This window comes from Procambarus clarkii, chromosome 1 (assembly GCF_040958095.1).
Source record: "Procambarus clarkii isolate CNS0578487 chromosome 1, FALCON_Pclarkii_2.0, whole genome shotgun sequence".
NCBI lineage: Eukaryota > Metazoa > Arthropoda > Malacostraca > Decapoda > Cambaridae > Procambarus > Procambarus clarkii.
The window spans coordinates 19,925,545-20,069,704 of NC_091150.1; the positions used below are offsets into that span (position 1 = coordinate 19,925,545).

Below are 144,160 nucleotides of genomic sequence, written 5' to 3' on the forward strand. Positions count from 1 at the left end.
GTTCAGCATTGTTACGTCAATAAGGTGGAAAATCATTTTCTTTGTCCACTTCACTGTTTTCCGTACACACTCTACAGCACCCACCATCATGTCACATTTGTCAACTGAACGCATGTTGATGTTGTAGTCCATCACACAATCTGGCTTATATATTATTTGCTTTGTTGTTCTGTTCACCTTGCCACTGTCTACCATTGTACCAGGGTGAATGGTGGTCAACATGTTCACTTCACGTCTGTCTTTCCACCGCACTGAAAGCATTGCACCACTTTTTCTTACCTCGCAATCACCTACTTGCATGGCAGTGTCAAACACAGGCATTTCCTTTTGTTTTGGCTTTACTGTTCCACACACTCCAGTCTTATTATCAAGCAAGAATTTGGTTAGTAAAGAACTGGTATAATAGTTATCTGTGCACAGTATGTAGCCCTTGTTCAGATATGGTGCAAGCAGTGCCTTCACCACACTACCTGAGAAGCCATGTTGGTCATTAGCAGGAATATCTACATTTGTGGCGGAATACAGTATCATGTGTAACACCATTCCTGATTCACAGTCACAGAGCACAAAGAATTTCAATCCAAATCGGTGGCGTTTTGAGGGAATATACTGCTTGAAGGCAGCACGTCCTTTGAAAAACACAAGGGATTCCTCAATAACCAGCTTCTGAGCTGGTACGTAGTAATTTCGTAACATTCCAATCACGTCATTTAGCACGTGCCTCACCCTCCAAAGCCTATCATCCTGTGTCTCAGTCTGCATTATTTGCAAAATGAAGGCACCGTAGGATCAACAGAAATCTGTCTTGGGACATATATTGCCCGAACAATGGTGTTGGAACAGCGTTGTCTTTGCTCCAATAATGTGATATTACGTGTTTCACACAATGTTTCATCAACATACAAATTGCTAAAAACACATACAGTTCACCTACAGTCGTCTCTTTCCAACGCTGTAGTCGTGAAAATTCCGATACCTCCTCACCTTTAATGATATCAGTCGCATGTCTGTTCGTTTCGTGAACAATATGTTCCATGAGCGGCTCATCGAATTATGCAGTAAAGAAGTCCATTTCACTCATTTCGTCACCTGTATCGGGGAAAGGATCTGTAATTCCCACATCTCTATTGTCAAATTTGGGAATTTGTGGAACAAAATCTTCCCCATCACTCCATACAAATAAACCTGCTGTCTTCCAAGAGCCATTAGCTGCACCACAGCAAAGAATCCGGGGACCAGGAGCTGAAGCAGGTCTAGCAACAGTAGGGGCAGGAAGGGTTCGATGAGGGAAAAGTATTGGAACATGAGGGGATTTGTTCCTCATTGTCGCCATTTTGTTCCATGCAGGCGGCACTTGGCTTGGCGGGTAGCTGATGCGGCGAAACTTGTACTGGCACTAGCAGGTGTAGCAAAACTATTCTCCGCTTCTACATCACTAAAACCAAAGAATGATTCACCTGTTTCAGACTCGTTGATCATATCATAAACTTGCAATGGAACACATGAACTAAGTGCTTGGGCGCGAAGTGGTGTTGAGTAGTAGCGGGTGACTCTTGTGGCATCCTCACTCTCGTGGCGCCAACACAGTTCACCCTCACTATCTGTGGTTTCTATTTCCTCAGGCTGTGTATAGTCCTCATCTATATCCCAGTTCATCAATATCAGATTCATCAACGTCTTTGAACAATTCATTGGCTATTTTGTCTTCGGTCAAAGACTGCAGTGCGCTGAGCGAGGTCAGACGCTGGGTCACGATGCGCTCGCCATGGTGTCTGGCCACTAACTAAGGCCTGGGAAACAAAGGAGGCCTGCACTAGATTTTTTTCAAGATGACGTCTGTTTACAATCGCCCCTGGCTATGGTATGGGTGACCCCTTTACACCGCGGGACATTTGAATCGTGCCTGGCACCCTTTGGCATATATATATACCATGCGCATGGTGGGACATTTTACTCATGGCGTATATATACGCCATGCGCAGTTTAAGGGTTAATGGTGTTTTGTAAAGGTAAGTGATAAACCCGAGATCCTTTACATAGATTTTTTGTTACAAATACAGTGTCACAACTGTATTTGTGGAAAATTTCCACTTTGATAGTTATACTGTAGATATGCAGACGATGAGTCACAATAACGTGGCTGAAGTATGTTGACCAGACCACATACTAGAAGTTGAAGGGATGACGACGGACTGAAACGTCGTCGTCCCTTCAACTTCTAGTGTGTGGTCTGGTCAATATACTGCAGATAGATAAGAAAAATACAAAAAGGTATATTTAATTGTAGTGAATAAAATTCGTGTTAATCAAGTTAATCAATCTTGGAATAAATTGTCAGCAATTATATAATTTTCTACATTTGATTAAAGGCATATTTTTTCAGATATAGAGGGAAGAACAGTGTAATTTATTATACATCAATTTATTGTATAAACATTGCATGCATAAATGACATTATCCTTGTTTGTACATGATTGAAACATGCAGACATCAGGGTTGCTTGCCACTCTCCTATCTTGCTGGCAGGTGAGGCAGGATGTATGGTTGGCAGGTGGGGCAGGGAGGGCAGGATGTATGGTTGGCAGGTGGGGCAGGGAGGGCAGGATGTATGGTTGGCAGGGAGAGCAGGATGTATGACTGGCTAGTGGGGCAGGGAGAGCAGGATGTATGACTGGCTAGTGGGGCAGGGAGAGCAGGATGTATGACGGTGGGGCAGGGAGGGCAGGATGTATGGTTGGCAGGTGGGGCAGGGAGGGCAGGATGTATGGTTGGCAGGTGGGGTAGGGAGGGCAGGATGTATGGTTGGCAGGGAGAGCAGGATGTATGACTGGCTGGTGGGGCAGGGAGAGCAGGATGTATGACTGGCTGGTGGGGCAGGGAGAGCAGGATGTATGACTGGCTGGTGGGGCAGGGAGGGCAGGAAGAGTGTATGGTAGAGTCTGGAGAATGTATACTTGGGGAGAGGGGAAGAGAGGGTGGATGTATGTTGGCAGGGTTCAGTTTTTGCACCAGTAATGTTCATTGTCTGTATATACGACCTACCTATTGATAACCCAAATGAATTTTTCATGGATATGATACCAACATCAAATCATATATCAGACGTTGCCCTATCCCCACTAGATTTTGAAGAAGCCATAAACAGTATGCCTATGCACTCTGCACCAGGCCCGGATTCTTGGAACTCCGTATTCATCAAGAACTGTAAAAAATCACTCGCAGGCCCTTCACATTCTGTGGAGACAAAGCCTAGATACTGGCGTTATCCCTGACATACTCAAAACAGCAGAGATAGCACCACTCCATAAAGGAGGAAATAAGGCAGAGGCAAAAAATTACAGACCGATAGCACTAACATCTCACATCATAAAAATTTTTGAGAGAGTGCTAAGAAGTAAGATCACAAAATACATGGAATCACAGCATCTCCATAACCCCGGACAACATGGTTTCAGAACAGGGCGCTCTTGCCTGTCGCAGTTGCTGGACCACTATGATATGGCATTAGATGCTATGGAAGACAAAACGCTGATGTAATTTACACAGATTTCGCAAAAGCTTTTGATAAATGTGACCATGGTGTTATTGCGCATAAAATGCGTTCAAAAGGAATTACAGGTACCGGGAAAATAGGCAGATGGATCTACAATTTCCTGACTAACAGAACCCAATGTGTAATAGTCAACAAAATAAAATCCAGCCCATCAACAGTAAAGAGCTCAGTCGCCCAGGGTACTGTGCTTGCTCCAGTACAGTCCCCCAGGGTACTGTGCTTGCTTCAGTACAGTCCCCCAGGGTACTGTGCTTGCTCCAGTACTTTTTCTCATTCTCATATCGGACATAGACCAGAACACAACCTATAGCACTGTATCATCCTTTGCAGATGACACTAGGATTTTCATGACAGTTGGCAACATAGAGGACATGGCAAACCTCCAATTAGATGTAGATCAGGTCTTTCTATGGGCTACAGAAAATAATATGGTGTTTAACGAGGATAAGTTCCAGCTCATGCGCTACGGAAAAATTAAAAATATAAAAACAGAAACCACGTACAAAACTCAGGCAAATCATAACATAGAACGAAAAGGCAATGTAAAGGATCTGGGTGTACTCATGTCGGAAGACCTTACCTTTAAAGAACACAATAAAGTAGCCGTCACAACTGCAAGTAAAATGACAGGTTGGATAACAAGAACTTTTCACACTAGAGATGCTATACCGATGATACTTTTCAAAACGCTTGTGCTCTCTAGAGTGAAGTACTGCTGCACAATCACAGCCCCTTTCAAAGCTGGAGAAATTGCTGACCTGGAGAGCGTGCAGAGATCCTTTACTGCTAGAATCCACTCAGTAAAACATCTAAATTACTGGGTCCGACTAAAGAGCCTAAATCTGTACTCCCTTGAGCGCAGGTGGGAGAGATACATAATAATTTACACGTGGAAAATAATTGAGGGGCTGGTCCCAAACCTGCACACAGAAATAACATCACATGAGAACAGAAGACATGGCAGGATGTGCAGAATACCCCCGTTGAAAAGCAGAGGTGCAACAGGTACTCTGAGAGAGAACTCTATCAACATCAGAGGCCCGAGACTGTTCAACACGCTTCCACCACACATAAGGGGCATAACTGGCCGACCCCTCACAGTGTTCAAGAGAGAACTGGATAAGCACCTTCAAAGGATACCTGATCAACCAGGCTGTGACTCATACGTCAGGCTGCGAGCAGCCGCGTCTAACAGCCTGGTTGATCAGTCCAGCAACCAGGAGGCCTGGTTAACGACCGGGCCGCGGGGACACTAAGCCCGGGAAGCACCTCAAGGTAACCTCAAGGTAAGGTACCAGAAGGAATACAGAATTACATGAACATGTTTGATGATGATGCTAAGGTACTGGGGAATGTATAAGACCTAGATACTTGTCATGCCCTTCAAATTGATCTAGATAAAATATGTGCTTCGAGGGACACGTGGCAAATGGAATTCAATAAATAAATGCCATATTATGGGATGTGGAATCGGAGAAAATAGACCACACACAATTTATAAATTATGTGGAAAGGAATTAAAGAACTCTAATAAACAGCGAGACCTAGGGGTGGTTTTGGATAGCAAACTGTCGCCAGAGGAACAAATAAAGAACATTGTAAGAGGAGCGTATGTGTCGCTTTAAACTTCAGATTTGCTTTTAATTAAATGGATGGTGAAATACTAAAAAAACTGTTCATGACTTGTGAGACCCAAATTAGAATATGCAGCAGTTGTATGGTGCCCAAATCTCAAGAAGTACATCAATAAACTGGAAAAGGTGCAAAGGCATGCAACAAAATAACTTCCAGAACTAAAAAACAAAAAAAACAAAAAAAAAAAAAGTTACGAGGAGAGGCTAGAAGTGTTAAATATGACAAAACTAGAAGTTAGAAGAAAAAAGAGAGATGATATGATCAACACTTACATAATACTAACAGAAATTGACCAAATTGACAAGAGAAATTTCTGAAACCAGCACCTTCACGAACAAGAGGACAGATTCAAGCTAAGAAAACAGGTGCCAATTTTTTTTGCAAATGAGTGGTAGACAATTGGAACAAAGAGTACTGGGAAGACGGGCATAGCTCTCATCACCACGAGCATAGCTCTCATCTTGTAACTACACTTAGGTAATTACACACAAGACCCTAGAATAGAGAGCTTTCTTTTCCAGCGCCTCAGTGTGGCAATCCAGTGAAGCCATGCCCGCTGCATCCCCGGTTCATGCCCGGCGTCGGAGGAGTTCAAAGAAATCTACAGCCTCTAGGAAAGAGACTTCCCTCTATTTCCTCTGAAACTTTACATTTTGTCACCAATTACCTATACAAGTATGTAACCTTGTATAATAAAGTGCATAGCAATAATAATAATGGGGTGGTAGGAGAAGCAAATACTCGTTATATTTAGTGTTTTTCTCGAAATACTCTTTTATTCCCTTCTCTGATCCAGTGGATCCCATATACATACATATTTATATTATTCATGACAATGATATATCTTCAATAAACAACAATTTCCTAATAACTGGAGAAGTGCTGCAGTCTGTACAAGAGAGCCGATCCAAAATTATTCCCTGCAGTTAAGAAGCCACTTTTAGGAGAGAAGTTAAGAACTTGCACTTTACGTAAAGAATACTGTCCGCCAGGGAAATTGTTGAAGTATGTCATTGATGGGAAGTGTACCTGTCAAAGATACAAAAAGCAATATAGTATTTATTTACAATGTCTAGTTTATTTATACAGACATTCTATATTTATAAGGAGTTCATAATCTAAGATCCAACCAATTTAGGTATGAATCTATGATCCTTATGCCAGGCATCTCACAATACAAACAGCATTATGAGTATTCTTAAAAACAGTGTTGAATGTAATGAAATGCCATTTTCTGGGTGAGACCCTGAGTTTTCCTGGAGCTATCTGGGCCGATATGAATATTCTACCGTTGACAAGGTAGCAAGCGGCCAGAACCCTGTTCGACCTCCAAAAACCCTGTGCCTAAGACGTGTTACCGAAGACAACAGCCAGTACAGCAAACTTATGAATATCGTGAGCACAAGAATAGACTGCTGGCTGGACTGAATAACCTTGTGGATGACCTGGAAGATCCAAACCCTGGAACAGGGAAACCAGGTCAGCCCAAAGCGTGTCCTCGGCTGCCGAGGCCATGGCATGCAGGTAACGGTGAAGAGCCGTAACTGGACACAGCACATGATGCACCCCCACCCTGACCAACCAAGCATCAACCACCCAAGGACACCTCTGGAAAGCAGCAATTTCATTCCTTGTCGGAAAAGAAGACGGCGGCTGGAACCGAACAAACCTACCACTAGGACCAAAAGAGCAAAAAACCCCTGCGTTGGAGGAGAGCATGAAGCTCCCTGATCCGACTCCCAGAGGCCAATGCCAACAAGAAGAGAGCCTTCACCAGGAGAGCATGAAGCTCCCTGATCCGACCCCCCCAGAGGCCAATGCCAACAAGAAGAGCCTTCACCAAACAATCCAGAACCGAAGAGACCACCACAAATCGAGGAGAAGGGCGAAAGAAGAGCACCTGATCCAAGGACCAGGATAGCTCAGGTGGCGCATGCGAAATAACGGAAATACTGCCAGAAAACTTCATACTGTACTGCCACCGAGACGAAGCACGCAGGTGGGACACCAAAAACGAATCCACTTGCTCATCATACACAACCTGTCCTTCATTCAAGTCCATTACATCTAGTGGTTCGACCCCACAGACGCATTCATAAATTTTTACGTTGCTGTTCATTCAATATGGGAATTTTCTCATATATAAATTAATGTTATAATATATTAGCATATTGTGCATATATAGGTTAGGTTACGTTACATGTTTAGGCTCTGTTGGCAATTAATTGTAGTACGTGGGTGAAGCATTTACAGCATTGTGATTCAAACGAAATTTGTCAGTGAAGCATTTGTTCTGGAAGTGTTTCAATGAAATCAGTTGTGAGTCATGTGTAACCCATTTTTCATTCATAAACGGGGTTTGGCGGGTGCATAGAATCACCTTTGGATATTTGTTTGGAGGACGGGCTGCCATGCAAGTGGTGATAGATTCGAGGAGAAAATCAAACCAGCCTGGTAACAGACCGGACCGATCTGCTGAAAGAGGCGGAGTCGCGGGAAACACCCAGGGTTCGGACACTAAGCAAGCAGCACCTCAAACGAAGGCTGGGCTGGCCACCAAAGAGCCAAGAGGGCTACTCTCCCTTGGTAAGTCTCCAAGCAAGCTAGGACCTGGAGTCACAGCTGAACCGGGGAAAAGAGATGAAGGTAACCCCACCTCGACCAGTCCTGCTGCAAAGCATCAACCCCGACGGCCTCGCAGTTGGGAAAGGGCACCACATATATCGGGAGACGCCTCAACCACGCCAACGCGAAGAGGTCTATACTTCCTGGAGCCCATACGTCCAGCAGAGCCAACTAAAGGAGTCGGCATCGACTGTCCATTCCATGGAAAGGGAAATAAACAGACGGGCCATTCGCCAGGATGGCCTGTCTGTTCACCCCCAAACACAAACAGCTAGGAGAGCCAAACCCTGAGAACTCAGTAGACGAGTCACCCGAAATGACCAGCCCCAAAGAACCAAGGACTGCATGCAACCCCCACGGTTCTGGCAACGAACCACCAGTCAGCAGTCCGAATAGAGCTGGATCATTGATCCGCAAGCGACGCGAATCCTCTGAAGCAACTCCCACACCGCGACAAACTCTTGCACAGTGCTGTGGGCCCGACGGAAGGATGGACCCCCGACATAAGGCCCCCAGGGTCGAACCCAACAATCACGAGAGAGAGGTGGAAGGGACGGCCCCGAAGGAACCAGAACAGCCTACAAAGCCAAACCTGACCCGGCGGGTAGACCATCATGGCAAAGTTCAGGCTCCTGCACAAACCCTCAAGAGACCACTGGGTGACTCAGGAGCCCCCCAGAAACAGTCGAAGGTAGGACTGCAGCCAAAGCAGAGACTCTAGAGGGAGAGACAAGGAAGTGGTCCAAGAGTCCCCACACAAGACCGAGCCTGAGAGGGAACCAGATGGGTCTTCCTCTAGTTCACCAGGAACCCGAACCCGGCGAGCTGGGAAAGAACCAAATCCCTGGCGAGCACACAAGTGGACCGGCTTGTCTGGTCCACGCCAGCCAGTCGTCGAGGTAGGTCAGAATCCGAACACCTAAGAGATGCAGACGGGCCACAATGACCCGGGTAAGGCGTGTGAACACGCGAAGTGCCAGATTCAAGCCGAAAGGAAGGCAACAAAAGCGGTAAGCCTGATGTCCCACAACAAAACTGAGCCAGTTTCTGAACCCCGGATGAATCGGGACTTGCCAATGTGTGTCTCGGAGGTCCAGGGACACCAACCAAGTGCCCGGCTCCAAGAGAAGTCAGACCTGGGACAAAATAGTCATCCGAAAGGAGGTGGCAATAGACCCCGGGGGTTCAGTCGGGACAAGTTCAGAATGAACTGCAAGTCTGCACAGTCACAGTCCCATTTGAGGACTGGAAACAGACGGGAAACCCACCTGAGGGACGTTGTCATTTCGACCACGCTCAAGTGCACTCATCCCGAGATGACCTGACAGAGTGCAGGAGAAGAGACCTGCTCAGCCAGCCGCGAACCCCCAGGAGGAGGGGCCACCCAACACGACCGCAGGCCGCCGGAAACGATCCGAAAAGTCCACAAATCGTGAGACCAGGCATGAGCAAACGGCGCAAGCCTCTCCCCATTGCCCATCAACGAGACAAACCACGAAAGGGCTGATGCCCCTTGTGAGAACCCAACGTACGAGCAGAGCGAACACTGCATCGACATGATGAAGTCGGGTCGACACCAAATCCAACTTGGGGGGGATGGAAGGGAGGAAAACCCCACTCCCTGTAACAGCAAGCCCCACTCGGAGAATACAAAACTCAAGCGGAGTCCAATGGGGGCCCCCAAGACAACCCCTCCCCAGCCCCGAGAACCCCTACATCAGGACCCGAGGCCAAGTTGTACCCCAAAGCCCCAGCCTGAAAAGGAAAGGGCTCACTGGTCAAACCCAGATGCTTCGGCAGGAGGAACCGACTCGAATGCCTCCGTAGCCACCCCGGAAGGGGCATCCCCCGAGACAGCCCGAGTCTCCAAACCAACTAAACTCTGCCCCGACTCTGAAACCCTCGGATGTTTCAGAGCTGGAAGCAGGGGAGGAGGACCAGAACGAACCACAGCAGGGGAAAGACTTTGGGGCGCAGACTGAACTAAAGTCGAGGCGACTAACACCCAAAGGAACTGAGCAACCCTCAAACTCGCACGAGGCGAGAGGGAACCCAGGGGTCACATCCATCAAACCCAGATGCGCCCATGGGACCCTTAGACGGAACTCACGCTAAGGGAAGCCCAGACAGGGTACTGCTAACCAGCGCCTAAAGTTACCAATAAAATTGCTCCACTGGGATGTGTACACTCGTAGGGGCCTAGCAGGGGACCACCAAGATACAATCGGGTGAGGCCAAAACCAAGGGGAAGAACCCCCACCAGGTAAAAAAAAGAAAAACCCTGCAAGAGGACAATGTACCCAGGTGGAACAGAGCCGGCTGGTATGAGAGGTGACGAATACTACCCCCTACCCAGAGGCAAACAGGGATGAATGAAACATCCCAGCTGACTCCAAGGGTGGCCAATCACTAAGCAGCAAAGACCTTGCAGAGGTAGCCCCCAAGGTGACGTGTGGAAGATGGCCCCAAACCCCAAGGCCAGTACTTACAAGGCACCTAGGGAAGGTGACCCTAGGCGCATGCAGCCCAAGTCCAGTACTTGTGAATATACTCCTGGCTCGCACACCACCAAGGACAAAGCACAGGACTGGAAATTAGGAGCCAGTCGCATGACTTTGCCAGAGCCTCACATCAGCCACAGAACTGCAGGGTGGATAGCCGGCACTGGGGGAGGGGGGGGGGGGGGTCTGTGGCCCCCCCTCTCCTTCCTTCCTCTCGGGGTGGGGGGGGGGTGGGGAAGAGTGGTGACGTCATGCTCGTTTATTTGTTTTCATTTAGGGAGTTCTGTCCATTAGTTTGGCTTTCAGTAGCAATATTTTAACCAGAATAGGGGTTTGTTTTGGGGCGCTTACCTTTCTGGGTACCAAACCCAGTCGATGGCAGACACAGAATGTTTACAACCACACGCATTTCTATAGGCCATTGGTCCTCGTGCCTCTCTGAGGGGGCCAGGTTCTGGCTCATGGTCCCTGGTTGGCCTAAGAACTCCATTCGCTTTGACTAATGCCAGGGTCTAATACATTCATATCAGCCCAGATAGGGAGCCGAAGGGGTGCCCCCAAAAACAGCACTGAATGTAATGAAATACCTCTTTATGGGTAAGTCCTGATGGTTCCCTGAAGAACACTGAGATGGTTCCCATCTACCAGGTTGCATCAGCCCTGGGATTCTTAGGCTTGCTGGGGACTATAGCCAGAACTTGGCCCCCTCACAGAGGCGGTAGGAACAGTGACATTTCACCGCCTCACCAAGGAAGGAATTCAGAAAGTCGGAACAAACCACTGCTGGGTTCAAAAGAGACAATTCTCCCAACTTGCCTAATGAACTCCAACTATGTAAAATAATCAAATGTCTCCAAACTAGTATGAGTTTGTTCACCCCACCTCCACTCCTACACGGGTCTGAGCAGTCAGTTCATATGCTGATGCAGAAATAAGACCCACCCAAGTACCTGGAAGGGAAGGGGGTTATTCAGGGAGCCACCGGGGCTCCCCAGAAAGAAGTGTTTCATTACAGTACAGTATATTCAACACTGGTGTTCTGGGAGAAGCCCCTTGAGGCTTCCTGAAACTAACTACCCATGAAGGAGAATATCTGGACACTTACCAGGGAGGAGTTAGATCTGAGGGAGTCAGGATAAAGAAAAGACCCCCAGATGAAAGCCACAACCCAAAGCCATACAAGGATGCCGAGGCGCTGCAATATTCACCAAATAACTGGGCCACCAGAAGCCCGTTAGACCGCCAAAAACCTCATGCTAGATATCGGCCCAGAATATGCATTATTAGTAAACACAGCCATGAGAGGAGAATATTTATTTCCAAACATCATAGGCATGAAGGTCGACTTAACTTTGGCTATACCTTATAACAAAATTCAAACATTGAAATTCAAATGTTTATTCAGGTAAAGTACATATATACAAGGTGTGATACAAACATTGATGGATTTATGGATACAGATAGTACATACAATGCCTAACACTGTGGATAACCTGAGAACTACGAACCTTGGAACAAGAACGAAGGAAAGAGGATCAACCCACAAAGCTTCCACTGAAGCAGAATCAGTGGCACTAATTTAGCGGTGAAGAGCTGCCAATGGACACAGCACATGATGCACCCCCAGCTGATCCAAATGTCAATAACCAAAGGACCCCACCAAAAGTCAACCAACTCATTCCAAGTAGCTTGGAACGAATTGGAAGAGCCGAATGCAAGTGAACAAAGTGGTCCCCAGGGTTGAAGGAACAGAAACTGTGCATCCTGAGGAGAGCATGAAGTTCCCGACCTGCCAACTGCAGGCAAGAGACATAAAAAACAACAACAAAGCTTTGGAAAATGAATTCTGGACTATTAGAAGGAAAGCAACATGTAAAAATCTGGGAATTATGATGTCTGACAACCTGACATATAGTGAACATAACCCGAGCAAATATAGCGGCAGCCAGGAAAATGATAGAATGGATTATGAGAACGTTCAAATCCAAGGACCCCACAGCAATGCTAATACTATTTAAATCACTGGCATTGTCCCGTCTTGAATATTGCTCAGTACTCGCTTCCCCTTACAGAGCAGGAGAGATCTCTGAATTAGAGGGAATAGAGAGAACATATACGGCTTGAATATAAACTATAAAACATCTAAATTATTGGAACTGTCTCAAAGCTCTCAAAATGTACTCTGGAAAGGAGACGAGAAAAGTATCAAATAATATATATATGGAAGATACTGGAGGGCCAGGTCCCAAATTTGCATAGTAGAATAACATACTAGAGCAAAAAGTACAGAAGGAAATGTAAAATAGAACCAGTGAGTAGAGGTGCCACAGGCAATCAGAGAGCACTGTCTTAACATCAGGGGTCCACTTTTGTTCAACACCCTACCAGCAGGCAATAGAAATATTACTGGAATGAAGGTGGATGTATTCGAGGTTCTTGCAAGAAGTGCCGGACAAACCAGGCTGTAGTGGATATGTGGGCCTGCGGGCCACTCCAAGCAACATCCTGTTGGACCAAGTTATCACAAGTCAAGCCTGGCCTCGGGAAATAGAAGATCTCCCGAAACCCTCTCCGGGTATGCTCCAGACTGTAGGGAACGCAGTAATATGAGAAGAAAGAAAAGCAAGAACAGTCCAATGACCATGCAGGAGTAGGAAGGAGAGATGAGCAAATTTAGACCAGATGGAGTTCACCAACTCCAAAACTAGATCCATAAACACCATAAGGGTCAATGCTGGTGCATCCAAATATACACCACACTGCAAACCATGAAAGTGGGGAAAACCAACCCCAGCAAAGTGGCAGCTGCCTGAAATGCCTCCTGTCCAAAGGCAGGCTCCAATAAGATAGACCCAATGAGCACAAATGTTGCAGGATTCTGGGTTGAAGGTGTCAGTGCCCCAACAGGCAGCATGGCAACGACAAACAGAAGGATCGGCAGCAAGAAGTAAAGCCGACTGACATCCTTCAAATTCGTATGTAACAAAAGCTAACCTAGGCAGGACACCCAGATGCTACTAAAGGAATGTTTGCCATAAAATCAAAACACCCAGTGCAGCCTATTGGCTAAACCTGGCTATGATTAGTGTCTGTGCCCTGCAGAATGCTGTATAAACAAATGCATGAACTCTCACAATAAAACAAAACAGAATGCCCCCAACTGCAAGGTGTGGCAGAGGATTCAACAACTCATGCACTCCCCCAGGGGAGACTATCTATCCCAGTGGCCTGGCCTCTCAGGGGCGAACTCCCAAACACACCAGAGAAAGCACTGACAGTGCGCAGGCAATGCTCAATGAGCGCCTGAGGAAGGCAGTCGTAAACATGTGCAGCGCAAGTTGCAGATTACGCCAAATCCATTCAAGAGTGTGGAAAACACGCTCATCGCACAGCGCACTAGGAACATTACCAATACAATAGATTAGTAAAATGGCCTCCACATTACACGAGTCCAAAGGATTACCAATACTTATCTTGGAGAAGAACCAGAACTTTGTATGAAGAGGTGACTAGGGAAGGCGAGATGTGGACCTTCCCACATCAACAATAGGACTGAAGCACTCGCCGGCCTTGGTGGTCCAGTGCAATAGAGGGCCACCAAGTTTTATACACAGTTTTGTGTTAACCATTTTTTTTTTATACATAGGTGGGTACAAGAATAGACAGCTGCTGACTTCTGTTAGCAGGCTGAAAGTTTTCCCATCCCATGGCTCATGGTAAACCTTATCCACTAGTTTCCCTGGAATGAGACCTGCCAATTGTATAACAACTAGGTACCCAATCACTGCTAGGTGAACAGTCATATAGTTAAGGACTGGCACTTAAGTCTATCCTCTCTTGGGAGGATATTTCACATTGCTCGCAAAGCACAGGGAGTGTGTGTTACCACTGTGACACCAGTGACTGCTTTCATTTTGAGTGATTCTTTTGTGGTGTTTGTTTAGCATTTCAAAGTTTCACTTTTATGAACCATGCAGTTGTCTGTATTGTCTCACGTTCTTTCTGCTCGTGTTCTCGGTGAGGGTAAGTGTAACAATCCCCTGCTCTGTGTGTGCCTCTTGGAAGGGGGACCAGGTTCTGGCCCTGGACTCCAAGAGGATGCCTATGATTGATGTGACTTAGTACTGGCAAGCTATTTCAGTGACTTTGCTTCAGAGAGCCACCAAAGGGCTCCCCCAGAAATATTAACATAACAAAAATACAGTGGATTATTGGATTGTTTTAAGTAGATTAGAAATACTGTACATATGAAGTTTGCTTGGTCAAACAGACTTTTTACAGTTTCCTCTATTTTTATGTTTTATGGTACTAAATAGAAAAACAAAGCATAAGGTCTTACCAGTTTCATAGCACTGTCCATGGCATTTGAAGCCATTCCCAAAATTTCAGAAGAAGAGTTAAAGGTAAGGGCAGTAACAGGTGTTACTAATTTATCCAAGATTTTAACTGGACATGGTGTCTTGCTTGAGACACTGGCCATGTCATATATGTTGACAATTCCAGATGATGATCCACATGCAAGATACTGGTTGCTCGGTGACACTGCAATACTTGTGCCATCTATACAGCCATCGTCGAAGAACCTATGAACACAAGTAAGGGAAACCATGTCCCATACCAAAACATCGCCCCCATCTGAAATAACACACATTGTTAGAATTTGCATTCTGGATAAAGTGATTTTATATGGCACTGCACTACTAAGAGGTACAAAGTGTGGATGGGTAGGATGGACAGGTGGGAGAAGTGGGTTTGAGGGAAGGAAGTGGTGAAGGTGGGTGGGGTGTTTAGATGGTCTGAGAGGCAGGTTGAGGCATCTGCTCTATATGGGTGGATGTTCAGATGATTATCATTAGGCAGGTGTTTATGGTTCCCCAAATGCATGCTGTGTGGGAGTGCTTGCCTACCACTGACTATAGAGCAATGAAACCTATCTCTTTATGCCCTACCTCCTAGTTGTTTATACCTGGTGTGCTAATTACCTCTCTCAACATTAATGTTTTCATATTATTTATTTTTGAAGTTGTAGATAGAATTGCTTCAACAACCTCTTCCTTCAATGCATTCCACTTGCCGAACACCCATATATGTAACAAGAACTTCTTTACGTCTCTTTGACTTGACTACACTTAAGAGATTCCACCAGTGTCCCCTCAACCTACCTCTTTGAAACATGGGGAGACAGTCCGAATGAAGATAAACTACAGAGGCCGGAGGGATCCGAACCTTACGCAGTGCATGCCACACGGCTGCAATCTCTTGCACAATACTGTGAGCACAAGGAAGGTAAGAGGACTGTGGACCCTGACCAGCTTGGTGAATATTGGTCACAAAGCCCCAACTGAGGTATCCGTGAAGACGTCAAACCAGGGAAGAGAAAGGCACCAGGGAACTGAACCCTGAAAACCCCCAAGAGGAAGCCAACAATGCAACAGCCGGCAAATGGCGTCTGGAGTCCACAACCAGTGATCGTGGCCGTGGCAGAAGAGCCGACTCCAGAGAAACCTAAACAACCTATAAAACCAAACCCTGCGCAAGGTAAACACAAGAACAAAGTTGAGACTCACGCACAGCTGCTTGAACAACTGCCGAGCAGGAAAATGTTTTCCCGGAGGAACAACTGATGACAGCAGGCATAATATCATAAAGGTGAACTGGAAGGTCATCCCAAAGCAAGGAGAGAGAGGGTAAGTCATATCGGCTCATTGGGGTGTCTATTCATGATAATAGGGCGGTTCTGAGCCGATTCCCCAAACAGTATGACAGTGAGCCCCTTTCTCCATAGTTAACACTTTCGCCCAGGCATGACGCAGCATTGCGTCATCCGTTTACTGGCGGTAATACCGGGGATGACGCAGCATTGCGTCATCCACTTTAAATAATCGCCAAAAATCAGGTTTTTATCCGATTTTTTTGGGACTGGTTTTAAAATGTGCGTCGATGTCTTCCCATTTTCTTTGTTGAGCCTCGTGGCCCTCAGGTGGCTTGGCACATGCCGTGGGCCCATTGTTTTCGCTCCACTGTTGTGACCAATGTCGCCTCCCCTCGCATCTCAAACGTGTGAACATTTCGGCTATTTTCCGTGGCTATATTTCTTACTGCGCCTTTAGAAACTATCTACCCTTACTCCACGATGGATAGTGATCATGAACAAGGCCCTTCCAGGAAGAAAATTGCGAAAGAAAGGCTTGAAAAGGGAGGGAATTGGGAGTGTAGCTGGAAGGCGTCTGAGCGCTCACTCGCGGCTAACGCGTGGCCCGTCTTCAACTCGCCGGAGGTTGGAGTGTGACCAGGTTTTATATTTTATATGCTAATGTTCCTCTAGAGAATTCTATTGCGAACCCATTGCGCCCAAAATGAAAGACCTAGGACAAAAATTGAAGTGACCAGAGTGAAAATAGTGAAAACATTTTATCGCGTTTGCGCGCTCCTGGGTAACTCGTTCGCACTTTCTCTGTTTGCTGCGGGTAATTAGCCGGGCTTTTGGAGTTTATATGCATTTAGTGCTGTAGAGAATTCTATTGCGAACACAATGATACCAAATTTAATCTCGTAGGACGAGAATTAAGGTGACAAAGTTGAAGAGAGTATACACTTTTCAGAATTTACGCGCGCTCCCGTGACACCCTGGGTCCCATATCGCACAGTTGAGGGGTGGCGCGCGGGGTGAGCGAAAGTGTTAAGATTATTAGCCCCTGGGCTGATCTTGTGATTATAGCCTGCAACACGCCCAGGCGCAAGAAATAAAAAAAAATAAAAAAAACAGCGTTGAATGTAATGAAATGCCATTTTCTGGGTGAGCCCCGGAGCCTCCCTGGAGCTTATCGGGCTAATGTATGTTATATTAGACCGGGACATTAGCTAAGGAGTTCACACCTACCAGGGACCAGCGCCAGAACCTGGCCCCTTCAGAGAGGTTTCAGGGAGCAATGGCCCTGGAAAAAAAACCTTGTGGCTGGGGTTTTCCTTATCTGCCATCGACCAGGGTCAGGCACCCAGAAAGGTAGGCATAACAAAACAAACCCCACATGATAAAAACTAAAACAAAAAACCGAACAGAGAGGTAGAAACTCCCTACAATCCCAAGGAAACAAGCAAACATCACACTTTACTGCCGCGCCGATCGTCCGCACAGCCTTCCCCGCCCTGAGAGGGAGAGGAGGGAGCCCCGGACCTCACCACGCCGGATGCCTAGCATCAGTTCGTAAGCTAATATCAACCGGGATAGACACTTCTCTGGCCTCAGTTTCCTAGGTGGTGTTTGCCTTGTGTGGCGTTCACTGCCGTGTGGTGTGTTGTGTTGTGCGGTGGCCAGGAGTACCTTATGAGTACCGGGGCTGCATGCGCTTAGGGGCTTCCTTCCCCAAGCGCCCTGTGAGTACAGCCCCTACGTGACAAGGTTATCTTCCCTGGAGTGTTCGGGAACCATTCCCATAAAGGTTCTTGCTGCTCGGCATTTGCCTCGCCCTTGGGGCAAGCTGGGGCTTGGGCCCTTGTTTGGCCCTGGGTAGGGACTGGTATATCTTGAGATGATTTCGGGGCTTTTTAGTGTCCCCGCGGCCCAGGCCTCCACCCCTCAGGAAGCAGCCCGTGACAGCTGACTAACACCCAGGTACCTATTCTACTGCTAGGTAACAGGAGCATAGGGTGAAAGAAACTCTGCCCATTGTTTCTCGCCGGCGCCTGGGATCGAATCCAGGACCACAGGATCACAAGTCCAGCGTGCTGTCCGCTCGGCTCCCATTGGTATTGTGTTGGTTAGGGCGTCAAGGTGTTGCGCGACCTGCCACCTAACCGGTTCCTGTTGCCTCTGGAGACGGTGTACTTTTGGGGGTTTCTCTTTTGTTTTTATTTTCATTTGCCTGGTGGGGGTCTGCCCAGTGTGGCTATAGTTCAACTGGTAGTGTTTGGTGGTCCTCTGCTAGGCCCCTGTGATTGTACACATCGTAGGGGTTTTCAGTGTTGTCCTCTACCCCCTTGTTATTTTTGGGTTTCTTAACCGGTTAGCAACACCTTGCCCGGGCTTCCCGTAGTTGTTACCCCTACGGGCCCTGGAAACCCCTGTCGAGGCTCAGTGGACCATTGAATGTGTCTTCCGGGTTCCAACCCGTCTTGTACGGGATCGTTCGTTGCTGTGCCCTTGTCTCCGGGTGACAGTCGCCACTTTTACCTCCGTCATGCTGCCTGTTGGGTCACTGACACCTTGACCCGGAGTCTTGCGAGAGAGATTCTCTGCTTGTTCTCCAGTACTCTCCTGATGTTCTTACTGTTCAGAGTACAGGCGGCATCTGTGTTGCAAGCTAGGTTTAGGTTGCTGCAACAAGCTAGGTTGGTTACCCACTCGGATGCCCCGGGGCCGCCTCATTTTGGTTAGGTGCTGTTAGCCCCTTTCCCTCCCTGTTCCCAGCTCCTGACCATCTGCGGGTTTCGGGGTCGGGGCGGGGTTTAGTTGGGGCCGAGATTTGGGCGGTTTCGGGGGCTGCCCTGTTCAGGTTGGGGACGGAGGTTTTCGAGCCTGTTCCTCCTGCAAAGGCTTCTGGGTCTTACCAGCGGCCCTTTCTTGCTGCATTTCCCATGGACTCTTCCTTTTCTTTAAGGACGGAGGGCTTCATATGCTGCTGTCTTGTCGGCTTTTCTTATTGTTACATCTTTCAGTATACTATATAGCAACATGGAAATAAACGTTGCTATAAGAAGACACCTGGACCGATGGTATAATCCTGACCCTAGAACATAAACCACAATACCTCCAATAAAATTATAGTACAAATCAACCATGGTTGATACCTGGTTGATGGGGTTCTGGGAGTTCTACTTCCCAAGCCCGGCCCGAGGCCAGGCTTGAGTTGTGAGAGTTTGGTCCACTAGGCTGTTGCTTGGAGCGGCCCGCAGGCCCACATACCCACCACAGCCCAATTGGTCCGGTACTCCTTGGAGGAATAAATCTAGTTTCCTCTTGAAGATGTCCACGGTTGTTCCAGCAATATTTCTTATGCTCGCTGGGAGCACATGCACAGTGAACATAAAAAAGAGGAAAGAATAATGAAAGAAATAATCTGTAAAGGAGTAAAAAGCATTACTCCTAACCAAAACATAGACCTGATCATATTCTACAAAACCAAGAAGACTTCCGAACTCCTTATTAAAAACAGCCCGAAGCCGACGGAGAACCCTCTACAGCAGTCAAGCGTTGTATACATGTACACTTGCCCCCACGAAGGATGTAACCTTCAATCTAAGTACATAGGTATGACGTCGACTAAGCTGACGAGGCGTTTGACCTGTCATCTTCAATCCGGTGCCCCCAGGAATCACATGAGACAAGCCCATGACATCACCCTAATAAGAGAAATGTTGAACAAAAATACCTGTACAGTATAATAGACAAAACCCAAGATGTAAGAACATTACAAATTCTTGAAGCAATTCACCTAAGAATAGAACAGCCTACTATGAACACCCAAATCACGGAACTATTTACCCACCATAAGAGTAAGGACAAGACCGGAATATAACAATGCCAACACAGAAGACACTGCTCAACATAACAGGCCTATTACACCTAATTAATCTTTGTATGTGCTTCATCCCCCCATTTATCCCCTATTTATCCCCCTTGTCTTTTCCTTTAATGTACTTGTTTATCACCTGACCCCGTACTGGCATAAATTAACGAGTTCTGTAATTTCTTTTCACTTGAGAATGAACCATGGAGGTTCAAAACGTTGTGCGATTTTGTAATTAGTGTAATATATTCTTCAGTTATTCAATTCTTTTCTTCACCTAAAAACAACATAACTTTTGGTGAACTCCTCTTCCAGCTGAACCCTGATGCAAGAGCACTAGTAAGAGGGATAGAAGCCCTAAATCAGAAAATAGTAAATATGGAATATGTTGTCATATTCAATGAGACATACAGTGTGTTACTGTATAAATGGTGTGTGAAAGTGTACATATTGTAAATATATTGAATAGGTAATATTGTGCCAATGAACATTTGTTATGGACACATTACTAACACATGTATCACAGTTCCATGGAATATTATGAATGTTCTACTGTATACATATAGTAAAGGACACAAATGTGCATCATATACGATAAAAACTAATTATAAAGCCCGTCAACACGGGCTCATCATGGGGTGAAGAGCCCGGGATGACGTCACGCACCACTTTGTCCACATCCCCACAGCCAATGTGGAATTTGTTATTTTTTTTACATCTACATGTTCAGGGAAGGGAATTTAACATTTTACAAAGAAAAAACAAATTTGCAAACACTTGATTTTCGGCGCACAGCCAGAATGTCACAATAAACGCAGCGCATCACAGAGGTTAACGTTGAGGACTATAGTTAATGGGCAATGCAAGATCCCTGCAGCTTCCTTCAGTAACTATGGTGATATCTAATCTGTGTGTGCTGCTCACTTGTGGAGGGAAGAGGGGCATGAACTGAGCAGCCTGATTAGAAAATATATTATTTGACAAGGGATGCAGATTAGAAAATATATTATTTGACAAGGGATGCAGATACCTATATACTATATTATATGTATAACCTTGATAAAAATTTTTTTTAATTAATTTGTAGTTACTGAGATTACCCATAGGATGATAGCCAATTGACAGCAGTCATTCAAGCATTCATTATTATCCATTTGCTTGTGTGCAAAACAAAAGTAAACCCTAGTATCACTAACCTCCATGTGTATACATCTTAGAACCATTTTCATTGAAAGCTGCTGCTTTAATTTCCTGAGGAGCATGCAGGGTTTCAACATGGGAGAGAGCAGTGGTATCATAAACATGCAGCAGTCCCTTGCTTCCTAGGAATACAAGCAGCTTTCCATCAGGGGACACAACAAACTTCTGAAACACACACATGTACAAACATTAATACACTATTAATAGCTAAAATACATAAAGAATTTATTGCAAAGTACAATACATTTCTTTAAGATAAGAATGAGCATAACTGAATGATGGAGAAGTATTTTTGGAATCCTAATGTTATAGCCAATTTTAATAATAAACAGATTAATTGGGAGCTAACAAACCAAGTCCTCATAGAAATAAGCTGGGAAGAACAGCTACAAAATGAAAATCTAAATCAATGTCTCAAAAAAATCAGCTCAGTAGCTCTACAAGTATGTTCAACTTACACACCTCTTAAGAAAAAGACCAGCATTGAACAGAATGAAATGCCAATTTCTGGGTGAGACCCGTTGGCTCCCTGAACCTGGCTATAAACTGTGGTGGTTCCCATCTACCAGGTTGCATCAATCGTGCACTTCTTTAGGACTATCAGGGGACCTGTGCCTGACCCTGGCCCCTTTACACAGGTACAGGGAGAAATTACCAGTACAATTCACCACCTCACTGGGGAAGACAACCAGAAATTCAGTGAGTCAACACAAACCACTGCTGCTCTCAATAGAGATCAAAGCCTTGAAACCTGCCTAATAAACTCCCCAACTAAGTAAACAAATGACTGAATTATCTCGAAACTAGCGAGAGCTCGTTTGCCATACCTCTCTTATTCATTTTCGGGAAGGGCGAGAAACAGTGGCTCACTGCCTGCCAGGGACTAAGATGTCAGTTCTGGAGCAGATGAAAACACCCATCCGACGACATGGAAGGTGGGGGCAGGGAGCCACAAGGGATCACCCAAAAATTGGCGTTTAATTTTATTGAACGCTGGTTTTCTTGGGAAAGCCCCTGTGGCTCCCTGAAGCTAATTACCCATGAAGGAAGAACACACAGAAACTTACCAGGGAGGAGGAAAAACTGCAGGAGTCAGGATGAAGAAGTGACCCTCAGTTGAGAGACGTGACCCAAGATCACACAAGAGCGTCGAGGCCCGGGAACATTCACTAAATACTGAGCTACCAGTATCCTGTTTGACCTCCAAAACCTTTGTGCCCCAAAATCAGCTCAGGACATATTAGCAAATACAGCCATGAGAGCAGCATATTTCTGAATATCATGGGCACAAGGGTAGACCACAGGCTAGCTAGGCGACCTGAGAAACACAAGCCTTGAACAAGGAATCAAGGAAACAGGATCAACCCAAAGCATCCACCAAAGCATAATTGGTGGCACAAAGGAAGCGTTGGAGAGCCACCTCCGGACATCAACACATGATGCACCCAAGGCTGAACCAACCACACATCAATAACCAAAGGACCCCTCAGGAAGCCAATGGACTCATTCTTCACCAGAAAAGGAGCCAGTTGCAAACTAATATAATGCCCACCAGGGCCAACAGAACAGAACCCTCAACTCTGGAGGAGAGCATGAAGTTCCCAGCCCAGTAACCAATACCACGAGACACCAAAAACAAAGCTTAGGAGATTGAATCACGGTCTGAAGGGAGACACTGTAAAACAAGAAGAGGAAAGAAAGGGGGAGATTATGGTCCTAACCATATCATCCTTGTCTAGTACAGTTTCCAGAACATCTCAGTCCTGTGGAGAACAACAGATTTGCTGTCCGGTACATACAGTACTTGCAAACACCGTAACATAAGTTTAACAAACCTGCAAACAAATTCCATCCATTATAACAAACTTACATTCCAAAGATTACGACAATTAAGCTACAGACCTTCATGCATTGTCTATCTTCTCTCTTGCTACAATGTATCTTAATTTCTTTGGCTGCTTCCATGTCATAAACATAGAAATGGCCATACATATTGGATCCAAGAACAAATTTTTTGCCATCCTGCATGAACTTTGCACACTTGATTGGAAATTTTGGAAACTTAACCGACTGAATCTTGAAATTATGCACACCATCAACCTGTGGAGAGAATTATAGTTTAATATAACAAAAATCCCTTTTTAGGGCTGCCCGAGTAACTCCGCAAGCTTAGCTCCTCTTGCCTCATGGTGCATCAGATTCTGGTCCTGGCTTCCAGTAGGCAAGGATGGACATCAGAAACCTGGTGCAATTAGTTGAAACTTAGAGGTACCACAACTAAGCTTGAGAAGCTACTAGACTGTCTTTCCCAGGAATTGTTTATGAATGTGTATTATCTCAGAAACTGCATCATACTAAACAAATTGATTTATATTTTTCTTTATTTTTTAAGTTATATGCTTGTTTCTTACCTGAAAAAGTGTGGCAGCTCCTAAGTCATTGTTTGAAAAGCCAGCAACGAGCCCCACCTGGAAGTGTGGGTTAAACTCCGCTGCCTTTATCACTGTGCCCTCAGACCGGGACGCATGGTTCACACTGTGAACCTTCTTGTACTCTAGCCATTTTTTATTTAGGTTGACCGAAGAAGCTTCTGATAAGTAATTTCCTGTGCTCTGAAGAACACAAACATATAATAATTTACTATGCACAAAAATATCAACACAGGACACTACAAAACTCAATAATACATTTTTATCAAACAAAATTCATTACCATTTCTTTTGTTAGAGTGAGAGTGTCTGGAGGCAATAATGGTTTTAGTCAACAGTCAACCCTGACATTGAATCAATGGCAACTTTACTGTACTTAATAAACCCGACAAAAGCTAATGTTATCCATCCTATTATTTATCCCTAATATAAATCAGAATAAAACATTAAAGCCCACTAAACTTACACGGGCCATCTCATCTTCATCATCCGAGTCACCTTTCCTGCTACGGTCAAGGACAGCCCATTCAGGTGTATTACCAACAACTTGACTGAATTTTTCTCTCAGTTTCATCTCGTATATCTCATTTGAGACCTCTCTGATACCTCTCTTGCCTGGAACTTTTGTCATACTGCTCACAACATCTTTAACTCTGTTGGGAAATATAATTAATTATAACATATTTTCTAGACTATTTTTACATATTTCCTAATAAATAAAAATTAAGTGTACAATGTAGTGAATGCCTTTTCCCGAGTAGCCTCCGTAACCTCACAGTGCATTGGTCAAAGTTAACACTAGATATGATTAGAAAACACGAATTACTTGGTTCTGCACGAAACACAAACTGACACCAGCATTGCTTGACCATGAGGCGATGCGACTTATATGATCAGGACATGTGCATGGCTGATTAAACAATCTACATTTTACATAACAACTAAGCTGTAATCTGTTTTAAAATTAACCATCAGTAGATTAACAAATACAGTAGCAGCAAATTTCTACCAATCGATTAATTTTAATTTGGTAGGCTATATGATTAAATAATCCAAAGAAAATGCAGAATAGGACCAGTGAAGAGCAGGGGTGCCATAGGTACAATCAGAGAACACTGTATAAACATCAGAGGTCCATGGTTGTCCAACATCCTCGCAGCGAGTATAAGAAATATTGCCAGAACTACCGTGGGCATCAGAGAAAACTTGATAGTAGACATAATAGAGGAAAAATAAATTGGTTAGAAAGGCAGGTACAAGAGCTAATATCTCAATTCTGCAGATACAAATAGTAAATACTGTACAGTAAATACACACACACACAAGCTGCTAAAGTTCAACCCAGGAAAGTGTAAAATAATGAAATTAGGCAAAGGGAGCAGAAGGCTGAACACAAGGTTTCTGGGAGGTGAAATCCTGCAAGAGTTAAATAGAGAGAAAGATCTGGGGGTCGATATCACACCGAACCTGTCCCCATAGGCCCACATCAAAAGGATATCATCAGCGGCATATGCTAGACTGGCCAATATAAGAACTGCCTTTAGAAACTTGTGCAAGGAATCGTTCAGGACCCTGTATACCACTTATGTAAGACCAATCCTGGAGTTTGCAGCTCCAGCCTGGATTCCATACCTAGTTAAACACAAGACAAAGTTAGAGAAGATTCAGAGGTATGCCACCAGACTGGTCCCGGAACTGAGAGGAATGAGTTACGAGGAAAGGCTAAGGGAGCGGAACCTCACAACCCTGGAAAACAGAAGAGTAAGGGGAGACATGATAACCACCAACAAAATTCTCAGGGGAATTGACAGGGTGGACAAAGACAAACTCTTCAGCACGGGTGGGACACGAACAAGGGGACACAGGTGGAAACTTAGTACCTAGATGAGCCACAGAGACGTTAGAAAGAATTTTTTCAGTGTCAGGGTAGTTAACAAATGGAATGCATTAAGTAGTGTTGTGGTGGAGGCAGACTCCATACACAGTTTCAAATATAGATATGATAGAGCCCAATAGGCTCAGGAATCTGTACACCAGTTGATTGACAGTTGAGAGGCGGGACCAAAGAGCCAGAGCTCAACCCCCGCAAACACAACTAGGTGAGAAGAGAAGCAGAGAAAAAATATGAAAATGATATAGCAAACAAAGCTGCTCCATAGTCACATGAGGAGGGAAACAACAGTGAAAGAACAGATGATGAAACTTAGAACAGGCGAGGACAGGTATACAGAGAATGACAAAGAGGTGTGTGAAGAACTCAACAAGAGGTTCCAGGAGGTCTTCACAATAGAACAAGGTGAGGTCACTGTGCGAGGAGAAGGGGAAGTAAACTTGGCGGGCCTTGGAAGGGTTCGAAATTACGAGTGAGGAGGTCAAGAGACACCTGCTGGATCTGGATGTTAGAAAGGCTGTTGGTCCAGACGGGATCTCACCATGGGTACTGAAAGAGTGTGCAGAGGCACTTTGCTTGCCACTCTCCACAGTGTATAGTAGGTCACTGGAGATGGGAGACCTACCAGAAATATGGAAGACGGCAAATGTGGTCCCAATATACAAAAAGGGCAAGAGGCACTGAACTACAGGCCAGTGTCCTTAACTTGTATACCATGCAAGGTGATGGAGAAGATCGTGAGAAAAAACCTAGTAACACATCTGGAGAGAAGGGACTTCGTGACAAATCGCCAACATGGATTCAGGGAGGGTAAATCTTGCCTGACTGGCTTAATAGAATTTTACGACCAGGTGACAAAGATTAAGCAAGAAAGAGAAGGCTGGGCGGACCGCATTTTCTTGGATTGTCAGAAAGCTTTTGATACAGTACCACATAAGAGGCTGGTACATAAGCTGGAGAAACAGGCAGATGTAGCTGGTAAGGTGCTCCAGTGGATAAGGGAGTACCTAAGCAATAGGAAGCAGAGTTACTGTGAGGGGTGAGACCTCAGAATGATGTGAAGTCACCAGTGGAGTCCCACAGGGATCTGTACTCGGTCCTATCTTGTTTCTGATATATGTAAATGATCTCCCGGAGGGTATAGATTCATTTCATTCAATGTTTGCTGACGATGCCAAAATTATGAGAAGGATTAAGACAGAGGAGAACTGCTTGAGGCTTCAAAAAGACCTAGACAAGCTGAAGGAATGGTTGAACAAATGGTTGTTAGAGTTTAATCCAAGCAAATGTAATGTAATGAAGATAGGCGTAGGGAGCAGGAGGCCAGATACTAGATATCATCTGGGAGATGAAATTCTTTAAGAGTCAGAGAGAGAAAAAGACTTGGGGGTTGACATCACACCAGACCTGTCCCCTGCAGCCCATAACAAGAGGATAACATCAGCGGCATATGCCAGGCTGGCCAACATAAGAACGGCATTCAGAAACTTGTGTAAAGAATCATTCAGAACTTTGTATACCACAAATGTCAGGCCAGTCCTGGAGTATGCAGCCCCAGCATGGAGTCCATATCTAGTCAAGGATAAGACCAAACTGGAAAAGGTTCAAAGGTTTGCCTTGAGACTAGTACCCGAGCTGAAAGGTATGAGCTACGAGGAGAGGCTACGGGAATTAAACCTCACTTCGCTGGAAGACAGAAGAGTTGGGGGGGCAATGATCACCACATTCAAGATTCTCAAGGGAATTGATAGAGCAGATAAAGACATGCTATTTAACACAAGAGGTACACGCACTAGGGGGACACAGGTGGAAACTGAGTGTCCAAATGAGCCACAGAGATATTAGAAAGAACTTTTTTAGTGTCAGAGTGGTTGACAAATGGAATGCATTAGGAAGTGATGTGGTGGAGGCTGATTCCATACACAGTGTCAAGTGTAGATATGATAGAGCCCAATAGGCTCAGGAACCTGTACACCTGTTGATTGATGGTTGATAGGCGGGACCAAAGAGCCAGAGCTCAACCCCCGCAAGCATAATTAGGTGAGTACAATTAGGTGAGTACACACTCACTTACTCTCAGAAAATGTAATACAATATTACAAAAAGTTGATAACTTGCTTAAAAACTTCAAAAAATAAAACCACAATTTCAGATTCCATAAAAATTGTAGTGATGATATTTCTGAAACGGGGGCAATGATGCTGACCCCGACCTCCCTATGACAGTGGCATACCACCTCAAGCATCCAACCTTCAGCCTTGTAGAGACAAACACACGGACAGACTTCCTCTTCTATATAGATAAAACACTATCAGTTACATTACCTTATCGTGTCATCATCTTCATCAACCCAAGCTGGCTTTTTACTATCTTTCACTACTGGTTGATGAACATCAAAGGGGTCATCGGGAATCATTTGAGATATTTCATCACGGCCTCTGGCAGCTGTAGAAGCTGGAGGAACATCCTGAAACAATGCTTCTTGGGAGACACTCTCTGGTAAATCTGCGTCCTCTCCAAATAGATCTGTGGCCAATGATCTGGTATTTAAAGAAAAATGCTATTAGTGTTATCAATTAAATTTTCATTATAACTAAGTACTATAGTAAAGAAATATTATATATACTAATTTTTTGTTAATACTAAGGAACAAAACAGCTCTGCAGTTTTGGGTTCCTTAGTTTTTAGGTTCTTACTTAAGTTTTTTGGATTTGTAAAACAAATTTTAATGTTGGGATTTATGCCTTGGGGCCAGGCACTAGGACCAGTTACGTTATTCAGTACATTATATTCTCCAGAACATGATTTACCAATAATTTTACAACCAGGTCCCAAATTACATATTGTTTGGTGCAAAGGTGCACACAAGTGGTGGCATGGTGCCTAAAACTGCAATCCGCGGCCTCTCATTTGTGGGGCAAGTATGCTGATCCCTGCACACACAGCATGCCTTATCACAACTCTGAATGCATGCTGCTTGTTTTACTGTAACCCCGCGATTATCCGGGATTCAAACATCCGGAAAACGCCCTTATACGGCCAAAATCGTGATCGGATAAAGTTATCACAATATCCGGCCAAAATGGCCACAGGAACCGGATAAAAGCTGGTTTGGCCGGATGAATATTCGGCCATACCGTATTAATCCCGTCTGGGGTTCTAGACGCATGGTGGAGGAGGGGGTGGGGTGAGTGGGTGGTGTTGGGATGGTGGGAGGGGTGCACCGGGAAGGACCACCTGGGTACAGGAATTACCATTAATTTTAGAACACTTAATCATAGCCAAAAACAAATGAAATAAGTACTAGTAATTATGTAATAACAAATAAATAAGTTTCCTAAAAGTAATGTGCACAGGCTGAAGTTTCCTTAAAAAATAGTGTGAGTTTTTTTTTCCTCCTGGCGGCCTACGTAACGCGCTATAGCTGCCCCACCCCAAGTGGACCTGTCCAACACTGGTCAACCCATGTGCGTCCGTCCCTCGTGTTATACACAGTGCTGCGCCATTAGTGAAATATTTTTTTAAATAACTTTTTTATTTTCATAGTAACTTTGAACATTTTTGGCCAAGATTATGTCTGGTAGCAGCATCAATCATTCTGGAGGTGTTAAGATGAAGAAAGTTGTCCTAACAATTAAAGACAAGTTACTGTTATACACCTCAACCAGTGCCGCGTCACAGTGCTGCGTCATTAGTGAAATATTTTTTTAAATAACTTTTTTATTTTCATAGTAACTTTGAACATTTTTGGCCAAGACTATGTCTGGTAGCAGCATCAATCGTTCTGGAGGTGTTAAGAGGAAGAAGGTTGTCCTAGCAATTAAAGACAAGTTATGTGTTGTTCAACCAGTGAGGCGCCACAGGCAATGCCTTCAACAAGTGAGGCGCCACAGGCAAGCCAAGCGCCTTCAACAAGTAAGGCGCAAGCAAGTGCCTTTAACAAGTAAGGCGTCACAGGCAAGCCAAGCGCCTTCAACAAGTGAGGGCATGCAAGCGCTTCAACAAGTGAGGGCATGCAAGCGCCTTTAACAAGTGAGGCGCATGTAAGTGCCTTCAACAAGCGAGGCCTCACAGGCAACCCAAATGCCTTCAACCAGTGAGGCTTCAGCAGCTGGCAGTCAAAACTAACTTTGCTTAATGAACTGTACAGTAATTTTAAGTGTTAATTTTAGTGTTGTGTTAGTATAGGTTACGTAAATTGTTAAGAATTCTTAACTTCAAGATGTGTGGCATCAATCAAGAAGACGAACACCAACAAGGTAAGTTGAGGTTTCTAGTTGAATATTTAATAATTATATGTGGCAAGACAATTCAAATTATGTTGTTTGTAGTATAAAAGTAGTTGGAAATTGTCACTTTTGGACTCGTAGGTGAAAAAGTACCATTATCCGAAAAATGTGATAATCCGGCTGGGGGTCCTTCCCATATAGTCCGGATGATCGAGTGGAGACAGTATTTAACTTGATTAAATATTACTTATTTTTTCTAACTAAATATTTTTATTTTTTCTAGCTAAATATTAGTTATTTTTTTCATCGTTTTGCTGTTGGTCAATAACTGTTGACAAACATTAGTACAAATAATGCCTTAGTTGCACGAGGCCTCTCAGAGCCATCTTTGTCTACCAAAAGCCAGGACCTCTGTCTCTGGTTCTCTCCGAGACGAGAGGAGCTCGGCGATCAGAGATCTACTGAAAACTAAGAGAACAAAAATTACCAGAAAGCATAAGCACAATATAAAAAGTAACAACATGAAGAAATTAAGTACCTGGAAGGAATGAGGCAACAACAGTTTCTGTGACGTAAACACACTGATCACGTGGCCATCCGCAAGCAGTTGGCAGCCTGGGTCACGTAATATCCCGACCAGTTCACACCCTCATTCACAAGTCACCCCAGCAAGCCCCCCCCCCATCCCACTTGGAAGAATGAGACAGGGAGCTACCAAAGTCCCCACCAGAAAGGCATTTTCATTACATTCAACACTCAGTAAATAGCTATCTCATAATGGCACATCAGAGGATGCCCACAATTTTTTAAAGGGAACAAATTAATACAAAACAGAAAAATGTGGCCAAGGCTTTTGCATGAAAGAGGGCCTAGAGCAGAAGAGTAGCTGAGGGCAGAATATCAGCACTGCACCAAATGCCCAACCACAACACAAGCTGAGGAACATCCAATAAATAACAAATGGCCAATACTCAGAGCCCAAGAAACTCTGAGACTGGATATTAGCCATCGACATATTTGGAAGAAGGCTGCCAGAGCAGCAAACTTCTGAATATCCTGAGAGAGGACATCCAGCCAGCTGGCTGAGACAAACCCCACCTATGGATCTGTGCCAGGTCTTAGAACACAGGTTGTGAGACACAAGGTTGACATACAAACCCTCAACCAGAAGAGCATGAGAGGCACATGAACAATGCCTCACCATGGTCACAGAAGAGAGCATGTGATGCACCCTGCCAGCAGGACAAACTAAGCATCGATGACAAGGGACCTCTCTGCTGAAGCTTCATTCTTAGCAAGACATGACAATGTTACAAAGAAAAGATGAACCCAGCCCAAAGACACAGAACCCCTACTTTCAGTGAAGAATGTGAAGATCCCCAACCTGACAGATGGTAAGCAAACCCAGAAAAACTGGGTGGCTCGATCCTTCAACTGCACATCACAAAAAAAATCTAATTTAAAATTCCAGCAGGTACGCAAGGCTAACATTTGATTACCCGGGCTTTCAGTAAACAGACGTCATTTTCGGAACAAAGAACCAGCGTTGTATGTAATGAAACGCTATTTTTCTCTGCGAGTCCTGGAGCTATCCAGGCTGAATGGATATGTATAACTTTCTGGCATCAGTCACTGTGCACAGAGATCTTGTCTACCGGGAACCATGAGCCAGAACCTAGCCCCCCTCGTGAGAGGCACAAGGAGTAATGGCCTATAGAAACCCCCCGTGTGGTTGGGAGCATTCTATGTCTGCCATCGACCGGATCTGGCCCCCCAGAAAGGTAGGCGCCCCAAAACAAACCCCTATTCTAGTGAAACTATTGCTACTGAAAGTCGAACGAGTGGACAGAACTCCCTATATGAAAATTAGCAAACGAGCATGATGTCAACATGTCGCTGCGCCGCTGTCTGCATAATCCCCAAATCCCCGGGAGGGGGAAGGGGGGACACCCTAGATCTCCATGCCAGCAATCCACCCTGCAGTTTCTAGGTTGGATGTCAAAATATGCGAAAACACCACCCACTGGAGGGAGGGAGGGAGGGATGCCGGGGAGCCTCTGGGACTCGCCCAGAAAATGGGGTTTCATTACATTCAATGCTGGTTTTCTGGGGAGAGCCCCGTCAGCTCCCTGGAGCTAACTACCCAAAGACAAGGAAAAACAGGGACTTTGCTGGGCGGCAGTTAGTCCTCACTCCTTAACCGAAGCAGAGACAACTGGCTTCAACCGCCAACCCAATTCAACACAGGCCCTACGAGGTCCAGGGACATTGACAAGGTAGCGAGCGGCCAGGACCCTGCTCGACCTCCAAAAACCCCGTGCCCGAATGCCAACCCAAGACATGTTGCCAAAGACAGCAGCCAAGGCAGAAAACTTACGCATGTTGTGGGCACGAGGATAGACTGCAGGCTGGCTAGCCTTAATAATCCTGTGGACGACCTGGGAGACCCGAGCCTGGGAACAGGGAAGAAGGGAAACTGGATTAACCCACAGCGCATCCCCGACCACCAAAGCCATGACGCGCAAATAACGGCGAAGAGCCGCAACCAGACAAGACATGATGCACCCCCGGCCTGACCAACCAAACATCAACAACTCAAGGACCCCTCCGGTAAGCAGCAGTGTCATTCTTCGCCAGAAAAAAAGGAGACGGCTGCAACCGAACAAACCTACCACCAGGATTAAAAAGAGCAGAAACCCCTGCACCAGAGAAGAGCATGAAGCTCCCCGACCCGACCCCCAGAAGCCAATGCCAACAAGAAAAAGCCTTAGAAAAACAATCCTGAACCGAAAGGGCCACATCAAACCGAGGAGAAGTGAGGTAGGAGAGCACTCTGTCCAAATACCAGAATGGCTCAGGCGACGCATGAGCTGGCTGGAGGTGAAACAACGCATGAGACAGCTTGCGAAACGGTGCAGAAGTGACATCTATACCAAAAGCAAGCTGCAGCAGCTCTGCCAGCGCCGCACGATACTTGGCGACAGTATTGGGCATAAGACGACAGTCCTGGAACAACCATGAGAAAACACCTCCCAAACCGAAAGCGAAGTACAATGACGAAGAGTCAAAAAGAACTGGAAGGACCGCCAGGAAACTTCATACTGCCCCCGAGACGAAGTCCGCAGGTGGGACACCATCAATGATGCCACCTGATCACCATATAGATGGTGATAAACTCTAGTAAAAAATACCAAACTCGAGAAGAACGAACCAGTCTCGTAATGGACCAGGCCGATCTGTTGAAAGAGGCAGAGCCGCGGAAAAACCTCCGGGTTCGGACACCGGGCAACCAGCACCTGAAACCACGGCTGGGCCGGCCACCACGGGGCCCAGAGGACCACTTGCCCCAGGTAAGTCTCCAAGCGAGCCAGGACCTGGAACAACAGCTGAACCAGGGGGGAAAGAGGTACAGGAACCCCCACCTCAACCAGTCCTGCCGGAAGGTGTCGATCCCGACGGCCTCGCAGTCAGGGAAGGACGCCACATATACTGGAAGACACCTTGACCAAGCAGACGTGAAGAGGTCCACCTCCGGCAGAGCCAACTGAATGAGTCGGCGTCGACCATCCACAAGGTGAACGAACCGGAAAATGAACAGCCAGGAGAGCTAAACCCAGAGAACTAAGCAGACAAGTCACCCGAAGCGACCAGCCCCAAAGAGCCAAGGACCACACTGAACCCCTTTGGTTCAAGCAATGAACCACCGGGAAGCAGTCCGAATGGAGCCGGATCATTGATCCGCGGGCGACCCGAACCCTGCAAAGCGCAAACCACACCGCCGCGAACTCCTGCACCGTGCTGATACCTTGTTGTAGGCCCGACGGAAGGACGGACCCCCACCACCCCTGGCCAGCCTGGTGAGCACTGGTCACAAAGCCCCAGCTGAGAGACGATGAGTCCATGAACACATCGAGCATGGGCTTGGGTAGGCGCCAAGGCACTGAACCCTGAAAAACCCGAAGAGGAAGCCGGCGACGCAGCAGCCGACATAAGGACCCGGCGATTGTAAGAGAGCCGGAAGGGACATCCCTGAAAAAACCAGAACAGTCGACGAAGCCAAACCCGACCCGCTGGGTAGACCATCATTGCAAAGGTCAGGCTCCCACACAGACCCTCGAGCAACCGCCGGGTGACCCGGGAGCTCTCCAAAAACAAACGCATGCGGGACCGCAGCCGAAGGAGAGACTCCGGAGGAAGAGACAAGGAAGCAGTCTGAGAGTTCCACACAAGACCCAGCCAGGTCCGAGCCTGGGAGGGAACCAGATGGGACTTCTGCCAGTTCACATGGAACCCAAACCCGGCGAGCTGGGAAAGAACCAAATCCCTGGTGAGCAGACATGCAGACCGGCTGGGAGCCCAAACCAACCAATCGCCTAGGTAGGCCAACACCCAAACATCTAACAGACGAGTCACCGCGACCCGGGTAAGATGCGTAAAAACGCGAGGTGCTAGATTTAGATTGAATGGAAGGCAGCGAAAGCAGTAAGCTTGACACCCCACCACAAAACCTAATCTTCTGCAGAGGTAATTTTCATGCTAATTTTTGTGTTATCTGCAAAGGATCACACGAAGCTGTGACTTGCATTTTTGTCTATATCTGACATGAGAATAAGGAAAAGCAGTGGTGCAAAGACTGTACCTTGAGTTACAGAGCTTTTGTACTCTGGTCGTATGCCCAGCAATCAACGTCTCCATATCCTCCGAAAGCCAATCCGAAGAAAGCTCCAGAAGACAAAAGAAGCTCAAGACCACAGTCAAATGACTGCGATTGTGATGATCCTCACCAACCAAGGCAGCCAAAAGCACAAGGACCTGAGTATGCAACTGCAGCAACCCAACCTCACGAGAATGCTTTTACGCCCCAGCGCACATTGAGGAACTCAAGAGAGAATCCCCATCCCCCCCAAGAAACCTTGTAACACAGAGGATACCTCACACCACTCAAGCATGTTGGTACGACAAAACCCATACCAAGCCCCAGGAGCAAAGAAAGGGCAGTCTGCAAGCCAGGAAGACTCAGGAACCTCATAGCGCACCCAATATGGGGAAAAGGAACCGAACTTGAAAGAGGCTGTGTCCAGAGTAGAGGTGAATTCCGGTCACACAGGCGGTAGGCCCCAGAGCCTCCCAATCATCCACAGGGGAAATCCAAGAGGTAAAAACCTCTGGAAAGAGGAATCTGCAGAATCCAAAGGAACCCAGAAATGAACCCGGGGGGAAACCACCCCCAAATCAAATTCGTACAGGAAAATGGGATACGAAAACCTCGAACCCTGCAACAACAACCCTTGCCCTGAAGGCACCAAAGCCCAGGCAGGGTCAAACGGGACCCAAGAGCCCCAAGCAGAGATTCCCCCACCGTGCCCCGGGAATCCCCAACACAGGCCTCAGGGCAGAACCCACATCCATGCCCAGCGCCCCTGAAGTAAAGATGGAGTCCAAGGGAAAAGTCTCAAAGAAGGGGTTTTGCTGGGAGAACCCAGAAGCCACAGCGGCATGAACAGGCTCAACCGCCTCCATACCTGCATCGTATGGGGCAGCCCCCGAAGCCGCCCAAGTCTCGTCTCGAGCTAAACCCCGCCCCCGACTCTGAAACCCCCGACTACTGCTGCTGCTGCTGCTGGCTGCTACTGTGCTGTGATTCTTTGAAAATACTTCTATTGGGTCTTCTGTGCTGGACTGAATACTGTATCTCCAGCACTCTTTAGTACCTTTAATGAGCCTGAAGGGATGTATGAAGAGCTTCCTGAAGTACCAGAGTCTAGTACTCTTTGTTACCTGCTAACCTGCTTGATGGGGTTCTGGGAGTTCTTCTACTCCCCAAGCCTGGCCCGAGGCCAGGATTGAATGTTGTCTTGCATGACTGCATAATTCTGGTCAAGTGACAGCCAATCTCTCTTGGAGCAACCAAATATGAGTGACCAGAAAATTAACATGACAACCATATAATATCCCTAATAGGAAACCCAAACAAATTGTAAAGAATTTTGTGCATGGCAGCTGATACTTTCTTACCTTTCTTTCTCTGCCAGACTGTCATAGCCCAGCACATCACTTTTATGTAGTTTTGATATTTTAGTTTTCTGTGCCCGCTTTCCAGTCATAGTTGCTACACTGCTCCCACACGTATCAAGGCTGAATTCTTTTACTCTTAAAGAAGTTTTATTGCGTTTATTTTTTTTCCGTTTTAAGTTTTTGGCCGTCATCTTGGTCACTTTGTTAATCTTCTTTGACAAACTTCCCTTTGACTTCATAGTTCTGGACGAGTCTGTTGTTGACTTTTCTTCCTCACACCTAACACCAGACCATCAGCAACACTACCTGCAACATTAACAATAAGTACAAATTAATATTAAACTTTAAATATGGTACTGTATTAAGCTCAAAGCTATATTTAATTTCAAACAAAACATACAAATTATTATCTAATAATGTACGCCATGTTTAGAGACCATTTTGCAAGGACTACTGCCTGAAAGTACTGGTAATAACATTATTTTTAGTTTTTAGTTCTTAGTTTAGTTAGGTTAGTTTAGTTAGTTTAATTAGTTTAGTTTAGCTTAACTTAGTTTAGTTTAGTTCTTTAGTTCTTTAGATTTAGTTCTCTCTGACTTAGCTCTTTGCAAACAATTCTAGTCATATTAAATTCAAACAAATTTACTACCATTGTCAACAATGTTTGAAAAGTAATATTATTAAGCAATGGAAATTTTGATGGGTAACAAGAAAATGACCCGCAGATTTTCCGCAGAAATGCTTGTGCCGTGGCCAGCACTAACACTTACAGTACTTCATAAACCTTGCAAAGCACATACCAACTCAATCTGTTCTACCCGATAATACTTTCATGTTTTCATGGTCCTCAGTGAAAAATACAAAACTGTAATGCAATTTACTAAAAAAAAAAAAAAAAAATGGAAACCAAAGGAACAGCAGTTAAAATAAGGATAAAACGTCTTGGTGCAGGCATGCTGACCAAGATATATATTGACTACATACACCAGAAAGACTACACTTAAAAAGACGGTATAACAAATGGAGCACTAACACAGGACTGGAGTCCCTCCAATAGCAACACATGAACACTATCAATACAACTATCAATAAACACCATCAATATCTTACAGATCTTACACAAATATAATCACCGAGAAAGGTGTCAACAAAATACATGCAGATTTTGTTATGAAAGCAATGTGGGAATTGTTGCGATCAGGCTAAGATTACGCCTTTCAAGGAAAAAACAATCAGATTAACCCCCACTGCTATGCACCATTTTACAGATGAATACAGAAGCAAACTCTGTACCTGACAGTTTTACGTTCTCTACAGACTGATCAGTAGGCCAGGACAGTCAAGCATCTGGAGTTGCAGTTGTCATGAAATACTTAGTTACTGCAGAAACTCAATGGGTGCTCCACTTCAAAAACAGAGATAATCAATAAATTTTTTTTAGAAAATGTCCTTCCTGAATACACATCTTTGTGTATACAGAATTGAGAACTGTCGTTGAAACCTTACAACAAGAGCACTTATGTGACAACATCCACTTGAGCACAAAAGTTATAGCATTAATGCAAGCACTCAAAAGTTAAGTTCATTGAATACTTAAAAACTGGGTGCCAAGTCATGTAGAAATATTAGGGAATGACATTGTAGATGAAGCTGCAAGAATTACAATAAAGAGGAAGAATATAGAACTTTACATATTAGAGTCTAGCACAGATTAACCACTGAACTGCGCAACGCGCCTGCAGGCCCTCGACGGGGGGGTTCGCAACGCGCCTCTGGGTATTTTTAATTTTAGCGCATGATTCAAAACTCCCACAGCTACATGGGGCTCACATCAGTTTCCTCAGGGCTCTTGTAAACAGACCCCATTAAAAAAAAAAATCGTGGGCAACATTCCCAGGTGTGAAGGCCTCAGTACAGTACTGAGTGGAGCAACCAAGGCTGGTGCATGCAGCACGAGCTCACAGCACTGCTGTTCAGCTTGTAGCCACAGCATTGCCTAATAATGTCAAAATATATATGTAACTGGTATTATTTAGCCATGATAGTATTACAGAAGAGCCTGAGTGTGATAATGACTGTGTACAATGTTCAAATATTAGTGAATCAATGCTGTTCACGATGTTCACAGTGCTAGCCACAGCACCACAGCATTATTTCGTCCATCTAGGAATCTTCAAACGACTTCATATGTTACTTTATAAAATAAACTTGTGGTATATTATTCATTTACAGGATTTAGTGACCAGGGTTGTGGTAATAGCAGGATTGTGGTGATAATTAGCGCTGTGCATAGTATTGTGGGAGGAGGAAGTTTGGTGAGGGAGGGAGTGAGGGAATCCAGATAGCGTCTCTGTGTGTGGCAGCCACTCTTGTTTTGCTCACCATACTAGCTTAGTGTTTCACTTAGGTGAACACATATGTACATGGGTATATACAATGTGTGTATATACACATGTACATATGTGCGTAGTATTGTGGGAGGAGGAATTTTGGCGAGGGAAGGAGAAGATCGAGGTAGCGTCACTGTGTGTGGCAGCCACTCTTTGTTTTGCACACCATATTAGCCTAATGGTTCGCTATGGTGAACACATATGTACATGGGTATATGCAATGTGTGTATATAGTGTAATAACAGCAACAGGAGTATGTTGGGAGGAGCCTTTTTTGGTGAGGGAGGTGGCGACATACCCGTAGCGTCGTTTGCTGGCTGCTGTGTGATTTCTCATGCAGTGTATGGTGGCCACTATGCTGTTTGGACACAATACCAGCTTACTTGCATGGTTATGGTGAATAAAACATGTAGATACGTATATATAACGTGTGTAGTGTAATAAAAACAATAACAGGATGGTGGGAGGAGGAATGTTGGCGAGTAAGGAGTAAGCTAGGTGTTGGAGGAGTGAGGGAGAGCTGGCTGGGTGTGGCAGCTCACACTCACGGAGTTGTGAGTGTTGATGGTAAATGTTTATAGTGTGTGATAGTGTGTAAATATGTTGTAAATATACATAAATGAACATGAAACATTGGATATATGAACAATATATGTGGACACATTTGAGACACATATAACACAGTCTTGGGACAGTATGGATGTTCTACTGCCATAATATTGTGTACGTGTTCATTAAACATAGGATTGGCAAGAGAAAACAAAACAAATGTATTTGGAAATGTATGCCAAAAATGAACAAAAAAATATTTGTGGCAACAACTCGCGCATGTTGAAGCTGGCGGGTGACTGGCTTCTGGAGTCTACGTCACAGGCGACCATCAAATTGTGACGTCACACACCATTTTCTGGACCTCATTGTGGCCAAAGTAAGTACAATTTCGACTTTTTGTTAACATATCCATACTCAGGGAAGGTTTTTTGACACTTTCAAAAAAAAAAAGAGAAGAAATTTTTTCCAGAGAATTTATTTCCTGTGCATGGGGGGAGGTGCCGTATTTGGAAGCCGAGCAGCTCAGTGGTTAAGAAGACAATTAGAGCTAGAGAATGTACACGCTGTTCTCGACCTTAATGCAGCAGTTGTGCAATGACAAGACCTGCATGATGGTACAAAAATTCAGCTATGAACTGTTTATTTTCTTGAAGAGGAATAATCAAAGAACAGAAGAGCACTTGCACTGCATCAGGCCTGGATACCATGGGTAGAAATTAGGCTTGCAGATTCCGGAAGAATATAGGGTATGTCAGAATTGTGAAGTGTCTAACAGACCACTGTAACCACTGTAACATTATCTAATGCAGTACAGTTACAGATCTAATAAGATTACCCCCCCCAAGATTAAACAATGCAGCAGTTGTTAAGGGGCCCGGTGACAGTATTTTTCAAAATGTGAAAAATAATGAAAAAATTTAAACAAATCTCCAGTTATTTGCCATCAGCATTGTGAAATTTTCATCCCAATATGTTAATAAACTATTTTATTTTTTATTTTTTTTTAAATAAATTCATGTGAGACTGGGGCAAGTGGTTCTGATAATAACGATAACACCTCCCACATACTGGCAATCAGGGATAAAGGATGCAAGCACCTGTCCGACGCACAAAGAAGACAATTAGTAGTAAGGAGGGTCTACATAGTGGATATGCCCCTGGTGCTACCTGGAGGGCCAAATTTCACATAATAATGAGTTAATATGTTATTATGCTGTATTTTATTATATATCATACAAATACATTGCCCCATTGGCAGTACTGTATTTCTTATGTCCCTTTGTACGAAAAGCTAACAACCACTTCTATTCTTTTTGTATTTTTTCTTTTGTTTTTAATTGGATTTTCATGTAACTTCTACATCTTGCAGAATGCATATCCGGCACTAGGCATGTGAAGTTGGAACGAAATTGGTCAACATTTTCTTCAGCCACAGGTGGCAGAAGTTGTATCGTTTATTTTTAATTGGCCGATTTATTTTCAAATTTGAAACTATTTTCTTTGTCTCTTTAGGTTGTGTTGATGAATGAGGACCAGTTGAGAGCCTTATCACTTATATATGGGCAATAAAGTTACTGCAATATATATATACATGTTTGTTATCCCTAACCTATCCCTATATTTTTTGTTTTTTTGGGTGGTTATTTTTTCTTGACTTCATTTCAACACATATTGACCTACAACTTTCACTTATTCGAGTACGAATACCAAGCAATGGTAATTAAAACATTCAAGAAAATTCATTAATAAGAACTACCATATTCATTGTCAATAACTTAAAACTTCTATTATCTCTAAAAAAAAATTTCAACTTTGAGACAGCTTCAAAAATTCAGTTTCTGACCGATTCTCACAATTTTTACATATTATGTGCAAAGTGCTTAGTTCTAAAAAATTTTCACTTTCGTTTAGTCATAAACCTATTATTTTTGGAGTTATTAATTTTTTTGATCTAAATTTTGCAAATATTTTGATGGCCATATTGAAAAAATCTTTTACAGTAAACTATACTCTCAAACAATATTTTGTAGCGAGCAAACTGAACGTTATATGCCATTCTGAGACCACATTAAATAAAATGACATTTGATGACATTTTAACACTTTCGCCCGGGCATGACGCAGCATTGCGTCATCCGTTTACTGTCGGTAATACCGGGGATGACGCAGCATTGCGTCATCCACTTTAAATAATCGCCAAAAATCAGGTTTTTATCCGATTTTTTGGGGACTGGTTTTAAAATGTGCGCCGATGTCTTCCCATTTTCTTTGTTGAGCCTCGTGGTCCTCAGGTGGCTTGGCACATGCCGTGGGCCCATTGTTTTCGCTCCACTGTTGTGACCAATGTCGCCTCCCCTCGCATCTCAAACGTGTGAACATTTTGGCTATTTTCCGTGGCTATATTTCTTACTGCAGCTTTAGAAACTATCTACCCTTACTCCACGATTGATAGTGATCATGAACAAGGCCCTTCCAGGAAGAAAATTGCGAAAGAAAGGCTTGAAAAGGGAGGGAATTGGGAGTGTAGCTGGAAGGCGTCTGAGCGCTCACTCCCGGCTAACGCGTGGCCCGTCTTCAACTCGTCGGCGGTTGGAGCGTGACCAGGTTTTATATTTTATATGCTAATGTTCTTCTAGAAAATTCTATTGCGAACCCATTGAGACCATAATGAAAGACCTAGGACAAAAATTGAGGTGACCAGAGTGAAAATAGTGAAAACATTTTATTGCGTTTGCGCGCTCCTGGGTAACTCGTTCGCACTTTCTCTGTTTGCTGCAGGTAATTAGCCGGGCTTTTGGAGTTTATATGCATTTAGTGCTGTAGAGAATTCTATTGCGAACACAATGATACCAAATTTAATCTTGTAGGACGAGAATTAAGGTGACAAAGTTGAAGAGAGTATACACTTTTCAGAATTTACGCGCGCTCCCGTGACACCCTGGGTCCCATATCGCACTATTGAGGGGTGGCGTGCGGGGTGAGCGAAAGTGTTAATACTCTTAAAGCAATTTGAAATTTTGACATTTTTTAATGATTTTTACTATTTTATTTTTAATTTTTTTCTGTTCATGGTATGATATGATGATGATCCATTAGGAAAAGTTGGAGCATTTACCATGAAGATACTATTTACAAAGAATCGAGTGTGTTTGAGGAAGTTTCAGTGCACTGTCACCGGGCCCCTTAAACACATTGGACATAACCTTACTGAAACCAACATGAATACTTAACACTCACCCACTAGCTAGGCAATAATGAGATAAGTAACACTTAGTGAGCCAGCCAGAAGCTTTGGGCCCACACAGGAATATCTTCATGAAGTGTAATAGTGAGGGCAGAGTTACCATCATCATCATCCCTGGTGTAAGAGTAAGTTTAGGCTTAGGCCACAATGGGATAGGTGCTTATGTGTCCTGGTGTTCCCATCAGGGAAGAACTCGAAGCCTTGAAACTACATGTCGCCTATCAGTAAAAAACAACCTTGTCGTGTAACAGGTTAACATAGTACAACAGATGCTTGGCAACTCATACAACCTACCAGAAAGGCATGTGCTGAATCCCTACCCCACACTTAGAACCAAATGGAAGACAAATGATACTCAGTGACACCAGAAGATAGCGGCATTAAGCATACTATAACCTCTGGGTAGTTGAACAAAGTCATGCATAATTGCAGCACTATCTTTCAGTGAATTCTGGCAGGCAAAGAGCCAGAAATCAACCATGTCCTGAGACTTGGACATGGTATATCTGGAACCCACCAAGCCCTGCCGACCCCTGGCAGCTCTTTGCCAAGCTGGTTTCCCTCTCTTCAACCTAAGATTGAACCAGAAAATGTAAGAAATCTGTGAATAAATAAGCAACCACTATATCATGTTCTTCTATATAGTTCTTAAATAAAAATTAATATTACCCATTTAAATAAAAACCCATATCCACGGGTTATAATATTACATTACTGTATAATTATTATCGCGACACAATGGGCAAGATCCCAAGATATTATCCTGAGACCCCTGCCAATGCAGGAGTCAGACAAACAGTGGTCCCGGTAGTACAGCCGGGTTCATTCTCGACTCATAATCAAGAATTCTGGGTTTGAATGCCAGGTGGGACAGAAATGGTTGGGTGCATTTCCTAGCATCTAATGCTCTGTTCACTTAGCAGTAAGTAGGTACCCAGGAGTTAGTCACCTTGTTGTGGGGTTACATCCTGGGAAGTGGTCTATAATTTGACCTTGGGGTGGGGTAAGAGGCTTCGATATAAGCCTAATGAGTATAAACATACTTTGGCTGCCTTTCCCCTGACACAATGAATTAAATCCAGTCAGCGTCGATGTTACACCAGAAGAGAATAAGTACTATAGTGTCAAACAGAAGTGTCACTGTTGTTGTTAAGGGCAGCTATGGGACAATGACGTATGTACCCTGCCAATCTGAATTTGGAGGTGAAGCCAATGGAAGTATATACCCCTTAGTGGAAGAATGTAGCAATCAGCAGGAGATTCCAGCATAGCTCAGATGTGTTAATGTAGTCCTGTAGCGGGCAGGAAGCAAAACTGGTGCAGAGGACAGCATTCCTCATCAAGATGTGCTGTCAAGAGGTAGAGGAGTGTGAGGCAGGGGCGAGGCAGGTTAACCCTTAAACTGCTCAACATCAAGGGGCGGGGAAGCTAAAAACATTCAAATTATATAAAAATTACTTAAAAATGTTAAATGTTAAACAAATCTCCAACTTATTGGCTTCAGCGTCGTGAAGCTTTCATCAAAATATTTTCAAAAATTGATTTTAGACAAATACTTAAAAAAAAAATTATCCAGCAAAGAACTCGGTTGTGACCCATAGTGGCCGTAACAGTTGATAAGGAGAACAGCTCCTATTAACTGGAACAGATGGATAATGCAATAATAAAGAGATGCAAGCACCTGTCTGACACACAAAGAAGAAAAATAGTAGTAAGAAGTGTCCACAAAGTGGATATACAGCTGGTGCTGAGTGGACAGTGCTTGGGACTCGTAACCTAGGGTCTGGGTTCAATCCCTGGCAATGGCAGAAAACAAATGGGCAGTTTCTTTTACCCTGATGCCCCTGTTACCTAGCAGTAAATAGGTACCTGGGAGTTAGACAGCTGTTATAGGGTTTCTGAGGGTGTGTGTATTTCTGAAAAAAAGTTGATTGATTGACAGTTGAGAGGCGGGTCGAAAGAGCAGAGCTCAACCCCCCCAAACACAACTAGGTGAATACAGAGAACACTGGGGAGTCCCAGGAGTCCCTTAGGGTGACAAGCACCGGCCCCGCCATACACAGAGAACACTGATGAGCCCCAGGAGTCCCTTAGGGTGACAAGCACCGGCCCCGCCATACACAGAGAACACTGGTGAGCCTCAGGAGTCACTTAGGGTGACAAGCACCGGCCCCGCCATACACAGAGAACACTGGTGAGCCTCAGGAGTCCCTTAGGGTGACAAGCACCGGCCCCGCCATACACAGAGAACACTGGGGAGTCCCAGGAGTCCCTTAGGGTGACAAGCACCGGCCCCGCCATACACAGAGAACACTGGTGAGCCTCAGGAGTCCCTTAGGGTGACAAGCACCGGCCCCGCCATACACAGAGAACACTGGTGAGCCCCAGGAGTCTCTTAGGGTGACAAGCACCGGCCCCGCCATACACAGAGAACACTGACCAAAGAGCTAGAGCTCAACCCCTGCAAGCACAACTAGGTGAGTACTGGGGAGCTAAAGCAACTGAAGTATGAGGAGGTAGAGGTGCGCGCCAAGGTCACAGCTCCTCACCAATGTCTCCCACAGTCCCACATGCTCCTCACCAATGTCTCCCACAGTCCCACATGCTCCTCACCAATGTCTCCCACAGTCCCACATGCTCCTCACCAATGTCTCCCACAGTCCCACATGCTCCTGCAGCGCCTATTCAATGTATACAAACACACTTTCACAAATGACTAAACAAAAATCCTCGTTAATTTGATCTTACTAATTTTAGTCAGTCATATAATATTTTAGTTTAAATATTTAAATTATAATACAAATACTATTTTCTGATTCTAAAGTTGATCTTGTTAATTTACTTTTGAATGTACAAGATGACGTCATGCGTCTTAGCGGCCATTGACCAAACGACTAAAGTAACATCAGTTGATACTTTATATTAATTTACCTGAAAGCCACTAAATAGTGGCCTCTACGAGGACAGGAAGCCGGCAACTTGTCAAATGTCCCCCCCATTTGTCCTGATTAGTTTTTCAAGCTGGATTTTAAAGTTCAGCAGAATTGTGTCATTTACGGCTTCGGCGGGTAGGCGGTTCTATGGGTTCAAATCAAATCAAATGTTTATTCAGGTAAAAGTACATTCATAGAGGATTAGTTACAAACATAATGTTGGATTTATAGATAGAGCTAGTACATACAATACCTAAAGCCACTGGTACGCATAGCGTTTCGGGGGTGGGGAAAAAACACTTAGACTAACTTAATAGTAATTGAGCTTAAAGTATAAAATGCGTTGAAAGAAAAAAAGATAAAAAAGGGGGGGTGGAACATGGTAGAAAATAGCCAAAAAACAGTTCCATTTGGTCCACGGGGAGACATCTCCCGTCACGCAGGGTGCAGTTGCACCTCCACAGATATACAGTATCAGCTCTTGATACTGGTAATGGCTCAAAAGGGCCACCACTTACGGGCTATTCATGCCCGTGCCACCTTTTGGGTGGCTTAATCTTCGTCAATGAATCAAACAATCATCGAGTAATCAGTATTCAATAATCTGAATATAGAGAGACATTGGAGTAGCCATACACAGACTCAGACTTGGGTACAAGTGCTGCTGGGAGATAATGAACCCAATAGTTAAAGAGTGTCACATCTGTGGAACAGAAGCAGAGGCGCCACTATTGCACTACTTACTGGAATGTGAAGCTACTGAAGCCCTGCGCATCAAACTCAACATTAACCCAACGACAGCAGCTGCATTACATGCACATTCCACAGCAACTACAATGATTAGAAAAAGCAGTTGAAGAATGGGACTCACTAGTGAGCATTCTGCATCTACATCCGCCACCAAGATAATAATATAAGTATATACTCCAGTATGTTTCTGTGAATAATACAATTTCTCCCACCCTACCCATCAACATTGGTGTTCCTCAGGGCAGCATACTTGGCCCTCTCCTCTTTCTCATCTACATTAATGACCTTCCAAATGCCTCCCAACACCTCAAACCAATTCTATTTGCTGACGACACAACCTTCATTTACTCCAGTCCTGACCCCCTTGCTCTAAATGCCACAGTAAATACTGAGCTAAATAAAGTCCATCTTTGGCTAACTGCCAACAAACTCACCCTTAACATTGACAAAACTTTCTATATTCTGTTTGGCAATAAATCCTCTAATCAAATAAATCTCAAAATAAACAATACCCAAATTTGTAACAAATTAGATGGCAAATTCCTTGGCATTCTCATTGACCACAAGCTGAATTTCCAGGGACACATTCTAAATATATCAAAAAAAGTTTCAAAAACTGTGGGCATTCTTTCTAAGATCAGATATTATGTACCACGCCCTGCCCTGGTGACTCTCTATTACTCCCTTATCTATCCATATCTCAACTATGGTATTTGTGCTTGGGGCTCTACTACCCAAAATCATTTACGTCCTCTAATTACTCAACACAAAGCTGCTATTAGGACAATATCCAACTCTGGCCCCAGACATCACTCGGTACCCCTACTCAAATCTCTGAATATGTTAGACATTAAGTCACTGCACATTCTCTCATGTGTATTATACATATATAAAACGCTAAACTGTAATGCCAATCCTGACCTCAAAAGCTTCATAGAAGGTTGTAACAGAACCCATGAGCACCACACCAGAAATAAATACAGTTTTGATATTCCTAGAGTACGACTTAAGCAAACTAGAAATGCTCTACAAATCAAGGGGCCCAGAATGTGGAATGACCTTCCCAACCATGTTAAAGACTGTACCTCTCTCAACCAGTTTAAGATAAAAAGAAGCTATACCTAATAAATTCCCTGTAACCTACCTTACCCCTCTATTGTCAACCCATGTATGTTTTTTTTTAAAGAGCGCTGTTTGTTTGGCTAGATAAGAGTAAAGCTGCTTGTAGATTAGTTTTTCAAATAGTTTTGACAAGTTAGGCAGGATTGATATAGGTCTGTAGTTGTTAACATCTGTGAGATCACCACATTTGTGGACAGGAGTTACTCTCGCTTTTTTTTTAGAATATCTGGAAAGGTTTGGAGTTCAAGTGACTTGTTGAAGAGCAAAGCAATAGCAGGGGCTAAAGATCTGGAGGCTTTTTTGTAAATTAAAGTTGGTATCTCCTCAAGGGCACTAGACTTGGTTTTAAGGGGTTTGACTTGGTTTAAGTTATTGTTATTGTTAGTGTTATTGTTAGTGTTAAATAATGTTATTAAAGCAAGACTAAAACCAGTGCACTAAAACAGAAGAGAGAAAGAAAAAGGGAAAAAGAAGGAAACACCACCTACATTTAAAACCTTGACCCAAATATCACAGTAACAAGGTTATCGCGAATAACTGAACTCAATTACGGGCTCACCATAGCCCGTGCTACATGGACATTTCGTTCTGAGTATCTAAAGCTAAAACAACAAGAACAACAACGAGTAATCTACGGTCTCTCTCTTGGGTGGCTTAATCTTCATCAATCAAGTAATCTTAATCTCTTCTTAATCTAATCTTCTTTTTTTACTGACTATTCATGCCCGCGCCACCTCACGAGTGACTTAATCTTCACCAATCAATCATTTCCACATTATCGGAACTGTTGAAGAGCAAAGAGTAAACTTAAAACATTACCAAACCTTCAGCCCCAGTCCAGCTTCATCATACTCTTGCAGAATATGCTGACATGCTCCTAGCTCAATGGTCTAGTGTCTCACAAATGTCTTCCTTACCCCCAGATATACAGCAGCATTTAAGACATACCAACATTAACAGAAACTTTAATATTGAAATAGCACGTTCCTCACCAGATTTAACAGATCAGTTTGCTATAACTTCTTTGAACTGACATTAGCATTAGGGAAGCCTAAACAAACTGCCCCTGGTGAGGATGGTATAACTTATAACACCTTGAGCTTACTGAATGATGTCCCTAGCCACCCTCTGCTTGACCTCTATCATACCAGCCTCTCACAAGGTATCTTGCCAAAGAAATGGACACAAAGTCTCATAATACCAATTCCTAAACCTAACTCTCAAAAATTCAGACCCATTTCCCTTACATCTTGCATGTGTAAAGTCTTGAAGTCGGACCAGACAATGTGATGTACTCATTGCGGTAATTCGCCTTGGCTATAGACACATCTGGCAGGTTAGTGAGGCTGAGCCACTACCAGAATACTCAGATTGTAAACTCTATGATAAACCTTTAATGCATTCACTAGAACACTATATTGATGAATGTGAAGCCGTAAAGGACTGTAGACCTCCTGGCCTCTTGTACCACCAACTGAGTAACTATTTTATTGACTCAGGTGTTCTGGACGACATCCTAACAATTTATCCAAAATTTGCTTGTCCATTTTAAAGAATGAAGAACAATTTTATTTATATTACTTTTAAGTTGCATCAGTTATGAACCCATCCCTGCCCTTGTGTGGCAGTGCACAGTAGAAAGTTGTTTTCACATATCCATACATTAAAACATTGATTGTAACCATGATATATATGTGCTTCAGCCTACAGTTTAGACCTATTGTCTTATATATGACCCTCTGTCCTGCGTGACAGTGAATACCAGCATTACCCTCACTTTAATAAGACTTAATTGAAATACAGAAAACCCTTTTACCATGTCGTAGCTCAGTCGATTAAGGCAGTGACTGGGATGCTCCCGGACGCAGGTTCGAATCCTCGTCGCGGCCCTTGTGGATTTATTCACTTAATTGAAATCCTCAGATTAGGCAAAATTGTAATTAAATTTTGTCAATAAAGATGTTAATAATAATAATAAAAGTATAATTTCCACAGTGGTTGAGAGCACAGACGCTTGAGAGTTGCCACACACCTTCGACCTCAAGAGTGTAGCACTCGGAGTATTCAGTTCCAACCGACCCCAAGATGCTTCAGTTTCGACACAGAGCAGACAGTAGACTCACGCCCCCCTCCTCAGCCAGGCATGGAAGGATATTAAAAGAATTAAAGGCGATAAGATCGGCCAAGTAGCACACCCTCATCCTCTACACAGAGCAAACGAGTTACTCGATGCTTGGGCAACCACCTCTAGCTTCAATAATCTTCCCCTAGACATACAGTTCAGATTAAATGCTGGTTACGGAGATCGAGAAAGGCTCGTTGACTTCATGCTCCACAAGGGAGATGAATGCAACGTGCCATTTTCTGAGTTTGAATTACTCGCGGCCCTAAACAAAGGCAAAGCCACATCCCCCGGTGAAGATGGTATCACTTATGACATTGCGTCTGCTCCCTTTAGTACCAGGGAATCCCCTGCTTGAGCTGTATAATATGAGCTATGTTACTGGGGAGCTTCCTAACTCTTGGACCAACAGTATAATCATTCCAATTCCCAAGCCAAATCAAGAGAATGCTTTCCGCCCAATTTCCCTTACTAGCTGCATTTGCAAAACATTCGAGAGAATGGTCCTAAACAGTCTCCTCCATAGAATAAGAACCATACTATCCCCCCAGATATATGGCTTCATGCATGGAAGGAGTGTGCATCATTGCATCACCACCTTTCTTACCCTGCACACTGAAAAGTCATATATTGCAATATTGATACGTTGATATTGCAAACCGACATGTTATCTTGAGTGAGCTTGCAAGAATGACTATTGGTGGTCGGCTTCTTTGTTGGATCAGGGGTTACTTATCCAACAGGAAGTCATCTGTATTTTTCCAGGGGTATAGGAGTGTAACAAGAGACTTTGAACTAGGCACCCCGCAGGGTGGTGTCCTCAGTTCTACCTTATAAATTAATATCTTAATAAACACGCTGTTAAACTCTATACCGAGCAAACCCAACGTCCACATCATTAGCTATGCTGATGATATAATGATACACACCACTGGGTATGCTGATGCTATAATGATACACACCACTGGGTATGCTGATGATATAATGATACACACCACTGGGTATGCTGATGCTATAATGATACACACCACTGGGTATGCTGATGATATAATGATACACACCACTGGGTATGCTGATGCTATAATGATACACACCACTGGGTATGCTAACACGCAGAACACTCTTAACTCTTGTATTAGACTCATGTCAGGACCTAGGTATAATTATCTCAGCAGAGAAAACAAAGATACACAATCGGCGCCCACCCAGGCAGGGAGGAGCTGTTCGCAAGATGCAACTGTCTGATGGCTCCCAGCTTGACTATGTAAACAGATTCAAATACCTTGGCCTTGAGGTGCCACTGTATGGTCCTGTTGTATTCAGACTCTGTCGTCAGTATAAAGAGAGGCTCCGAGCTCTCAAGGCTGTTGCAGGTTATCACTCAGGCTATGGTGCCAATGTCAGAATTGTCAAAATGATGTACTTTGCATACATCAGATCTTTAGTGGATTATGCTGCACCTCTGCTTGTTTTGATGCCTGAAAGAAAGCTTGGAGGGCTTGAAAAATTGCAGAACGAAGCCTTGAGGATAATCCTTGGGTGCCCTCGTACCACAAAGATAATTAACATGAGAAAGGAACTTAATATTCCGAGTTGTTGATCGTGTTACTGAAATTAACTGTCGAATTAGTATTAAAATGCTTAGGCTAACTCATCCTAATCCTTGCACAGAAGCCCTCCAGAATTTCTTTATTGAAGGTCAGCATTGTTCCAAATGGATAACAAAAACTGGAACTAACTCAGAATGTATGGGGTTCATGATTTGTACCAAGAGAAACAACAACGGCACTTTCCTGCACCGTGGGAGGTTACACCCTTTCCAGTTTTATTCCCTCCCTTTCCACCCAAGAAGCAAATTAGAGATCAGCCCAAGCTTCGTCTTGAGGCAAAGCTCAACGCCTTAAGCCATATTGATGCTCTGTCCACAGAGCATTCTCTCTCTCAAATTATATACATTGATGGTTCCCTACACCGCACCACGGGTGCAGCTGGAAGTGCAGTTGTCCTGACAATGGGCGATGGCCTATACTTTGAGTGGGGAGTCCGTATAAACAACTGGGCCTCTACCCTTCAGACTGAACTATTTGCTTGGACTGGTTGACCAGTCCAGCAAAAGGAGACCTGGTCGACGACCGGACCGCGAGGTCTCTGAGCCCCGAAATCATCTCAAGGTAACCTACTCTTTATACTTAAAACTCTGGTCTGTAATGTCAATCCTGACCTTAGAAGCTTCCTAGAAGGTTGTAACAGAACCCATGAGCACCACACCAGAAATAAACACAGTTTTGATATTCCAAGAGTACGACTTAATCAAACTAGAAATGCTCTACAAATCAAGGGACCCAGAATGTGGAATGACCTTCCCAATTATGTTAAAGACTGTACCTCTCTCAACCAGTTTAAGATAAAAACTAAGTACTTCCTAATTAACTCCCTGTAACCCCTAATTAACTCCCTGTAACCCCTAATTAACTCCCTGTAACCCCTAATTAACTCCCTGTAACCCCTAATTAACTCCCTGTAACCTACCTCACCCCTAAATGTCAACCCATGTCTTACTGTTTACAAACAATACTCTTTGTTGATCATTTGTATAACAGCTGATTTTCGCCATGTTTTTTCTCCCCCATTTCCCTTAACTCAATTTATCTTTTAATCTCAATTAGCATTAAGTGTTAGTCTAAGTGTTCCCCCCCCCCCACACCTTGTCCGAAACGCTGTGCATATTAGTGGCTTTAGGCTATACCATGTACTAGCTCTATCTAGAAATCCGACATTATGTTTGTAACTCATCTTGTATGTATGTACTTGTACCTGAATAAACATTTGATTTGATTTGACTCATTGAAAGTTGTACAACAAGTGGGAGCGGCAGTAACAGAAAGGTACCAAACCCTGGGAATAATCAAGTGTACCTTTGACTAATGAAAAGAAGGTAGTGATTCAACGGTGTAAAGCTCCGGTGCGCCTCCACCTGGAGTATTGCATCCGGACACCATCTTCAGGAAGACATTGCTGCTCTGGAGAAAGTGCAACACCGAGCAACAAAAATGATTCCAGAGCTAAGTCAACTCTCATACCAGGAACGGTTGAGGGCCACAGGGCTAACAACACATTGCTCACCAGGCATGACAGGGCTGATCTCATCCAAACGTTCAACACACTGAACAATTTGGAAGTTGATCCATACAACTTCTTCAGGAGGTCAGATGTAACACAAACAAGGAGCAACGGTGTCAAGCTCAACAAGCCACAATGTGGGACTAAAAACAGATGCTTTTTCACCCACAGGTTATTAACCCACGGAACCGCCTACCCGCCGAAGCCGTAAATGACAAAATTCTGTTGAACTTTAAAATCCAACTTGAAAAAATTCTCAGGACAAATCAAGGGGAACCTTTGACATGCTGCCGGCTTCCTGTCCTCATCGAGGCCACTAGCGTTAGTGATCCTCGGGTAAATTTACAACACTACCAACACCACTACCAGTTTTAGTTTAGTTCATTTATTATGCACCCCATACCCATGTTGTGGGCGGTAGTGGAAAGGGTTACAGAGGCACATAATGGGCTCAGGGACTGAACCCCACAATTCATTTAGCTAAGCAAGTTACAATCTTGATGAGCTAGTTACAAAATTCAATATAAGTCATCACATCAACAATGGGTTCGAGATCGACCTCAAGTACAGGTTCTAAATTAAGCAACTGACATGTGTGGAGAGCTAGTGTCAAAATTTATATGTTCTTTATCTGCCGATGTAGACCTGACCAAATATAAACTGTCAACAAAATTATTCGCACACCCTCCGTCACTATGTGATGGAGTGCGAAAAGATACGTAAATTTAGAGACAATTCTATAACCAATGTTCCAACGATGTGTCAATATTTCACCACTACCATGCAGCAAATTTAAGGAGAAAAAGAGCTAGAAGTCAGCATCCACCAGTCACTGGAAGTCGCACAGCAACTTTCACCTGCAACTCTTGCAAAGGGCAACAGTTTCAAGCAGAATAAGTCATAATGTAGGAGAGGGAAAGTCGAGATGGTGTTCCATCCACTGTGTTATAGACCCAAGGAACCGTCAACCCGTTTGACGGTTCTGGCAGGAGTGCCAGAGTCCGTGTTGCTGAAAGTAGCCATCTTAAAGACTAACAGTGCGCCAGTTTATAATAAAAGTAGGCAAATTTTTTTCTTCAGCGATTGATACGCTTTTCAGAGTACATAGCCAAGATAATTTAAAAGTAGCCCAACAATATTAAATCTTTTACACATTTTAATTGGCATTTAATTGGGCTACAAGGAGCCCAAGTGGGCTACATATAGCCCAATCTGGCAACACTGCGCCGTTGATGCCGTAATGCCAAACCTGCACGGCAAAACCCAGTTGGAAAAATCTCAGGAAAATTGGGGGGACATTTGACAATCCGCCGGGTTCCTGTCCCCGTTGAGGGCACAATGTAGATGGTGGTCGTCAGATCAAGTCTGGGGTCACAATATAGAGATACATAGTCACGAAAGTTGTGAGGATTAGATAGTCAGCAACCAAATAATTTCCTATGGTGTAAGGGACAGACAGCCTGTGTATATAGGTCAGGCTTATACCGAGACCCCCCTAATACTGACCTTCCCCCTAGGATGCAACCCTACAATAGTTGACTAACTTCCTCGTAGTACCTATCACTGCTATACGTGAACAGAGGCATTAGTTTCTTACCACAGATATGGCCACACCCACGTATTAGTGGCTTTAGGTGTTGTATGTACTAGATCCATCTGTAAATCCAACATTATGTTTGCAACTCATCTTCTATGTATTTACTTTTACCTGAATAAACATTTTAAAGTGTGAGTGTGTGTAAAGGGCGACATGTGCAGGGGGGGGGGGGGGGTTGAGGACGAGAGGGGTGAGAGTTAGTGAGGGCCGCCGGGGCAGTGTTGCCAGATAAAGCTAAAAGTAGCGAGTTGGTCTACTTTGACAGCTCTGAGCTCCTAAATGTTTAATTTCGCTACTTACGATTTTTTTTAGCTAATTTATAAATCAATTTGGATAATTTGTGTTATCAATGTTAAGATAGTTTTATCATCGAAATTGTCAATAAGCTACCTCTTCGACCTTCATTACACATTCAGAAATCACAATAGCGTTATGCATCAAATGAACAAATCCACAAGGGCACTGATGAGGGTTCGAACCTACGTCCGAGAGCTCGGACGAGCATGGGGAATGTGTAAAAAGCTTGGGTGCATGGGGGGAACTGTGTAAAAACCCTGGTTTGTGTCTCGGAGAGACTGCAGGATCCGTCTGAGGTCAGTTGAACTCCCGGTTGCAATTCTTTTAACCATGTCGTAACCCAGTCGATTAAGACGCATCTGGGATCCTCTCGGACGTAGGTTCAAACCCTCATCACGGCCCTTGTGGATTTGTTCACAGTGTAACTAATCTACCCAACAACGTAACATAATCGCACGTCACACACGCACATAGCGTTTCGGGCAGGTCCTTAATCTAACAGTTAATTTTAAGTAGATTTTTTTTCTAGCAAAATTGACAAAAATGTTTACAGGTACATTGTAAGAAAATTTGACAAAGAATAGTAGGTGCATTAGAGTCAAATTAGAGGGTTATCAACTGGTTCATTGTAGCACAATTTGAGTATTATTTGAAGGTATAATGCAGTAAAATATGCGCTCAATATAGCAACCATGATATACGGTGATAGCGAAGATGAGAATGGAAAGATTGTATGGCTTAGGTACATATTATAGGGGAGTGGGTAGCACTAGATACAGTGCGAGTTTCAAGCACTAGGTAGGAAACTATGTAGAAATTAGGCACTTTTGGGTTTTATTTTTGAATAAGGCAAGAGTTTGACAACTTTTCAATTAGTTAGGGAGTGAGTTCCATAGACCAAGTCCCTTTATTTGCATGAAGTGTTTACACAGATTAAGTCTGACTGGGGATATCAAAGATATATTTATTTCTGGTATGATGATTATGTGTCCTATTACATCTGTCCAGGGAGAGTTTCAGAGCATGGTTTGCACTTAAGAACAGGGTTTTGTAAGTGTAAATGACACAAGAGAATGTGTGGAGTGAGGTTATGTTGAAATTGAAATTGAAATTGAAATAAGTTTATTGAGGTAAAATACACACAAAGGGATGAGGTAGCTCAAGCTATTCTCACCCCGTTCAGTACAACGTGTTAATACATACATAGACACACATCACAAATAAACATATTACCAAACATCCTGAGAGATAAACATATACATTTCCTCCTTCACAAGTAGTATGTTATCAGACGTACGAGGTTATGTTTAGCATGTTGAGGGATTTAAACAAGAGAGCTGAGTGTTGTCTGAGAGCAGAGTTTGTTATTGTTCTGATAGCAGATTTTAGGTGAGAGATGATGGGAATGAAAGGGAACTGTCAAGGGAAAGCACCAAGCCATTACGACTACTGTATATAGCACTTGGAAGGGATTATGATAAGGATTTGGGATGAGACGTGGGGAAAGGAATGGCGCCCAATCACTTGGACGGTCGGGGACTGAACGCCGACCTGATGAAACGAGACCGTCACTGTACTGTTCAGCCCAAGTGGATGGGCGATGCTTAAGGTAGTTTGCAGTGGTTGAACCCCATGCACAGATACCATATGTAAGATATATCTTGATATGATTTCGGAGCTTAGTGTCCTCGCGGCCCGGTCCTCGACCAGGCCTCCACCCCCAGGAAGCAGCCCGTGACAGCTGACTAACTCCTAGGTACCTATTTACTGCTAGGTGGTAACAGGGGCATCAGGGTGAAAGAAACTCTGCCCATTGTTTTTCGCCGGCGCCCGGGATCGAACCTGGGACCACCGGATCAGGCGTCCAGTGTTCTGTCCGCTCAGCCACCGGCTCCCCAGGGATAGGGATAGATTAGCACTTGGTATAGTGAGAGGAGAGCAGAGTTTGGTCAGCATGTAGTGATGGATCTCCAGTAAGTCACTCATTGCACATGAGTAAACAGATATTGCCTGTGAAGAACATTTGTGTGTCTGTGTTCGATATTATAAAGCCAAACACAGTATGATTTACCTGTTTATGGACTAATTACAGTTACAAGCACTACATCTGAAGCCTTGTGTCAACACCTCAAAGATTATATTGTCAATATTGGAGTTGATATGAAGCAGCGTCTTGCACGGGCGGGACATAACTCCGTGTGGAACTCATCTCTCACTTACACTGTGATGAAGACGAATATCCCTTATTTGTTTCTTATCAAGTGTCCATCATTCCTTGCATCTGGTCTGTTCTCACGCATCTGACGAGTTACCTTCCAGCACCAACTTCATGACAAGTGAAAGCTGCTCCGGATAGTTCCACACATCTTCATTAAGGAGAAAAAGTTATCTAGAGATTTACAGACTTATAAATGATGTGAAAGATCCCCTTTAGTTGACACCTTTGTCAGGAAGAGGATGGTTGGCGAGGAACAATAGTGTAGAGCGACTGTTAGATCACTGGGAGTCTTAAACAACTCATTACCAAATGGCTTCTTCCTCCTGTGATAAGTATGTGGCAATGCAATTATCTTCAGTGTACTCTGATCCTGCCAATAAGCTGTATTTCACATTCCTCGACCCCAATCCTAAATGATTTTAAATTAATGAATTTATTTTGTTAACCAGATGAAACAGATTAGTGTAGCCTTCCCACCGAGTTAAACAACTTCACTCTTGGAATTCTCGGAAAAATCGTGCATTCTGATCATGGGAAGCTTGATGTTAATTTGGACTTTAATTCCATTTATCTGCCCCTGAAGAAAGTGGACTTTGGTTACTAATTTTCTACACTTCTGGCCATTAACAGATAAAACAATGCTATAAATCAGGAATAGCTTCAAAATGTTTAAGAAAGATGCCATAAATTTCTAGTGAAAGCTTGCAAAGAGCTTCTTTCTCGCCTTCCCTGTAATGCTGAGACTTTCAAAACGGTGAAAAATCTGTCACCTAGCATATGCCTTAGCCACACACGGCCAACATTGTCAGAACTTCCATTAGTTCAAGCTGACCAGTCTAAGCTTAGTGAAATGGAAAGTGTGCGTCGTCTATTGTTAACCATTTGACTGCGCCAACACTTGTGAGGACAAATTCCAACATCTAAATCGTCATTTTGGACCAAGACAATAAGAACGCTGCTGGAGAGCCTAATTGACCTCACTGAGATTACATAAAGAATACACAGCTATTAACCAATCAGCAACGCCCTGGTTGAATGATCGTTTAAGAGAGTAACGTCTGGGAAAAGTAAACTGAGAAATTGAATGGGACTATAGCTTTTGACATCAATCTTGAGAATCTAAACATATCTTGAAGAAAAAGACACTTGTTGCTCATCATTTGACACCTGCACTCATGTCAGTGATATAATGTGAGTCTGCAACATGCAAGATTGAGGTTGTGGATGGAGATGGACAAGCTCTTCTTGATAGTCTTCACCTGTGAAGACGTGGTGGGACTCCACACTCACATATGATAATAAACGTGATAAATGGATAACTTACTAATATTTGCTCCATGAAGCGTAATTTATCAGGTAAATTATGCTTCATGTAGCAAATATTTATGTTATCCAATTATCACGTTTTTTATTATATATTGCAGTGATAACATTAATAGAATCATTAAGTGTTACTCTATGTACTAAAATATATTGCTCTGAATACTGTATGAGCGGCTAAGCTCATACAGTAGCTTTAGGTAATGGCTTTAGGCAATGGCAACTAATAACTTTAGGTATTGTATGTAGTATCTCTATCTTTAAATCCAACATCATGTATGTAACTCAATGTATATACGTTTTCCTGAATAAAAATCTAAATGTAAATCTAAACCCAACTATTGGGCTACTTTTATCGCCTAATGCGCTAGTTGTAGCGGTGTAGTGCGCTAGTTGTAGCGGTATAGTGCGCTAGTTGTAGCGGCATAGTGCGCTAGTTGTAGCGGTATAGTGCGCTAGTTGTAGCGGTATAGTGCGCTAATTGTAGCGGCATAGTGCGCTAGTTGTAGCGGCATAGTGCGCTAGTTGTAGCGGTATAGTGCGCTAGTTGTAGCGGTATAGTGCGCTAGTTGTAGCGGTATAGTGCGCTAGTTGTAGCGGTATAGTGCGCTAGTTGTAGCGGTATAGTGCGCTAGTTGTAGCGGTTTAGTGCGCTAGTTGTAGCGGTATAGTGCGCTAGTTGTAGCGTGTGAGAGGTGGCAGCGTGGCGCTACTTGTAGCGTGTGAGAGGTGGCAGCGTGGTGCTAGTTGTAGCGTCTGAGAGGTGGCAGCGTGGTGCTAGTTGTAGCGTGTGAGAGGTGGCAGAGTGGCGCTAGTTGTAGCGTGTGAGAGGTGGCAGAGTGGCGCTAGTTGTAGCGTGTGAGAGGTGGCAGAGTGGCGCTAGTTGTAGCGTGTGAGAGGTGGCAGCATGGCGCTAGTTGTAGCGTGTGAGAGGTGGCAGCGTGGCGCTAGTTGTAGCGTGTGAGAGGTGGCAGCATGGCGCTAGTTGTAGCGTGTGAGAGGTGGCAGCATGGCGCTAGTTGTAGCGTGTGAGAGGTGGCAGCGTGGCGCTACTTGTAGCGTGTGAGAGGTGGCAGCGTGGCGGGGCTGGCGGCGAGGGTGGCCGGCCTGGGCGGCGTCTCTCTGTGGCCAGACCTTATGCTGGTGAGCTTGGTGTCCGTGCTCTCACTCGTGGCCAGGCACCTCACACCCCTCTACATCATGGTCCGGGAGCGCACCTTCATCGCCGTGAAGCCCGACGGCGTCCAGCGGGGGCTGGTGGGCGAGATCATCAAGAGGTTCGAGAGTAAGGGCTTCAAGCTGGCCGGCATGAAGTTCATGCAGGTAATGTGTCTTATGGCGGTGGTCTGGCCGGCTGTGGCTCTCTCTCTTCCTCCCAGCAGCCGCCCTCACCACGCTCCCACCACCCGCCTTTATGGTGGATATGGTGGTGACGAGGTGGACTATGTGTGTGTGTGTGTGAAGGTTGTGTGATGGTTGAGGCGGAGGTCACACTTGGCTCACAAGCTGACGTTATAACATTGTAATATTTCTTTGGTCAAGCGTGGTGTAGGGCTGGACACTGTGAGTGTGGTGCTGGAGGCCAACACTGCCAGGTTGTGTGATGTAGAGTGTGGTGGGGGGACGGGACACCACGTAGCTGCCTGTGACTACACTTGCGGGTAACTACTTGAGTGATGGTGGGAGTGTGAGCCACGTGGTGTAGTGGGCCCTACCCGGCTGGTGGGCCCCACCCGTCTCCTAGTACACTTAGGCACACTATTTATATTAACACTTGAGCACACCCGGCATGAACTACGGGGTCACCATAGCCCGTGCTACTTGGAACTTTTTGTTCCAGGCAGTGAACAGCCGCCGCCGCCATGCGCGCCGCAGATAAAGGTCATGACCCCGGCGGCCGGCACACAAAGATGTGTGTACTGGTTTCAGTTTTCTCACCTTAATTCTCGTGCTACGTCGTTCGTTTAGGTATCATTGTGTTCGCAATAGAATTCCCTACAAGGGTATATACATATAAGGTCTAAAAGCCCGGCGTGACTCCCCACAGCAAAGCCTAAAGTCTGCCAAGTTACCCGTGAACGAGCACCAATTGGCACACCAACGGACTAATGTATAGACTCGTTCAGTTTGATAACCATCATATTTTAGTGTTACGTCTTTCATTTTGGTATCAAATTGTTCACAATATAAAGGTGCGTATTTTAAAACTAGGCCCATTATAGAGCAATAACTGGAATTTTAACATTTTAAGTTCGGATGCTCTATCACGTTTTTCCAGTGTTCTGACACATCTTCGTGTTACATCTTTCATTTTGCTATCAAATTGTTTGCAATTAAAAGGTGCGCATTTTAAAACTTCCCATAATATCATAAATAGAATTAACAAATTTTAAAATTTGGCCAAAAAGCATATTTATAATCTCGGTGTTTTGACATAGTTTCATGTTACATCTTTCATTATGGTATCAAATTGTGCGCAATTTAAACGCGCTCATTTTGAAACTCTCCTAAAGCCGACCTGATAAAAGAATTTTATACAAATTTTTTTTTACTCGTTTTAGTCATTCTTTCTTAAGAAAAATTGATGCCCCATTTAAGCGCCACGAGAGTGTGAGTGTTAAGTATAATTTACAGATGGATTTGAATCCCGTGTCCAGTGGGAACTCGCTAGTGGGGGCCCCTTTGGCACACAGCTGCCTGGGGCCCCTACACTAGCCTTCGGCTGTGCAACACCATATGAAGTCTCGCATAGAGCTCGGGTTTTTAAAATCTTCTGAAACTTTCAAATGTTTTGTGCATAATCTACTAGGCAAATGCTCCAACTTTGTCTAAATGATGCCGATGTAACTTCGAAAAACAACAAATTAAAAAATTATAAAATTTAATATTGAAAAACTTAAGGTTTTGAAATTGCTTCAAAAAATATAAAATCACTATTTGGTGTTATGCTTTCAGAATAGCATAAGATTTTCATTTTCATATATTTAGAATATAGGTTTTCAGTAAAGTTTACTGTTAAAAAAAATAACATTTGAAATGTGTGCAAATTTTAACAATTTATAACTCCAAACTTTAGGGTTTATGAAAAATCAATTCTATAGGGATTGTAGAACAGACAGCTGTGCACGCTATATGTAAAAATGGCGAGAATCTGTTAGAAACTAGATTTTTGGATACTGAAGTTGAAATTCTAGTTGGATATAATTGAAGTTGAAGTTATCGACAATAAGGCAGTTCATAAGAACAAGGGTAACTGTAGAAGGCCTATTATCCCATACGAGGCAGCTCCTATCTATAACCACCCAATCCCACTCATATACATGTCCAACCCGCGCTTGAAACAATGTTCTAATTCAGTTCTAATTCATGAATTTACTTGTATGTTTTAATAAACATTGTTTGGACTTCGTACTTGAATATGTGAAAGTTGCAGGTCACTGTTGACATGCCGTCAAGAAAGAATAACCCACCAAAAAACAAATACAGTACAAGTATAAGGATAATTATAATCTAGGGGATATATTTAGGGTATATTTTATATAAGTGGAAAAAACCCTAAACTGGTCCCTAATCATCAAAACACCCTAGAGACAAAGAAGAAAATACTTTGAGATCTGAAAAATCAACCCAAAAAATTCTGTCCCAAGGTCTGAGAGTTGACCGATTTATTTGTTGACCCATTTCATCTATCTTCACAGTTAGGAACGGGTATGCACTCTTCAGGATGTAGAGGTTACAACAGAATCATATAATAAAGAAAATTAAAAAAAAATTCTAAAATTTTGGACATTGAAAGATTTTAACATTGGGCAATATGTTTATGATAGTTTAACAAAATAAGAACATAATAACTTGCCTATTTGTATTACTCAGCAATGCTATAAAGGCACCAGCTGCATATTTATGGACACTATTTACTACTATTCTTTGTGCATCGGACTAGTGCTTGCATCTCTTATTACTGCATTATCCCTCGGTTCCAGTTAGTAGCTGTTCTTAAAACTTTCTTAAAAAAATGTCCAAAAATATTTTCAGAAATTGATTTAAATGAGTTTCACGACCCTGAAGCTAATAAGGTGGAGATTTAAAATTCAGTAATTTTTACATAATTCAAATATTTTTTGCTTCACCCCTAATGATGTGCAGTTTAAGCCACAATTTAACCCTAGTCATTTGTTCACTGTTCTTTGGACCCGTGACATGATATAATAGTTCAAAAACAAAAAAGCACAAAGAATGAAATTATTTACAAAGAATTAAAGCGTGATTGTCACTAAGCGTGCGGCTCTGGTAAACTGAGGTGAGGTCACTAATGCCACCAGGAACCATGCACTCGGTCGACCCAAACGTGTATCTACAAAGTCGCAAGTAGAGGCAAAGGTCATGTAGTCAAATTTTCAGACAAAATTAGGGTCGTAACCCAAAAATTCCGTAAGTCGAGGTTTCACTATTTATAGGAGTTTCAGTTGGTTTATCTAGTTTTTCCAGTAATATTATTAAATAGTGAATAATTTCAGGAATTTGTAATAGTTAACACTTTCGCGCTTTAGATTAGAGATAACTCGTCGCTGTTTTTTCTTAAGATTCCGCATAACAGCCTACTTTTCTCGTCCATCGAAAAAATATTTCTATAAATTCCATTTTTTAACCGAAATGGATGGGGATACTTTTGTTTTGTAGAGAATTTATTTGGAATTTTTTGGTACCAGAATGAATATTATATCACAAACTTCTATGAGTAAAAAAAAAAATACACAAAGTATGTTTGGGGGTGTGGCGAGCGTGTGGCAGTGGGTTCCCTTTAGCCGTTGATATATCCAACACGTGGGAAATATTTGTATGTGTTATGTATATGTCTGTGTAGGGAATTTTACTGCGATCACTGTCATACAAATTATAAAATGTTTCAACAAGTATAAACATGACAAACATCAAACGAACGAAAACAATGCGTTCGTTTCTGCCGCGAACGCATACTGAGCGACGTGGTTCTATATTTGGCGCTTCTCTTACACATGATTTGTACAAATGTTATACAGTTCATCTTATAGAAAATTTTATTGCGAACACATTGGTATAAAAAAGAAATACGTACATAGAAAAGTAGGGTCAGGAAACGTATAAACTTTCCAAGCATGATTTCCCCCCTGTGTTTTCGCCAGTGCGCTCGCGGCTAACTACTCTCCACTTCACACACTCTTGCGGGTGGGCAATTACCTATATTAAACATTCATATGCATATGTCCGTGTAGAGAATTTTATTGCGATTCCAATGATACCAAAATTAGCGATGTAGGACAACTGTAGGCTTCGCAACCATTGAGAGTGGAAACATTTTGTTGCTGTTTGGCGCTCTCGGCGAGTGATCTGCATAGTTTTTTATTTGGTGTTGATACTCCTTATGCTTGGGCGGCATTTTATAGGTATGCTCTTATAGACAATTTCATTGCGAACACAGTGATACCAAATTTAAATACGTGCGCCTTCAATTATTGTCAGGACAGTCAAAAGAGTGTACACTTTTTCGGTCTTACCGCGTAGGCGCACGAAGTGCCGAAAGCATCTGGGGTATTGTTTTTTTTTTTGAGCGCCGAGAGCGCGAAAGTGTTAAATGAGTGGAACATCGCTATGCTCGAAATTATGGTGCTTGTATATTGAGACCTTTATTTTATATTCTTAGATCAAAAGGTGTTTTTGATATTACACTATACCTGGACAAACTGAAGGAATGGTCCAACAAATGGCTATTAGAGTTCAACTCATGCAAAGTAATGGTGTAGGGAGCAGGAGACCAGATTCAAGGTATCATTTGGAAGAATCTGAATCTAGGAGACTCCCAGGCCTTTCTCCCCCAGACACTAAGGGTGCCAGACCCGTCTTCTGACGCCCACAGCCAAGAGCATATCGGCAGCATATGCCAGGTTGGCCAACATAAGAGCTGCCTTTAGAAACTTTAGTAAGGAATCATTTAGGATGTGGCATACAGGTCAGACTGATCCTGGATCATGAAGCTTCAGTGTGGAACCCAATTCTAACAACATTAAATTTGGGATGATTTATAGTTTTATGTATTTTGTCTGCCCAATAAACTTCCCGAGGGGTGAGTTTATTGGGCAGCGCCACTCATTGCTGGAAGATAAGTTAGGGGAGACATTGGTGACCACATACAAGGTTCTCAGGAAATTAGTGTAGTTTATTTAACAAGAGTGGTACATGCACAAGGGGACACTGGTAGAAATTGAGTAGTACTCAAATGAGCCGTAGACACGGAAGGAACTTTTTTGGTGTAAATAGTTAACACATGGAATGCATTAGGCAGTGATGTATGTGGTGGAAGCTGACTCCATACAGTTTTAAATGTAAATATGATACAGCCCGGTAGGCTTGGGAATCTGTACACCAGTCGATTGACATTTGAGAGGCGGAACCAGAGCCAAAACTCGACCCCTGCAAGCACAACTACGCGAGTACATTTTGTGTAACGACGGTATCTATTTTTGTGCACCAAAACAAACCACTGAGATGGTCTGTTGAAGTTTATATTCACAATAACAGATCCAAGGTCAGCCTAGCGACTCGCTGCTAAATGTGGCGGGGTCTGTCCCAAATAGATTTTTTTTTCATTATTCCATTACTTTCACTTTTGTATCATATCTAAGTTTTTGCGGTAATATTCAAGTGTATAATTTGTGGAATTGATATACTGTAGTTGAAATGTGTGGAACATTGATTTGTTCACAAATATTCTGCTCATATTTAGTAACATATATTCTTAGATCAATGAAACATTACTTTTGCTGTTATTACACTATATACACAAGTTATATGTATCTAGTATTTTTATATAGTGTAATTAACCTCTTCAGTAATTCTAGTGTGGTAATGAAATGTTGGCACAGTATAGAGGTACACGCTACGACCAGCCGACTCCAGTGACCAATGTCACCTGATGCAGCAAAATGCCCAGAAATATACTATGTTGCTCTGTTGTTCAACAATATCATCAGATTCATGTCAGTCATGAATAATTATTTTCTAAGAACATTAGGTCACTGCATGATGCATATTCCCAAATGTGTGCTGTGAATGTCTGCCTTCTGCTGTGAACACCATAATTACCACTAGAGTTCACTGATATCTGAACCTTTTGCATAATTTTTATTAGTCATGACCATCTATGACACTATCAACACAAAATAATTACTTATGGTCATTATTAAGTGGTGCTGTGGCCTGGACAAGCTGCATGTGCCATCCTTAGTTGCTCTGGCAGTACTGAGGCTCTCCACCAGGAGGAATGTGGATTTTTTTCAAGATGGCATAAGTTTACTGGTGTCCTGAGGAACGGGATGTGAGCCCCGTGTACCCACGGGACTTTTGAATCTTACGCTATACTAACAAACATGTAGGGTGACACACCCACATTCCCTATATCACAGGTAGTACAGTAGTTAAGGATTTAAATAAAATGAGGTAAGCAAGCTGTATTTGATGCATGGCATTCATCGGCCATATTTCTGAAAGTTCAGTAATTTGGTTTTTAAAATTCTGATGCCTAAATAAAAACTTCTCTTTGCAACCCAAGTCTACTTCTAAAACTAGGCGTGGTACAGTGAGAAGTTACATTTAATATTACTACTTTATAAAAGGGCTTCCTGTAAATTGTTCCTTGACACACCTTGACATTATATTATTTTTTAACAGGCGAGTGAAGATCACCTTAAGAAACACTATGCTGATCTAGCTGATAAGCCTTTTTATCCAGGCTTGTGTAAGTACATGTCATCTGGCCCACTAGTAGCCATGTGCTGGGAAGGTACTGGTATAGTGAAGACGGCTCGCACCATGATGGGAGAGACCCGCCCAGCAGACTCCAAGCCTGGTACCATCCGTGGCGACTTCTGTATTGAAGTTGGCAGGTAAAATTCCTCCCTCATTTATATATTATTTTAATGACATAGAGTTTTTGTATTTGTCACGTCTTAGATTTTTTTTATATTAGGTCACAAAGTGGATGATACAGACCAAGACTTCAATTGTTTTAGGATGGACTGAATTATGAAATTGAAATTAATATTAAAACATTTTTGGCTATGCGCTTAAAATTGGTGAAATTTTTACATTGCGTTTTCTGATGAGGAATAAATAAATTTGCTAGATTTTGGTGTGGTTTGTTGATTGATGCTTAGCTGTTCTGTCCAGGGGTGCATCACTAGTCTGGTGGTACCTGCAGGTCCCTGGTACAGCCTCGGTGGATGGTTTAGTGTTTCCTTGGTCCTGTTCCAAGAATTTATTACTAGGTTGTCTGCTGTCATCAAATTTGCCCAGTTGGCAGTCTATCATCTCTATGCTGCATTGCTTGCAGTCGTCTCTAAATATCCCAAATATCAGTCCTGGATTGATTTAGGTTCGGGGGGGTTTGACACTAGCAGGATTCTGGCGACCTAGTATTTGGTTCATATCCCTGGTCCCAGTTGGTTTTGTACTCACTAGTTATACTTGTCTAGTTGGGCTTGCAGAGGTTGAGCTCAGGCTCTTTGGTCCCATCATGCAACTGTAGTCAACTGGTATACAGGTTCCTGAGCCTATTGGGCTCTGCATTTTATTGATCTAAATAGCACAATACCTCGCTTTATGGTTTGAAGTGAAAATCATCGAATTTGGTTGTTTTTATCATGTCTACACTTGAGGGTGCTAACCATAGTTTCATCACTGCCCCTTGTGGATTTGTTGATGAGTGTGGTTAGGTTTGGTTTTGCTATGGGATGTCTTCCCCCAGCCTAGATTCTCTTCATCCTAGTGTGTTGTGCCTCTCCTCATCTGTGGCAAGTCCCCTTTTTCTGTGGCGAGTTAGCTTCAGGAGCCACTGGGGGTTCGTCTAGACACTCGACATTGAGTGTAATGAAATGCCTCTGGATGAGCTGCATTGGCTCACATCATACCAGGTTACTTGGTTTATTGGTGTTCTGTTTTTTAGCTCCAGAATTGGCAAGGAGGAAAGCTGCATGTGGAAGCTGGGCTCCTTGGTTGTGGCACTCGGTGCTATGAATTTTTTGCTAATTTTGAATATTTTCTAGTTTTGTGCGAGTCGTTTGGCATTTTCGAGGATTGTCTTGATTCTCCAGTTCAAAATTTCGGTGACTTTCTGGATGCTTTCGTGGTGTGGTGGTGAATTATCACTTGGTGCTTGTTCCTCTGTGATGGCAGCGGGGAGATGGGGATGGTGGGCTAATGAAGTTGTTCAGTGTAGTCCAAAATTGAGCTTCAAATGATGGAATTAAAGCCTAGCATTGAATGTAATAAAATGCCTCTTCTGGTAGATCATTTAATGGCTCCTGGACCATCTTTTTCCCCTTCCTGGTTTGTATGTATTTTTTCTTTCCATTTGATTAGACCGACAATATGGTGGCCAGCAGCTGTGGTTGGCCAACTGGTGGTGGTCAACCCGTCCTGCTAATACTCACATTTTGATGCACACTTTACCAAAGGCCAAAAGCCATTGTACTAGAAAATGATGGCAGCTTGCAAAATTGACTCTCATGTTTTGGGTCCTCTGATAGGTTAGGATAAAGGCACTTTACTGCGACAGTTTCTTGATGTTGGGAAACCTAAGGAGGACGGGCTGAGTGCTCAGCTGGAACTAGACAGAACAGGTTGCCTGCTGGAGTGCTTGTATAGTTTTGATTTACACTTGTTCTACACTACATTTTATTTTGGGAAAAACCTCTCCCACACCCTCTCCCTCTTTTTTTATTAAATTTGTATTCTACCGTGCTGTTGTCCATTTCTGTTTGTCCTGCCTGTCTGGTGCTCTATTCCTTTGGATAGTAATCTTGAATCTTGTGCTCGTGGTGTCTGAAGGGACCAGGTTTGGCTTCTGGTCTTGGGTGAACACATTTGGGTGGAGGTATCCAGGATGTAGCAACAGTCGCCAATGGAGCCCTCCCAGAAAAACCTTTGCTTTGAACGTTTCATTTTCCACAAGTGATAGAAATGTTGAGTTTTAGAGTTGTTTGGCTGACTTTAGGTAAAGGCAAAAATTGCCTTGCTGAGTTCAGTCTTATTATATTTTTAATGAAACTATTAGTGTAAGCAAATAATTGTGCTTGGCCGACATCTTTGATAATTTCTGAAACGCTGCTACAGGTTGAAAGTATAGTGGAAAGTTGTGGTCCCACTAACATGTGGGACCCAGATCATCATACATTTTCCTTGTCTGGGTTCTCAGGCTCTCCAGAAAGAAATATCTTCCTTAATTCTATTAAAAGATCCTCCATTGACTGGGCAGTTGCCATGCCGATTGGTCAGAAATATAACATTCTTACCATATCCTATCAAAGATGTCTTGCCATAGTGAAATATGGTAGAAATAAAGTATTAATTCAAATATTGATAAATGACCAGACGGCAAGAGTTGTCGGCCTACCCTTCATTGTCATTCTAGTGCTTGTTTACGTCTGTCTGACCATGTTAGCCCTGTGCTAGTCTGTTTGTGCAGTCCCACCTCGGGACCCGAACAGATGGTTGGCCGTTCAAAGAAAGGTGGAAGCGTGCTAAAAGTTACAAATATCCCAGCTTTGCACCACTGCCAGCAGATGGCCACAAGGAACTGGTGAAAGATTGCTTGACTTGGAAAATGGTTTTTCTAGGCACTTAAATGGAGGGGCTGCTGTATCTTGGAAGTCAAAATTAACCTTTGTGGCTCCCTGCAAATATTTACATCTGGTACTTGACTCCATTGTATCCTGAAAAATGCTGACCAAAATATTGAAATGTATTGTTAACTATTTTTACTAGCCAGGTAGTGAACAAGTTTTATAATCGGATCTGCATAAGGCAAGATCCTTCCCTTACCCCAGTATACTGTATAGGTTAGGAGAGAAGTAAATGATGGTAATAAGTAGTATTAGTGAATAAGATGGACAAATTTGAGCAAATAGTGTGCTTGTGGATAGGAGACAGGGAATTGACAATCTTGATTTTTTTCTTGATTTTTTCATGTTTTCACTATTCGTAAATTGAAGGTATATTCTTCGTTTTTAGTTTTTTCTAGTTAGGAAAGTGCTAGTGGGCAAGACTAGGTGGAGGTAGACTTCAAACTTACATTATATAGATTCTTTCCAAACTCATTGAAGTAAAAGGTAAAGTATGTAAAATGTTTCTCCACAGGAACATCATCCATGGCTCCGACTCCGTTGAATCTGCAAACAAGGAGGTTGCTCTATGGTTCAAGCCAGAGGAACTTGTCAGCTGGACACAAGCCGAGGAGACCTGGATCTACGAGTAAGACCTGAAGACTAGACAGGGGAGGAAGGGAGCTTTATTACTTCCATGAGGTGATGTGATATGGCACTTTTGGCTTAGCTCGCCGTCGTCTTACATCTTGCCCAGTGCCGTTCACCTGTTGTGGGACTAGTGTCGGGCCCCCTTCTTACCCGTGCTTATTTAATAATAAAACTTTTAATTTGATTGGCAGTTTTATTTTGCCAACACCATTCCACTATTGTAATCATTGTCTGGGTATTGCATTGAGCATCTGACTGAGTGTTGAGTATTTGGCACTTAAAGTGTGCACTGTAAATTGCATAAATTAAGAATACAATTTTCAAGATAATGATAATTTAATATCAGCAGAAAACTGTGTTGATAATTGTAGATGTGACGTTTAGTTGCTGGGTTTGGTCATTAACAGTGCATGTTGCTCAAAGCAATAATATGCATGTTTAAATGTAAATGCTGACAATCAATGGCAGCTTTTCAAACACAATATTTGTGCTGAGACTATTTATTTTATAGTCCAAAGAATTGCAAATTATTTCATTGGCTAGATCTTTTTTTTAAGATGAAAGGCATGTAAATTTTCTCCTTTTATATATTTTTAGCAGTGATCACATACTGAGCATCGCATACACATACTGAGCATCTTAACATTCGTATACATTCTAAAATTCAGAACTTGGGAATGTTGCTCCACGTTTTGATTCTGCCCCCTAGTGACTAGAATGTCAGAAGGTATTACAGACGAAGACCTTAGTCAAAGTTTACCAGACATACTTTTCACTTAATTTTAAATTTACAAACAATTGTAGAGGGAAAAATGATAGTTGCTGCCTTAGATATGCCACATGCCATCAATGTTTTTGTGCAATGTGCATGTTAATATTGTGATTAGTTTGTGCTTGATTCTTGTGCCTTGCATTGGCATGAGTTTTCTTTGCTATTGTATTACTGTGTCAAGAAAATGAAGTTCCAGCTTGCACTGGTATGGCTTTTAAAAAGATTTCTGCTTGAATTGCCCCAAACTTAGTGAATAGTTACTAAGGCTTACATTTAATCAGGCAGTATATTCAATAGTGGTTATATAAAAACTTTGGCGACATCATATCCATCTTAATGAACACTAACTGGAATATTTTAAATGGTGGGAGAGTGACTTGACTTAGTTCTTTTGTAATTGCTCTGCAGTTTTTAATTTAAATTGTTAGGGGGGTCCTAGACTTCATCATAACAGCTACTATTTCCCCATTACCTTGTCCCTCAATCTTCAAATTAGTCTTCACTTGCCCAGATGAAGGTTTTAGAAATTATACTTGATTATTATTTGTGAAAAGTGTCGCCCAGTTATTGGGGCTGCATTCTTTATTTATGTATCCTTAACCGGTTCTACCCTTGACATCGTGCTATTCCTCGGTTTGTCTACTGGTAGAATTTGGACTGCCTTTGCAATCACCTGTTTGCAGGAAACTAAAACAAAATTGGTTTAATAAAACAAGTGTATTTTCACTACAGGATAATTTGATCTACTTAATAAAAAAGAGCAATGTGGGGATTCCCAGACAATCCTTAACTCGCTGGACCATGATACTAAGTAATTGAACCTGGGATACTACTAAATCCACTAGGTTTAGATGAACCAAGTTGATTCTGGAGATCAGTGTACCCACAGCCAGGCTCTCCATGCCAGCAATTTCTCTAGCTTTGGATGGGGCTGTTAGTGTGCAACAATATTTCACTCAAAGAGAACAGTATTGCCTGCCTTTAGTATCATCATTGGTATAGCATCTCTTGTTTGGTTCTTTTTATCCAACCTGTCATTTTTCATGCAGTTGTGACAGCAACTTTGTGGTCTTTAAAAGCAGGGTATTCTGATGTGATTACTGAAAAAAGCAATGTAAAAGATTTGAGTTTCATATTTCTTTGATTTCGTTTTTTCCATAATTGTAACGGCCCATTAAACCTTTTATTTTCCTCTATATGTCTGTGTCCTCCATATTGTCTACTCATGAAAGTCATTTGCAAAGGATTATACAGTACAGTGGTACTTTCGTTTAGCATCTTTGGGAACGCATTAGAACTGTAATCTGTTCCCAGTACACCAAAAAATCCTTAACCAAAACAAATCTCCCCACAAAAAATAATGTAAACTGAATTAATCCGCTGCGCACACCCAAAAACATTAACTTAAAGAAGACAATGAGTATTATTCCATGTAACTTATTACTATACTTTACCTTTATTAAGGACTTGTTGGTGTATGGAAGATGGGGGTGGGTAGCAGAAGTGGTGTTAGTGTTTTGAAGGGAGTCCCCTTCCATTATAACATCAGGCAGTGATGACATTTCTGGGGTACTATTTTGCCTGCATACCACTAGGACCTGGCTGTGGCTCACTGCTTGCTTGTCTTACCAAGAATCTGAATACACTTGTTTTCCTTGTTTTAACACAGGGAAACTCATAGTTTTTAACTGTTTTTTCCCTATCTCTGTAACGAGACATCAGTCATTAAAATGGTTAATGCAACAGCCACCTACGGTTATATCTGGGTGACACTGTTCAACATTTTGCAGTTCCAATACTGCACATTTTTTTTAATGAGGAAGGGACATTCTCTACTGCCTCCTCCCCTGAAGAAATTTCCTCGGTTCTCTCTTGTTGCTATTCCTTGTTAAGGGCTAAGAGTTCACTGGTCAGTTCTTCGCCATGTTCCTCCACATGAGCACCATCCAGCCTAGCTAGTTGAGCAACCCTCATACCATTTTAATGTTTACGAATGATTTCTTGGTTTTCCTTCGACATTCTCACAACTATTTTCTTAAGTTGAACTTTACCACTGATTTTCTTGAGACCCCATGATGTGATATATAATAACTCGTGTTCTGAAAGCAGGAAAAACAACGAAATTCTTAAAAAAAAATTAAAGCGCAGTCTTCACTGTGGGATACACTGGTAAACAGTGTGCCTCGCCCCCCAGCACCACGTGCTCGTTCGACCCATACACTTATCGACAGCCGTCGTATTCCAAGGAAAATGTCGTACACCAATTCAAATTTTACGATGAATTTGATGTATACCCAAAAACAAATCATACTCTAGGGCAGTTGTAAACCAAAGTACCACGGTACTGTGTATTCTTGTCCATGTCTGATATGAGGACAAGGAAAAGTACCCTCGGGAACAACTTTTCACTAAATTTGGAAATTACTTTGTAGACTATTACTCTGGATTCTGTTCATTAAGAAGTTGATCCACCTCCCTCTTTTGGCCAGTAATTTCTTTTGCACACATTGTGTAAACTACTGCCATAGTTACATTAGTTGAAAGCCTTTGCAAAATCTGCGTATATTACGTTGTTTTCTTCCATGGCATACATATATTGAGAATTGTGGTTCTGTGGGTTAAGGCGTGTGGCTGGGTCTGACCTGGTCAGGTATCATACCAGCGTCATACCTGCATAACAAGGTCATACCAGGCGTGGTATGACCTGAGGCCCGGGTCATACATAAGTCCCCAGCATTGCTCCAATTGATTTTCTTCTTGATACTGTATATCATGCTAATGTGATTTTCTTGTCTATGAATACTCATGGGAAGGGAAGCCTTATATCTGGATTTTTTTGGTGCAAAAGTTTGCAAATTTGAGCATTAGTACTTTTATGTATCCTGTGGTACACTATTCCTGCCCCCCCCCCCTTCCTAGTGTTAATGAGGTTCTACTACAGTACTAGCCTTTAGCACTGGTTATCTTCCTGAATTGGTTGACTGAGAGTATCTTGCAGGATGTGGCCCAATGAACATTACCACATTTCCAGAGTTTGTTTTTTCTGAACCATTATTTTTGTTCTCTCATTGCCCTTCCCATATGTGGCTCCACCATTGCCCTTCCCATACGTGGCTCCACCATTGCCCTTCCCATAAGTGGCTCCACCATTGCCCTTCCCATATGTGGCTCCACCATTGCCCTTCCCATATGTGGCTCCACCATTGCCCTTCCCATATGTGGCTCCACCATTGCCCTTCCCATATGTGGCTCCACCGTTGCCCTTCCCATATGTGGCTCCACCGTTGCCCTTCCCATATGTGGCTCCACCATTGCCCTTCCCATATGTGGCTCCACCATTGCCCTTCCCATATGTGGCTCCACCGTTGCCCTTCCCATATGTGGCTCCACCATTGCCCTTCCCATATGTGGCTCCACCATTGCCCTTCCCATATGTGGCTCCACCATTGCCCTTCCCATATGTGGCTCCACCATTGCCCTTCCCATATGTGGCTCCACCGTTGCCCTTCCCATATGTGGCTCCACCATTGCCCTTCCCATATGTGGCTCCACCATTGCCCTTCCCATATGTGGCTCCACCATTGCCCTTCCCATATGTGGCTCCACCGTTGCCCTTCCCATATGTGGCTCCACCATTGCCCTTCCCATATGTGGCTCCACCATTGCCCTTCCCATATGTGGCTCCACCATTGCCCTTCCCATATGTGGCTCCACCATGGTCCTCTTATATATAGCTCCAGTGCCCTTCCCATATGTGGCTCCACCATTGCCCTTCCCATATGTGGCTCCACCATTGCCCTTCCCATATGTGGCTCCACCGTTGCCCTTCCCATATGTGGCTCCACCGTTGCCCTTCCCATATGTGGCTCCACCATTGCCCTTCCCATATGTGGCTCCACCATTGCCCTTCCCATATGTGGCTCCACTGTTGCCCTTCCCATATGTGGCTCCACCGTTGCCCTTCCCATATGTGGCTCCACCGTTGCCCTTCCCATATGTGGCTCCACCATTGCCCTTCCCATATGTGGCTCCACCGTTGCCCTTCCCATATGTGGCTCCACCGTTGCCCTTCCCATATGTGGCTCCACCGTTGCCCTTCCCATATGTGGCTCCACCATTGCCCTTCCCATATGTGGCTCCACCGTTGCCCTTCCCATATGTGGCTCCACCGTTGCCCTTCCCATATGTGGCTCCACCATTGCCCTTCCCATATGTGGCTCCACCATTGCCCTTCCCATATGTGGCTCCACCGTTGCCCTTCCCATATGTGGCTCCACCGTTGCCCTTCCCATATGTGGCTCCACCGTTGCCCTTCCCATATGTGGCTCCACCGTTGCCCTTCCCATATGTGGCTCCACCGTTGCCCTTCCCATATGTGGCTCCACCGTTGCCCTTCCCATATGTGGCTCCACCGTTGCCCTTCCCATATGTGGCTCCACCATTGCCCTTCCCATATGTGGCTCCACCATGGTCCTCTTATATATAGCTCCAGTGCCCTTCCCATGTATAGAACATTTATTAAAATTTCTGTAATCTGATAAACTTGGAATGTAGAAACTTTGGTTTAGGAACAGACTATAAATAAGTACCGGTAATTTTTTGTTCTTTACATATTCCAAATTGGGATGGAGATAAACATGTGGCAATACAGTATTTAAATTTTGCAGGTCTGCAATTTTAACATTTTGTGTGTAAATTCAGTGGTCAATTCTTTGATGTTGCAAAAGGTAATGTGTTGTAATTCAGCCCCAGTTGTAGCTTCCAATAATATGTCCTCCAGTAAGAAATGCTGTACAAATGTTTGTATAGGGTGTCGAGTCTTTTAGTAGAAAGCATATCATTCACCTTCAACTTTATATGTAAACAGTTTGTGCACCTTACACAGTCCTTATTAAAGCTTATACTGTATAATGACTGCTGCCTTTATTGAAAGTCCTGCTATCCTTGCAGTCATGTACACAGTTGCAAGTATTACTTGCTTGCACACTTTCTTATATGTTTATTGGCAATTTATGCCTACCTTTCTCACAAGGATGGTGCCTCTTGTTAAATCATTTACAATCTTAACCACTACAGTAAAGGCTAATTCAACCCCCCCCCTACTAAAAACGTGCAATAATGTCCAAATGTTTCTGGTTACGGGTGGGATGACATCCACTGATGGTGATGGTTTGTCATTTTCCTGATCAAACATTGCTGCTTTATCTGACATTTTTGTACAGGCTAGCTTTATGCACTTTTACGTAAGTTACTTTACCACAATAACAAATATTGGTGTATGAAAACTTGAACAGTGCTTTCGTGAGCGTGGAGTCTTATTTAATGTTAGACATCCTGTAGTGATTCATAGTGTTGCCGCCACTTAATGATCTCACGGATACTGTTACAAAGAGGCGCCATTAGATGCCTGGCCCATCTCCCAAAAGTTAATTCCTTACTCAGATTTCTATCCTGTCAATCAGTGCAATCCACAGTATTGACTGCCGCCTCCTGCTACTGAAACAGGAAATTTGAAATTTATCTGTAGTGTTCAGTGCACTTTTAGGTTATCATAGCAAGTTATTATATACAGTAGATACATAATTAAGTCAGTAGTATTAACTTGTTCATTTAAACTATGAGAGGCAAAAGGAGTCTAGTATATTTTTTTAGCTTGACAAATACAGTTTGCCTCTAATAAGTCTTCAGTTATTTTAGAAATTATATAGGCCTACATTAAATAATTTGTGGCAAATTAAATATTGAAGATTAACCCAATGAATTCTAATTAGGAAAACCTAACCTAATGTGAGTATTTGCCACATTGAAATACCAGATATATTTTGAAATTGCTTACCTGTATAATATAAAAATATAAAAGCCTTACGTAGCATCACTTGGGTAAAACTATTGGAGAACATTGCCGATTTTATTGTGCAATAATACTTAGTAATTTATTTAAAGTGCATTACTATTTGAAATGTCTTGTAGATCCTACATTTCCTAATAATATTTATACCTTGACAATATTATAAACATTGGGACCCCTCAATTGCTAATTAAATACTGGTAAGAATAATAACTTAATTTATATACAGTACTGTAATACAATATGTAGGTACAGTCTCGGCCATCAATTCTTTTCTGTTTTGGATATATAAATGGATAAGTAACATTGCTGACTGGGTGTCCATGAAGCATGTTTAATTCCCTATTTATATTCCACGAAATATGCCGAGAATGTTATTGGATTATAAATAATTGTTTTGAATTATATTGATAACATTTCATGTACGTCATGTTTACTATATTCCATGGAATATGCCGAGGATATTGGATTATAAATATTTGAATTATGTTTTTGTAGTAAACATTATGTTCCACAATACATCATGTTTACTAATATAAAACATTAGCTCTAGCTTACCAGGGTACGTATGGTAAGAAGCTGTTTCTTGTGTATAACAGTAAATGACGTCATCCTATGAATGAATGATAGTAAATATTGAAAACATTTTCATTGGTCAAAGCGTTGCCATGTTCTACTTTTATTTATGCTTTACTTGCCTTTATCATTTATTTGTGTTTCATTATAAATTTATATAGATGTTTATACACACAAATACACAATTTAATTCTCAAGAGTTCCAGTGTCTTCCACTGAATCCAAACTAGGGTTCCACACAATTGGGCTGTGGGGTTTTCTATTTTGCTTTCCCGACTGCAATGAGTACGTCACCAATGTACATGTGGCAGATGCTTCACGAAGTTGTCGGAATCAGCAGAGAAAATACGAGAGCAACCGTACAGGGCTTGGGAGCAAGGTCGAGTTAGAGTCCTTGAGGGTCTCTTCTCAGACTAGCCTCACCTGATCCTGATCTACGTTGGCTGTTGGAATCTCCTCAATGCTTGAAGCACTTTAAGGGACTCCTAGGGTCCTCATCACATTTATAGTTTAGTGAATAATAGGCAACTCGGTGTTGAAGACACCTGGAGCTGAAGGCTTGAGTAATGTTGGCAGTACAGTATTCAGAAGTGGTTCAAAGGAAACACTGCATAAAGCTTAACAGTAGTTTATTTACAACCTTAACCATTAATACAATGGGTGCTTGATTTACTTTAGATTGACGTCAGAAAGGCTATGGTTACATTAGCGAGATTTTTTATGTCTGGCTAATCGCTTCGGATCCACTCGTGGAGAAACACCTAACTTAACACAATTGACAGCCAGTTATTAACTCGACAAACCTAACTGCCGGTATGTAAAGGGATCACAAGAGTTCCAACCGGATACTCTGGTAACGATGATGCACAATAAATCAACAATGGCACTGTCACTGGGACGGGCAATAATCATGCACAATAATTGTCACACAGTAACTAAATGTGTGGTGTATGTGAAAATCACATTCATAGACGAGTGTAATGTCGTGGTACCACACAGATAAACATGCATTCACCGTCTGGTGTGTTGGTCTCCACCTATACCTGCGTCAGGTACGAGAAGGTGAGAACTGTGGTTGATCCCTCAGATCAACACACAGACACAATAATAAAGAAACAAGATCTTGTACTTACAGGTAGGCTACCTCTCTCATTCACATTCATGTAAGAACTCGTAGGTGGCCTGACAGTTGGTTTCGCTCGTTCTGACGTGAGACCATTGATGACAGGCTTTCCCAACAAACCGTACTCGACACGGAGGGTACTCGCAGGAGGGCGTGCTGTATGTCTAACAGACACACTCACACACTTGATGACACTGGCGGTGAGTAAGGTGATGACGTCACGTAGTACAGTGAGGCAGGGCGGGTGGCGGCTTGAGGCTAGCTACACGCTCTGGACCGAGTGGTGGCTGGCGGCTGATTATATGATACCATGCAGGTACACTGTGGCAAAAGTCACACACAGATAACTTGGGCGGCGGCACTGCCTTAGTTCACTTTAGGTCACTCACAGACGTCTCAATTTGTCACCAGGGGTTACCTGATACCAGTCTGTTTCGCTCTGGTAATTCACAGACTTTTTCACTATACGATTTCTTAACGATATAGTCACAATCGCGATTCCAGGCGAGCGTTGTTATATCGAGAAGACGCCGAGTTTAACTTGAAGGTAAGGAATGGACGGTTTTCTGTCTATTGGCCGAATAGACAGAAGGACACGTCCAACATGTATTGACTCCCTCACGTGAATACCCTTGCAAGAGAATGCAGAGCTCCTCATGGGGCACAAACACAAGGGGTTACAATTGACCAATGGCGTTTCAGCAAAAGAGCGGGAACCAATTATATTGATCGTTCCATGATCAGTAGCAGAGGTGACGTCATGAACACGTCACGACCACGTCACAGTTGTTATTCTCCATCACGCTGGTTGAGGCTGACCCCAGAGGTCAGACCTGTCGTCTCGCTGGCATCCCCCCTCTCGCTCTCTCATGCTTGGCACCAGCTATGTATTCACTGACCCTATGGCAAGTATGCTTAATAACTCTGTATCTAATTTACCCTTGGGCATACGGCAGCCTCCGTATTTTATAAGTATTCCTGGTTATGTGGGCATCCTGGGCATCCACCCCACATGACAGATTACCATCCAGGGTCAACAGAGATAGGGCTTGTGCATGAGATCGGTGCACTGTGTACTGCAGTGAGTCATTCAAGTCGGCTGTGGAAGATACCATACTCTCACATGGGCCCAGTCGTCCAAGGTGTTTGCTTGGGAGTACCCAGAGCATAGGTTCGAATCCTTGTCAAGGCTTCTAGTGATTTTCTCATTGATACATAGCGGTAATGTGATTTTTATGTACATTGAAAAGGAAGAATAGAGGTAAAATTCCTGGACAACACAGCCAGAGCACATGGGAAGGGGGGGGGGGGGAATGTGTGAAACCCTGTTAAGCTTCTGTGGAAGACATTGGAACTCTTGAAGATTCCATAATGCAATCCACAATCATTTGACATAAATGGTTAGTTACCACGAGTGACAAATTATATACCATAAAATGTTATCTATTCCCGTGGCCATCCTCTTGTCAACTGAAATAGGAACTTTAGTACGTATTAGCAACATGATAATAATTCATAGATGCTTATTGGAACTGTAGGTTTCCTTAGTTACTTGCCTCCTGGTGGAGCGTCCCAATTTTCAGGATCTAAAAATATGATGACAAATTCCTCGATAAAATCCTGCGTGAATCTGACTTCTTTGACAAGACAGACCTTTTGTTTTTTTGCTTTCACATTGGCATCCTGAATATCTAGTAACTCTTCAACATTCAGTTCAGTACATTGCTATATAGCCATACTGGTTCATCACTCATAATTACTAACTGAATGCAACTGATACAGAATTGGCACTGGTAGTACAATTCTTGGAATGTAACCAGTACAAGACGGGCATTGATAGTACTGTAGTGAAATTGATGTACAATACCAAAGTGCCTGGCTTTTCATACTTTGCAATGGCTGCTATCCAAAAATATATTTAACATTGCTTTAACTTTTGACTTACTAATAGCCCAAGTTTGTCTTTGCTTCATATTGCAGCTGTTTAAATGCAATCTTTATATTAGTGAAGGCAACATATGCTAAATTAAAAGCCTTGTGTCAAGATTGAAATACTGAACATTACTTAAATGTCAAACTAGAACTGGTAAAATTGCAGTTTCAGTATTAGCCGAGAAATTTTATGTCAACTTGGGAGATTTTAAATTTAAAGCTGCACATTTAGTCATATACTGTACCATTATTAAACAGTGTTTTTACCTAATATTGGCATCTAATAAGCAAGAACTTACTCTACGCAACCTCTCGGCTCGACTGTTGAAACAAGGGTTTCATAGTTAAATGCTAACTTTTGGTTAGGGAAAATATTAACCCAGAGACAATCTAGTTAACTACTGTAACTAGGTGCTAAATCAAATTGTTGAATACTGCATATAAGTTAAAGTTAAAGAGACGACAACCTGGCAATGTTAGTGGAAGTTATAATGGTAAGAATGAAGACAATGATCAGGTATATCATTACTTCAAAACAAAGGGCAGGATTTACAGCCTGTGACTTTTATCATGAACAAATATGCTTAATTGATCTGTTCCTGTAGTACAGTGGTTTACAGTCTCGGCTCACAGCTGAGGGACTCACGGTCATTCCTGGCTGGGACAAACTGTTGGGCATATTTCCTTTCATCTGATGACTCTGTTCACCTAGCAGTAAAATAAGTACTTGGGAGTTAGGCAACTGTTGTGGGTTGCATCCTGGGAAAGGTCAGTAGTTAGCTTAGAAGAACTTCGATAAGCCTAAGGCGTTCTGTCTTAGATAACGAGACTTATATTGCGGTGGACACGGGCAATAAAATGTAGTCTTGAATGAAAGACAAATAAGATTAAGGAACAAAGCATCTTTAATTTTTGAATGAAGTTATTCCAGTTCTTGACTGTAAAGCATTTTCTAAAGAACACAAATGCATTGTCATAATCAAAACTGCCAGGAACAGCTTTTGAGTTTTCTTATGTAAATGTAAGACACTAAGTTCTGGAATCATTATTATTTAAGAGGCTGTAAACTGTAAATGCTTGTATACTGTATGTGAAAGTGGCAACTCTTCTCACATGGTTGTAGTTGTCATGTCTGAAGAATCTGTCCATAAGTGTTCTCTTACAAAGTTACATTTTTAAATGAAAATGGCTGAAATTGCATCAAGAAGTAGTATCTTATGTATTTGAAATGCTTCTGAAGCAATAACTGTCAGTGGGATCAACAACTTTCTCAAATGGCTACCATAGTACATAGTCCAAATTTGTCCTAATGAAATGTTACACTGTACAGTATATTCTGATACAGGTTGGATATGAACTGGCGGGAAAAGACGAGACGAACCAAGTCGCATCTTTTTCCACAGAATACTTTTTGCTCCCTATAAAGATACCTTGATATAGCAACACATTGTAATACACAACACAAACAACATTGTAATAGTTAATTAATCTTATGAAAATTAATGTGCATGTAAATCTGACAAACTATTTCAACTGTTATTGAGAAAGAAAATGATGGGAGGTTGCCATAATGGAAGCTTTCTGTTGAGATTAATTATATGAGGATCCAAATAGGTAGGAAATTAAAAAGCCAGCATTGAATGTTATGAAATGCCTTTTTTGGAGAGCCCCAGTGGCTCCCTGAAGCTATCTTGCTGAGCTGGCTCTTACTAGGTTCCATCAGCCATGGAGCTGGCTCTTACTAGGTTTCATCAGCCATGGAGCTGGCTCTTACTAGGTTTCATCAGCCATGGAGTTCTGTTTGGCATACCAGGGATTACAGCCAGAACCTGGCCACATCACAGGTGCAGAGAACACGTGACAGTCCACCACCCCACTGGGAAAGCATAAAAAATGTCAACGACCAATACAGCAACCCGTAAATATATAAAAATATAAAAGAATTTCTGCAGAGGTCTCAGAAGACAGGATAAAGGAACACTCCCAAAACTGTGTTATCTTAAATAACTCGGTTGCCTCTGCACCCGAAGTGGAAGGAGCCACGCCTGTAGAAGGCCAAGCAACATCTCAAGCTAGACTCAGCCCTGGCTCTGAAACTCTCAAACATTTCTGAGTCGGAAGCAGGGAAAATGGAGGAACAGAAGCCAGGTGCACCCAATCCAAAGAAGGAAGAGGAGGCATAGATGGAACCAAGGTAGAATTCATCAACATTTCTAATTCTGGTCCTTAAGAGCAAGAAGGGTCAACTCTCAGGCATTCAGCCAGGCACAAAGATGGGCAAAACAAACCTGCAAGGCAACAGCTGCCTGATAGGTTTGTACTTCATCAGGAGGGTCAGAGAGAAGAGCCACATGGGGCAACAAATCCCACAAGACTCAAGGCCATAGATGTCACCAACCAAACAGGCAGCATAGCGGAGGCAGAAAAATGATCACCACCTTGTGGCATGGTCGATGAACAGCCCTCAAACTTGCACAAGGTGAGGTGAGAGTGGGTTCTGAGGGTACATCCACAGGCATCACTAAACCCGTAGGGTATTACCAGGGCCCGAAGAACTGACCAAACAGGACACCCAGGCACTGGGGATACTTGCCAGGAATTATATAAGTAGACCAATACAACCTAGTCAATGCAGTTGTGAAGGCCTACCTTGACGTACAGCATAGACAAGTGTGCGAAACCCCAATGTGCCCCAATCAGCCAAAATATTTGCCCCCAACCAAGGGTCTAGACAGGGGCAAGAGGTAACACCCTGACACCCAAGGTAAGGTCCCACCCCTAGGGTCTGGCCTCTATGGAACAAACTCCCTAACACACCAGAGAAGAGAACTCAGGGGACAGTGCTAGGGGGAGCACCCAGAGAAGATAGCCCTGAGCACATGCAGCTCCAAGCACCTTACAAGCCAGGTCCAAACAATACAGACCAGACTGAAAACATGGCCATGAGGCTAATTAAAACATGGAATAGCAACAAGCAAATGACCCCACAGTACGAAGTCTAAGAAAGGCTGGTACTTAGCTTAGAAGCAGCAGGACCCGCATGGCTTGTCGAGAACCCTGGAACCCTACAGCGGACATCTAAACGTGACCACATCAATGACCGAATTGTCTTGGAGAGCTGAGAAAAACCTGGAGCTCTGGCCCCCTACTCGACAAGAAGGGGGGGGGGGGGGGTAGTGCTAACGAGCTCACATTAGTTTTGCGAGATTTGAACATTTGTTTATACTGATTGGGAAAGTTCATTTGGCAGTTTCAAGGTTTCATTCTCTTTGAACCCAGCCGTGGTCTGTATGGGTTTGCTGACTAGGTGCTATCCTGGTGGGGTGGCAGTGTGTCCCCTGCTCTCTCTCTCAAGTGGTCAGGCTCTGGCTCTGGTCCTTGGTAGGTCAAACAACACTCTTGGCTTTTGCGACCTAGTGGTTAGGAGCCATCTCAGCGAGGTAACTTCAGGAAGCCACAAGGGGCTTCCCTAGAAAACAAATTTGCAGCCAAAGCGAATTGACTAAATCCTCCTCTTGGAAAGTCTATTGCTCATTTGCTGCAGAACCTCTCGCCTTCCATAATAGGTAGCCATCTATCCGTGCCTCCTGTATTGAACAGTGAACTCTTAATCTGAAAAATTTCTTCTGTTCATTGATTAACCATTTCCTTGGTCAGATATAACAAATTATAACTTGGAAAAAAACACTTTTTTGTTCCATTTATGGTGCATTAATCATGCACAGTATTTAGAATTATCTGAAATAATTGATCATAAATTTGTTTCAGGTTAATGGAATTTTTTGGTGATGTGACAACATCATGTGGACTACAGATTTTGAATGACTACCTACAAGATCGTAGTTACATCCATGGCTTCACTCCCTCAAAAACTGATGCAGAAGTGTTTTCTTCCCTGGCTAATGTCCCAGAGGAACACTTTTGTCATGCTCTTAGATGGTACAACCACATACAATCCTTCAGTGTTGAACTCAAGCTAACATTTGGAGGAAATTCTGCATCAACAAATGACTTGCTACAAAATGCTGCATTAATTGAAGAAGTGGTAATAAATTCAAGCGACTTATTAAGGCAAGATAAAGATATGACATCAAGTGAGATAAATGATGTATTAGAGGTTATAGATACTGATGATGAAGATGAATTTGATTTGTTTTGTTCTGATGATGATGATGAAGATCAGGAAGCAGCAAGAATTCGTGATGAGCGACTGAGAGCTTATGCTGAGAAAAAGTTAAAGAAACCCAGTCCTGTTGCTAAATCATCAATAATGTTAGATGTGAAACCATGGGACGATGAAACTGATATGAAGACAATGGAGGAACTTGTTCGGTCGATTAAGATGGACGGTCTTCAGTGGGGTGCCAGCAAACTGGCTCCTCTAGCATTTAGCATTAACAAATTATCTATTTTGTGTATTGTTGAAGATGAAAAGGTCTCAGTTGATGATCTTATTGAAAAGATATACGACTTTCAAGATACAGTACAATCTGTTGACATTGCTGCATTCAACAAAATATAAAATAGAATATAATAATATTTTAAAAGTGTACTGTGCTCTTTCCATTATCTGCATACACCGGAAAGAAAAATTCCAAATTGTTACCTATTGGATGTTGTGATAAAAGGTCTGGAAGTGTTTTGACGAGATTGGAATTATATAAACTAATTGCTTGTTTAATGCTATGATAAGTACCAAAATGTGAGGCGAAACACAAGCACATATACCTACATAACTATTACTTTTGCACAGATACAAAACACCGACATATTCCAAATTTTCTGTAATATGACTATTACACTGTCATTACAGTATATCATTTACTTGTTTCACTATCACATTGATATTATTCATATAATTTTTCCGATCTAATTTTTCAACGGAAAACAGTATTGTTCCATTTCTCATCCTTTAATTCTTTATTTGAATAATAAATTTTTAAAATATAATACACTATACTCAACATTCATAAGCACTTCAGTTTTTAGTTTCAAGTTGTAATGTGGTAAATAATTATCAAAAGAAGGCAACAAGTGAGGAAGACACTGTAGCACCGTCTGTGTCATGGGATATTAAAACCAGCGATGAGTGTAATAAAACACTATTTTCTAGACGAGCCCCGGAGGCTTCCTGAAGCTTTTTAACTGACATGTGTCATATTAGTTTGGTGCCGTCAGTCCCGTGAGTTCTAGTGCCTACCGGAGACCAGAGCCAGAACTTGATCCCCCTCAGAGAGGCGCAAGGAGCAATGGCCATTATGAGCATGCTACATTTAGAATATGTCATGTCTACCATCGACTGGGGAGAACACCCAGAAAGATAGGCCAACCAATACATACTCCCAACTACTGTAGTAAAAATTGCAACCTACGTCTGAACAGAGCCAAAGAACTTCCCCAAAAAACAAACAAGCAAGCAAGTAAATTGTCACCCAACTAGCGCACCTGCTTGTTAGCAGGCGCGGTTGACCCCTCCTCGCCAAAAAGAGGGAGGGGAAGCCCACTCAGGCAATCCAGCAGGCCACTACCCCAGTTCGTAGAATGATGAAAAACCGCCGACAGTAGGGAGGGAAGGTGTCAGGGACCCTCCGGGGCTCACCCATAAAATGGCATTTCATTATACTGTATTCAACGCTGGTTTTCTGTGAGGAGCCCTGTCGGCTCCCTGACGTTAAATACCCACAGATAAATAAAACAAGGACTTACCCAGGAGGCAGCAGCACCGCAGATCTCAAGACAAAAATGAGACAACAGGCCATGACAGACGTCTCAAAGCAACACAAGGTTGGAGACGGCCAGGGAACAGTCACAAGATACCTAGCGGCCAATACCCCATACAACCTCCAAAACCCCCCGTGCCCAAATGATGACCCAAGATATAGTACCAAAAACAGCGACCAGAGCAGCATACTTATGCATAACATGGGCACAAGGGTAGACCGCAGGCTGGCTAGACTTGATAACTCTGCGGACAACTTGAGAGACAAGCCCTGGAACAGGGAACCAGGGAAACCAGAATAACCCAGAGCACATCCCCTGGAACCGAAGCAGTGGTCCTCAGGTAGCGACATAAAACCGCCACCAGACACAAAATATGATGCACCCCTGGCTGAACCAACCAAGCATCAACAACCTAGGGACCCCACAGGAAGACAGTCGACTCATTCTTCATCAGAAAAGAAAAAGAGGGCTGCAAACAAAAAAACAACCCCCAGGACCAAAGGAACAGGAACCCTTGCGCTGGAGAAGAGCACGAAGCTCCCCCCAATCCGACCCCAAGAGGCCAAAGCCAACAAAAACAAGACATTCAGAAAACAATCCCAAACCAAAGGGCCACAACAAACTGAGAGAAGGAAAGAAGAGAGAGCCCCCAGTCCAAAGACCCAAGACGGCTCTAGTGAAACACGAGCAGGCGGAAGTGAAAATTTGCACAGAGAGCTTGCGGAACGGGGCAGAAGGAACACCCACCCTGAAGGCAAGTTGGAGCGGCTCCGCCAATGCTGCACGATAAGAAGTGATAGTATTCGGCACGAGATGCCGGCCCCCCCCCCCCCAAAAAAAAAAGAGCCAAGAAAGGACAGAATCACCTCCACAGACACCGACAACACCATCAAAGGGAAAGGAAATGGCAGAAAGACTGTAGGTGGGACACCATCAGAGAACCCACCTGATCACCATACAAGCAGTGATACAACCGCGTCAGAAAAACCAGACACGATGAGCGGACAAGTAAGTTGAACCAGCAAGGTATTGTACCTTACTGGCCTGACCTACTGAAAGAGGCGAAGCCACGGAAAGACTCCCAGGTACAGCCCGTAGCAAGCAGTGCCTAAAACCTAGGCTGGGCCAGGCACCATGGAGCCAGAAGAAGCACCCTCCCCTGATAGGATTTGAGTCGAGCCAGAACCCGAAGCCAAAAAAAACCCACAAGAGGACAATGTAGCCAGGCGGAACAGAGCTAGCCACTACAGGTGATAACTAGCTGTGCAGTACCTCTCTCCCCTACCAGTGACGAAAACTACCTCCTACCCTGAGGCAAACAAGGGCAACAAAAACCCCAGTTGACTTCAAGGGTCTGGGGTCTGGGACTCCTCCTCCCTAGAAGAAGGGGGTTGCACAGACAGCGGTGTGGCAACGTGATGACGTCATGCTTGTTTGCTAATTTTCGTTTGTGGAGTTTTGTCCACTTGTGCGGCTTTCGGTAGCAACGTTTTCAGCAGAATAGGGGTTTGTTTTGGGGCGTCTACCTTTCTGGGTGCCAGACCCAGTCGATGGTAGATATAGAATGCTCCCAACTGCACAGGGGTTTCTATAGGCCAATGCTCCTCGTGCCTCTCTGAGGGGGGGCCAGGTTCTGGCTCGTGGTCCCCAGTAGGGAAGAACTTCATGCACATTGACTGACTTAAACATATCCATATCAGCCTGGATAGCCCAGTGAAGCCGACGGGGCTCCCTCCAGAAAGCACAGTTGTAACAACCAAAGATGAAGCCACATCAGGTGACAAGGTAGTCACCACTGGGGACTTGGGGGATTAACCTTGCCAAGGAAATAGGAGGGCAATTGAGAGGATCAGTTGAGTGAACCAAAGATGAAGCCAGGTCTGGACCCAATGCAACCCAACCTTCCATCACTGTCTGACTCTGGAGTCTGATCCCCAGTCCCACAAGTCTGTGCATTTCTCATGTGCATATTTTTGTCAAAAGTTTGGGCTCCTGGAGTCAAGGAATGCTACCTACCAGGGAGGAAAGAGAGGCTGAACACTGGCCATGCAGAAAAGACGGCTTCATCCCTAGCGGTGCTCACCCCCCTTTTTTTACAGGGGATTCTTACTGCATTGCACATTCTGTCACACCAGTGCAATAACCCCTCTCCTCTCCCCAACCTACCCCCATGGGCAAGCCTTCATTGGCGATCCCTCTAACAAGGGGATTCGATGATTTTCATAGGACCCCAACTTTTGTTTCATTTTGCACGTACAATGCCTGGTGAGGAGCAGAAGATGGTGATGAGGAAATTCCCCATCAGCCAAAGGGAGTGATACATGAGCTCCCTCACCACAGGCTGAAACTCTTGAGGAGGCATAACATTGCAAGTTCCAATGCCATATACTCTACAATATTTAATACAACTGATCTCCACACCCAGAAGCACTTAAGGTATCTACAAACTTTAGTATGGAGGTTTAATGTAGATTTTATTCATATTTACATGGGTATTATGCAATGATGATAATTTCAGTCCAAACACTCAAGTTTAGTACAGTATATATCAACAAGCAGAACCAAGTGACTGATTGACAGAAATTTTATTATTGGCATAACAGCGAGACCATTGGCACTCAATACAACACAAAAAACCCAGCGTTGATTGTAATGAAATGCCATTTTCTGGGTGAGCCCTGGAGGCTCCCTGGAGCTATAGAACTGTTATATTATATTGCACTATATTACATAATATATTAGTCTGGGGCTTCAATTAATGGAGTTCTGCCTACCGGGGACCAGAGCCAGAACCTGGACCCCTCGAGAGAGGCACAGAGAGTAATCGACTGGGGTTAGGTACCCAGAAAGGTAGGCATCTCAAAACCCCACATGGTAGGAAATTTAAAAAAAAAAAGAACAAAGAAACAGAACTCCCAAAGGAATGCAAAGGAAACACGCAAACAACTAATCAACACTCACAGCCGCCGTGCCTCTTGTCTGCGCAGCCCTCCTCTCCCCGGGAGTTGAGCCCCGGACCTACAAGCCGGTTACTCATACCTCAGTTCGGAGGCTGAGCATAAAAAATGAACCCATAGCTACACCTTAGGAGCGAGAGACACGGAAGCGGTCCACTAGATCCACACGAGGCCCAGGCAGGTTCGAACCCGGAATGGAACCTGAGGGGACTTCTCCCAGGTCACCATGACCCCAAACCTGGTGAGCTGGGAAAGAACCACCCCGCTGGCGAGCAGACAAGCAGACTGGCTGCTTGTCTGCTTGTCCCACACCAACCAGTTGTCGAGGTAGGCCAAAAGGAAGGCAATAAAAACAAGATGCACGGTGCCCCACCATGAAACCGAACCAGTCCCTGAACCCAAGACGAAACGGGACGTGCCAATATGTGTCCCAGAGGGCCAGAGACACCAACAACCCGGCTCCAACAGAAGCCGGATCTGGGACAGAGAGGTCATCTGAAAGGAAGGGCAAGGAATCTAGCACTGACCGTAGACCAGATGGGACCAGTCCAGAAGAACCAAAGATCAGCACAATCCCACGACGGCACGGGAACAAGCGGGAAACCCACCTGAGGGATGAGGTCGTTCTGACCATGCCCAGGGCCACTCACTCGAAGATGACCCGACGGGGCACAGGGACAGAAGCCCACTACGCCAGCCCCGAGCCTCCGAGAGGAGGAGTCACCTAATGTCACCCACAGGCCGGAAGACACGACAGAAAACCCCCACAAATCTTGGGACCAAACGTGGGCAAACTGAGCCAGCCTCACCCCCATCAACAGGGTGACTTGCGAAGGGGCCGGCACCCCCCCCTCCGGGAAGTCGACAAGTAAGCAGAGCGAGCACTACGCCGACCAAGCAAAGAGGGCCCCAGACAAGGAATTGCTACAAAAGCAGGCAGCAAAGGCCCACCTAGACGAGCATAAGCTGGAGCCCTGGCACGACCACCAAAGCCCCAAGAGGAATAGTAGTCTGCAAGCAAGGAAGACTTACAAGACCAGGAACCCCTTAACACACTCAAAATGGGGATGAGGACCTGAACGCAAAAGAGGCCGAGTCAAGAGGGGCAAATTCCGGGTCGCACAGGAGGAAAACACCAAGGGGGGCTCCAGAACCTCCACAGGGAAAACTTGAGAGGGAGAAAAACCCTCTGGAATGCAACCGAAGAACTCAAATACCCCGGAAATGAATGGCGGAAAACACACCATAGAAAGAAAAGGCCAGACATATGTCCCTGACCAAACCCCTGGCGAAAATTGCCAGAAAATGGATAGAAAATCGAGGGCTGTATGTGTGGGAGCCAGAGGAGCACACAGGGCACACACACCTGGCCCAAAACCAAGGGCCCAGAACCCAAACACAGAAAACACAAGACCGGGTGAAAAAAAAAAAAATGTTCCCAGAGGAACAAACAGGGCAGGAATCACCTATAGAAAGAACAAAACAGAGAAACGGCAAAGGGGGGATAGCAGAGGCGAAAAAATGCCTACAAACAGCGAGCTCACATGCCCAGCAGTCACATATAAACAAACCGCAAATGCTGCCCTGGTGGCCAGGAGGGGAAGCGCCCACCGAAAAGCAAAATTGCCACCAAAACAAAAGGAGAATCATCCGACGAAAAATGGAAATCACATCAGCAAATGGGGGGAAAACAAAGCAGGAAGGAAGGAAGGACAAAACCCCCTCCCCCTGCCCAGATGGCACAAGGCCCAAGCAGAGGCAAACAGCCCCAGAACAGTGAGTGGACTCCCCCCACTGCCCCCAGAACCCCCTGACAGAGGCCCTGGGGCAGAGCCGCCCTCCACGCCCACCACCCTTGAAGAAAGGCAGAGTCCAAGGGAAAGGCAACAAAAAGGAGCCTGCTGGTAAGGCCCAGAATCCTCAGGGGAGGAGCAGGCTCAAAGGCCTCCATCCCTGCAATTAATGGGGCAGCCCCTGGAGCCGCCCGAGTCTCGTCCCCAACTAAACCCCGCCTTGACTCAGAAACCCTCAGACAGTAGGAAGCTGGCAGCAGAGGGCGAAGGGGGGTAAGGTAGAGGAACCACAATGGCAGGGGAAGGACCAAGGGGTGCACACTGAACCAATACCAAAGTGACCAAGGCCCCCAAGTCTGACCCAACCAAAACGTGGCCTGCAGGCAACCAACCTAGCTCATTGCAACAACCAAAACCAACAATGCAACACAGACGCCGCCTGGCACCTAAGAATTTCCGAAGAAGAACAGGTAAATTGGAGTACGAGCTGGGAACACGTTTCACAAGACTCCGGGTCGTAGGAGTCACCGACCCAACAGGCAGCATGACAAGGCAAGAAAGTTGACCGCCACCTTGAAACAAGGGTGCTTTGCAGATGACACTAGGATTATCATGAGAGTTGGCAACATAGAGGACACAGCAAACCTCCAATCAGATGTAGATCAGGTCTTTCTATGGGCTACAGAAAATAATATGGTGTTTAACGAGGATAAGTTCCAGTCATGCGCTACGGAAAAATTGAAAATATAAAAACAGAAACCACGTACAAAACTCAGGCAAATCATAACATAGAACGAAAAGGCAATGTAAAGGATCTGGGTGTACTTATGTCGGAAGACCTTACCTTTAAAGAACACAATAAAGTAGCCGTCACAACTGCAAGAAAAATGACAGGTTGGATAACAAGAACTTTTCACACTAGAGATGCTATACCGATGATGATACTTTTCAAAACGCTTGTGCTCTCTAGAGTGGAGTACTGCTGCACAATGACAGCCCCTTTCAAAGCTGGAGAAATTGCTGACCTAGAGAGCGTGCAGAGATCCTTTACTGCTAGAATCCACTCAGTAAAACATCTAAATTACTGGGACCGACTAAAGAGCCTAAATCTGTACTCCCTTGAGCGCAGGCGGGAGAGATACATAATAATTTACACGGGGAAAATAATTGAGGGGCTGGTCCCAAACCTGCACACAGAAATAACACCACATGAGACCAGAAGACATGGCAGGATGTGCAGAATACCCCCGTTGAAAAGCAGAGGTGCAACTGGTACTCTGAGAGAGAACTCTATCAACATCAGAGGCCCGAGACTGTTCAACACGCTTCCACTACACATAAGGGGCATAACTGGCAAACCCCTCACAGTGTTCAAGAGAGAACTGGATAAGCACCTCCAAAGGATACCTGATCAACCAGGCTGTGACTCATACGTCAGGCTGCGAGCAGCCGCGTCTAACAGCCTGGTTGATCAGTCCAGCAACCAGGAGGCCTGGTCGACGACCGGGCCGCGGGGACACTAAGCCCCGGAAGCACCTCAAGGTAGCCTCAAGGTAGCCAAGGGTAACGAACAACCTTCAACCTTGCACAAGGGGAGATGGGACTTGGAAGATGCATCCATTGGTCGGGCAATCCCCGACGGGGTTTTCCAGGGGGGCCCTTAAGGGGATCAGCCTACAGGGAGCCCAGGCAACAGTGCTGCAAAGCCAGTTGAGCTCTTGTATGTCAACCAGAGGGAATAAGGCTATAACTGAACCCCTGAGAGGTGTACAAGCACGGGGGCTTAGAGGAGGGCCACCAAAATACCTTACTGGGACTAATAGTCAAACCAGGCAGACCTCCTCCAAGCAATAAACAAAAAGAAAAGAAAAAACTCCAGAAAAGCACAACCACAACAGGAGGAACAGGAAACACAACTGCCTCGTCGGTAGGCATGTTGTGCAGCACCTTGCGCCCCAAACCAGCAACAACACTTCCTCAGCATGCAGCCCTCAGTACACTATGTTACAGTACCTCTGGCCAACATGCTACAAACAGCAGAATCTGTGGCCAGAGTAAACCTCCGTCCCAGAGCACTTCAGCCACAAACTGAGGTGTGAGTAGCCGATGTGTAGGTCAGGGGCTCCCCCATCCCCCTCCCGGGAAGAGGAGGGCTGCGTGGACAAGCAGCATGGTGGGAGTGAGTGACGGATGCTTTGTTTCCCTTGTTTTCCTTTGGGGCGTTCTGATTCTCTGTTCGGTCTTTTTTTTTTTTTTTTTTTTTTTTTTTCAATTTCTTACCATGTGGGGTTTGTTTTGAGATGCCTACCTTTCTGGGTGCCTAACCCCGGTCGATGCTAGACAAGGAATACCCCCAAATACAAGGGGAAGAGGGGGTCTCCTTAAGCCATTGTTCTCTGTGCCTCTCTGAGGGGGGTCCAGGTTCCGGCTCTGGTTCTCAGTAGGCAGGACTCCATTGACTGAAGCCCCAGACTAATATAGCGTATATAAGTCCTATAACTCCAGGGAGCCGAAGGAGCTCCCCCACAGAAAATGGCAATTGAAAAAATGGGTACAGTAATACCATTTCTGTAGAAAACTGACCTGTTATTAACTATCAGGAGATATCAATATCCAACTGTTACACAGTACAGTATACCTGGTTGATTACCTGGTTGATGGGGTTCTGGGAGTTCTTCTACTCCCCAAGCCCGGCCCGAGGCCAGGCTTGACTTTTGAGAGTTTGGTCCACCAGGCTGTTGCTTGGAGCGGCCAACAGGCCCACATACCCACCACAGCCCAGTTGGTCCGGCACTCCTTGGAGGAATAAATCCAGTTTCCTCTTGAAAATGTCCACGGTTGTTCCGGCAATATTTCTTATGCTTGCTGGGAGGACGTTGAACAACCGCGGACCTCTGATGTTTATACAGTGTTCTCTGATTGTGCCTATGGCACCTCTGCTCTTCACTGGTTCTATTCTACATTTTCTATTCTACATTCATTACAGTATATACAAATATTATAACTTTGCATTTGGTGGAGTGGCATCATCTTCCTCAAGGGGTTTGTAGGTCCAAGCATATGCAGGTAATTTGTCATGCTCTGTATAAAAATATAAAAATAAAGAACATATTAGGTGGCACATAAAGAAACAAAAATAAGAAAGAATAAAAACTTAAAAAAAAAGATAACATACACTACATTAGTACTTTATTTATACAATAAAATTAAGAATAAAAATTAAAAACCCAGTACAGTACTGTATTTAAAAAATAATTTCTTTAATTTACTTTTCTGATAGGGAGAGGGGGGGGGGGGATGAGCCTCTTGTGGCTCCCTGAAGCTACTAAACAGAGGAACCTCGGTTAACAAATTTAATCCATTCTGGCTTGTGGAACGGCACCGAGTGCCAGAACTGCACTCGGTGCCGCCCCTCCTAGTCCTTCCCCCTGTTGTTCATTCGATTCCCCCCTCCCTTTCTTCTGGCTTCGAAGCGTCTGAGGTTTTGGAGTTGGGGCAGGGTCAAGTTGGTGTTGAGACTCGGGCGGTCTCGGGGGTGTCCCCTTCTCGAGTTGTGGCGGAGGCATTTGAGCCTGGTCCTTCAGCCAGAGCTTCTGGGTCTAACCAGTGGGCCCCCTTCGTTCCTGCTTTTTTGGCGGCGCCCGCTCTTTCTTTAGAAGTGGGGGTTTGGAGGCCGGCTCGGCCACTGGTCCTAAGGGGGAGGTTCCTGGGGCTGGGGAGGGGTTGACTTGGGGGGGCCTTGGGCCCCATTGGACCCCACCTGGGATTTTCTGCCCGCAGAGAGGGGCTTAGTGTTACAAGGAGAGGGGGTTCTCTTTCACTCCCTCTGTGTATGAATTGGATTTGGTGTCTACCCATCCCCAGGTTCGGTTCCGTGATCCCGCGGGTTCCTCGGTTCTGTCTTTCCGGAGGTTTTCGGCTTCCCGTATTTCGTCTTCTAAGGTGGGAAGCCCTTGTAGCTTACCTCCTGCACGACCCGGATTATGCTTTCATGATGGATCTGCGTTCCTTTGTGTACAGTTCGTCCTGTCCGTACTGGGTTCATTATGAAGTTCCGGAGTCCTCCTGGTTGATAGACTGTCCCTTTTTTTCAGTAGAAGCTTGGCACACGTTCTGTCAGTCCCGCACTCTTGACTGGCTGGAGACTCGGACGGCATTTCAGGTTTTCCTGGGGGGCGACTTAAAGCACCTCAATGCTTGTTTGTTCGTCCCTGCCCTTCCACGGGATGTTGGTGTTGTGCAGCTTCACCTTCCCTTTTGGCTGCCTTGGTTGCGGAGGATTTGGGTACTCGTGGCCTGCTTGCTTCAGCCCTGCGGTCCTTTTCCCCCCTTGAGCAGTCCTCGGATGGGCTTGAGTTGGATGTGGGGGAGCTAGGGGCTACTGCCGGGTCTGGGGTGCTGCCCTTTATGGTGCAGGCATCGTCTGCTTTGTTAAAGCTCTTCACGCCACTCCTGCATGATGCGGTTTCGCAGTTCTGTGCTTCTCGCCTCGCAAGTCTGCAGGCGGTGCTTGCTTCTTCCTTGGAATCTGCTTGGGGCGCTGGCTCTTCAATTGTCTTCGCCTTTTTGTCCTTTGCTGTTTGTGGAGTCTGCGGTGGTGCAGTACCTGCACGCGGCTTTGGTTAGTTGTCGACCTATGTTCGACTTGTTGGTGCTCCTGAGGGCTCGTGGGGGTGCTTTCCCAGAAGGGTCGTGCCAGGGCTCGGGGTTCTGTTCGTCATGGTAGGCCAGTGGTGCCAGATTCGGGGCAGGCGCAGCCTTTGGTTCCGTCTGTTTCTGGTCGGCGCGGGGATCACCCTGTTCGCCACTCAGGTTCTCAGAAGGTGCATTGGCCCTTTCACAGTTCGTCCCATTGACGGGGCGATGGGAAGTAGGCTCGCCCTGTTTGCTTGCGCCTGGTTATCTTGAGGTTATCTTGAGATGATTTCGGGGCTTAGCATCCCTGCGGCCCGGTTCTCGACCAGGCCTCCTTTTTATTACACATACCCAGGAAGCAGCCCGTAGGAGCCATCTAACTCCCAGGTACCTAGTTACTGCTAGGTAACAGGGGCATCAGAGTGAAAAAAACATTTTGCCCATTTGTCTTCGCCTCCACCGGGGATCAAACCTGGAACCTCAGGACTACGAACCCGAAGCGCTGTCCACCCAGCCGTGAGGCTGGTCCCACGATTCGTGGATCTTTCGGGTCGTTTTGTGCAGCCAGTGTTGGGGTTGGGTGGCCCCTCCTCCCTCAGGGGGTTTGGGGCTGATGGGGCAGGCCTCTTCTCCTGCGCTCTGTCAGGTCATCTTGGAGTGGGTTCGCTTGGGCGTGGTCGAAACGACCTTGTCCCTCAGGTGGGTTTCCCACCTGTTTCTAGTCCCGAAACGGGACTGCATGGACCTTCGGTTCATTCTGGACTTGTCCCATTTGAACCTGTGGGTTTATTGCCCCTCCTTCAGGATGACTACTTTGTCCCAGGTCCGTCTTCTGTTGGAGCCGGGAGCTTGGATGGTGTCCCTGGACCTCAAGGATATGTATTAGCCCGTCCCGGTTCATCCGAGGTTCAGGGACTGGGTCGGTTTTGTTGTGGGGCTCAGGGTTACCGCATTCGTTCTTCCCTTTGGGTTGCATCTGGCGCATCACGTTTTCAGACTCCTTACTCGGGTCGTGGTGGCCTGTCTTTGTCTGATAGGTGTTCAGGTTCTGGCTTACCTTGACAACTGGCTGGTTTGGGCTCCCAACCAGTCTGCGTGTCTACTCGCCAGGGATTTGGTTCTTTCCCAGCTCGCCGGGTTTGGGTTCTTGGTGAACTGGAGGATGTCCCATCTGGTTCCCTCTCAGGTTCGATCTTGGCTGGGGTCTGGTTTGGGACACTCGTACCGCTTCCTTGTCTCTTCCTCCTGCGGCTCTGCTCCGTCTGCGTTCTCGCCTTCGTCTGTTTCTGAGGGGCTTGCAGGTCACGTGTCAGTTGCTCGAGAGTTTGTGCGGGAGCCTGAACTTTGCCATGATGGTCTATCCGCCGGGTCGGGTGTGGTTTCTTTGGCTGTTCTGGTTCCTTCGAGGACGGCCCTTCCGCCTCTCTCACGATCGTTGGGTTCGGCCTCCAGAGGGCTTTGCATCGGTTGCTGCGTCGCCGGCTTCCTCTTCAGGTTTTTTGGGGTTCAATGCCTTGGCGCCTACCTAAGCCCTCACTTGATGTGTACACAGACGTGTTGTCTCTTGGCTGGGGTTTTGTGACCAGTGCTCACTAGTGCTCGCAGTGCTCGCCAGGGGCGGTGGGGTCTGTCCTTCCATCAGGCTCACAGCACGATCAGGGAGTTCTCGGCAGTGTGGATGTCACTCCGGAGGGTTCGAGTTGCTCGCGGATCGATGATCCGGCTCCATTCGGACTGCTCCCTGGTGGTTCATTGCCTGAACCGAGGGGGTTCGATGCATTCCTTGGCTCTTTGGGGCTGGTCGCTTTGGGTGACTTGTCTGCTGAGTTCTCAAGGTTTGGCTCTCCTGGCGGTTCACATCCTGGGGTGTCCAACGTTCTGGCAGACGGCCTGTCTCGTTTCCTTCCCCTTTCCACAGAATGGTCGGTCGACGCTGACTCCTTCAGTTGGGTTTGCCAGATGTTCAGGACTCCGGACGTGGATCTCTTCACGTCATTGTGGTTGAGGCGTCTCTTCGTATACATGGCGCCCTTCCCCGACTGCAAAGCCGTCGGGGGTCGACGCCTTCAGGCAGGACTGGGCGAGGAGGGGTTACCTGTACTTCTTTTCCCCCAATTCAGCTGTTGCTACATGTCCTGGCTCGCTTGGAGACTTACCAGGGAAGAGTTTTCCTTCTGGCTCCTTGGTGACCGGCCCAGCCTTGGTTTCAGGCGCCGCTTGCCTCGGTGCCCGGTGGCGTTATCTTCTGACTGTGTGTGGCCACCTTTTATTGACTGCACTCACCATACCAGCTTTGTGGTTCGCTATGGTGAACACAAATGTAGATACTTATATATAACGTGTATATAGAAGGTATAAACAGCAAGAGGAGTAAGTTGGGAGCTGCCATTTTGGTGAGGGAGGAGCGTCATCTGCAGGACTTACCATGTTGTTTACTGATGACCACGAGGTCTTTGGGCACCATACCAGTTTACTTGTACAAGTATGGTGAATAAAACAGGTAGATATTTATATATAATGTGTGTATATAGTGTAATAACACCACAAACAATATTGTTGGAGGAGAAATATTAGTGCGTCTGGCCTTGAGGGCGGCAGCCATCAGCTGACTGTGTGAGGTCCTACATCATTGTGCCTTTACTCACCATACAAGCTTAGATGTACAGTTATGGTGAACAAAACATGTAAATACTTATATATAACGTCTGTATATAAAAGCAAAAACAGTATGGTGGGTGGAGAATGGTGGCAAGTCAGGTGAGGAGAGGGAGGGAGAGAGTGGCAGCCAGTGGCGGGCTGCCACTGCCACTCAGCATACCAACTTAGTGGTTCGATATGGTGAACACGAATGTAGATACTTATATATAACGTCTGTATATAGTGAATAAAAGCAAAAACAATATTGTGGGAGGAGAATGTGGTTGAGTCAGGTGACTTGAGGGAGGGCATGAGTGGCTGGCTGGTACACGGCGGTCACTCCTCGTTACTTTTTGACTCATAATAGCAACTTAGTGGTTCGTTATGGTGAACACGAATGTAGATACTTATATATAGCGTCTGTATATAGTGAATGAAAGCAAAAACAGTATTGTGGGAGGAGAATGTGGGTGAGTCAGGTGACTTGAGGGAGGGCGCGAGTGGCTGGCTGGTACACGGCGGTCACTCCTCGTTACTTTTTGACTCATAATAGCAACTTAGTGGTTCATTATGGTGAGCAATACATGCAGATACTTATATATAACCTGTGCTTATAGTGTAATAACCGACAAAGTATTTGTTCACTGTTTGATGAACATAATTGAATCAACAATATGCACACCATATTTTTGAGTACAGCGATGATTCACTCATTTTATTATATAAATATATCATACTACACACTATTGAATAATATTACAGCAAAAAAAACTACGAAAAATCAATCAGACATTGAAATAATTAGGTAATTATCTCTTTGTGGCAACTCCGGCCTGACAGCTGGCGATCAACAGACCGCCTGGGACGAATGCTGAGCCAGCACATATATTTTGCCAGAATTTCCCGCCCTATAGCGGGCAATATATGCCACTTACGATTTTTTTTATTATTTTTCCCGTGATCAGCGAACACAAATTAACAGGTTAGGAAGAAAAAATATATATATTTTTTTTGTATGCATCTGTGGGTGTCAAATGGTATATAGCTATGTGCCATTTAAGGGTTAAACCACACAGGGGTTTCCATATCCATTGCTCCTTGTGCCTCTGAAGAGGCCAGGTTTTGGCTCGTGGTCCCCAGTAGGCCTAGAACCCCATGTGCATTGACTGATGCCAGGGTCTAATACATTCATATCAGCCTGGTTAGCTTTGGGGGAGGGGGGGGAGCTTGGGGGAGCCGAAGGGGCTCCCCCAAGTAACGAATGGGAGTTGCAGAGAATCAGGGAAGTGTTATATTTAAGTGCTTCCACCTGGTGGTGGTCTGAGACTGAAGGTGGGCAGGCCAACTAGTGATTAGTGAGAGCACATCTTAGCATTCTCAGTAATGTGAAATGTACTTGGAAGTATTTTCAGTTTACTTGAATGAGCCTTCTAAAGGTCAGTCTGGAGTGTAAGTATTCTCCAATATTTTCCTAGATGCATGATCCTGTCCATGGGTCTAGCAAGACTTTGTCTAAAGACGCCACTGGATAGAATAGTTCAGAAAGGTATTTGTACTTAATAGTGCTGATGTTGACCCTCAGAGCAACCCTGATGAAAAGCATTTTTACTATAATATATGTAGCTACATATAATTTTCAAGAAGTGTACAGTAAAATTCTACACATAACTTGGATATTATTTTCTATTAAATATGTCATGAGCTGACCTGGAATATTCCACATGAGATTAGAGTAAAGACTACCACCTCCATCAATCTTGAGAGTTTCACCAGTAATGAATGATGCTCCAGGGGACAACAGGAAGCATACTGCACTTGCCACCTGTAAAACAAAACAAAATAAAGCATTAACTGTAATAAATGACCTTTGGAGCTTTCAGTAGATTGTGCTCTTATGAAACTTAGCCTTCAGAAATGCACAAGTCCTACGAGACACACGGCCCAGATGGGAGTTTCATCATGGGTTCTGAGAGAATGTGCACCTCAGCTCAGCATTCCACTTCAATTGATTTTTCAGGCATCCTTGTGTATAGGAGTTCTAACAGATATGTAGAGAAAAAGCCAACATAGTTCCAATCTACAAAAGTGGTAGCAGGGATGATCCCCTTAATTACAGACCTGAATCACTGACAAGTATAATAGTTTAAATATTGGCAAAATAATTAAAACTAGATGGATAGAACACCTGGAGAAAAATGATATAATAACAGACAGACAATATTGTTTTTGACCTGGAAGATCCTGTGTAATGAATTTACTCAGTTTCTATGATAGAGCCACAGAGATTTTATAGGAAAGAGATGGTCGGGTTGACGGAACTGCATTTAACTGGACCTAAAAAAGGCTTTCGACAGAGTTCCACATAAGAGATTGTTCTGGAAACTGGAACATACTGAAGGAGTGACAGGAAGGCATCTAACATTGATGAAAACTGAAATTTTTTCTGACAAAAAAACCAGCGTTGAATACAGTGAGGCCTCGATTTACGATGGTAATCCGTTCCCAGAGACGTATCGTAAGTCAAAATATCACAAGTCGAAGCGAATTTTCCCCATAAGAAACAAAGGGAATTGAATTAATCCGTTTCTCACTCTCCAAAATATTAACTAATAAATACATTTTATACTGAATACAATTTTCTTCTCTCAGTACAATACAGTACATGTGTTTATCTTACCTTTATGGAGGACTCTTGATGACATACGGAAGTTGGTTATGAGAGGGGAGGAGGAGAGGTGTTAGTGTTTGGGAAGGGAAGTCCCCTTCCATTATAACATCAGGCAGTGATGACTTTTCTGGGGTACACTCTCTGGCACGTTTTGCCTGCATACCACTAGGACCTGCTTGTGGCTCACTGCTTGCTTGTCTTACTAAGAATCTGTCTAAAGACACTTGTTTTTCCCTACATTTTAACACTTGTCTGTAGTAAGACATCACATTGTCATTTAAAGGTCAATGCAATGGCCTGCTATAGCTTTATCTGGGTGAGGTTTTTCAACAAAACTTTGCAGTTCTTCCCATACTTCACACATTTTCTTAATGAAGAAGAGACATTCTCTACTGCCTCTACTCACAACTATTTTCATAGGTTGAACCTTACCACTGACTTTCTTGGGACCCATGGCGTGTGTCACAGTAAAATCTCTAGGAAGATATCCGGCCTGCTCCATCATCACCTATTCTATCATATCACGTATATATATTCAAGAAATTCCAGCCACAACAATAACAACAACAACTACTTTCCAGACGTCTAGACAATACCACCGGTCTCCCCCCTACACCACTGCCCGTCATCCCACCTCACCTGGGTCACTGGGAGCTCACGCCATCTCAAACAACCAGCGTTGAATGTAATGAAACTCCATTTTCTGGGTGAGCCCCGGAGGCTCCTTGGAGGTTATTGGGATAATGTATGTTATATTAGACCGGGACATTAGCTAATTAGTTCAGACCTACCAGGGACCAGCGCCAGAACCTGGCCCCTTCAGAGAGGTTTTAGGGAGCAATGGCCCTAGAAAACCCCTTTGTGGTTGGGGTTTTCCTTATCTGCCATCAACCGGGGTTAGGCACCTAGATAGGTAGACATAACAAAACAAACCCCACATGATAAAAAACTAAAACAAAAAACCGAAGAGAGGTAAAAACTCCCTACAATCACAAGGAAACAAGCAAACATCACACTTTACTGCCGCGCCGATCGTCCGCGCAGCCCTCCCCGCCCCAAGAGGGGGAGGGGGTAGCCCCGGACCTCCGGGGCTCACCCAGAAAATGGCGTTTCATTACATTCAACGCTGGTTTTTCTGTGAGCTTCATACCCAAAGAGAAGGAAAAAAAAGGGCTAACAAAGGAGGCGGCCGCCACAAACTCTGCAACGCAAAGCCGAGACAACAGGTCGCAACCTGCGACCCAAGGCAACAAGAACGCACAGGAGCAGACGTGCATAAAGAATGGGTGGCCAAGAACCTGTGCGACCCTCAAATCCCTACGCCCAAAATGAGCCCTAGATGTCTCCAACACAGCAGCAAAAGCTGCAAACATCTGAACAGCACGGGCGCAAAGACAGACCGCAGGCGGGAAGAATGAAAAACTGTGCGGACGACCTGGGAGACCCAAGCCCTGAAAACAGGGAACAAGGGAAACCGGATCAACCACAGCGCATCCCCAGACATGGTACTCAGGCAACGGCAAAAAGCACAACCGGACAACACAGGAGGCACCCCCGGCCAAACCAATCAAGCATCAATAACCCAAGAACCCCTCCGGAAAGCAGCCGTCTCGACCGTCGCCAGGACGGAGAAAGGCTACACAAGTACAAATCTTCCACCAGTACCAAAGAGCAGAAACCTGAACCGAAAGGGCTACCAAAACTGAGAAGATAAGAAGGTACCCCGATGAAGGACCAGGACGGCTCAGGCGACGCATGAGCAGGCCGGAGGTGAAACAACATGAGAAAGTGTACGAAACGTCATACTGTCACCAAGACGAAGCTCGCAGGTGGGACACTGTCAACAAAGCCACCCGAACACCACAGAGATGGTGATACCCGCGTCAAAATACCAGATGCGAAGAGCCGAGGAGAAGGCCGAACCAGTCACGTACAGGACCGATTCGACCTGCCAAAAGAGGCGGAGCCGCGGGAAAACGCCCCGGGTTCAGACACCTATCAAGCAGCGTTTGAAAATAAGGCTGGGCCGGCCACCAAAGAACCATAAGGAATGCTCTCGTGGGAATGGGCTGCAACCGAGCCAGAACCCGAAGCAACAGCTGGACCGGGAGAAGAGGAACAGGTACCCCCACCTCGACCAGTCCTGCCGAAAAGCATTCACCGTGAATGCCTCGCAGGTGGGAAAGGGCGCCACATAAAATGGGTGACTCCTAGACCACGCAGACTCGAAGACGTCCACGGCCTGGAGTCCATACGTCTGACAGAGCCAACAAAACGAGTCGGCGACGACTGGCCAATCCGCGAAGAGAGGAATGAACTGGAACAGCTGTCCGCCAGGACGCAGGACACCCCCCCCGGACATGAACTTCACGGTTAGACAAACCCCTGTGGTTCTGGCAAGAACCGCCAGAGAACAGTCCGAACAGAGCTGAATGGTAGAGCACCGAGTGCCCCAAACCCTCCGAAGCGCAAACCAGACAGCCACGAACTCCCGAACCGTGCTGTGAGCCCGATGGATGGACAGATTCCACCAACCCCGGCCAACCTGGTGAGCACTGGTCACAAAGCCCCAGCCGAGAGATGACCCGTCCGTGAGCACATCGAGTGAAGACTCGGGGAGGTGCCAAGGCACAGAACCCCAAAAACCTCAAAGAGGAAGCTGGTGATGCAGCACCAACACAAGATCCCCGGAGGAACGAACCCAACGAATGCAAGAGGCAGAAGGGGAGTCTCCGAAGGAACCAAACAGACGCTGAAGTCAAACCCGACTCCGCAGGCAAACCAGCACGTTGAAGTTCAGACTCCCGCACAACTGCTCAAGCATCTGCTGAGCAACCCGGGACCCCCTCAAGTACAGCCGAAGGCGGGACCACAGCTGCAGTAACACTTCTGGAGGGAAAGACAACGAGTGGCCCAATAGCCCTAAACAAGGCCCAGGTCCGAACCCGGGACGGAAACAGATGGAATGGCCTCCAGATCACCAGGAAACCAAACCCGGCGATCTGGAAAGAACCACACCCCTGGCGAGCAGACAAGCGGACTGACTGGGAGCCCACACCAGCCAGTCGTCGAGGTTGGCCAGACACCGAATCTCAGACTCAGACAGGGCACTAAGATCCGGTAAAGATGCAAAAAATTATATATACCAAGTGCCCATTACAAAATAGGGAAGGCAACAAAAGCAGCAAGCCTGAAGCCCCACCACCAACTGTGCCAGTCCCAGGAAACTGGAGAGGAACGTGCCAAGCAGTGACCTGCAGGTCCAGGGCCACCATCCAGGCACCCGGCCCCAACAGTCCTCCGAGGAAGGCATAGAATCCAGGGCGCAGACTGAAGAAGTCCAGAAGAACTGCAGATGTGAAAGACCCACGACTGCAAAGAGCAGACGGGAACCCCAGAAGGATGGGGCGGATCGACCACGTCCAACGCACCCAAGAAGATGACATGACGAAGCGCAGGGGAAGAAGCCCACCCCGCCAGCTGTGAACCCCCCAAAGGGAGAGAAGCCGTCTACCAATGCCACCAGAGGCCGGAAGACAACCAAAAGCGCCCACCAGCAGTGGGACCATGCGAGAGGCAACAGAGCAAGCTGCTCCCCCAGTGCCCCGTCAACAGAGAAGGGAACAGAACCCCTTCTGAAAGAAAAAGTACACACACATATACACATTATGTATATACACATACATATACATATACACAAACACACAAGATATGTTACACACGTGTGTATACACATGTGCACACACACACACACAGCGTACACATGTACATGCGTACACACACACATTGTAAAAGAAAAGTACAAGTCGCCGACCAGTGGGAAGAGAGCACCACGCTGGCCAGGCAAAGAAGACACAAAACTGCATCAAAAGGCCCACCTCGACAGCAAAACCGCAAAGTCCCAGCACGACCACAACATGTGCCAAGACCCAAAAAGATCAGTCTGCAAGCCAGGAAGACCCCGGAACCCCAGAAGGCAGAACCGGGTCACACGAGGAAACAAAGCCCCCTGAACCCACAAAGGGGGCCCAAGAGGAAGAAACCTCCGGAACGAAACCAAAGAACCCAAAGGACCCCAGAATCGAACCAGGGGGAGCCCAGACCCAAAACAGACAAAATGGAAAACCCGGTGTAAAATCAACACCCAAACGTTCCCAGAGGAACAGGCAATGGGCAGAAAACACCAGAAAAGCAAAGAAACAACAACAGGAGAATAAAAAACCCTGAAAAAAGGTGAAAACTCACCCAAGAAGCTTGCTCGCACACCCGGTCGCATGTAAACAAACCGCAACACCGCCCTGGTGGCCACGCCGGGAAACCGGCAGACAAAAATGGCCGCCAGCAGGGGCTGTGACTGACGCTAAAGATACAAAAACACGCCAGCAAAAGTGGGAAGCAAGCAGACTGGATGGGCGAAAAACGCCGCCCAACAGCAGAAAACCCCGGCAGGGGCAAACCGCCCCAGAACTGCTAGCAGGCATCCCCCACAGCCCCAGGAACCAACAACAGAGACCCCGGGGCAGAGCCGTCCTCCAAGCCCTCCGCCCTTAACATTTTGGCGCACCCCGCTCGCCACCCCTCAACTGTGCGATATGGGACCCAGGGTGTCACGGGAGTGCGGGTAAATTCTGAAAAGTGTATACTCTCTTCAACTTTGTCACCTTAATTCTCATCCTACGAGATTAAATTTGGTATCATTGTGTTCGCAATAGAATTCTCTACAGCACTAAATGCATATAAACTCCAAAAGCCCGGCTAATTACCTGCAGCAAACAGAGAAAGTGCGAACGAGTTACCCAGGAGCGCGCAAACGCGATAAAATGTTTTCACTATTTTCACTCCTCTCCTCATATCAAACTAAATTCACTAAATGACATGACAATTAAAATTTGCATTTAACTCTCATTGTTACTAGTTATACTGAGGAAAAGTATGGCTACATTTAAGCAAACGATGACAATCTTGGTGATTTGTTTAGCATATAAAAATGTGTCATGTGACTTAAAGCAATGAGGAGAGAAGTTTGAGGAAGGAAATGCCATACAATAACATGTGTTGATTGGGAACATATACAGGTTGGTGACCAAACTATTCTGTATCATTAGGAATAAAGTCAATGTGTCAAGAAATGTTTTATGACCATTCCTTCATTTGGCTCAATATTTGTGAATCAGTTAAGTTTTTATGATAAGCAAGTGAGAATACAGTCTGTATTAAAACAGTAATACAGTATACTGTTACACCTTTAAAAATACCAACCTCTTGCGGTGTTCCAAGCCTTTTTGTTGGAATGTGGACACGAACTTTTTCAAAGATGTTGCCATCTCCATAGTTTGCAGCCGCTGTAGGAGAGTAAATGGAGCCTCCTGGTGCCACTGAATTTATTCGCACTCCATTGGAGGCCCATTCTACTGAAAGACTCTGAATTGAGGTGATAAGAATCAGAAGATGCTTAAATTTAATAAATATTGTAAATATGACTGAATTATGTTTGGGAAATTGAGAAAGGTATTGCTGAGGCAGCATCTCTCTCATCATAAAATTGGCCTATCACCACTAACCCCAAGTATTTTATGAAAACAGATTAAACAAATCTAAAAGAAAATTTTTAAAGAACATTGGAAATATACTCTTATACAGTATCTTAGTATCCAACCAACACTCATATTACACACATATGAAACTTACCTAAGATGGTAAAACCTCGGCAGCTGTCTTCCAAACAGTTACTGTATTCAAGATCAACCAGAGCTAACATTATCAGAAATAGCCTAGTCAGAGACAACTCTTAATACACATCTTATCTGCAACTGTCTTACTTCACCATTCCTATTACCAATCACTTTCTCAGATACAATATTTCCAAAATACACATCCAATGCCAGTCAGAAATACAGTTGCAGAAATACAATGGAGAGGCCTCAGAAGGGGTCAGCTGAAAGGAATACCCCAAAACCTCAGTGGGACCAGCCAGCTCAACTGCCTCTGTGCCCAAAGTGGAAGGAGTTACCCCGCGAGACGGCCGAGCCACATCCCGAGCTAAACCCTGCCCCAACCTGGAAACCCTTGGATTCTTGGAGTCAGAAGCAGGTCATACTACTCCCGAAGGGGCAAGGAAGAGGCGGTGCAGACAGAGCCAAGGTGGAAGCCACCAACACCTCTAACTCTGGATCCCTAAACACAAGGTGGGCCAGCTCTGACATCCAAACAAGACATAACCTAGACTCCTGAAGGCAGGCAAAATGTACCCGCAAAATAGAAGCTGCCTGATACTCTTGAACTTCATCTACACGGTCTGAGAAAGAAAGCCAAATAGGAAAAGCAAACCCCCCCACAGGACTTGGAATCACAGGAGTCTCAAACCCAGCAGAAAGCATGGCAGAGGTAAAAAGAATGATCGTTGCTCTGTGGCATGGATGACAAACAGCCCTCAAACTCACACAGAGTGAGAACAAGTTTTAAGGAAATACCCATAAGCAACACCAAACCCATGGGGAATTACAAGGGCCATAAGGGTAAACCAAATTGGACACCCAGGCACTGGGGATGCTATGCTGGACCTAAAAGTAAGCCGACATAGCCCAGGCTACACGGATGTGAAGGCCGACCTCGACGTGCTGTAAGTACAGGGCTGAGACACGAGCAACAAGACCCAAGACGAGTATCCTCTCCTCGCAAGTGGAATGGACCGGAATGAAAGGGAGGGAGTTCCAGAACACACCAGAGAAGAGAACTCTCTCAGTGCAGGGCAGCACTAGGGAGCACACAGAGAAGATAGTACTAAGCACATACAGCTCTAAGTGCTCTAAAAGCCAGGTCCACTTCCAATGGTTCAAAACAATTGACAACAAAAAGCCACACAGGACAAAGTCTAAGAAAGGCTGGCACTCTGCTGAAAAGCACTGGGACCTGCCATGGCTTGCAGCTTGCAGATGATCTGGGACCCTTACAGCAGATGTTGTTTCCAGTCTGCATGAGCAACACAACTGATGGCATTAGCCAGTGGACAACGGGAGCCCTGGCTCCCCTCCACAAACAACAACTACACGGCAGTGAGGAGAGAAGCAGAAAGAAATTTTGAAAAAGGGATTGCAGACAAATGTAAAACAGAACCAGGTCTATTCTATAAATTCATAAACAACAAATTACAGGTAAAGGATAATATTCAGAGGTTGAAAATGGGAAATAGATTCACGGAAAATGAAAAGGAAATGTGTGAAACACTAAACGAAAAGTTCCAAAGTGTGTTTGTACAAAGTGAAATCTTTAGGGAACCAGACACAATAAGAATTCCAGAGAACAACATAGAGCACATAGAGGTGTCTAGAGACGAGGTTGAAAAAATGCTCAAGGAGCTAAGTAAGAACAAAGCAGTTGGTCCAGATGGAGTTTCACCATGGGTTCTGAGAGAATGTGCACCTGAGCTCAGCATTCCACTTCAAATGATTTTTCAGGGATCCCTGTGTACAGGAGTTGTAGCTGATGTGTGGAAAAAGGCTAACATAGTTCCAATCTACAAAAGTGGAAGCAGGGAAGACCCCCTTAATTATAGACCTATATCATTGACAAGTGTAATAGTCAAAATATTGGAAAAAATAATTAAAACTAAATGGGTAGAACACCTGGAGGAAAATGATATAATATCAGACAGACAGTATGGTCTTCGATCTGGAAGATCCTGTGTAATGAACTTGCTCAGTTTTTATGATCGAGCCACAGAGATTTTACAGGAAAGAGATGGTTGGGTTGACTGCATCTATCTGGACCTAAAAAAGGCTTTCGACAGAGTTCCCCATAAGAGGTTGTTCTGGAAACTGGAACATATTGGAGGAGTGACAGGTAAGCTACTACATGGATGAAAAATTTCCTAACCGACAGAAAAATGAGGGCCGTAATCAGAGGCAAGGTATCGGATTGGAGGAATGTCACGAGTGGAGTACCACAGGGTTCAGTTCTTGCACCGGTAATGTTCATTGTCTACATAAATGATCTACCAGTGGGAATACAGAATTACATGAACATGTTTGCTGATGATGCTAAGATAATAGGGAAGGTAAGAAACCAAGATGATTGCCTTGGCCTTCAAGAAGGCCTGGACAAAATAAGTATATGGAGCAATACTTGGCAAATGGAATTTAATGTGAATAAATGCCATGTTATGGAATGTGGAATTGGAGAACATAGACCCCACACAACCTATAAATTATGTGAGAAATCTTTAAAGAATTCTGACAAAGAAAGGGATCTAGGGGTGGTTCTAGATAGAAAACTGTCACCCGAGGACCACATTAAGAACATTGTGCGAGGAGCCTATGCTACACTTTCTAACCTCAGAATTGCTTTTAAATACATGGATGGCGAAATACTAAAGAAATTGTTCACGACTTTTATTAGACCAAAGCTGGAATATGCAGCGGTTGTATGGTGCCCATATCTTAAGAAGTACATCAACAAACTGGAAAAGGTGCAACGACATGCCACTAAGTGGCTCCCAGAACTGAAGGACAAGAGCTACGAGGAGAGGTTAGAGACATTAAATATGCAAAAACTAGAAGATAGAAGAAAAAGAGGCAATATGATCACTACTTACAAAATAGTAACAGGAATCAATAAAATTGATAGGGAAGAATTCCTGAGACCCGGAACTTCAAGAACAAGAGGTCATAGATTTAAACTAACGAAACAAAGCTGCCGGAGAAATATACGAAAATTCACTTTTGTAAACAGAGTGGTAGACGGTTGGAACAAGTTAAGTGAAAAGGTGGTAGAGGCCAAAACCGTCAGTAGCTTCAAAGCATTATACGACAAAGAGTGCTGGGAAGACGGGACACCACGAGCGTAGCTCTCATCCTGTAACTACACTTAGGTAATTACACTTCGGTAATTACAAACTAATGTAAGTGGTGAGGCAAACGAGCGCATGCTTGTTTCATGAGGTTTGCTTGTTTGTTTACATTGTTGGGGGGAGTTTGTTTGAAGGTTTAGAGGCTTCAGTCTTTTTGAAGCCAGCAGGTAGTCTGTACTGGTTCACTGACTTTTTAGACGCTCTCCCGTTGGGGTGATGGAGCTTCAACTTGCTCTCTGCACCTTTGTGAGGAGGGCCAGGTTCTGACTCTGGTCCACAGTAGGCCAGACAGAACTAGTAGATGGAAGACATCTCTCTAGATAGCTTCAGGGAGCCATAAGGGGGTTCCCCTCCAGAAAGCAAGTGACGTGAAATGGCCCTTTCTGAGCAGCATTTTGATAGCTTCCCATTTCTGCCCTTTAGGTTGTGTCTTGCATGATAATTTGGTGGGTGGGGCATAGAGTGGGTTTATCCACCTTCCTTGGCCTTGATATGCGCTGGTGCTCCCATTAGTAGTAGATGCAAAAGTTAATCAGTGTTGTTTTCAATACTTCAGTATGCTCAAGGTGATTCTTGGTGGCTTAAGTGTGCTTGGAGTTAGAAAAAAAAATTCACATTATTCTAAACTGTGTGTCATAGTGAAGGGGGCTCTCACATTTTAGATTGAGGTATACTTTCCACTGACCTCTCAGTTATGTTAATAATTTCAATAAGACTATTTGCAAAGATGCTTGCCTTCCTGGGACTAGTCACTCAAACATTTGCAGATAGTCAATATTGTGAGAGGTTTAGTGTGTAAGATTAGGGCAACTACAATATTCCCACTCAAAAGATGGCTTTTCACTTCACACAATGCTTTACTTTGAACTCAAGTAGAGGCACTTCTTTATTCAAAAGTTAAATCTATAACTTCTCAAGGCACCAATAACATGCTGCACTTCTATATATCTTACACACACATTATTTTTAACCTGTAAGCATCAACATTTATACGTATAGAGGTAAAATGCTGCAAGTTCACTTGGAGGAGGCAATGGGCAAATGTTCAGATGTAGCCAAAAATAAATTAGAAAATACCTTAGTTAAGTTGTCAACTCCTGCTCGAGCTGCTCCTGTGTGAGCTAACATTGGCATGCCACGGAACATGTCGGCAATGACGTTAACAATCACTCCACCGTTGTCCCTCATCCACTGATCATAAACTGACAAAATAAGGACAAATTACACAACATACATCTAGAAGAGAATATTGCACCATTGATATTATAAGCAATAAAAGAAACTACTGCAGAAGCAAAGCTAATGCGGTAAGAGACAAATAAATTGAATTCCGGCAACCTAAATCTTTGAGTACTGTAATCCGAACGAATTCCTGTTTGAGTTCTTGACTTTTTAACCTGAATAGAAATTTGGATTAAAAGGTGAAATTCAGCGTATTGGTAACAATTCAGTTATAAACACTTCATAATTTTTACTCCCAAAGTTCAAATAAATTTTACATGTAGGCATTGACCAAAATGTGTGTCGGCAGGGAAATGTGTGTCGGTGGTTCAGACAATGAACCACTGGGGAGCCATCTGAAAGGAGCCGGATCATCGATTTGCGAGCGATGCGAACCCTCTGAAGCGAAAGCCACACGGCCGCAAATTCCCACACCGTGCTGTGAGCCCGACGCAAGGACAGACCTCCACCGACCCTGGCCGGCCAGGCAAGCACTGGTCACAAAGCCCCAGCCAAGAGATGACGTATCCATCGAGCGAAGGCTCTGGTAGGTGCCAAGGCACTGAACCCCGAAAAACCCGAAAAGGTAGCCGGCAACGCAGCAGCCGACGCAAAGCCCCGGGGTTTGAGCCCAGTGATTGCAAGAGTGGCCGGAAGGGGCATTTTCGAAGGAACCAGAACAGCTGCCAAAGTCAGATCCGACCCAATGGGTAGACCTGTGCGACGAAGTTCAGACTCTCGCACTGTTGCCCAAACAACCGATGAGTGACTCGAGTGCCCTCCAAAAACAGCCGACGGTGGGAACCTCAGCTGCAGCAACACCGCCGGAGGGAGAAACAAGGAAGCCATCTGAGAGTCTCATGCAAAGACCCAGCCAAATCCGAAGCTGAGAGTTAACCAAATGGGACTTCCTCCAGTTCACCAAGAACCTGAACCCGGCGAGCTGGAAAGAACCAAATCTGAGCAGACACTCTGACTGGCTAGAGGCCCAAACCAGCCAGTCGTCGAGGTAGGTCAGAATCTGAACCCCCTAGCAGACACAAACGGGCTATCACGACCCAGGTAAGGCGTGTGAAAATGAGAGGAGCCAGATTCAGGCTGAATGGAAAGCAACGAAAGTGGTAAGCACGCCACCCCCACGATAAAACCGAGCCAATCCCTGAACCCCAGATGAATTGGAACGTGCCGGACCTGGGACAGAGTGATCTTCCAAAATGAGGGGCAAAAGACCCAGGGCTTCAGATGGGACAAGTCCAGAATGAACCTCAGATCTACATAGTCCCATTTTGGCACTGGAAACAGGTGGGAAACCCACCTGAGGGACGTCAATGTTTCGACCAAGCCCAAGAGTACTCACTCCAGGATGACTTGACCGAGCACAGGAGAAGAGGCCTGTCCTGCCAGCCCTGAACTCCCAAAGGAGGATCCACCCAATGCCACCGGAGGCCGGAAGAAATGACCTGAAACACCCACGAATCATGGGACCAAACAGGGCAAACATTATAGGCAAACAGGGCGAGCCTCCCCTCCATCGTAAACGGTTCACCTCCGTAAACGGGGTGAACCGCAAAAGAGTCGATGACCCTTATGAGAGGTTGAACGACAGGCAGAGCAAGCCCTGCACCGACCAGAGGATGTTGGCTACGAAGGGGGGACAGGGCCCTGAATCTGGCACCACTGACCCACCACGACGAAAGGAAGCTACTTCCCCCTTCCCCCCCACCCCCAACCCCCCCACCCCCAACCCCCGGAGAAGCAAAAAGTCTGACATGGGACTGCAACTTGACGAAGCTGCTTGCAGATACTGCACAACCACAGACTCTGCAAACAGCAACGGACAAAAATGGGACGAAAATCTAAGAGCCAGTGCTTAAGTAGATTCCAAAGAGTGGGCGAGCACCGCCTGTCAGCACGCGATGCGAGAAGCAAAGAATAGAGACACTGCTTCCATTAGAATCGGCACAAACAACTTCAACAAGGCAGCTGACGCCAGAGCCATCGAGGTAACTGCACTGGCTGCAGTCCCGGAACCCAGCACTTCAACATTCTCCTCGTGCCAATCCGAAAACAGCTCAAGCAGGAAAAAGAAGCACAAAACCACAGCCAAATGCCCACGGGCGCGCAATTCCTCAGCCACCAAGGACACCAAAAGGGCGGGAACCTGCACATGAAGCTGTACCTGACCGACATCTTAAGGAAGAACAGGGGCAAACAAGTACACATTGAGGCACTCAAACTCACTCCCCAGGTAATCCTGAACCACCGTATTAGTTTCCCCGCCATTCAAGCATGCTGGTCCGAAAGAACGCATGCCATGCCTCCAACAAACAGAAAGGGCAGTCTGCCAATGAGGAAGACTCGGGCATCTTGTAATGCACCCAGTAAGAAAAAGATGAACCAAACTCAAATGAAGAAAGATCCATTATCGAGATTCAATCCAGGTCTCGCAGAGGGTACGATGCAATAGCCTCCCTAACCTCCTTAGGCGGGATGCAGGAAGCTGAAAAACCTCTGGAAAGAGGGAACCAAAGAACCCAAGGGAACGCGGAACTGAACCCGGGAAAGAGCCGAACGCATATCAAACTTGTACAGGAAGGGGGGATAAGAAAACCTCTTCCCCTGCAACAACAAGCCCTGCACTGAAAGTACCAACACCCTAGCAGGATCAAACAGGGCCCCAAACCCCCCCCAAGTCAACTCCTTCCCAGCCCTGGGATCCTTCATGGCAGGACCCGAGGCAGAGCCTTCCCCCAAAACCTCTACCTCTGGAGAAAGGGTAGAGTCCACAGGTAAAGCAAGGAAAAAGGGGGCCTGCTAGTTCGACCCAAAAGCCCCAGCAGGAGGAACATGCTCGAATGCCTCCGCCACCGAACTGGAAGGGGCAGCCCCTGAAACTGCCCGAGTCTCACCACCAGGGGAGCAGGACGAATAACAGATGAGAAAGGACAAGGGGACGTGGACAAAACCAAAGTCAAGGCGACTAACGCTTGTTACGGCCCTCTCGGGACGCAACGGGGTTCTCACTCTGATGTTGTTAGAGGAAGATATATGTATCCGTTCCCAAGCCAGTAGTGGCTATCAAGGGATGAGATCCGTGACGCAAGTAACTTAAAAGGGAGTAGGGAAAGAAAGTTAAGAACTTAATATTATAATGTTCACCATCACCGATTAAATATATAGAATAAAAGAGTACACAAGGGGGGAGGGGTATTAACACTTTACAAGGGGATCATGCACAATCTAGTCTTCTGCTGAAGACTCTTGATCAAGAAGCTAGGTGCTGAGTCCGCGGTGCTTTCTTCGTGGCCTCAAGACGTGTCCTCTGAGAACGCCGAGCCTACCCTGGCCACAGGTCAGCCACAACACAGGTCCACTGGGGGCACCGTCGTGGAGGCCGTCAACCACACGTCCAGCAGGTCTGCTGGCAGGTACTGAGCCACCAAGGCTGGTACGGCCACTCCACGAACGATAAAAGGGGTACGCCCTAGACAGGAGTCTCGTGTGATATCACCAATCACCCTCCTGTCCTCAATACCCCAGTGGATTATCGTCTCCAACCGTCGGTCCCGGGTAAATCCTTTCACTGCCACTCCACTGGCAGGCTAACACACCACAGTGTTCTTCCGGGGGGACGACGTCACAACAGCTGCAGCAAACTTCACAGTATGGAGACTGGCTGCCTCGGGTAGACTGACTCCACCTTCAACACAGTGGTCCCAGGTCGGCTCTGTAAACAGACACGTCATCAATAACTGGGACACTAATACACCACACTTACAGGCTTCGGGCACAAACACCTGACGTATCCAGTCCATAGATGGCGCTGTCGTCGGAGCACCACCTCACCAGAGGTCAGGAGCGGCGGTGTTGAGCGCTGAACCAGAGTGGAAACTGGTCCTCGAGGCCAGTACACGCTGTCCTCACTAGGTGTCGTCGTTCGTTTGGCGGGGGTTTCGGGAGCTGACCCACAGATGGCGTGTTTGTCACTGCTCCAGGCTCAGACGCTGGATCCGGGTTCGTAACAACGCTCCAAAGTTCGGGTCCCAATAACTAAAACAGGGCAGCCTCGGGGCATCCGGTAAGGCAACAACCTAGTGCGTTGCAGCAACCTAAACCTTGCATGCAACACTGAAGCTGCCTGCACCCAAATATCAATATCAGTGGACTGGGTGAATTGGAGCACCAGCAAGGAACACCACTCGCAGGACTCCGGGTCAAAAGTATCACTGACCCAACAAGCAAGATGACGGAAGCAAAAAGGCAAGTGTCACCCTGAGACAAGGGGGACAGAGCAACCTTCAAATGCACACGAAGCGAGATATGACCCAGAGAGCGTACCCATTGAACCAACGAGCCCCAATGGGGTTTTCCATGGCCCTTAGGCTGACTGCTAAGGGAGGCCCAGGCAAGGTACTGCTAACTGGTTATCTCAAAACTACCAAACAAACAAAAGCTGAACCCCTACGACGTGTACAATCACTGGGACCTAGCGAAACACCACCTAAATAATACAAGTGGTTCTGTAGCCACGCCAGACAAATAAAAACAAAAAAGAAAAACCCCGCAAAAGCACAACGTCTACAGGAGGAACAGAACCAGCCGCTATGCGTATTACATATAAGACAGCTGCACAGCACCTTGCACCCCTGCCAGTGACGATACTACCGCCCACCCAAGGTCAAACAATGGTAAGAAAGCCCCAACTGACCCCAAGAGCAGGCAATCACCGAGCGACAAAAGAACCCTACAGAGGCAGTTCCCGAACAGTTTGTGGAAGGTAACACCAAATCACAAGGGCAGTACTTACAGGACACCTAGGGAAGATGACCCTAGGCCCATGCTGCCCCAGTAATTCTTGAATTACACCTGGCTCACATATCACCACACAGCAGCAAAACACCACAATGCACTGCACTGCTCAAAGATTGGAGCTCAAACGACCACCACCCCAACACATCAGCCTCAGAACTGGGGTTGGATAGCCGGCATGGGGAGTTTGGGGTTCCCCTCCCAGAGAGGAGGACAGCTGCACAGACAGTAGCGAGGCAGCAATGGTGACGTCATGTTTGTTTGCTAGTTTTCGGTTTGGTGAGTTCTGCTTGCTAGTTTGGCTTTCAGTCGCAATTTTAACCAGCTGTAGATTGTTTTGGGATGCCTACCTTTCTGGGTGCCTAACCCGGATGATGGCAGACATAGAATGCTTCCAACCACATGGGGGTTTCTATAGGCTCCTCATGCCTCTCTGAGGGGGGCCAGGTTGTGGCTTGTGGTCCCTGGTGGGCTAGATCTACATCGAATTGACTGATGCCACGGTCTAATACATACAGATCAGCCCAGTAAGCTCTGGGGAAGCCTGAGGGGTTCTCCACCGAGAAAATAGTTTGATTTGTACCATCATGAAATAATTGAAAGTTTCAACCTGATACATGAATGCATTCTTCAGATATAAGAGACACCACAAATTTTGGAGATGAATGAAACAAACAAAAACTTTAAGGTATTCCTTCAGAGGAACCTAATACATTTTGTTACATTCATAACCTGTAAATCTAAGAATTTGAAAGTTCTTTATAAAATACACACCTTCTTTGCACATTAAGAAAGTTCCAGTAAGATTGGTTTCTAGCACAGCATTCCAGCCTTTGAGGCTAATGTTTGCTGCTGGAGATAGAAATTGACCTCCACCATTATTTACAAGATGGTCTATCTTGCCAAGGTCATGCAGCGTTGAGGAGATCAGATTTCTGTTGAATTAAAAAAACTGTAGCACATCATAGAAATATATGGTTTCAATAATAGGGAACAGAAAACCTGTTAGGCTTACCCAGGAAACATGTGTTGGTCAGCTGTTTCTGGGCTGTGTGTGATTTTTGTATTAGTTGAAATGTACTCCATGTACTTAACCCCTGGGCTGTGCTGCTGTTATTTGCTGTCAACCCCCCTGGAGCATGAACAAAATATGCTTCTAACATTCTTTAAATGCACTCCCTGATCACTGGGAGGGGGGGTGGGGGGTGGCTATTGTATGTGATATACTTTGGCCCTGATGGAGTAAGGAAGTTTGGCACAACAATCGCGCTGACAGAACTGGCCTGAAGGTGCTCTGCTCCAGCCAAGCCTACTAAATTATTTCAGTGTCTCTGATTGGTTGTTTCTCTTTTTTTTTGCTGTACTGTATTATTATTATTATTATTTCATAGTTTGTAATGTGATAAATTTATACAATCAAATGTGTGGACCATAGCTATACACGAAAATGTGGTGTGCATATTAGTGAAATAGTATGATCATCAAACATTATTTTTAGAACAATAAAACAGTCTTTTGCTGTTATTTCTATACATAAACACTATTTATATATACAATATAATTACAGCAGTACCTCGGTTAACGAATTTAATCCGTTCTGGCACAGAGCTCGTCATGTGAAACGCTCGTCTTGTGAAACAAATTTCTGTCGGACGTTGAAGGCATCTGAGAATTTGCGAGAACCAGCGAGAATGCTAGGAATCACCACATGGTTTTCTCGTTAACCGAGTAGAAGCTCGTCAATTGAGACAAATTTTCTGTGAACGGATCGCTCGTTACTTGAAATGCTCGTAGATGGTGCTGCTCATCACTCACTATTTACTCTCTCATTCACTATTACAAATCACTAAGTGTTTCTGGCGAGTGTAATAATCTTATAACTGGTTATCAGAGTTCAGCCTAGTCATGCATATTTTGCACTAAATTCTAACAACACACATTGAATATCCAATATTTTCTTTGTATTTTGAATTTTTTACCATGGATTTTCCAAGTGCAATGTTTTATCTAATTTACCAGAGGGCCACTAACCCTGGTGGCCTCAATGAGGACAGGAAGCCAATTGCTTGTTGAAGGTCCACTCCATTTGCTTTGATGATCTTTTCCAGGTATATTTTAAAACTCAACACAGTTTTGGCACTTACAGCTTCAGCGGGTAGGTGATTCCATGGGTCAACCCTGTGGGTGAAAAAAGCTTCTCCTGTTCTCAGTCCTACATTGTGGCTTGTTCAACTTGAGCTTGTTGAACATTTGCGTTACATCAGATGTAACACAAACCATTACTCCTTGTTTGTGTTACATCTCACCTTTTGAAGAAAATATCCAGGTCAGTATCCTCTAACTTGTTCAGTATTTTAAAAGTTTCAATGAGATCTGCCCTGTCATGCCTGGTTTGCAGTGTTAGTCCTGTGGCCATCAACCGTTCCTGATATGAGAGATGACTTAGCTCTGGAAGGACTTTTGTTGGCCGGTGTTGCACCTTGTCCAGAGCAGCTATGTCCTTCTGAAAATGAGGTCTCCATGTTTGGATACAGTAATCCAGCACCAGAGATTTATATAGTTGAACAATTACCTTCTTTTCGTTACAGTCAAAGTACGCTTGATTATCCCAAGAGTAAAAAGAATTTGCCCATCTTCTGACCATTCACAAGAGTTCCAGTAGTACAGTCAAATTCATTCTCGACTGACAATCAAGAATTCCGGGTTCGAATCCCGGGCGGGATGGTTGGGCACATTTCATTTCACCTAATGCCTCTGTTCACCTAGCAGTAAGTAGGTACTCAGGAGATAATCAGCTTGTTGTGGAGTTGCATCCTGGGCGGGGTCAGTCGTTCAGCCTTGTGGGGGGGAGGGTAGGGGGGACCTCGCTAAAAGCCAAATGCGCATGAATAAGTGCCAAATGTGCATGAATATGCCCTGGCTTTCTGTCCCCAACACAATGAATTACAATTATTATTTGTGGAGTTTAAGTAGTTCTCTTGGTAAGGCTTCAATATCATTATCATTTCCTACTTTACCATAAACCTTTGTGTCATCAGCAAATTTGATGATGTGATTTGTAATATTCTCATCTATAGCATTGATATTTTATTTATATATATATATATATATATATATATATATATATATATATATATATATATATATATATATATATATATATATATATATATATATATATATATATATATATGTCGTACCTAGTAGCCAGAACTCACTTCTGAGCCTACTATGCAAGGCCCGATTTGCCTAATAAGCCAAGTTTTCATGAATTAATTGCTTTTCGACTACCTAACCTACCTAACCTAACCTAACCTAACTTTTTCGGCTACCTAACCTAACCTAACCTATAAAGATAGGTTAGGTTAGGTTAGGTAGGGTTGGTTAGGTTCGGTCATATATCTACGTTAATTTTAACTCCAATAAAAAAAATTGACCTCTTACATAATGAAATGGGTTGCTTTATCATTTCATAAGAAAAAAAATAGAGAAAATATATTAATTCATGAAAACTTGGGTTATTAGGCAAATCGGGCCTTGCATTGTAGGCTGAAAAGTGAGTTCTGGCTACTAGGTACGACATATATATATACAGAGCACCACTTGGTTTCCGAACCCCTTGGGGACGAGACCCGTCGGTTAACATGTAAGTTCGTATACGAGAAATAGAGGGGAAAAAATAAACTAGAAATGTAAAAAGAAATTTTTCCGAAAAAAATTTACGAAAAAACTCTAGGGGAAAAAATCGACAGGTTCATAGCGTAAATGCGACCGTGTTTTGTTTGTACTCACCAATCAGTGAAGTCCTGATCCGCTTTATAAAAGTCCTTAATTGTTCCTAACTGATTATTAAGACGTCTGGCAAACAACCTCTGGATGTTTCCTGTCAGCCTGCCTGCCAGCCTGCAGGAACATCCTGCCAGCCTGCAGGAACATCCTGCCAGCCTGCAGGAACATCCTGCCAGCTTGCCTGCCAGCCTGCAGAAACATCCTGCCAGCCTGCCTGCCAGCTTGCCTGCCAGTCTGCAGGAACATCCTGCCAGCCTGCAGGAACATCCTGTCAGCCTGCAGGAACATCCTGCCAGCTTGCCTGCCAGCCTGCAGGAACAACCTGCCAGCCTGCCTGCCAGCTTGCCTGCCAGCCTGCAGGAACATCCTGCCAGCCTGCCTGCCAGCCTGCAGGAACATCCTGCCAGCCTGCCTGCCAGCTTGCCTAAAATATACGATGATGTACTGTACATTTAAGAAACAAATCTGGGTCACAGGTCTGTGGAGTGTGGTTAGGCTTACGGAGTCAGCCGGTCCCTCCCCCACCACCGATACACCTCCCCCTCTCCCCCCACCCCTAACCCATACACACACACACACTCTCTCAAAGGTCACGTGGTTCATGGTTCACTTCAACACCCATATATCGCTTCCTGCCTGCCTGCCTCCTTCCCAGCCTGCCTGCCTGCCTCCTTCCCAGCCTGCAAGCCTGCCTGCCTGCCTGCGTGCCTCCTTCCCAGCCTGCAAGCCTGCCTGCCTGCCTGCGTGCCTCCTTCCCAGCCTGCAAGCCTGCCTGCCTGCCTGCCTCCTTCCCAGCCTGCCTGCCTCCTTCCCAGCCTGCAAGCCTGCCTGCCTCCTTCCCAGCCTGCAAGCCTGCCTGCCTGCCTCCTTCCCAGCCTGCAAGCCTGCCTGCCTGCCTCCTTCCCAGCCTGCAAGCCTGCCTCCTTCCCAGCCTGCAAGCCTGCCTGCCTGCCTCCTTCCCAGCCTGCCAGCCTGCTTCCTTCCCAGCCAGCCTGCCTGCCTCCTTCCCAGCCTGCCTGCCTGCCTCCTTCCCAGCCTGCCAGCCTGCTTCCTTCCCAGCCAGCATGCCTGCCTCCTTCCCAGCCTGCCAGCCTGCTTCCTTTCCAGCCAGCCTGCCTCCCTCCCTGCCATCATGCTAACGGGTAGTGTGTGTTAGGCTTATCTTCGGGAATGAGCCGGTCTCACCCCCACCACCAACAAACCACCCGCCCCCCCTACATCCCATCTCTCAAGGTCACGCGGTTCAACCACGTGACTACCACTCACTCCCTGCCTGCAAGCTAGCCTGCCTGCCTGCCTGTGCCTGCCTGTGCCTGCCTGTGCCTGCCTGCCTGCCTGCCTGCCTGCCTGCCTGCCTTTCCCTCCCTAATTCTCACTACTTCCATCCCTTCCTGCCTACCTCCTAGCATCTCTCCCTACCTCCCCCTCCCTCTTAGCATCTCTCCCTACCTCCTAACATCTCTCCCTACCTCCCCCTCCCTCCTAGCATCTCTCTCTCCCCCTCTCTCACTGATTCTCCCCCCCCCTCATTCATACTGCCTCCCACCTAAGCTCCATCGTCCATCCACCCACCAGTCAGCCATCACTGACGCAATGCGTGCATTTGGAGCCAACATGGTGCACAGATGTTTCTTGATTGTGCAGATATGTAAAACAAAAGCACAGATTGAACATTCCAGCCTTATGACAATTCAAAATAATAGGAATAATAGGCCGTGAATCTGTGAAGTCACAGCGGGCAAACTGGACCATCTCCCACCCACCACAACAAGCCGGCGTGACGCTTGGCGGACCCCTTCCTACCCGAACTTTGTTCGGGTAGCATGACTCCCCAACCCCAATCGGGAAACTGGAAGTTTCGGATAACTAAAGTTCGGAAACCAAGTGGTGCTCTGTATATATATATATATATATATATATATATATATATATATATATATATATATATATATATATATATATATATATATATATATATATATATATATATATATATAAAAAGGGTAGATCCCAAAATGGATCCCTGTGGCACCCTACTTACCCCATTTCTCCATTCAGAATCGTTTCCATCTACCTTACCTTGAGGTTACCTTGAGGTGCTTCCGGGGCTTAGCGTCCCCGAGGCCCGGTCGTCGACCAGGCCTCCTGGTTGCTGGACTGATCCACCAGGCTGTTGGATGCGGCTGCTCGCAGCCTGACGTATGAGTCACAGCCTGGTTGATCAGGTATCTAGCACGACCCTTTGTTTTCTTTCCTTCAACCATTGTTTTATTCATGCTAATATTTTATCATTTATTCTGTATATATACGATATACGCATTGGAAGAGTTAATACATAACAAAAAATAGTGGGCTCCCCAAATTATTACAGAAATAAAAACTCCAGATTGACACAGCAGCATGTTCACAGCATGGCAGCATGGACTAAGCCTATTTGTCAAAGTAGGAATTATGGTAGTTTTCTTATAATTACAAGTTTATATTTGTTTTAAAACTTACTTAACTTGATCTTCTTCTCTGATATTGCATACTTTTGCTACAAGTCTCTTGCCATTTGGACAGAGTTCCTGAACTGCCTCTCTTAACCTCTCTTCTTTTCTTGATGCAATTACCACAGTACAACCTGGAAATAATGAACATGGCAAGGGTGAGAGGGCGTTAGTGTGAGCTTTGATCCAGTGTGCATGCTGCTAAGTGAGAAGATGGTGAGAGAAACATGTGCAGGTGGTTATTTGTGAGGTAGCTGAAAGGCAAGCCTAATCCGTTTCTAGCAGGCGAGTCTCCTCTATGGCCTAGATTGATCTACCGTGTGTAATATCACTACTCGGCTTTCCTATTCTGCAGTTCTCCCAGAACCTCCCAGAGAACCTGTTCTGAAGGTCTCGAACTGGAGCCCAACCAGGGTATTAACGTTGACCTCTGGCCTATGGTAATGGCGTTCATGCTCTTATGCCTCACTCAGGTTGCAATGAAATCACAATTGTGTGATATATCAATGAAAATCATTATGAAGCAATGGAATGACTTGAACTCACATTCTGGTGGTTGACTTTTGTACCCTCATGGCCGAGTCAGTTAAGGCAGACATATAGGCATACAGTATATGGTTTACGTAAAGCTACGACTAGTCTGGAGTTGTAATAGTGTGAGGCAGTGTTCTTGGGAAGATTGGCATTCATAAATAGCTTCCTGAATCACAGCGTAACTGCCACAACAATGATATGGAATGAAACGTTTCGTCAGTACAGTACAGTTCTTGAGTAACTGCTTTGTGAATGTGGCTTCAGGTCTTTACGGGAATCCAACCGGGCACATAACCTAGACTGCTGCAAATGAACAAAATGAACTTGCAAAGCGCCTGATATGAACTAATCTCATCAGGAGGGTCAGAAAGAAGTCACATGGAGAGAACAAACCCTACAGGACTCGGTGTCATACATCAACCACTGTAACTTTATATCATATTAACTATATATATATATATATATATATATATATATATATATATATATATATATATATATATATATATATATATATATATATATATATATATATATATATTATTAAATATGACCGAAAAAGTAAGATTAATAATTCTAACACGAATTTTCTCAATCTTTCGTACATTACGCTTCACTGTTGGAGGTAAATCAAAAATCACTTCTCCAAAAATCATTTTTATTTCTAGTCTGATGCGACACGGGCGCGTTTCGTAAAACTTATTACATTTTCAAAGACTTCACAAATACACAACTGATTAGAACTTGCGTTTCCCTCATTTTATATCTACATTTGAGTGAGGTGGGAAGGGTGATGTGGCATTACATTTGAGTGAGGTGGGAAGGATGATGTGGCATTAACACAAGACAGAACACTAGAGGATATTAATAGGGTATTAAAAGTATCAACACAAGACAGAACAGAAACAATGGGTATTGAATAGAAGTGTTTGTAGAAAGCCTATTGGTCCATATTTCTTGATGCTTCTATATTGGAGCGGAGTCTTGAGGTGGGTAGAATATAGTTGTGCAATAATTGGCTGTTGATTGCTGGTGTTGACTTCTTGATGTGTAGTGCCTCGCAAACGTCAAGCCGCCTGCTATCGCTGTATCTATCGATGATTTCTGTGTTGTTTACTAGGATTTCTCTGGCGATGGTTTGGTTATGGGAAGAGATTATATGTTCCTTAATGGAGCCCTGTTGTTTATGCATCGTTAAACGCCTAGAAAGAGATGTTGTTGTCTTGCCTATATACTGGGTTTTTTGGAGCTTACAGTCCCCAAGTGGGCATTTGAAGGCATAGACGACGTTAGTCTCTTTTAAAGCGTTCTGTTTCGTGTCTGGAGAGTTTCTCATGAGTAGGCTGGCCGTTTTTCTGGTTTTGTAGTAAATCGTCAGTTGTATCCTCTGATTTTTGTCTGTAGGGATAACGTTTCTATTAACAATATCTTTCAGGACCCTTTCCTCTGTTTTATGAGCTGTGGAAAAGAAGTTCCTGTAAAATAGTCTAATAGGGGGTATAGGTGTTGTGTTAGTTGTCTCTTCGGAGGTTGCATGGCTTTTCACTTTCCTTCTTATGATGTCTTCGATGAAACCATTGGAGAAGCCGTTATTGACTAGGACCTGCCTTACCCTACAGAGTTCTTCGTCGACTTGCTTCCATTCTGAGCTGTGGCTGAGAGCACGGTCGACGTATGCGTTAACAACACTCCTCTTGTACCTGTCAGGGCAGTCGCTGTTGGCATTTAGGCACATTCCTATGTTTGTTATATATATATATATATGTCGTACCTAGTAGCCAGAACTCACTTCTCAGCCTACTATTCAAGGCCCGATTTGCCTAATAAGCCAAGTTTTCCTGAATTAATATATTTACTATAATTTTTTTCTTATGAAATGATAAAGCAACCCTTTTCTCTATGTATGAGGTCAATTTTTTTTTATTGGAGTTAAAATTAACGTAGATATATGACCGAACCTAACCAACCCTACCTAACCTAACCTAACCTATATTTATAGGTAAGGTTAGGTTAGGTAGCCAAAAAAAGCTAGGTTAGGTTAGGTTAGGTAGGTTAGGTAGACGAAAAAACATTAATTCATGAAAACTTGGCTTATTAGGCAAATCGGGCCTTGAATAGTAGGCTGAGAAGTGCGTTCTGGCTATTAGGTACGACATATATATATATATATATATATATATATATATATATATATATATATATATATATATATATATATGCGAACAAGCCTGAATGGTCCCCAGGACTATATGCGAATGGGTTGTATGGGTTCGAGTCACTTCTGGGGTGTGAGTTTTCATTCATATATATATATATATATATATATATATATATATATATATATATATATATATATATATATATATATATATGCATGCATGCATGCATGCAATTGACGATCACAAAACACTGATCATTTTATGCGGAAAATCCACAGAGAAAATCGGCTTTAACTAGCCGAAACGTTCACCTCATTTCATATTTCTCTGTGGATTTTCCGCATATATATATATATATATATATATATATATATATATATATATATATATATATATATATATATATATATATATATATATATATATATATATATATATATATAAATATAAATATTAGTATATTTTGGTAGCAGTCTTTCCTGTAGACATATATTATTAAATATGACCGAAAAAGTAAGATTAATAATTCTAACACGAATTTTCTTAATCTTTCATACATTTCTTTTCACTGTTGGTGGCAATTCAAAAATCAATTCTCCAAAATTCATTTTTATTTCTAGTCTGACGTGACACTTGAGCGCGTTTCGTAAAACTTATTACATTTTCAAAGACTTTAGTTTACACATACACAACTGAATAGAACTTACACATCTCCGATTTGTTTATATCTACATTTGAGTGAGGTGGATGGGGTGAGGTGGTATTTAATAGGGTATTAAATTCATCAACACAAGACAGAACACGAAACAATGGGTATTGAATGGAAGTGATTGTAGAAAGCCTATTGGTCCATATTTCTTGATGCTTCTATATTGGAGCGGAGTCTTGAGGTGGGTAGAATATAGTTGTGCATTAATTGGCTGTTGATTGCTGGTGTTGACTTCTTAATGTGTAGTGCCTCGCAAACGTCAAGCCGCCTGCTATCACTGTATCTATCGATGATTTCTGTGTTGTTTACTAGGATTTCTCTGGCGATGGTTTGGTTGTGGGAAAAGATTATATGTTCCTTAATGGAGCCCTGTTGCTTATGCATCGTTAAACGCCTAGAAAGAGATGTTGTTGTCTTGCCTATATACTGGGTTTTTTGGAGCTTACAGTCCCCAAGAGGGCATTTGAATGCATAGACAACGTTGGTCTCTTTTAAAGCGTTCTGCTTTGTGTCTGGAGAGTTTCTCATGAGTAGGCTGGCCATTTTTCTGGTTTTATAGTAAATCGTCAGTTGTATCCTCCGATTTTTGTCTGTAGGGATAACGTTTCTATTAACAATATCTTTCAGGACCCTTTCCTCCGTTTTATGAGCTGTGGAAAAGAAGTTCCTGTAAAATAGTCTAATAGGGGGTATAGGTGTTGTGTTAGTTGTCTCTTCAGAGGTAGCATGGCGTTTCACTTTCCTTCTTATGATGTCTTCGACGAAGCCATTGGAGAAGCCGTTGTTGACTAGGACCTGCCTTACCCTACAGAGTTCTTCGTCGACTTGCTTCCATTCTGAGCTGTGGCTGAGAGCACGGTCGACATATGCGTTAACAACACTCCTCTTGTACCTGTCTGGGCAGTCGCTGTTGGCATTTAGGCACATTCCTATGTTCGTTTCCTTAGTGGATCCTTTCCTTATATGGATCTTTTATACGCTAAGAAAATTACCTATGTGCCTCCATCACAAGAATGGAATCAATACATGAAGAGGCCAAACCCCCAAGCATACCAGCGATACAAAGATGCGAGAAACAACTACACGGCAGTGAGGAGAGAGGCAGAAAGAAATTTTGAAAAAGGGATTGCAGACAAATGTAAAACAGAACCGGGTCTATTCTATAAATTCATAAACAACAAATTGCAGGTAAAGGATAATATTCAGAGGTTGAAAATGGGAAATAGATTCACGGAAAATGAAAAGGAAATGTGTGAAACATTAAACGAAAAGTTCCAAAGTGTGTTTGTACAAAATGAAATCTTCAGGGAACCAGATACAATAAGAATTCCAGAGAACAACATAGAGCACATAGAGGTGTCTAGAGACGAAGTGGAAAAAATGCTCAAGGAGCTAAATAAGAAGAAAGCAGTTGTTCCAGATGGAGTTTCACCATGGGTTCTGAGAGAATGTGCACCTGAGCTCAGCATTCCTCTTCAACTGATTTTTCAGGCATCTCTGTATACAGGAGTTGTAGCTGATGTATGGAAAAAGGCTAACACAGTTCCAATCTACAAAAGTGGAAGCAGGGAAGACCCCCTTAATTATAGACCGGTATCATTGACAAGTGTAATAGTCAAAATATTGGAAAAAATAATTAAAACTAAATGGGTAGAACACCTGGAGAGAAATGATATAATATCAGACAGACTGTATGGTTTTCGATCTGGAAGATCCTGTGTATCGAATTTACTCAGTTTCTATGATCGAGCAACAGAGATATTACAAGAAAGAGATGGTTGGGTTGACTGCATCTATCTGGACGTAAAAAAAGGCTTTCGACAGAGTTCCACATAAGAGGTTGTTCTGGAAACTGGAAAATATTGGAGGAGTGACAGGTACGCTTCTAACATGGATGAAAAATTTTCTGACTGATAGAAAAATGAGGGCTGTGATCAGAGGCAATGTATCGGACTGGAGAAATGTCACAAGTGGAGTACCACAGGGTTCAGTTCTTGCACCAGTGATGTTTATTGTCTACATAAATGATCTACCAGTTGGTATACAGAATTATATGAACATGTTCGCTGATGATGCTAAGACAATAGGAAGGATAAGAAACTTAGATGATTGTCATGCCCTTCAAGAAGACCTGGACAAAATAAGTACATGGAGCGCCACTTGGCAAATGGAATTTAATGTTAATAAATGCCATGTTATGGAATGTGGAATAGGAGAACATAGATCCCACACAACCTATATATTATGTGAGAAATCTTTAAAGAATTCTGATAAAGAAAGAGATCTAGGGGTGGTTCTAGATAGAAAACTATCACCTGAGGACCACATAAAGAATATTGTGCGAGGAACCTATGCCACGCTTTCTAACTTCAGAATTGCTTTTAAATATATGGATGGCGATATACTAAAGAAATTGTTCACGACTTTTGTTAGGCTAAAGCTAGAATATGCAGCAGTTGTGTGGTGCCCATATCTTAAGAAGCACATCAACAAACTGGAAAAGGTGCAAAGACATGCTACTAAGTGGCTCCCAGAACTGAAGGGCAAGAGCTACGAGGAGAGGTTAGAGGCATTAAATATACCAAAACTAGAAGACAGAAGAAAAAGAGGTGATATGATCACTACATACAAAATAGTAACAGGAATTGATAAAATCGATAGGGAAGATTTCCTGAGACCTGGAACTTTAAGAACAAGAGGTCATAGATATAAACTAGCTAAACACAGATGCTGAAGAAATATAAGAAAATTCACTTTCGCAAACAGAGTGGTAGACGGTTGGAACAAGTTAGGGGAGAAGGTGGTGGAGGATAAGACCGTCAGTAGTTTCAAAGCGTTATATGACAAAGAGTGCTGGGAAGACGGGACACCACGAGCGTAGCTCTCATCCTGTAACTACACTTAGGTAATTACACTTAGGTAATTACAGTATGTTTATTCAGGCAAGCCAACCACATTGTAATTTATTACATAATATTTCAAAATTAATTATTAAAGTATGGATTTTTTTTAATGCAGACATAATTAGTATCAACATTAAACAGTTTTTAAATTAAGACGAAGTATTACCGAGGGAGAGTAGTTCCGCGGTGATAGCCTTGCCAATACCTGTAGCTCCTCCTGTCACCAGAGCCACCTTGCCCCTAAACAGCCCTGGAGCGAATATTGACATATCTGGGGAAAAGAGAACTTCTCATATAGTATTTATATCCCTTAAAATTTCTGCACTATGTTTCATGATAAATTTATGTATAAAAATATGCACTTTACCCTGCCAGTAGCTGGAAAGGTGACCATGTGATAAGATTCTCATTATTGTCCAGGGACATTCGAGTTATGGATGTGTATATAGTGTACATTAGTTTATATCAGTCCTTTATATTGTATTCTCATTGTCAGATATTCATATTATGTTATCATGACTTTCTCTTAGGGAAACACTTCAATATCAACTAACCCAACAAGAGAGACTTTAACAAACCACAGTCTATCTCCAGATTGGTATACTATACTGTACTTAATATGCTAACTTGAGGCCCTGTCCCCTAGGCCAACTCTATTAATTTGGAAACCTTAGTGCTATTCACAAATTTACTGCCTCTGCTAATATATCAGTGAAAATCACCACTTTGAAAATTACTAAATGAAACAAAATAAGGGATGGCTGCAGTTAATTTCAAATTTATTAAAGATCATTAAAGTGAACTTCTCTATAAAGAGAGAAAGGTACTTGCAGAAGTGAAGAATCAGTTACAGTATATGAAAACTGGACAACTATACTTTAAAACAGGGTTACAGTTACTTCAAAGTGGTCAGGTTCACTTCAAAGTGAGAGGATTAGTTTGGCAAGAGCAAGATTTATATAAGAATTACTAATGATTACTCCACACAATGATGGAGTAGAAACAGTTATGGCAAGTACCTAATCAAGGACAGTATAATGTACTATATATATACAGATAATCTTATTACTGTATACTAAATCAGCACTTAAAAGAACTTTTTAAATGCATAATATAACAACAAATGCTACATCATGCCAGGATACTGGATAATTAAATCTTAATTTACCATTGCATTCCTACCTCATCCCAGGATTTTGAAAACTATAAAAAGATTGGCAATGATAAGACTAGGTAATAAACTGTTAATAAGGCCGGTGTAATAAAAGGACTGGAAATAATAATGGCAGGGGTCAATAAAGGCTGGGTAGTAAAGACGTCTGAGCAATAAGGGAAAAGACGGGCACCATGAGAGGCGCCCGTCTTTTTGGGTAGTGTCGTTGAGTTCGTTGAGTCAAAGTTCTTATGGCAAGTGCAGCATGTGAAAATGCTAAGCAAGTTTTCTTATGCAAAAGCTTTCTTTTGCAAACGGAGTGGTAGATGGTTGGAACATGTTAAGTGAGGTGGTGGTGGAGGCCAAAACCATCAGTGCAGTAGTTTCAAAGCGTTATATGACAAAGAGTACTGGGAAGATGGGGCACCACAAGCGTAGCTCTCATCCTGTAACTACACTAAGGTAATTACTAAATGCATAGCATTTCAGTTAGGTCCTTAATCTAACACATAAGGTATGATGAATAGGTACATTGCAGCAAAATTTAAGTTTAACATAATAACTACAATATAAGTTGATGGGGATGATTACGCTGGTGAAGATACATGTTTTAAGTACTGTACTAATATTGGGGGAGTGGGTCGCACAGGATACAGTGCGAGTTTGAACACAAGGTAGTAAACTACGAGGATGAAATTAGGTACTTTTTTTTTTTACTTTTGAATAAGGTATTAGTTGGAATTGTTTTTAGTTCATTAGGGAGTGAGTTCCATACACTGTATTCTTTTATTTCCACAGAGTGTTTGTACAGATTTGACTGAAACACCACTGGTGTGTTAGTGGCGTTACAAGAATGTAAGAACACCAGTGTTATGTGCTCTCTCAACCCAGTGTATCTTCTTAAGTAAAATAAAATAAAGTAAATAAAATAAATAAAATAAATAAAATAAATAAAATAAATAAAATAAAATAAATTAATAAATATTCTCTTGTGTCAACTACATTTACAAAACCCTGTTCTTAAATACAAATCCTGCTCTGAAACTCTCCCTGGACAGATGTAATAGGACCCATTATCACCACACCAGAAATAAATCTCTTTGATATCCCCAGAGTCAAACTTAATTTGTGTAAACACTCTATGCAAATAAAGGGACCCAGTTTATGGAACTCACTCCTTAGTGAATTGAAAAGCTGTCCAACTTTTGCGTCATTCAAAAACAATACTAAAAAGTACCTAATTTCATCTTCATAGTTTTTTACCTTTTACTTTAAAATTGCACTGTATCTATTGCTACCCAATCTCCCAATCTTTATGTACCCAATCCGAACATCTTTACCATTGTGATCATACCTGTCTTCTTATATGTGCTATCAATCTGCTGTATGGTGTCTATTAATCTTGATTAAATTACCAATCAAGCTGTCAATGTAATCAATCAGAGCTTTAATATACCAATGTGCTTTAACCCTTAACATGCTCGGGGTTTAATATCCTGTCATCCCCACAGGCACATGTCATTTTGAAAAAAAAAATATTTTTTCTTCCTAACCTGTTAATTTGTGTTCACTGATCACGGGAAAAATAATAAAAAAATCATAAGTGGCATATATTGCCCGCTATAGGGCGGGGAAGTCTGGCAAATTATAGGCGCTGAATCAGCATGCGTCCCAGGCGGTCTGTTGCTCGCCAGCTGTCAGGCCGGAGTTGCCACATAGAGATAATTACCTAATTATTTCAATGTCTGATTTTTCATAGTTTTTTTGCTGTAATATTATTCAATAGTGTGTAGTTTGATATATTTATATAATAAAATGAGTGAATCATTGCTGTACTCAAAAATATGGTGTGCATATTATTGATTCAATTATGTTCATCAATCAGTGAACAAATACTTTGTCGGTTATTACACTATAAGCACAGGTTATATATAAGTATCTGCATGTTTTGTTCACTATAACGAACCACTAAGTAGCTATTATGAGTCAAAAAGTAATGAGGAGTGACCGTCGTGTACCAGCCAGCCACTCACGCCCTCCCTCCAGTCATCTGACTCGCCCACATTCTCCTCCCACAATACTGTTTTTTCTATAATTCACTATATACAGACGTTATATACAAGTATCTACATGTTTTGTTCACCAAACTGTACATCTAAGCTTGTATGGTGAGTAAAGGCACAAAGACGTAGGACCTCACACAGTCAGCTGATGGCTGCCGCCCTCAAGGCCAGACGCACTAATATTTCTCCTCCAATAATACTGTGTGGTGTTATTACGCTATATACACACATTATATATAAATATCTACCTGTTTTATTCACCATACTTGTACAAATAAACTGGTATGGTGCCCAAAGACCATCGTGGTAACCAGTAAACAACACCTTCGTCTGCACGGTGGCATCGTGCAGACGACGCCACCGCCCTCACCAAAATGGCGGCTCCAAACCTTCTCTTGCTGTTTATACCCTCTATACACACGTTATATATAAGTATCTACATTTGTGTTCACCACAGCAAACCACTAAGCAGGTATGCTGAGTGCAGTCAATAAAAGGTGGCCACACACAGTCAGCAGACATCGCCACCATCCTCTCTCCCACAGCATTACTCCTCCCTCCATAGCGCACAGCACTAAATATCACCACAATCCTGCTATTATCAGAACCCTGGTCAGTTTTATCACAGTCAGGGGTCTTCTGTAATAATATCATCCCTACATAATAGCATGAACAAGTATATTTTGGCATTTTTAGGCGATGCTGTGGTCACAAGCTGAACAGCAGTGCTGTTAGCTCATACTGCGTGCGTCAGGCTTGGTTGCTCACTCAATACTGAGGCCAATAACACCCAGGAGTTTGGCCCACCATTTTTTTTTAAAATGGCGTCTGTTTACAAGAGCCCTGATGAAGGTGTGGTGAACCCCGTGTATCCGCGGGCCGTTTAACTCTTGCGTAGTACTTCAACACATCATATGACGTGATGCGCAGTTGACTGGAACAACGTCCAACACGTCATATGACGTGATGCGCACTTTAAGGGTTAATATACTTATCAATCTCTCTCATCACATTTTTTTTCTTGCAATGTATTTGTTATCATTTTATTAATTCTGCTAGAATTTACCTACTTAAAATTATCTGTTAGATTAAGGACCTGCCCGAAACGCTGCACGTACTAGTGGCTTTACAAGATTGTAAATACTATGCTATGTATTCTCACAAACCCAATGTATCTTCTTGTATTTAAATAAATAAATAAATAAAGTTTAAGAATATTAAGAGATATTTGGCAAATCATTAATGTATATAAGAAATAGGAGAGGCCCTAAGATGCTGCCCTTTTGACACTCCTTCAGTTAATGGTAGAGTAGGGGAGGTTATGTCATTGATGGCTACATATTAGTGTCTGTCACTAAGATATGATTGAATATAGTTCAGAGCAAGGCCTTGGATTCCTTGGCGGTGAAGTTTAATTAAGAGGTAGTCATGGTTTACAATATCAAAGGCCTTTCTCGGGTCAATGAAGAAGCCAATTTGGAACTAATTTTTGTGAAGGGCTGTGTAGGGTATATCAAGCAGACTGATAATGACATCGTTGGTACTCTTTTGGGAACAGAAGCCAAACTGGCAGGGACTTAATATGTTGAGCTTTACAAGGAGAAGAGCATTTTGTAAATAATTTTTTCAAACTTTTTTGACAGTATTGGTAGATTTTATATTGGTCTGTAATTATTTATGTCAACTGTCTCACCTCCTTTATGAACTGGCATTACTCTTGCTTTTTTAAGGATATCAGGAAAAGTATGACACACTAGAGATTTGTTGAATTGCAGTTATGGGGTGGTGCAAGAGCCTGAGTGGCACTCGTATATACCATAGTTGTAATTACCTAAGTGTAGTTACAGGATGAGAGCTACGCTCGTGGTGTCCCATCTACCCAGCACTCTTTCTCATATAACGCTTTGAAACTACAGAAGGTTTTGGCCTCCACCACCACCTCATTTAACTTGTTCCAACCGTCTACCACTCTGTTTGTGAAAGTTAATTTTCTTATATTTCTTCGGCATCTTTGTTTAGTTAGTTTAAATCTATGACCTCTTGTTCTTGAAGTTCCAGGTCTCAGGAAATCTTCCCAATCGATTTTATCAATTCCTGTTACTATTTTGTACGTAGTGATCATATCACCTCTTTTTCTTGTCTTCTAGTTTTGGCATATTTAATGCCCCTAACCTCTCCTTGTAGCTCTTACCCTTCAGTTCTGGGAGCTACTTAGTAGCATGTCTTTGCACCTTTTCCAGTTTGTTGATGTGCTTCTTAAGATATGAGCACCATACAACCGCTGCATATTCTAGCCTTGGCCTAACAAAAGTCGTGAACAATTTCTTTAGTATTTCGCCATCCAGGTATTTAAAAGCAATTCTCAAGTTAGAAAGTGTAGCATAGGCTCCTCGCACAATGTTCTTTATGTGGTCCTTGGGTGATAGTTTTCTATCTAGAACCACCCCTAGATCTCTTTTTTTATCAGAAGTCTTTAAAGATTTCTCAAATAATTTATAGGTTGTGTGGGATCTATGTTCTCCTATTCCACATTCCATAACACGGCATTTATTCACATTAAATTCCATTTGCCAAGTGGTGCTCCATATACTTATTTTGTCCAGGTCTTCTTGAAGGGCATAACAGTCATCTAAGTTTCTTATCCTTCCTATTATCTTAGCATCATCAGCAAACATGTTCATATAATTCTGTATTCCAACTGGTAGATCATTTATGTAGACATTGATTCAACATTACCGGTGCAAGAACTGAACCCTGTGGTACTCCACTTGTGACATTTCTCCAGTCCGATACATTGCCTCTGATTACTGCCCTCATTTTTCTATCATTTTTAATTTTTTTATTGTGTAGTCCCCGTGGCGCAGCAGTAAAACACGCCCGGCGCTTCACAAGCGATTTGGCCTAGAGTCGTAGCAAACTTTGAGCAGGTGTAAACCAACTACTTCAAAATTGGATCACAGGAAGTCATGGGCCAACTCTGGGTCATGGAAGTCATGGGACGACACTGACACTAAGCCTAACCCTATGCATGCAAAAAAAGCCTGTATGGGGTCCAGTGCAATTTTGATAATTTAATCTGGAGTGTTGTGCATCTCTAATTGTGGACACCATACCATAGCTGCATAATCCAGTTAAGGTCTAACTTGTGTCATAAGTAATATACTTATCATTTCTCATTTCATAAACTTAATGCTGTAGCTGTTATAACATGTGCACTGCTTTCTGGTGAAGAAGTATTGTATTTGTGGTCGTGTGCTTGCTTCTTTATATGTAACTGAATTGATGAAACAGTTTTAAACTGTCTTAATCTAAGGAGGGTTATAAGGCCAACATGCAGAAATTATAATTCAGAGGTTTCATTAATTAAAAGGATACCTTGATTAATTAGAGAAAAGCAGCTGGCCAAATCTTATAGTAATAATAATAATAATAATATTATTATTATTATTATTATTATTATTATTATTAATAATAATAATACTGTAATAATAATTGATTTATTTTGGCAAAAGGACATACATAAGATCCCTAGGAATCTACCATTTTATTGTAAAACAATTACAATACCTAAGGACACTAGTATACACAGCATTCTGGGTATAATGTGGAAAAACAAATTGAGTTTGAATATCAGTGACAAATGTAATGTGGCTTTCAATGTTGTGCTGCTGGCATACCTTCCAGATTCTCCTGAGAAGTGATTCCTGGAGGTCTGCTGCCTTCCTCAAACCCTTAACTGCAATTGCAAAACAAAAATTAACACCTGCTTTCAGCAGTAGATTGAAACTGTGTATTGGACTTATCTGCATATCAAATGTCTCCAGGAGCAGTATCTTCAATTATCAGATTAAATGAAAGCTATCACAGTGACTTGCTTTTATTTTCAATACTTATACAAGTATTACTTTGTATGTACTCTGTATGCTTTGTACTTACCATGCCCAAAATGTTGTGCGTGTTAGTGACTTTAGGCATAGTACATACTTGACATGCCCTCTTACAAATTACGTCTGAATTTAGACGTTTGCACGTATGGTGGAAACTGACGTAATTTAAAAATGAACAAAAATTGAAAATAAATTTCGGATTTATTTTTTTCTAAAACAGTAAGTTAAGAGTCCTCTGGTAGGTTAAGAGGGCAGGAAATTCTCCTAAAGTTTCAAAACGTCATGAAAACGTTAAGTGAATGTGTCTTCTCCTAACCTAAGAGATTAAACTGGAGGACCCAAACAGAAAACAGAACAGAACATCACTTTTGTGAGCCGATTTCATTTCAAATTACGTCAATTTTTGGCCTTAGAGCGCTTACGAGCGAAAAGCGACGTTATTTTGAGAGGACTGGTTGATATACTAGCTCTAACTAGCACTCCAACATTCTGTTTGTAACTTATTTTGTATGTATGTACTTTTATCTGAATAAAAATTATTATTATTGTTATTACCATTATTAATATGACACAATCTTCATTTTCTCCAGTCTTAGCCCTGTTATTGATAATTGTGCCACCCCTTTTTGTGCCACCCACTCTCCTTTTGTGCTACCCACTCATATGCCACACATCCCTATGCCACCCACTCATTGTGCCACCCACTTGTATGCCCCCCACTCATTGTGCCACCCACTCTCCTTTTGTGCCACCCACCCATATGCCACACATCCATATGCCCCCCACTCATTGTGCCACCCACTTGTATGCCCCCCACTCATTGTGCCACCCACCCATATGCCCCCCACTCATTGTGCCACCCACTCACTGTGCCCCCCACTCATTGTGCCACCCCCCACTCACTGTGCCCCCCACTCATTGTGTCCCCACTCATTGTGCCACCCACTTGTATGCCCCCCACTCATTGTGCCACCCACCCATATGCCACGCACTCATTGTGCCCCCCACTCATTGTGCCCCCCCACTCATTGTGCCCCCCACTCATTGTGTCCCCACTCATTGTGCCCCCCACTCATTGTGTCTCCCACTCATTGTGCCACCCCACTCATTGTGCCACCCCACTCATTGTGCCACCCCACTCATTGTGCCACCCCACTCATTGTGCCACCCCACTCATTGTGCCACCCCACTCATTGTGCCACCCCACTCATTGTGCCACCTGCTGATTGTGCCACCCACTCATTGTGCCACCCCACTCATTGTGCCACCCACTCATTGTGCCACCCGCTGATTGTGCCACCCACTCATTGTGCCACCCCACTCATTGTGCCACCCACTCATTGTGTCACCCCACTCATTGTGCCACCCACTCATTGTGCCACCCACTCATTGTGCCACCCACTCATTGTGCCACCCACTCATTGTGCCACCCACTCATTGTGCCCCCCACTTATTGTGCCCCCCACTCATTGTCCCACCCACTCATTGTGCCCCCCACTCATTGTGCCCCCCACTCATTGTGCCACCCACTCATTGTGTCACTCACTCATTGTGCCCCCCACTCATTGTGCCACCCACTCATTGTGCCACCCACTCATTGTGCCACCCACTCATTGTGCCACCCACTCATTGTGCCACCCACTCATTGTGCCACCCACTCATTGTGCCACCCGCTCATTGTGCCACCCGCTGATTGTGCCACCCGCTGATTGTGTCACCCACCTATTGTGCCACCCACCTATATGCCACCCACCTATATGCCACCCACTCATTGTGCCACCCACCCATTATGCCACCCACCTATTGTGCCACCCACCTATATTCCACCCACCCATTATGTCACCCACCTATTGTGCCACCCACCTATATGCCACCCATCCATTGTGCCACCCACCTATATGCCACCCACCTATATGCCACCCACCTATATGCCACCCACCCATTATGTCACCCACCTATATGCCACCCATCCATTGTGCCACCCACCTATATGCCACCCACCTATTGTGCCACCCACCTATATGCCACCCATCCATTGTGCCACCCACCCATTATGTCACCCACCTATTGTGCCACCCACCTATATGCCACCCATCCATTGTGCCACCCACCTATATGCCACCCACCTATATGCCACCCACCTATTGTGCCACCCACCTATATGCCACCCACCCATTATGTCACCCACCTATTGTGCCACCCACCTATATGCCACCCACCTATTGTGCCACCCACCTATATGCCACCCATCCATTGTGCCACCCACCTATATGCCACCCACCTATATGCCACCCACCTATTGTGCCACCCACCTATATGCCACCCACCCATTATGTCACCCACCTATTGTGCCACCCACCTATATGCCACCCATCCATTGTGCCACCCACCTATTGTGCCACCCACCTATATGCCACCCACCTATATGCCACCCATCCATTGTGCCACCCAGCTATATGCCACCCACCTATATGCCACCCATCCATTGTGCCACCCACCTATATGCCACCCACTCATTGTGCCACCCACCCATTATGCCACCCACCTATATGCCACCCATCCATTATGCCACCCACCTATATGCCACTCACTCATTGTGCCACCCACCTATATGCCACTCACTCATTGTGCCACCCACCTATATGCCACTCACTCATTGTGCCACCCACCCATTGTGCCACCCACCTATATGCCACCCACTCATTGTGCCACCCACCTATATGCCACTCACTCATTGTGCCACCCACCCATTGTGCCACCCACCTATATGCCACCCACTCATTGTGCCACCCACCTATATGCCACTCACTCATTGTGCCACCCACCCATTGTGCCACCCACCTATATGCCACCCACTCATTGTGCCACCCACCTATATGCCACCCACTCATTATGCCACCCACCTATATGCCACCCATCCATTGTGCCACCCACCTATATGCCACCCACTCATTGTGCCACCCACCTAAAATATAAATATATAAAATATATAAAAATATATAAAATATAAATCTAAGGCGAAGAGTTAGGGGTGACATGATAGAGGTTATCTTGAGATGATTATCTTGAGATGATTTCGGGGCTTTAGTGTCCCCGCGGCCCGGTCCTCGACCGAGGTTTACAAGTGGATGAATGGACATAACCGGGGGGATATTAATAGGGTATTAAAAGTATCAACACAGGACAGAACACGAAACAATGGATATAAATTGGATAAGTTTAGATTTAGGAAAGACTTGGGTAAATACTGGTTCAGTAACAGGGTTGTTGATTTGTGGAACCAATTGCCGCGTAACATTGTGGAGGTGGGGTCCCTCGATTGTTTCAAGCACGGGTTGGACAAGTATATGAGTGGGATTGGGTGGTTATAGAATAGGAGCTGCCTCGTATGGGCCAATAGGCCTTCTGCAGTTACCTTTGTTCTTATGTTCTTATGTTCTTAACATTATGTTTGTAACTTTGCATCTATGTATGTACTTTTCCTGAATAAAATATTATTATTATTATTATTTCGGGTCTGTCTAATTACCCAGCTGGTATATCAGCCTTCTGTACCTACCTAACCTAACCAACCTACCCAAACCTAACCTATCCAAACCCAACTTAATATAACTTGTAGGCAACAATATATCTTGGATAAGTCGCTCCACATCATTGTTCCTTGGACTGTCTACTTCCTATGGCCTCTCATGCCACTTGGTTTTCGTCTAATTTCGTTATAAACTTATATTATTTCAGAGTAAAAATATGTGTTTTCATGTTCTACTTTCAGCACCAACATTAAAGTGAGTAAATATATCATATTTCTTCATTACTGACGTAATACTAGCAAGCTTGGGTAGCTTTGAGTAGATTTGGATAGCTTTGGGTAATTAGAGTGACCGACCCTGTCATCTGAAGCTGATCAGAATTCCATTTCACCTTAGTAAAGGTGAACATTAAATGCACATTAATGACACTATGTAAAAGACACCGAACACTTTATGTAGGGTATACGTAAATGTGTGTATTTATGTATTTGTGTATGTAGCTTAGCCTAGCTTTTTAACAGCACTACAATCACCTTCTGTGGTTGATTGTTCAATAAATCCGTGAACTATATGTTTAACAAATCTCTAACCCTGTCCATGGAGGACAGAAGAAATTGTATATATGCTGGTTAGCATTGTAAATGTGTGGCCACATCTGTGGTAGAATAAAAAAGCAAAACATACCAGATATGTTAAGATTAAGGCTCCGTGAAGGGGACTGGTCAAGTCGTATACTGCAACTTCGGATACCGGGCTAGAAACAACTTCGTTCACTGAGAAGTTTGTACATACAAACCATTCCGTTCGTATATGCGCTGGTTTGTGTTCGCTGTTGTTCTCGTCTGAATAAATACATGGCACTTGTTTATTTATTTATTTATTTATTTATTTATGCATATACAAGAATGTACATAAGGAATGTGAGGATACAAATGTGGTAATTACAGTCTTGTAAAGCCACTAGTACGCGCAGCGTTTCGGGCAGGTCCTTAATCTAAGAAAATTTTAAGGAGGTAAATACTTGCAAAATTTATAGACAAAAAAATGATAACAGATTACATGAAATGAAAAAAAAAAAAGATGAGAGAAAATTGTAGGTACAGTATATTAAAGCACATAGGTAGCTAAGATTGATTGCAATGACAGCTTGAATGGTAGTTGACAACAAATTGGTAGGCACAATACAGCAGAAACAATATAAGATTGATTGCAATGACAGCTTGAATGGTAGTTGACAAAAATTGGTAGTCACAATACAGCATATGGCTAGCACATAAAAGAAGACAGCAATGAACACAATGATAAGGTTGTTTGATATTACATAAAAATTAGGAGATTGGGTAACACTAGGTACAGAGCAAATTTAAAGCTCAGTGTAGGAAACTAAGAAGATGAAGTTAGGTACTTTTTGGTTTTGCTTTTAAATAAGGCAAAAGTTTTACAGTTTTTCAATTCACTAGGGAGTGAGTTCCATAGACTAGGTCCCTTAATTTGCATAGAGTGTTTACACAGATTAAGTTTGACCCTGGGGATATCAAAGAGATATTTATTTCTGACCAGGGGGAGAAAGATACTGGCAGTATGGGGCGTTAAAGTTTATTGAAGATTAAATTCTGCAGAACATGTAAATATATAAAGTTCACATAAAGTAAGTAATTATATAAAGTTTATATTAAACACGGTTTATATTATAGACTTAACAAAGTTGATATTATATAAAACTTAATATTGAACATGTAAATATACAAAGTTTCAAATATAATTTAAGGAATATATAACGTTTATATTAAAATATATAAAGTAAATATATAAAGTAAGAATTAACAGTAACAATTCCAAGGACTAGATTTAACTTAAAAGGTACACCCGTAGTAAGTATGAGACCTTAGCCTATAGTGACATGGAAACTAATTCTGCAGAAACCTAAAGGTTAACTGGTACTAGAATTAAGGCCGAGTGCAAATGTGTAGTAATTATATAACACTAGGATATAACAGGCAGGACACAAAGAATAACTAATAACTGAGAGACCACATAACACGTAATGTACCCGGCCAAGAGGCCGTAAAAGACCTAATGGATAAGGAGAAGGGGGTGTGACTACAAGTAGGGCTTACTAGCACCTAGACTGGGCAAAGTATTAGCTGCGGACAGCGGGACACTTGGGGACCGGCGCTGCACCCCCACCGCAGGCCAGCGGCCGGACCCCCCCCCGAAGGGCGAGTGCCAGCTGGCCGCGTGAGGCACTCAATGTAGCAGAGCAACAACGTCCCGTCTGACGTAGGATGTGAGCACTACTCTTCCGCCTGCCGTTTGCCATTATTTCCGATGTGGCGAGCCCGTCCCGAGACAGCTGGGTGCGGAGCGTAGTCATCTGAAGTCAAGCCTAGCGCCGAGAGGGCAGCGCGTAGGATCCAGGAGAAATCTCGCCTGGTGACAGGAGCGCTTGTAGGATCTGTGCTTGTAGGACCCATTATCACCACACCAGAAATAAATTTCTGGTGTGGTGATAATGGGTCCTATTACATCTGTCCAGGGAGAGTTTCAGAGCATGGTTTGCATTTAAGAACAGGGTTTTGTAAATGTAGTTGACACAAGAGAATGTGTGGAGGGAGTTAATATTTAGCAAGTTTAGGGATTTAAACAAGGGAGCTGAGTGTTGTCTGAAAGCAGAGTTAGTTATTATTCTGATAGCAGATTTTTGCTGTGTGATGATGGGCTTAAGGTGGTTTGCAGTGGTAGACCCCCATGCACAGATACCATAATTAAGATAGGGGTAGATTAGTGCATAATATAGTGAGAGGAGAGCAGAGTTAGGAACATAATATCTGATTTTGGAGAGTATACCAACTGTCTTAGAGACTTTCTTAGTTATGTGTTGAATGTGGGTGCTGAAGTTGAGTCTCTTGTCTAGGAATAGGCCAAGAAACTTGCCATCATTTTTATTACTGATGTTAATGTTGTCTATCTGTAGCTGAATTGCATTTGATGATTTGCTTCCAAATAAGATGTAGTAAGTCTTTTCGATGTTTAATGTTAGTTTGTTCGTTGACATCCATAAGTGGACTTTTTTTAATTCATTATTCACAACATTATTTAGTGTATGTGGGTTGAGGTTTGAATAGATAAGGGTAGTATCGTCAGCAAACAATATAGGTTTGAGGTTTAAAGCGTTCTGTTTTGTGTCTGGAGAGTTTCTCATGAGTAGGCTGGCCGTTTTTTTGGTTTTATAGTAAATTGTCAGTTGTATCTTCTGATTTTTGTCTGTAGGGATAACGTTTCTACTAACAATATCTTTCAGGACCCTTTCCTCCGTTTTATGGGCTGTGGAAAAGAAGTTCCTGTAAAATAGTCTAATAGGGGGTATAGGTGTTGTGTTAGTTGTCTCTTCAGAGGTTGCATGGCGTTCCACTTTCCTTCTTATGATGTCTTCCACGAAACCATTGGAGAAGCCGTTGTTGACTAGGACCTGCCTTACGCTACAGAGTTCTTCGTCGAGCCGTGGCTGAGAGCACGGTCGACATAAGCGTTAACAACACTCCTCTTGTACCTGTCTGGGCAGTCACTGTTGGCATTCAGGCACATTCCTATGTTTGTTTCCTTAGTGTAGACTGCAGTGTGGAAAACTCCGCTCCTTTCCATGACTGTTACATCTAGAAAGGGCAGCTTCCCATCCTTCTCCATCTCGTAAGTGAAACGTAACACAGAATTCTGCTCAAATGCCTCCTTCAGCTTCTGCAGATGTCTTGACCTTTGCTTTCAACAAATTGATCGAAACTGTGAACGCCAAGAAATCCGGACTCCACCTGCCAAAGAATATTGGGGAATATAAACCTGGATATGCGTATGGAAATGTCAAGACACACAAGCCTGGAAACCCACTTCGGCCAATCATCAGCCAGATACCCACACCCACGTACAGACTGGCGACTTGCTACCCAATCTCCCAACCTTTATGTTCCCAATTTGAACATCTTTACCATTGTGATCATTGCTGTCTTCTTATATGTTCTGCCAATCTGCTGTATGGTGTTTATTAATCTTGTTTTCTGATCGGGAAGAAAAAACAAGCCAGGAGTGGGGGGACCTTAATTTATTAAGTAATGTTTACAGAGCAACTGCTGTACCACAATAAAAGAAGTCGTGTAACATGACTGAGGAGAATGCCAGTACTGCAAGATGCAACTAAGGGAATGAGTCGTAGGACATTAACCGTGCCTAGTGCCAGCTAGCCGAAGCAATGTTGCAGTACTCGCAATCAGCTTAATACTATAATTAAAAACAATGCCAGAGTGAATTGAGTGGCACAGCCAGTACAGTATGTATAAAATATATTCTGTATACACAGAGGGCATAGAAAAGAATAGATAAGAATTTTCAGGGGTAATGATATGCTAGTGCCTAGTTTACATGTAAAGTCTGCAACCCCCCAACTTGCACTGCAAGAGAGCACTTGACATATGTTAAGTAGCTGCGGGCAGCCCTAGACTTTGGGATCCGGCGCAGCACCCCCACTCCGCAGGCCAGCGAAGCCGGTCCCCCACCCCCCGAAGGGCGAGGTGCCCGCTGGCCGCAGAAGTAACTTATCTAGGTAATGGAATGACGTCTTGCCTGACATAGGAGTGGAACGCATCACTTTTCCACCTGCCGACTGCTCTGATTGCTGCCGTTGCCAGGCCATCCTTGGACATCTGCGTGGCCCTGCCGATTCTGAAGGAGTGCGGAGCATAATCGTTTGGAGGCAGGCCTAGTGCTCGAACGGCAGCACGGAGCACCCATGTGAAATCTTGTCTGGTGACTGGGGCGCCCGATTCGCCTAGGAAGATAGGTCCTGGTTCCATGCCCCGTCGTCTTATGTAGTTCGCCATGGCACGGACCAGGCAGTACTTGCTATAGGGGTCTGCACTCAGGGTTAAAGTGGGGGTACGCCCTGCACTGTGCTTGTAGGAGGCAAACGCGATGTCGATCCCTGTCCGCGATAAAGTTAACTGGTCCAAGCGTAGCGTGTGTTGCCCCTTCCCCGTATAGGTCACCTCCCCTGGCCGGAGGCAGGCGTAGGCGAGGGAGAAGAGCAGGTCTTCCCATAAGTCGAGCTGCAGACACCTCGCAGGGCCCCCAGTAGTCGTCTGGTCACGGGCAATCGTCGTGCGGGGAGCCGTTGGGCCTTGTTGCGCGCTCCCTTAAGTAGTTGTGTGACTAGGAACTGGCGAGTAGGATCCTCCCTACCGTGCAGCTTGAACATGAAGGCGATTGCCCCAAGGTAGGCGCTGAGAGAGCGGAAAGCCAAACCTCGAGACAGCAGCGACTGCAGGAAGTTCGCCAGTGTCGTGGACGAGCCCTCGATGGGACACTCCCGTCTCCTGTCGTTCGATACATACGCCACGTACTCCGCCCACTTATGTTGATACGCTCGCCGTGTCGTGGGCTGCAGGGAGTCGAGCAGCGTCCTTACAGTTTCAGGGTGAAGTTGCAGGGCAGGAGGTGTTTCGGGATTGCGGTTGGCTTCTCGGCGAGTCCTGCGTCTCGCTGGAACGAGGGCGGCAGTACCTGCAACCGGGAAAGAGCGTCACAAACCCCGTTTAACTTGCCCAGGAGGTGTGATGAAAGAAGCGTAATATTATGGGTGAGGAGGAGGATTGCCAGTGGCCGGACCAATTGCATGAGGAGGGGGCACCTGGCGGACAGAGATTGCAGCACGTTTACCACAGCAGCATTGTCGGACCTACACACAAGCCTCTTGTTTGCTAACACTGTTGCAAAGATGGATATCCCCATGTAGAACGGGTAAAGTTCGAGGAGCGCAATGTTGAGCCGGCTCCAGTCCATAGGCCAGGTACCCCTGAACCAGGTCGCTCCGAGTGTGAGTCCGTAACCCTTGGATGAGGCGTCCGCACACATCGCGAGGGCGGTGGCGCTCCCCCATCCACCGTCTGGTGGAAAAACCGTTATTCCATTGAATGCGCCGAGGAAAGTGTGCCAGGCTCGCAAGTCGAGCTTCGCCTCCGCGTCCAGCAGGCAGAGGCGTGAGGGACGTTGTACACCTCGTGTGAGCGGGTGAAGTCGTCGGAGGAAGGCCCGTCCCCCCAGTATGACTGACGTGGCGAATTGCAGTTTTCCGATAATCCCCTGCAGGTCCCGCAGGGGAAGGCTCTCGGCCCGCAGAGCATCTTCCACTGAGGCCATGTACTTCGTCCTCTTGTCGTCCGGCAGCCTTGTCTCCATACGTCGGGCGTCGATTTCAAGTCCAAGGAAGGTGAGGCAGGGGCGGGGGCCCTCAGTCTTGTGGGGAGCCAGGGGAACGCCTAGGTGCTCACAGAGGGCAGTGAACACCCGTAGGCTCCGCAAGCACTCGTTGTAGGTAGAACTCACGAAGAGGAAGTCGTCCAGCACCTTCACGACATCCCACACGCCGAACTTCTCCGCGAGGATCCATTGCAGGGCGTCGGAGAACGTCTCGAAGATCCTGCAGGAGGGTGCCGCCCCCATGCTGAGCATTTTCTCGTAGTAGTACCGCCCTCTGTAGGCGAAGCCGAGTAGGTGGTAGTCGCTGGGGTTGACCGGGACGATTCGGAACGCCTCTGCTATGTCGCATTTCGCCAAGTGCGCCCCCGGCGAGCGTCTGACCACCAAGGCCACCGTGTCGTTGATGGACTGGTAGGTCACTGTCGTCGTCTCCCGCGGGATGTTGGCGTTCATGCTCTCGGAGGTATAGGGGTAGCTGAGGTTGTGCAGGAGCCTGTATTTGCCCGGCGTAGACTTCTCTCTCAGGGCTATGGGAGAACACTTGAAGTTCTCAAATGGGGGGACCTTGAAGGGGCCCGCTATGCGCCCCAGGCTCAGTTCCTTGTCGAGCATAGGCCCCACTATATGTGGC

General features: G+C 44.2%; 5 protein-coding genes across 10 annotated transcripts; 2 read left to right on the forward strand and 3 right to left on the reverse strand.

The window, feature by feature from the left end:
• Positions 1-5,932: 5,932 nt before the first annotated feature.
• On the reverse strand, positions 5,933-55,800 carry wcd (U3 small nucleolar RNA-associated protein 18 homolog wicked). 5 transcript variants are annotated; one of them, XM_069333801.1, is made up of 10 exons: positions 44,319-44,408; positions 42,996-43,118; positions 35,585-35,890; positions 27,665-27,880; positions 23,916-24,102; positions 23,432-23,632; positions 22,923-23,120; positions 21,017-21,185; positions 14,654-14,949; positions 5,933-6,217 (listed from the first exon to the last, which is right to left on the reverse strand). In XM_069333801.1, the coding sequence occupies exons 3-10, from the start codon at positions 35,821-35,823 to the stop codon at positions 6,053-6,055; spliced, it is 1,671 nt and encodes a 556-aa protein (XP_069189902.1). In that variant the 5' UTR covers positions 35,824-35,890; positions 42,996-43,118; positions 44,319-44,408; the 3' UTR covers positions 5,933-6,052. The 5 variants fall into 5 exon arrangements, with proteins under 5 accessions (XP_069189902.1, XP_045592094.2, XP_045592049.2 ...); XM_045736138.2 differs by lacking the exons at positions 42,996-43,118; positions 44,319-44,408 and adding an exon at positions 55,782-55,800; XM_045736093.2 differs by lacking the exons at positions 42,996-43,118; positions 44,319-44,408 and adding an exon at positions 44,415-44,491.
• Positions 55,801-58,327: 2,527 nt separating this feature from the next.
• Positions 58,328-68,717, forward strand: awd (nucleoside diphosphate kinase). Its single transcript, XM_045736163.2, has 3 exons — positions 58,328-58,571; positions 64,953-65,167; positions 68,418-68,717. Exons 1-3 carry the CDS (start codon positions 58,386-58,388, stop codon positions 68,533-68,535), a joined length of 519 nt encoding a protein of 172 aa, XP_045592119.1. The 5' UTR covers positions 58,328-58,385; the 3' UTR covers positions 68,536-68,717.
• A 3,604-nt stretch (positions 68,718-72,321) lies between these two features.
• LOC123758425 (uncharacterized transmembrane protein DDB_G0289901-like) lies at positions 72,322-74,517 on the reverse strand. The gene is made up of 3 exons (XM_069321096.1): positions 74,446-74,517; positions 72,999-73,751; positions 72,322-72,945 (listed from the first exon to the last, which is right to left on the reverse strand). Exons 1-3 carry the CDS (start codon positions 74,515-74,517, stop codon positions 72,322-72,324), a joined length of 1,449 nt encoding a protein of 482 aa, XP_069177197.1.
• A 7,911-nt stretch (positions 74,518-82,428) lies between these two features.
• Positions 82,429-83,447, forward strand: LOC123754028 (elongation factor 1-beta'). The gene has a single exon (XM_045736151.2). The coding sequence runs from the start codon at positions 82,557-82,559 to the stop codon at positions 83,304-83,306; it is 750 nt and encodes a 249-aa protein (XP_045592107.2). The 5' UTR covers positions 82,429-82,556; the 3' UTR covers positions 83,307-83,447.
• Positions 83,448-86,953: 3,506 nt separating this feature from the next.
• On the reverse strand, positions 86,954-138,057 carry LOC123754045 (peroxisomal trans-2-enoyl-CoA reductase). Of its 2 annotated transcripts, XM_069337278.1 has the most exons (9): positions 137,971-138,057; positions 133,547-133,605; positions 126,820-126,924; positions 120,359-120,482; positions 114,845-115,005; positions 109,118-109,242; positions 104,455-104,616; positions 98,235-98,349; positions 86,954-92,336 (listed from the first exon to the last, which is right to left on the reverse strand). In XM_069337278.1, exons 3-9 carry the CDS (start codon positions 126,920-126,922, stop codon positions 92,254-92,256), a joined length of 873 nt encoding a protein of 290 aa, XP_069193379.1. In that variant the 5' UTR covers positions 126,923-126,924; positions 133,547-133,605; positions 137,971-138,057; the 3' UTR covers positions 86,954-92,253. The 2 variants fall into 2 exon arrangements, with proteins under 2 accessions (XP_069193379.1, XP_069193883.1); XM_069337782.1 differs by lacking the exon at positions 133,547-133,605 and having other exon boundaries at positions 137,971-137,991.
• Between the last annotated feature and the right edge of the window lie 6,103 nt (positions 138,058-144,160).

Bases quoted from the DNA above. Each gene is read 5' to 3' on its own strand.
- wcd (XM_045736138.2), bottom strand. From the start codon at position 35,823: ATGAAGTCAAAGGGAAGTTTGTCAAAGAAGATTAACAAAGTGACCAAG. The intron at 24,103-27,664 runs GTAATGTAACTG...ATTTCCCAACAG, and splicing joins GAAGATGATGACACGATAAG to AGTTAAAGATGTTGTGAGCA. The intron at 6,218-14,653 runs GTAAGACCTTAT...TATCTTTGACAG, and splicing joins TGGACAGTGCTATGAAACTG to GTACACTTCCCATCAATGAC.
- awd (XM_045736163.2), top strand. From the start codon at position 58,386: ATGCTGGTGAGCTTGGTGTCCGTGCTCTCACTCGTGGCCAGGCACCTC. The intron at 58,572-64,952 runs GTAATGTGTCTT...ATTTTTTAACAG, and splicing joins CCGGCATGAAGTTCATGCAG to GCGAGTGAAGATCACCTTAA. The intron at 65,168-68,417 runs GTAAAATTCCTC...GTTTCTCCACAG, and splicing joins TTCTGTATTGAAGTTGGCAG to GAACATCATCCATGGCTCCG.
- LOC123758425 (XM_069321096.1), bottom strand. From the start codon at position 74,517: ATGTCAGATAAAGCAGCAATGTTTGATCAGGAAAATGACAAACCATCA. The intron at 73,752-74,445 runs GTAACCAGAAAC...ACATATGGGAAG, and splicing joins CAGTGGATGTCATCCCACCC to GGCAATGGTGGAGCCACATA. The intron at 72,946-72,998 runs GCAATGGTGGAG...ACATATGGGAAG, and splicing joins TGGAGCCACATATGGGAAGG to GGCAATGGTGGAGCCACATA.
- LOC123754028 (XM_045736151.2), top strand. From the start codon at position 82,557: ATGGAATTTTTTGGTGATGTGACAACATCATGTGGACTACAGATTTTG.
- LOC123754045 (XM_069337278.1), bottom strand. From the start codon at position 126,922: ATGTCAATATTCGCTCCAGGGCTGTTTAGGGGCAAGGTGGCTCTGGTG. The intron at 115,006-120,358 runs GTAAGTTTTAAA...TTAATTCAACAG, and splicing joins AGAGAAGAAGATCAAGTTAA to AAATCTGATCTCCTCAACGC. The intron at 92,337-98,234 runs GTCAGCTCATGA...ATTTTTATACAG, and splicing joins TCTCATGTGGAATATTCCAG to AGCATGACAAATTACCTGCA.